This window comes from Vipera berus, assembly GCF_964194415.1.
Source record: "Vipera berus genome assembly, chromosome: 2".
Taxonomy (NCBI): Eukaryota; Metazoa; Chordata; class Lepidosauria; order Squamata; family Viperidae; genus Vipera; species Vipera berus.
In genome coordinates this window covers 171,773,204-171,917,382 of record NC_138203.1, presented here as the reverse complement: position 1 = coordinate 171,917,382, position 144,179 = coordinate 171,773,204, and the positions used below count along the sequence as shown (strand labels likewise).

The following is a 144,179-nucleotide window of genomic DNA, read 5'->3' as shown; positions in this document are numbered from 1 at the left end:
TGACTACTTTAAAATATTAAGGGCCTTTCAATTGGCCAAAGAGACCGATTGAAGTAATAGAGAAGAAATGGGAAAGCATAAAATTATACAAGATTCAAAAAAATATGCTACAACATGGAGTAGCAATGGACACACTGACTATACATTAGAAGGAATTAAAAACATAAATCAGGAAATGTTCTGTCCTCTCCCCCCACCCAATATAGCAAACAACTGAATTACATAAAAATACAGAAAGTCAGCATTATTACATAGAAAAAGAAAGGAAGAGGATTTGCCAAATGACCGGGATCTGACATGAGAGCACAAATGGGGGGCCACTTCAATTCCACAAGGATAATAATAATAATAATAATAATAATAATAATAATAATAATAATAATAATAATAATAATAATAATAATAATAATAATAATAATAATAATAATAATAATAATATAAAAAAGTTGGAAGGGACCTTGGAGGTCATCTAGTCCAACCCCCTGCTCAGGCACGAAACCCTATACCATTTCAGACAAATGGCAGTCCAGTCTCTTCTTAAAAACTTCCAGTGTTGTAGCATTCACAACTTCTGGAAGCAGGTTGCTCCACTGATTTAATTGTTCTATCAGTAAATTCTCCTTAGTTCTAGGTTGCTTCTCTCTTTGCTTAGTTTCCATCCATTGCTTCTTGTCCTGCCTTCAGGTGCTTTGGAGAATAACTTGACTTCCTCTTCTATGCGGCAGCCCCTGAGATATTGGAACACTGCTATCATGTCACCCCTCGTCCTTCTCTTCATTAAACTAAAAAGGTAAAGGTTCCCACCCCCCCACATGCGTGCTAGTCATTTCTAACTCTAGGGGCCGGTGCTCATCTCTGTTTCAAAGCCGAAGAGCCAGTGCTTGTCCGAGGACGTCTCCGTGGTCATGTGGCTGGCATGACTAGACGCCAAAGGCGCATGGAACGCTCTTACCTTCCCACCGTAGTGGTCCCTATTTTTCTACTTGCATTTTTACGTGCTTTCAAACTGCTCGGTTGGCAGAAGCTGGGACGAGTAACAGGTGCTCACTCTGTTACGCGGCACTCGGGATTCGACCCGCCAAACTGCCGACCATCTGATCGACAAGCTCAGCGTCCTAACCCACTGAGCCACCGCGTCCCTTCATTAAACTAGACATACCCAATTCCAGCAATTTTTCCTTGTATGTTTGAGCCTCCAGTCCCCTAATCATCTTTGTTGCTCTTCTCTGTACTCTTTCTAGAGTCTCAACATCTATTTTACTTTGTGGTGACCAAACCTGGATGCTGTATTCCAAGTGTGGCCTTACCAAGGCATTGTAAAGCAGTATTAATACTTCACCTGATCTTGATTCTATGTTAATACAGCCTAGCACTTTGTTGGCTTTTTTGGCAGCTGCAGCACACTGCTGGCTCATATTTAAGTGATTGTCCACTAGGACTCCAAGATCCCTCTCACAGTAACTACTATTGAGCAAGGTACCACCTATACTATACATGTGCATTTGGTTTTTCTTGCCTAAATGTAGAGCCTTACTTTTTTCACCATTGAATTTCATTTTGTTAGATAATGCCCAGTGTTGAAGTCTGTCCAGATCCTCCTGTATCTTAAGCCTATCTTCTGGAGTGTTGGCTATTCCGGCCAGCTTGGTGTCGTCTGCAAATTTGATGAGTTCCCCATCTATCTCCTTGTCCAAATCGTTATGAAGATGTTGAAAAGCACTTGGCCCAGAACAGAGCCCTGGGGCACCCCACTTCCCTCCATGTAGATGTAGTAGGATTTAGAGCAGGGGTGTCAAACTCAATTTCATTGAGGGCCGCATCAGCATTGCGGTTGCCCTCAGGGGGCCGGGTGGGTATGGCCAGGGTGGGCGTGGCCTACTGGGTGGGCGTGGCTAGAGTGTATATGGCCTACTGGGTGGGCATGGCCAGCTCTACATCGTTCGTATCAAGGGTGCCTTTGGGGGCCTGGGCAGGAGTGGGACAGATCTGAGGGTCTCTGGCAGAAGGAGGGCCACTGGGCCAGGGCCAAGGCAGTGGGGGCCGTTCCCTCACTGTTTCCAGGATGGCTTCGCGGGCCACATGAAACCACTTCGCGGGCCGCATCCGGCCCCCGGGGCCTTGTGTTTGACATGTCTGATTTAGAGGATTTCTAGCAGCCTAGTGCTATTGCAGTTTTGATAGACAGCTGGTAGCAGAGTGACAACAAGCAAGGCTGTCATGGCCCATTGGGGAGGGGTGTGAGTTTACCTTAGCCTGGAACAGATGGTATCAACACCCTATCCCACCCATTACTAGTCCCTCAGCTATCTCTGTGAAATGGGTAGCAAAACACAATAGATTTTATGCACCTGGCAGCTGTTGTTGTATTTTATCAGCTAACAGCAACCCCAGACTTAGTTTGGGTGAACAGGAAAAGGGAAGTGAAAGTCTACTTGTTTTGGATGTGTGTGTTTACATCATCTCTATTCCCTGCACACTCAAAAGAAGTAAATAAAAATCACATAATCTCAACATAATTCCAAACCATGTGTTTCCTTTTTAAACTCTAAAAAAAATCCCAATGTAGCTGTTACTACTAGGGGCTGCCCTAAGAGCCATTAATAAAAAAGGGGGAGAAAACAACCCACAACTTTTAATACTGGAAGTGTTAACAATGGTAAACCTATTTCACTTATGGGATAGGAATAAAAGGTAGATACGGTGTGCACATACAGATAAGAATAGAGTTTGTGTTATGTTAGTTTCATTCCTTGGGAAAAAAAAGTCAGATTCTACTGCTTCTTCTGGTAGGGAGAGATAGTATATTGACTTCACTTTAGACTTCAGGACAATTTTTACTCCATGTCATAAATGTTTTATAAGCTACTTTCAGTTTTAGAAAAATAAATGTTATGAGTTTTTAAAATGCCAGTGTGTTAGAATTCCATTTACCATTAGCAGTATTTGTAAAAAGGTATAAAACCAGCATAAAATTAAGGGCAATTAATGCCATTATCAAATACATGGTGAAACAGGTTATTACTACAACACAGTTACATTGCTATTTTTTAACAACCACACATTCTTAAAAAGTGCATAATCATCGCATGCAGTACAAATATATTAAAAGCCTCTGAAGGGGGTTTTTTTTGCAAAAATTATTTATTGATCTCATTCAGTTTTATTTCTGTAATCATAAAAAGAAATAAGCAGTATTAATTTTTAAAGTTATTTCAGTCCACATGTAACTCAGAATAGTTTCATAATTTAAAAAATGACAAACATCTAGAGATAACACAACTATATTAACAAAATCAAAATGGCTAGTTTATGAAATCATTTGGCTGGACATAACCATTTGGAACAGCTAAACAAATATGCCAGTATCTAATTGCTCAAACTAATCCCTTTTCTGTCAGTGGGGGTTTTTAAGTATCCCAGCCTCTCTTAATGAGCATCTCTATCACCTGAATAGATGCAATTAATATTGGCACTAATTCTCTACCTTTACAAAGGCTGAGCATCATTAGAGTCTTTGGTAGTTTTGCTTTCTGCCAATGTTCAGAATCAAAACTGTATTTCAAGGACACAAATAACCACTTCTAGGCCAATCTACAGGTAAACTGTTTTTGTTTTTTAATCAGAATAACTTATGCTGACAATCCTTAGCTCTCTCATCCACAAACATGACACTGGATTACAAACTTAAAGAGATGCTTACAAGGAAATAGTTTGGCTTAAAATTACTTTAGTTTTTTGGCAATTATGTGTTTGGATCTAAGGAATAAATAAATTAAACCTATCATCTGTTATCTTCACGTGGAGCAGAATTGGAAAGATTTTAATGTTCCTGGTTTTATGAAGTAAAATCAATTCTGTAATTCTTTTTGCTGTATATAAGCTACCACTTTGAAATCTGTTAATAAAAATTTCCTTGCTAAATGGTCAACTTTCCCCGAGCGCTTAGTATTGACAGATATGTCTCTTAAAAGTGATTAGTTGTTAGACTACCAAATAAATGACATTCAGTATCAATGCTGCCATGATCTGAGATGTACAAATAAGAAAGTATATACTGAACACAGAAACCATTTACTGTTTTTATGTAGTACTGTTTCTCCAAATAGTACTGTTTCAACAGAATGGTAAGCAAAAATATTATTTTATACACAAATTATTTTGTGTATATACTATATTATTATTTTATATACAAATTAGAAATAATGAGGTTTTGAAGCATGCTATTTTCAAAACTGAGATGCAGTTATGTGTCCACATTTTTCTAGAACTGATCACAATTATGTTCCTTTATAGCTGACTTCAGACATGTTCTGCATTGAGAATGCCAAACCCTGACTTATGAGTTCCATAATTATATAAGATTGTGATATTCCTCAATTAAAGCAATGGGGAGAGGGGCAGAGAGGATTCGATTGTATCATTGTCTATTCTTTATTTGTGAAAGTAGCCCAGAGATTAGATAACTCTTTGGAGGCAAAGTGCATTCCATACAAAAAGCTGAATTGAATTTATGTCTACTACTTAATCAAAGAACATCTAAATGTTTTAACTGATTACAGTCAGTCCTACATGAAATTAACTAAGAAGCTCCTCTGAATTCACTAAAGTTTGCTCCCAGTCCCAGGTGAATATTGATTGCAATTTGAATATACATATACATGTGAATTGAAAGAAAAATCATCTTGATTAATCAATCAAACATTTCAGGTGTGCTACACAGTTTAGCACCTGACAAAAATATTTGTAGATATTGTAGAATAGATATACATTCATAACATTTGACTGCTTGTCTCCCTAGTGAAAATATGGCACTAAAATGTAGTGTATAATGAATTGAAGCTATAAACTGATAATCTAATGAAATGTTTAAGAATCATACTTGTCCCTGTTCTGGATGGGCAATAAACAGCCTTCAAGTGACCCCCTTTAGTGATTCTTAGTCTTTTCTTCTCAAGACTTCTAAAAACTGATGGCAGTTTTCATTATTCTCAGTTCAGAAATATATTAAAAAGCTCTAAAATACGCATATAACAAAAATATTCCCCTGAACTCTACATATGATACGGTTCCACCTATTTTACAGACATCAACATTAAGCGTACACCAGCAACCAAAAGGCAAAGCATCCTTATTTTGCACTTTAGTGCTATACTTTGGCTCCTCTGATGATGTTCAGCAAATCAATACAAAGTAAGTAGATACAATACATTCCATTTATGGAGTGTTCTGTTTTGGGTGGCCCACATTCAGACCTGGAACACGCATGTTCCGGTAGAAATGTTTCAGAGACAGGTAACAGGAAAAAGCTAATGACATCAGCAAATGTGTCTGGCAGGGAGGTAGGGAAAGGAAGTAACTAAGAATATGGGTGGATGGTTGGGTGAGCAGACCAGTTAGATATATTGGTGACATCAATTTAGGAGAGGTAAGCAAGGGGAGATCCTATGAATAGATATATCACACTTGAAAAAGAAATCAGGGGCATCTAAGGGTAAGTAGGAAAAGGAATACCCTGAGAAAATCAGCAACCAGGCTAATTTACAGCCTATGCAAAGAAAGAGAATAATATACCTGGGCAAAATGCTTGAGATTGTAAGACCCTTCCAGAATTGTCTCAGCGCAAACCCAGAATAATCAGAGTGTTCCAGGTTTCAATTCCACCAATTCCAATCTATTCAGAACTGTCTGTCAGAACATGTAAAATACAATGTGTTTATTTCAGTTAGGAATTCACTTTCCATTTTCCATATGTTCCTACTAGAAATGCACAACAATGAATTTTACAGAAAAAATACATATGGCAAGGTTGCAATCCTATACCTTATTTCAAGTCTCAGTGAATTTGATTAGGGTTTGAGTAACCATGTGTGTATTAAAAGAACAGCAATAGTAGAATTTCCATAATGTCTATTCTTAAACTCCAGTAGACCTGATTAAAATAGAGGGCGTCTCTGTCCCCTCTACAGGGTTTTTTGGGGTTTTTTCCACACTGTAGTCTGTGATCTCCATCACTACTGATTGATAAGGGAATAAAACCATTTAGAACTGTGGTTTTAAATATATCTGTATTCCATAATCTTTCCAATCAACTTCTGGTTTGGAAAGGTGACTACTGCCTCAGGATGATCACACTGCACTTATCAAATGTTGCGATAACCTATACTTCTGGCGGCTGCTTCCCATTCCACTGTGAAAAACGTAATTGTCCCAAAAAATCCAACAACTGCCATTATTAGAAGTTGCCACTGAAGAAACAAATAGTTGCTGTAGAAGAAAGCCACAGCTGCACAGACAGACTGAAAAGGAGAGGAAAAAAACCACATTGTAAATGCAATCTTAATGACAAACCGAGTTATAGACATTGATTTTTAATGCCATCTCACCTCCACTTTTAATTAGTGGAACATAAACTTTCCTAATCATATTTCTTTATAGAAGCAAATACACTTATTCCAAACTGGACATGTCCAACATACATATTACTTTTGGGAAGAGTGATGTTTGTGTACACAAAATCCAGCACAGTATTTCAAATTGTAGATTGAACGGCCTAGTATTTTGACTCTATCATTTCAATTTTATCCATTTTGCTTTTTAAATTGAACTACTGATATCCATCAATTTTGCATTTCATTAAAATATCATTTAATGGATTAATGGATTATATCTAATTTGGAGTGTGTGAGATCAGTAGAAATTACTTCTGAATAAGACAGTGTTGTAAAAATACTAAAACATATTTTCTATATAAACATGCCACCTTGAACTCCAGGATAATTTTGATGGAGAAAAGTCAGGCTATATATCTAACAATAAACAAAAATATACTATTGTGGATGTACTCTTTACTACCATAACCCAACTGTTCCTTTATAGTTTATACTTGATAATATCACAGACACTTTTCTCAGAAATTAATTCTACTGTCCCTTTTTCCTAGCACAAAGGGCAAAGTTTAATTTAATTTAATTTAATTTAATAATATTTCTATACCGCCCTTCTCCCGAAGGACTCAGGGCGGTGAACAGGGCAAGAATAAAAATATAGGATTACAAAAGTTAAAAAATGATTAAATACATGCCCATATACTAAAAATACATCTTAAAACCCCAATAAAATAACAATAACAAACCCCCCCCAGTCCCCCATCAGGCCAGGCCAGCTTGTTCAAAAAAGTATGTTTTTAGCTCGTGGCGAAAGGAGCGAAGATCGGGCGCCGTCCGGAGCTCAACCGGTAGCTGATTTCATAGCTCCGGGGCGCCCACAAAGAAGGATCTCCCCCTGGGGGCCACCAATCTACATTCTCTGACCGGTGGCACCCTGAGGAGGCCCTCTCTGTGGGAACGCACAGGGCGGAGGGAAGTTTCCTTTAAGCCATGCTCAATTTCTGGTGACTAAATAGATAGATCCATAAAATTCTTTGGCAACTGTACAGCAATATAGTATGGTACTACTTCCAGAATGTGGTAATCGTGGGTGGGGGGTTAGCCCAGTCTATACTGATTTCTGGTAGTTCCTTGCCAAATATTATCATGCCTAATTGTGCTTAATAATCAAGTGAGACAAGGTCAGCTAAGTGCTATGACCTGCTCAGACATTTTACCCAAAGGAAATGGAAGACTTATTAGGTCCCTCCTCTTCTGGGTTTAATAGTATCAGGCTAGAAACTGGGAAGCCGTTAGTTCTAGTCCCACTTTAGGTACAAAGCCTGTTGGGTGACCTTGGACCAGTTATTCTTTCTCAGCTATAGGAAGAAAGAAAATCACTTCCAAAAAATCTCGCCAAGGGATTACCATTGTCCTCAACTTACAACCACAATTGGGACTAGAATTTCCGTTGCTAAGCAAGGAGGTTGATAAGGGAGTCATGCCCAATTTTATATAATAATACATGCCAGTTGCTAAGTGCCAGTGACCATGAGGGGTGGTGGTGCTATGATGGTTGTGTGGAGACTGTTTATAAGTCACTTTTTTCGGTGCTGTTGTAACTTTGAATATTTGTTAAACAATTCATTGTAAGTCAAGGGCTATCTGTAGTCGAGACAATTGCTAGGAGTCAAAAACTGACAAAGAGGCACTGAACATCATCACCATCTGGTTCTGCCACTTGGAAATAGATATTACCTGAATGAATTTAAATATTGCAAAGGCAGGTGCACTGTCTTCAGAATACAAGAATCCCAAAATACTAAGGAGTTGAGTGTTGAAACAGCTGTCTCCAAAGCCCAGTAAGAAACTGCAAAAAATGGCCACTTCTTTGCTAAAATAAAGAAGCAGTAAACAATAAACTCAAAATTATAACTGGAAAACAGTATAATGTTCAATTCTATCATTTCTGATTTTTTTTCAGGATTGAGAAATACAATAGAAAAGTGGCCAATCACAGATGATTAGTAAACATATATTTTATATGAACATGATATTTTTTAAAACAGCCTTTCCCAATCCAGCCTTTCACTGTGTGATGTATTCCCAAAACATTTTTATGCTGCAAAATTGGAGAAAATGTTTTACTCAATCATTGAATTAATTTATATAGCCACCTGTATTAAATGTGTGATTCTGGGTGGCTGATAAACAAATATTAAAACACCAAAACTATTTTAAAAACTGCAGTTTAAAAATAATTAAAATACTGTATATAAAAAAGCCATTAAAACCACACATTACAGTTTATTTAGCACAGATATCAGAATAAATGCTATAGGGCAACTTTTCTCTAATACCACCTTCTCTCAGGAATTGTATATCATTTGTTTGTACATAACCTTTGACATACATTTACAAAATAGTGGACAACAATGGAATTCCATTCTTATAATTCTTCCAACCTTCAATATGTTGAGATTGGGACTATTAATAGTGTTCTCTGTTAGAGTCATTGATTTCAGGTAAGGCCTGATAATCATCAAAATTAACATGCCTCTTCTTCATAACACTGTCATGGCATTTTATGTCAAACAGGAAAAGATTGATGTTGTTTTCCTATGGTGCCTTTTTTGATCAGTGTAACTTTATAGATTTCCAGTACTTGAACCAAATGGGTTCAGATCCATCCATTTTGCAGCAGAAAAGAGCAAATCTACCTTGAATTATCCTGTGCCACTTCAGGATCTGTGCACGTGATATAGACACCATACTTTGTTTCTGTTATCATTTGATTAAATTACGGTTTGTGACCATTAAACCATACACTGCATATTAATCAAGATTCATAATTCATTTCAGAATGGCCTGGAGAAATTAGCTTAAAGTACCTGAAGGGATCATTTAGCTATAGTTTCAACTGAGAAAAGCTTCACACAAACACACCGTCTATCTTCAAACAGAGCTTATATGATTGAAGAATTTCCAGTTATGAAAGTCTATAAAATGTCTAGTTCTATTCCATAATAGGGAAACACAAATGCAGAAAAATAGAGGGTACAGGAATTTCAACCTGAAAGTTAGATTTTTCATCCGGACAATAAAAACATACAAAAAGATCTTCAAATGCTGGTAATTCATTATAGCAAACATGACTGTGACCAAGAAGAAGAAAAAACTTCCACAAATGGGCAATAATTCCAGATTCTGTGAACTAGCTACATTTTCATTTACTACTTCTGCAGAAAAATATACTGTATACAGTATTCATCTTTTAAGAATAATCTGAACAGCAGAAGCAAAAATACATACCTTGGTTCCATGAATGCAATGCTGTCTGTTCCTTCCATAGAGGCAATAGGTGCATCATTTGGTATATTACAAAAAATCAAATAGAAAGCTATGAAATGGACCACGATGCCCAACATCACCACTGGGTTCCTGCCAAATCTGTTGTTCTTACTTAGGAGGCCAAAGATTCCTCCACCTGTAACAGTGAACATATAATTATTATCATACAGAAAATTGCTTTTTTTAATACAGACACTCACAGGATAAATTGAGGAAAAAATTTTTTTACTGAAAATGTTAAAAGGAAATTGTTTTCTTGAAGACTAGTTTCTTAGGATTCCTGCGACTAAGGAAGTATCTTAATTGGAACAGTTGGAACCTATCTTAGCAGTGCAGTATTACAAAATTCCAGTAGTTGCCGGTTTGTTACCAACCATCATCCACAAGGAAGGTGCTTTCAGCTATGGTAATCTGCTGGTGGCACTGTCTCTTTAAGGAGACTCAGTAAGTGCATACTAGTATGTGTCAAGCAAGATCTCTAAAGCTCTCTGAGCTTTGTAGTTTTCTTGCAGTCATTTCATTACCCAACTAGGTAAAACCATGATTGCTAAATGGGAGTGGGATTTGCTCTCTGTTGATAAAACAGTGCTTTGCCCTGACAGTGTTGCGTTATAAATAGACTGCTGTCACAACAAATTGAAATATTGGTAAACAAGTGGCCTGGTGTCATAGCAAACTGGAGCAATGCTATATTAATAATAGCGTTACACTGGAATAACTTGAGTCATGTCATTCTACCAAAACAATATATCTAATTTTTATACAAACAATATACTGAATTCACATATTCTGTAGAGATACAAAAAAAGAACGCAAAGAATAAGGATGTAAGACAACTTTGTTCATGAATTTAAAGCAAAAAAAAAACCTCAAAAAAACCATCATGTAAAAATGGTCTGAGGAGTCTTGTTTAGTCTTTGTTCATTTGTTTTGAAATAGTAAGGTTGTGAGGACAACTGAGAACCTGCCTATTTGGTCATTCCTCTACACTGAAAGTTTAACAATTAATTTTGAACTACCTATTATCTTAGTTCTTTGTTGAATTACTTTATCCACCTGCATATTATACAAACATATTTATTGATCACATTTATTTATTTAAATATCAGAAAATATTTTTTCATTATTTTAGGCTCAGTTTGAACTCACCTAATATCTCTCCAATGCCAATGAAAATTCCAGAGAGTCCGATAAGACTTTTTTCTTCAGCGCCAAATTTCTTTATAGCACCTATACAAGTTCCATATACTCCTGAGAAGAATGTTAATTCCAGCCCTTGAAAAACCAAAACATTATTTCAGGCATTATTATATGAAAGTATTTATCCTTAAGTAAAACCCTTTCAAAGGAACTTTCAATAAATATTTCAATTATAATTATTTAGCAAAATTCCAATATCCCAATGAGCTCTCACAAGACTGTAATTTGTAATTTGCAGATAGGTAACATATTAGTAGATTCAAGTGCATTCAATGTACGTAATGTCTTTATGCCACCTGATAGATCATTAACTGTCTTTGTATAGGTGGATCAAAATCTTATGGTCCCCAAATTACAATCTTCAGAATAGGATAGGCCTCTTTGAATAAAGAAAATGACTATCCCTGCTGTTTGTTAACTGTATAGTAACCTGACAGATCATGAGGACTAGAATTATTTGCATTTTTACCAATAATATTCCCCAAATTCAACAGCTGAATTCCAAAATGAATTAAAGACTTCCACAAGTTGAACTTTACATGTTGACTACTTGAACATGTCCATGAAGTTTACTTGGCAATAATACAGGATGTTTCTTTTTTCAATTTCCCAGTCAAAGGCAGCTCTGTCATTTCCTGGAGACTCTTATCCAAGTTCAAATCAGATTCAATCCAGCTTGACATTTTTGGAATCAACCATTAAGTAGATGCTGCTACTTAATGTGACCAATTATAACATTATTCTTAATTCAATATCTTTGTAAGTATAAAATATCCTGGATTACCAAGGAGCTAGATTATGCCTTTCTAAAATTAAGAGACTGCTTTAATTTCAAAGATTTATTTCAGCAATGTAAAAACATCCTAGATAAAAAGTATTATAATTCAGTTTAAAATAAAATTGTACAAAGGGAACAAAGAAAGAAAGTGATATTTGAGGAATATTTATGATAAAAATGCAATTTACAGTATAAAAGATGTTTTATTAGTTTATGCCACAGTGCAGACAAAATCAACCAGTGTGGTATTTTACAGAAAGAAGCAGTAGATAGTAAGGAAGCATTGGTGTTGGGATTGTCAAGTTGACTTAGTGTGTTTTAATGCAAAGGAATCATAAAATTACTTTGTTTTTTTTTGGATTTTGTCCCAAAAAAAGGACTTTTAACAATAGCACTTCATTTTAAAAATAGTTTTTAACTGCAGAGAATTCTTAGGAACATTCTCTATACAAGTGGGTACTCCTTGACTCATGACCATAATGGAATCTGCCCATTACAGTTGAAAGTCATGCTGGTTATTAAGAAATACATCCATGTAACTGCCTCACTTACAATCCTCCGGCCCTGCTTCCCCCCAACGAAGTCATAAACCAGAGCAGGAGATGCCTTAGGGATCCTGAGGGAAGCCCTGGAAGACTTAGCGCAGGCCCTGCCCTGGGCTCCCTTCCCCTCACCCAAGGCACCCCAAACTCTACTTCCTGCCCTTTGAGATTACTGCAGACCTTGGCCCGGCTTCCCACCGCTCCAGACCCCACAACATCCTCCTCACTCCGAGTCACCCACTTACCTTTTTAAGGTCTCCAGAGCTCAGATTAGAGAAGCAAAGCAAGCTGCTCTGTTGCTGGGCCACATGGTGCAATCCCAGAATTGACTACCATTTTCCAAGTGGCAGCAATTCAATGCAGCTACTTGGAAAATGGTGGCCACTTCCAGGATTGTATCACGTGACCCCGCAATACAGCCTTCCTTCCTTCCCTAACCTGAGCTACAGAGAACTTCCCACGGTAAGTGAGGAGGAGGATGTGAGGCCTAATGGGGTGGGAAACAACCCAGGACCTGGAGGAATCCGGTAGAAGAAATAGGCGGGACGCTGCTGCAACCCCGAGGTTGATTGTAGGGGTAAATAACTATGGGGGAGCTGCAGTGACCATAACTTCAGGGCCAGGCTGAAAGTAATTTTTTGAAAATCTGCCATAATTTCAAACAGTCACTAAGCGACTAGTCGTAAGTCAAGGACTAGCTATAGTTTCCTCACAAGCCCATGGAATGACAATGACATTACAAAGGCAATGATGTCAGAAAGGAATATCACTAATTGATTTTCATGAAGAAACCAAAGACAATGGGCAGGATTGAAAACATTTAGAAAAAATATAGAGACATAAGAAATATCTATACATTATAAACTTGCAAGATTGGTGTTTGCACTCTTGTTCCATTACCTGTATAGGCTGTTGTGACACTAAGTAGCAAAATCTGTTTTGTAGCACACAACTTGAACGATCTTTCTACGAAGAAGGCAAAATGAAAATATTTAATTAAACTTGATCTGATGGGAATCTTCACTGATTTGTAATTCAAAACTGGGAAACTGAACGGAATTCCAATAGCCCTTTCTCCCTCAAAAATGAGCTCTTCTCTATTAGTACCCACACAGTTTTGAACATGGAGCTTAACAAATCAGTGGACTATACCAACTTTGTGAGCCAAAGCAGGATAAGAAATTAGTCTATAGCTGCACCTAAAATAGGCAGTGTTACAAGATTCATAGCAATGTTGCTACTAATATTATGCCTCTACTTCCCTGAGGAGGGAAATATTAGAAAGAAGCTACAAGGAATTGTAACAAGGAATTTTGTATTTGACTCTTGCTGAGCATGCCAAAATGCCCTGGGTACTTTTACTTACTTATTGCATCCATGGCCCTTGATATTTTGCTTTGGCCAGACCTGATAAAACAAGTATTTATTTAAAGTGAAAAAATTAGTAAAACATTAAGAAAATAATTATCATATGTCAATATCAATGTTTTCCTTTACTCAGCACCACTTGTCATTACAAATTTTAAAATATCAAAATAGGAAATATTCAGAAATAAACCACTAACCTAAATTGTATGTGCATTAAACTTTTGCCATCACTTTTTTCATGAATTCCCCCTACACCAAGGGTGTCAGACTCGCAACCTCACGTGACGTGTTGCGACGTATCGCGACTATTTTGCCATTGACAGCAATGGGGTGGGCGCGGTTTCGCTATGATGCATCCGGCCCACGGGCTGACAGTTTGACACCCTGCCCTCCACATTAAATTAGGCCTGCCCAGGATCATGCAGCTTAAAAATATATAAATGCAAATTAATTTTCCTACATAAATTATATATATAGTTACATGTACATTATCTTGTAAAGCTGTACAGTTTAAATCTAAGCATCCTTCCTACCCTGAATAACTGGGGCAAATGGACTGTTTTCTAGTTACAATTCCTCTCTGCATTAAATGCAGGCATCTTTTCTTATTCAAAAAGGAGCAGAAATAGTTGACTAAGAATATACTGATATAACAAAAAATCAGCCCTTAGCACCTACATGCTAGGTACAGTATTTTCAGCAGTGGTTTCCTCTTCTTCTGAATTCGTTTCTTCTGGAGTTCTAATGAGAAAAAACAAAACGGTGCCCACTAGACTGATCACTGTCAGAGAGATGAAGACAGTCCTACGATCGCTTTCTGTGAAAACGAAAAATAGTGCGTTGTACCTTGTGCAACGAACAGTGCACTCATTCAAAGTTGCCAAAATGTTCAGGATATTTCTCAGATGAAACAAAATACAAAGTACAGAACAAAATTTACATTCATACTAATTTCAGTGAATTTTCACGAATCAAACCAAGATTCTGTCTTTGAAGATAGCTATGCATATTAACATGTTGCTTTAATATGGCCATGCAATTGGCCACTTAAGACAATTATTAGGAAATCAAGCAGAAAAGCATTCAAACCTATCTAATATATTCAGAGGAAGAGCTCTCCGCATAAATATGCTGGTAGATAGTTTTAAATAGGCATAATAATTGTATTTAAATTCCTGTTTGCAATAACATAGGGAAGAAAATATCTTACCAAATGCAGTGCTTTCACAAATGATTTGTCTAGTTCTCTCAACTGCAAAAATAAATGCTAACATACACATAGAGGGTATGGGTGTGTGTATATAGAGATATATACAAATAAGAGACAGAGACAGAGATAGAGGTATCAGTTTAAAAGTTCAGACTTCAAAGAAGTGTGACTGTATCTTTCTTCTCTGATTGTCTGTTCTTCTTCACTGGCATAGATTCTACTTGTCTTTTGGCTTCCTATAGCTCATTGGTCAGTAAGGAATGCAGGTTTTACAGTTATTCAGAATGTAAAGCTTTATTGTGTGTGTGTGTGTGTGTAGGCAGAATTAGATTCGGTTTGCTTGGCAACATTACAGACGTTTATGGCTACCGTCCTCCAAGGTTTTTCTCACTTCCCAGTCTAGACAACAGTCTTGGAATTCTCAGCTATTTCCACATGCAAGCATTGATCAGATGTGCCTGTTTAGCTTCTAAGATCAGCCAAGGTACTGTGGCTCTAGGATTAAGCCCTAGATGAATTGAATGGCACCTCCAAATAGATACACATTTTTATTACAATATAATAGTATGTGTCACTGCGATAATAATCTGAGGGAATGAAGTTGGGGTTGCTCTCTGCTCTTTTCAAAAGTAGCTGCAGTCATGCAGATAAGCCCACACAAACACACACACACATTCTACAGAGGGACTATTGAGAGCACCCAGAGTAGTTGCATTACTGCCTGGTTTGGAAACTGCACCGTTTCGTATCGCAAAACCCTACAGCGAATAGTGAGGATGGCAGAGAAGATCATTGGGGTTGCTCTTCCCTCTGTCATGGATATTTACATCACACATTGCATCCGTAAAGCTAGAAACATTGTGGCTGATTACACACACTCCTCATACACACTTTTCACTCTTTTGCCATCTGGAAAGAGGTACAGGAGCATTCGGGCTCGGACATCCAGATTGTGTAACAGTTTCTTCCTACAAGCCATTAGAATTCTCAACACGAAGAAACTAGAACTATAAATACTTGTATTTGTAGTTTTTTTAAGTTTTTAGTTTAGAGTTATGTGTAGTTTGTGTTCTGTTCTTCTTTTGATTCGTGTCGTCTGATGTAGCACCTTATTTATTTTTATTTATTTTTGGGACTTATATGCCGCCCTATCTCCCGAAGGACTCAGGGCGGCTAACAACAATAAAACACAACAATACAAAAATTAAAAAAGAATTAAATAACAGCCCCAAAATAAATTAACTACACAGTTAAAAATTAAAACATATTTAAAAACCCATCATCAATCCAGGTCAGCCTGATGGAAGAAAAAAGTTTTGAGGTCGCGGCGAAAGGACCGGAGGTCCGGGGCCATCCGAAGCTCAAGGGGGAGTTGGTTCCAAAGGGCTGGTGCTCCCACAGAGAAGGCCCTCCCCCTGGGGGTCGCCAGCCAACATTGTCTGGCCGACGGCACCCTGAGGAGGCCCTCTCTGTGTGAGCGCACTGGGCGATGGGAAGTCGTCCCCGGTAGCAGACAGTCCTGCAAATATCCCGGGCCTAAGCCATGTAGGGCTTGGTCCTGGGGAAACTTTGTTTCGTTTCACTGTGTACTGTACTGTATATTGTTGAAATGACAATAAAGTCTACTACTACTACTACTTTCCTCAAGCATCCATCCACTTCCTCAGAACAGTACTCACAGGCATTCGTCTATGTTCAAAATGCCTGGTTAATTGAACCACACCCTGGTGTTTTCAAGAACATGCTGACATCTAGAGGCAGCCTCATCCCACCCAGTCTTTTGAGCTTACGAAAGCAGATATTAAGACAGAGTGGGAAGAGTGGGACAGGAGAAAAGGTGATAAGCGATCCTGGTGGGAGTCATGCCTGGAACCCAGAGCTTTGTCTGGATTTCAATAGCAACTAGGAAAGAAGCATCTGCACTAAAACAGCACCCCAACCTAAGTAACGTGGGAACTTTTGGGAAGAGGCAAAAGTTGTATGCTATTTAAAAGATTCTGAGACTTCTGTATGAACTGAGTATTAAAAGACTGAGTATAAATAACTGAGCATTAAAGATGTATTTACATAGCAACATTATCTTGCAAGTCCTAGAAGGGTGGAGTTGATCCAGAGCAATCACCTGTTCATGAGAAGGCATGTGTTGCAATAAAGCACTGTGTACAGTTTTGCTTCACTGAATTGTGTTTGGTCCTTCAAACACAAAGAACCACCACAAGGCAGAAAATGAAGACTAGGGAATGAGGAAAAATAAGAAACAATAGGATGCCTTTTTAAATTAATGTTTTACTAGGAATTATAAGAATTGGCATTAGACTTCAAGGTTTCACGCATTAACCAGGGTCAATACAGAATAGTTTTTTAAATGGAAAATGGCAAAAACGTGATCAAATAAATGCTTAGCAACCTGTACATATGTTAAATATCTTAAATCATTGTGCAATACACAGGTGATAACATAGCATGAGACAATTATTTCTCTCTCCAACCCCAGCCAAAATGTGAACGTCACTGCTGTAGCTTAATTTTTTATTTTACTTATTTGTATCCCGCCTTCATTATTTTTACAAATAATTCAAGGTGGCAAATACATTCAACACTGCTTCCTCGTCCTGTTTTCCCCGAAACAACAGCCCTGTGAGATGGGTTGGGATGAGAAAGAGTGACTTGCCCAAAGTCATCCAGCTGTCTTGGCTAGATCGAGGTGAAATGGAAATGGAAATAGAAGAGAGGGAAAGCATTTGCTTGTCCACATCAGGCAAAAAAAAATACTTCTACACAAACTTTGCCTTCTGGTATCTAACTGCTGAGGCAGTGAATTATTCTGCTTCTCTGGGTGTAGGTGATTAAGGATCAAGGAACACAGCATATTTTAAAATGGGATTTGTATGCTATTCAGTGAAATATTGTAAAAACTCAAAGACTGAGGCAGTAGGCTGAATACACAGCTTCAAAAGATTTTATGAACAATACCAACCTGATATGTAAGTTTTCCCTTGCCAGGCAAAATATATGTACATATTTCCAAAAAACAAGCTGTAAACAGAAGATAACTAATGGTTAATGCATTATTTGTCATATAAGAAAGATGAATTGTAGCTCAAAACAAGTTTGAAATCTTAATAAACCTCAAATAATCTCAAGGATTTCTCTGTATGATGTGAAATTATATTGACATTGCAAGTAGATTCCAACATATCTAGCCAATAAGACCTCATCTTCCCAAGATATGCATGTTTTTCTTTCATTACATCAACCTTCTTCAAACTAATATCCACTGACGGCTTGGATTTTAATTCCCATAATCTCTGTCAATAGGACTATTGGTTATGACAGCTAGCAACGATGAAAACTGAAGTGCAACACAGATAGATCATACCAGACAAAGAAGGCTCCATATGGCAATCATGGAAAATTCACAGCATAAATGTTGAAGTAGACAAATATCTTGGCTCAATAAGAAGCAGCCTAGGATTCCAATGATGGAAACAACAACAATTCCAATATATGGAAGCAAGACATAACTGCAAAGTTTAAAATAACTGAAGAGGAAATTCTGCATTTGATTTGAAAATTAAAAGTAGAAATGAACACGACTTTCCATCTGCAACCTGGTTATTCTACTGCCCCTTTCACATTGTGGCATTTTTTCCCCTCTACAGATCTCGTTGCTTTAAGAAACCCATTTGTTTCTGGGATCAGTTAAACTACCAATTTATCCATGAACCAGGGAGGCAGAACCTAGCTGACTTTGGCTAACCTTGAAAAGGCTTAGATCTTTTAAGTATTGGGCAGAAAACTATCAGAGGGTTGCAAGCTAGACTGGGAAAATGAAAAAATATCTTTAAAGAAGTATTAGGAAATACATTGGTATTATTCCTCAGAAAACTACACAAACTGAAGTCACCAGTTGATCTCACCTTAAACATTGTTTAACTACAGTGTCTTTAGAATCCTATTCTGAGAATTCATAGAATTTTAAAATCAGAACTCTAGGCACTACGCTCGTGTGTTGCCTGTACAGTCTCCCCAAGGCCACAATGGCAGTCAGTGGTCACTGATAATAATACCTTTTGTTTCTTTCTATATAAACTGATAAATAATATTTTATTTTGGACAGGACATAATCTATGATTGTTTGATCATTTTTATCTGGTTAATTGCTGGGTGGTGATGTCTGCTGCTTCTATAACAGTGGTACTGCTGGATACTGCCTTTCTGTCAAGATGGTGCTGTGTTGAACACAGACCTCTGCTTTTTAGTTTATTTTAACTGACGTGTTGCTTTTGAATTATTTTGTCCTATCTTTTTATGTTTTCATCTTTATTAGAAGCTCCTCTAATTATATTTATTTATTTATGTAAATATGCTTATTGTCTTGCCTATTTTGCTTAATAAGAAAGCAAAGAATCAATTATAAGCTTCTTTTCAGGGAGCACCAGGTATCATACATGTTTCCCAACTCCAACCCAAGAACATCCTCATTAGAATCATGTAAAAGAGATAGAGAATAAGGGACTAGTCCCATGCTTGACCAATGTCCACTGGCTAAAGTAGAAGCTGAATTTCAATTTCTCTGAACTAGGTCAAAACAATCTAAGATTCTAAGCAATCCAGACACAAAATACATTCTAAATTGCACATGCTATTCATACTCCCTAACTTGCTTTACAATAAAATCATGGAAAATTCTGAATGCCCTCAGATATTTTCCTATGATACAGATGAGACAGTGACTCAGTACAGATTTAGAACAAACTCTTGTTCCCATTTAGGACTCTTTAAATGATAATTGACATGGAAAGCAGAACTTGAAGGGAAATGTGATTCCAAAAAGCACATTTTTTTGTGTAAGCACCAAAACTGACAGTTCAGTTGAGAGTTGTGCTTCCACAGTTTTGCTTTAAATATCTAGAGAACAACAGCCTAATCACACATTTGTTTCCCAAAAAGGGTTTTTTATATTAGCATCATTTGTCCAATTTCTGGTATTGGCAAAATCAAGTATTTCTTTTTCCCTTAGCTCCCAATTAACTCAAAAATGGTTTAGTTAGTGAATTCCCAATTCTCCAGAATAAATTAGGGATCCATTGGGAGATGCAAAAAGGAGAAGACTCCATTGCAGTTTTATTTCATTTCACAGCACAGGATCTAACCAAAAGCAATAGTTTAATTATTTACCTGAATTGCAATAGTGCCCAGAAAATTCCACTGTTTCTGCCAATTGTGTTTTCATTTGAATTTATTGTTAGACAATTTCCTTGAGCAGTCCACAGTACTGAAAATGTAGTAAGAATTATTGTAAACAAGAAATCTTCTGAAAATGTTTCAATAACATATTTGTATTTTTGGATGCATCTCACAAATGCTTACAGTTGATATTATTTAAATATTCAAATAAAACAGATTATATGGATATAACAAAAATATATTAAGTATTAAAAATTGTATTATGGAATTCTAGCCACTGTTTCAATAATTGAAATTCCAATAATTGACAAACTTTTAAGGAACAGGAATCTCCTTAATACTTATTACACATTTTAAACAACAAACCTATGTATTTTATAAACTACGGACAGCATTGTTCAAAGTGAATGCCACTTTAGCTGGAATGTCATTATTGTAATCTTGGGAACAAAGACAATTTAAAGAGGTGTTTAGTAAATCTGAAATACATGGAACCAACTTCTTAGCTAATACGCTAAGATGTGCCTTAAGAGGGGAAAAAAGTAATTCCAAGTTGCATTGAACTTTTCTTCACAAGGAATATCCATGTATGTTTACATTCTCTATGTAATGTTTCTGGGGTAGCACTGTGACTCAGCAATTAAGACTTGTTGGCTGGAAAGCTGGCAGCCCAGATTCCAGACCTGAGCACCCTGCAACGTTCTTGCCACAGTACCTGCCAGCCTGGCAGTGTGAAAGCATTCAAATGTGAGTATATAAATAGGTACCCCTTCAGTGGAAAGATAACAGCGCTCCGTGACATCTTGCCGGCCACATGACCACAGAAATGTCTTCAGACAGTGCTGGCTCAATAACCTTGAAATGGAGATGAGCACTATAGTTGGTAACAATTAGTGGAGTAAAATCCACAGGGGCTCCTTTACCTTAACCTTTTATGTAATGTTTCTAATGGTTAAGAACAGTTTTACTACCTTGTTAATACTGGGGAATGGGACACATTGCTTGCATTCCCCTCAATGGAAAATGAGAAAGTGTGGGAAAGCAAACTGGAAAAAGGTCCATATTACTCAGAATCAACCTAGACACTCAGTCCCTCACCCAAATCTCACTGATTTCACCAAAAGCCTAATTCCAAATGAAAAAGAGAAAAGGCAAGATAAATTCCTTCATAAAATGGAGAGCATCTCTTAGGTTGAGAGAAAGAGCTTACCAGCAGCTGCTATTCCAAGGAAAACTGAGGCTGTGTAGAAACTCCAAGTAATAGGCTGGATAAAAATGGCAATATATAAGCTGAAAAGAAAATTTTAATATTCATGATGCCATGCTCATAGTTCTTTGTAAAATAATTTCTATCACTACTTGGGAGTAATCTGTACTTGATAATTTTCAGATGTTCTTAGTTCTCCCAATTAATTCTAAATCCAATCTTTATCCACTTACCAGATATTTAACAGATTAATAGAGTTGGAAGAGACCTTGGAGGTCTAGTCCAACCCCGTGCTCAAGCGGGAGACCCCATATCATTTCAGACAGGTGGCTGTCCAGTCTCTTCTTAAAAGCCTCCAGTAATGGAGCACCCATAATTTCTGAAGGCTGAAGCCATTCCATTGGTTAATTGTTCTCACTGTTAGGAAGTTATTTCCTAGTTCTAGATTGCTTCTCTCCTTGATTAGTTTCCATCCGTTGTTTCTTATCTTATCTTCTGGTGCTTTGGAAAATAGACTGACCCTCTTCTTCTTTGTGGCAGCCCCTCAAATATTGGAACACTGCTATTATGTCACTTCTAGTCCTTCTTTTCACTAGACTAGCCATACCCAATTCCTGCAACTGTTCTTTTTATGTTTTAGCCTCCAGGCCCCTAATCAACCTTGTTGCTCTAATCAACTGGATGCAGTATTCTAAGTGTGGTCCTACTAAGGCTTTATAAAGCAGTACTAGTACTTCACATGATCTTGATTCTATCCTGTTAATGCACCCTAGGATAGCTTTGGCATTTTTGGCTGTTGCCACACATTGCTGGTTCATATTTAAGTGATTGTCCACTAGGAATCCAAGATGCCTCTCACACTTAATGCTATTGAGCCAGGTTTCACCTAAACTGTACCTGTACATTTGCTTTTTCCTACCTAAGTGTAAGATCTTACTTTTCTCTACATTGAATTTCATTTTGTTGGATAGGGGCCAGTGTCAAGTCTGTCAAGATCCATCTGGATCTTGAATCTATCAACTGAGGTGCTGTTTATTCTTCCAGCTTACTGTCATCTGCAAATTTGATGTGTTCCCTTCCTATTCCCTCATCTAAATCATTTATGAAGATATTGAAAAGTACTGGGCCTAAAACAGAACCTTGGGGTACCCCATTGCTTCCTTCCTCCTTGTAGATGTAGTTCCATTGGGGACTACATGTTGAGTGTGAATTGGCAGCATACATCTAGTGCTGATGCTGTTTATCCCACATTTTTCTAGCTTACTGAAATCCAAGTATACTATGTCCACAGGATTTCACTGATCCACTAATTTAGTCACTTTGTCAAAGAATGAAGTAAGATTTGTTTGGCATGATCTGTTTTTGATCAACACATGTTGGCATATGGTTATAATTTTGCTTGCTTCTAGGTATTCGTAGATCTGTTGCTTGATTATCTTTTCCAGGATCTTCCCAAATATTGATGTCAGGTTGATTGGTCTGCAGTTTCCTGCATCTGCATTTTTCCTCCTTTTTTGAAGATGGGAACCACATCAGCTCTTTTCCAATCCTCTGGTAGTTCCCCGGTTCTCCAGGATCTTTTAAAGACATGGTTCAATGATTCCAAGAACACATCTGCCAGCTCCTTCAGAACTGTGGGATGTAATCTATCAGGTCCCAGTGATTTGAACTCGTCTAGAGTGGACAGATGTTCTGTTACCATTTTCCTGCATCTTTTAATTTGTACTCCTAGTCTGTCTTTTACAGTTATGTTTTGGTAGGTTAGGCTAAAAACATTTATTTATCTTAGTTAAATTGCGAAAACCAAAAAACCCTGGGAGGACAGCATATCTGAAATAAAAATATTCATTACATTGAAAGGCATATTTCCTTAAGAAGAAGCTCAGGGTAGATCTGTATACCCAAAGGCCTTGGGAAGTTAATTTAAACTGGGTATAAGTTAGCGTCTAGCTTAATGGCTGAATAATGACCTGAATCTGGGTTTCTTCCTACCAAAGACAAAAATATTTTTAATTCTCCTTCTTCCTATCACTTCACTTCAGATTTAAGTAATTCTAATCAAATGCAGGTGTAGAGTATGCAGTACCTGGCTCAACAGTAGTAACTGTGAGAGGAATCTAGGTATCCTAGTGAACAATCACTTAAGTACAGGTAGTCCTCAACTTACAACTACAACTGAGCCCAAAATTTCTGTTACTAAGTGAAACATTTTTAAGTGAATTTTGCCACATTTTACGACTTTTCTTGCTAGTTTGTTAAGTGAATTACTGCAGTTGTTAAATTAGGAACACGGTTATTAAATGAATCTAGCTTCCCCATTGAGTTTACTTGTCAGGTCGCAAAAGGGGATCGCATGACCCCAGGACACTGCAACCGTCATAAATATGAGTCAGCTGCCAAGTATTTGAATTTTGATCACATGACCATGGGGGAATGCTGCAACAGTCATAAGTGTGAAAAATGGTCATAAGTCACTTTTTTCAGTGCCACTGTAACTTCGAACAATCACTAAATGAACTGTTGTAAGTCGAGGACTACCTGTATGAGCCAGCAGTGTGCTGCAGCTGCCAAAAAAAGCCAGTGCAGACCTAGACTGTATCATCAAAGGGATAACATCAAAATCAGGAGAAGGGATAGTACCACTATATAATGCACTAGTGAGGCCATGCTTTGCATACTATGCCCAATTCTAATCACCAAGATACAAAAAAAAATATGCTGAGGCCCTAGAAACAATGCCGAGAAGAGCAATCAAAATAATAAGGGATCCACAAGGATAAATCGTACAAGGAACAGTTAATGGAACTAGGTATGTCTAGCCCAGGGGTGTCAAAGTTGCAACGTCACATGATGTATCGTGACTTTTTTTCCATTGCCGGCAATGGGGTGGGCACGGTTTCACCATGACGCATCCAATTTGACACCCCTGGTCTAGCCTAACAAAGAGAAGAATTAGGGCTGATATAATTTATTTATTTGTTTATTTTATTTTATTGAATTTGTATACCGCCCTATTCCCGTAGGACTCAGGGCGGTTTACAGGGCAGTTAGAACCATGAAATACAAAAATCAAAATCAAAATCAATTAAAACAATTAAATTAAATTCAAGCCCCAAAAGTAAATCTAAAACCCAATTAAATTAACAACCCCACAGTCTGGACCAAACAGCTCAAAGAGCCAGGTCCCGGCGAAATGAGCGAAGGTCGGGGGCAGTCCTAAGTTCCGTGGGTAGTTGGTTCCATAGGGCAGGCGCACCCACAGAGAACGCCCTTCCCCTGGGAATAACCCGCCGGCATTCATTAACCAGTGGTACCCTGAGAAAGCCCTCCCTGTGGGGGTGCACAGGATGATGGGAAGACGATGCCGGCAGCAGGTGTTCCCTTAGATAGTCCGGACCCAAACCATTTAGGGCTTTATAGGTCATTACCAGCACCTTGAATCTCACCCGAAGGGCAACCGGAAGCCAATGCAGCTCGCGGAGAAGAGGTGTTACATGGGAGTATCAGGAAGCTCCCATCACAACTCGCGCGGCTGAATTCTGCACCAGTTGAAGCCTCCGAGTGGTCCTCAAGGGCAGCCCCAAGTAGAGGGCATTGCAGAAGTCTAACCAGGAGGTCACAAGTGCATGATAAGCTCTCTTCCGGTACATGAGGGGCTGCCACAGAGAGGAGGAATTTGACTTATTTTCCAAAGCTCCTAAGTAATGAGTGGAAGCTTGTTAAAGAGAGATCCAGCCTGCAACTAAGAAAATTTTCTCAGAGTGAGAACAATTAATCAATGGAACTGCTGTGAGTACTCCATCGCTAGAAGTTTTCAAGAAAAGATTGGGAAAACATTGGTCTGGGATGATATAAGGCAGGCATGTCAAACTCACGATGTCACGTGATGTTGCGTGACATTTCGTGACTTTTTCCCCATTGCCGGTAATGGGGTGGACGCGGTTTCAGTGTGACGCATCTGGCCCGTGGGCTGGCAGTTTGACATGCCTGATATAAGATCTCCTGGCATGGGAAGGGAGTTGGACTAGAACTGCTCCAAGGTCCCTTCCATCCCTATGATTCTATTGTATTCTAACACCAGCCACTAGAACAGTAGTAGTCATAGTTCTAAGATGGCGGTGCCTGGAATGGCTGCAGCTGCATTGGCTCTTGAAGGTGAATAGTTTTGGGAGGGATAGTAAGGGCTATAGGCCACATGATCAGGAAGATTTTAATGTGTTTGAGCATCATAGTGGAACTAAGGTAACATACGACATACGACCGACAATCTTTGCTGGCCTGGTGAGTTTCTAGTTGTTTTGGAACTGTTGGTGAGACCGTTAAGTCATTGGCGCTGTTTGAATTTGTTCTACCAGCATCAAGATCTGACTGCTGGCCCAGTGATGGATTCTACTGCAAATCAGGGCTGCTTCCAGAGAGGCAGAGGAGGAGAGGACCTGGAGCTTATGGAGCGAAGGAAATGGATGAGGCTGTTGGCAGGCCCAGAGGAAGAGAGAGAGGCTTTTGGAGGAGTTGGTGGCGGCGGCAGCAGCGTGCTCCAGGGGTGAAAAGAAGCAAGGCCTCTTAAAGGAAAAGGTGGAAGAGTCAGGATCAGAAAAAGGAAAGAAGGCAAGGTTGTCAGAATACAAGCAAATTTGAGGGCTAATCCACATGGAGCCCCATTTCCATCTGTCCTGTGTGCCATCGTTCACTCCCTAGAGACTAAAATGGACAATGTGAAATTTGAGCGGGCCCCGAACAAGGAGTATATATCGGAGGTGGTAACCCTTTGAGAGCTGTATGCAACGAAATTTCATTTTGATGTATGCCGATTGGTGTACATTCAAAGTGACAATAAAGTTATCATATCATATCATATCATATCATAGCATACATTTCCCATCAGTCAATTATATACAAAACAAGAGCAGGTCTTCTAGTTACAGCTAAGTAAAAGGAAATCAGCATAAATTATATACTAGGAATTGAAGCAATTTTACTTACCTATAGAATATACCACTAATGAACATGGAAAGTTGTGGTCCTATGACTGCAACCACTGAAGGTGAAATTATATTTGATGCTGAAAACACTCCATAAATAACAGCCATACTGTACAAAGGAGTAACAATGATTAGTAAATCATGTCCTTGAAAACAGAGAACAATAAGAAGCAGTTTTGTTTTTTGAAAAAATTGTGTAAAGTTGCACAAGGTAAATCTGTCAACCACAACAATTTTTCAAGCACCATGGTACTACCACATTGCTACACTAATTCACATAGGTGCTGTATCTAAAATTATTTTACATGGAGATGTAAGCTACCGTACCTTCTTTTACATCTCTCCCTACCCTCCACCCTCCCATACACAAATTTTATTTGTGGGAATTATTTGTATAGAATGTTTATTTTATATTATCTTCTTCTGAAGATGAGATTTCAGAGACAAATTAGAATTCTACCGATTTTTAGGTTTAATAAAAACAATAAAGGAAAAAATGGTTAAGTACAGCATGTAATAATAGGGTGAGGTCACAAATGATAGTAACTGTCTTCATCTATAGTAAAATTAACTGTAATTCCCCCAGGTCTCCAAATGGAAGTTCTTTTAAACTAGGTTTAATGAAAACAAGCCAAAAGCAGTATATTGTTCATTAGCTTGTCTTATTCAAACCATAGTTTCAACTTCACTGGGATATTTAATTTACAACTGAAAGCCAAAATTTCTGAAAACTGGCACACAAAAGAGGAAAATGAGGAAGAATTGATACGCCTATCATGCCTCATTCTCATAGGAAGTATTCATGCTGTTCCATTATGCCTGAACCTAGTCATAAAATGTAGCTCAAAAGCAACAAGTTAAGATTTTCAATAAATGATAAAGTATTGCTGCTGCCATGAGTGAGAGAGGTATGGGGGTTTTATGTTTTGGATTTTTAATGCAGTAAGCTGCCCAGAGTTACAGGTACTGAGTTAGGCTGGCAAATAAATCTATTTAATAAATGAATAATAAAAAGACAAGAGTAAAGTACCTTGTGTAGCCACTTCCATGAAAATCAGTATTGTTTAAATTTGTAATAATAGTTTGCTGTAATACATTAAAATACATTAAAATGATTACTGTTATCCAGATTGTTTTTAAAAATGTATTTAAGTTTTAAAATACAAAACAGACCCGCAAGTCACTATAAATACAAATATTAAATATGCCTACTTACGATTACTTAGACAAAGTATTTGAAAATAATATCCTAAGTAAATCAATTTTTTACAATTAAATTTGCATTACAGAATGTTACATTAGGAAGTAAAAAAAAGTCAAAATCTAACTATAGTTTTAATATTGACTCTCCTTCTGTTAAGGACAAAACATCATATTGCTTGATAAAGCAGCGTGCCCAAATCTGCATCTGCCTACAGAAGATAAAATGGGGAGCATCTGTAGCAACAATCATGATGTGGCAAGTAATAAATCCTTAGTTTTTGGTACAGCACTGTAATACCCTTAAACCATCATGTAAGTTGATCCCGTGCTTAGAGGCCTGACTGACAAAAATTGTTTCCATACTCCCCTCCCCAAAAAATGTTCTTACCTAAAATCTTTTTATACAATAGTAAAACTAGACTACGCCTTTTATCATTCCATCATTAGACTCAAAAAGAAGATAACTCCAACTTCTAGATAATGTTCTGATTTATTGGCGAGACCCAGGACATCAAAGACGGTAGATTTAGCTTGACTATGCAAAGCCAAGACTGGCCTTATCCTCCATATTGCTCAAGACAAAAAGGAAAAGAAGAAGGAAGAACAGAGGGTTGCCTAAATACATCTAAGCAGGAGGTATTCTCTTTCCAATTACATTTGCTCGTTGTTCCCCTTTTCCCAATGAAGTTTTATATCTAGAGATATAGGTTCCTTGTTTTAATAAGATACTTTCTCATTAAAAGTTTCCCTATATGGAAGACTGTACAATTAATTCCCATGTTTCAGGATTCCCATAAGATCTGAATCTCTGGGCTAAAAGCTAGGCACCTTTGTTTTTCTAGAGCTAGACTGAAGACCTTGGCAGAATGGGTGTGTCGGGGTGTTTAACATGGCTGGTGGCAGCTGATCATGACATGTTTTAGAAGTAACCCAAGAAAGAAGGACATTCCAGGCAGTCTGAATTACCACTTCTCCCAGCACAAGGGAAAGAGGACTCCGTTTTTAAAATTACGCTTTTCAAGCAATCAGGAAATTCCATACATTATAATAACAGGTAAAGCAAATGGCAAAAAAGGGCTGCAGACATTGAGAGAAACAATATTACATTCTTAAATATCTATTTTTTTGTTTCAACGCAATCAACGCACATAGAGAAAAAAGCATTTGCTCTTACCGCTATATTTCCACATGTTTGGAAAGCAGTGAACATAAACATGAATGCTATTCCTAAAACAATGATGTTCAACTGTTTTTTTAATTCAGAATTCATCTTGTGTTTTATCAGAATGTTGTTAGACTAAACGTAGGTTAACATCTGTCGTTCAAGCTTCTTCCTTTTTTTAAGTTTCTGAGAAAGGAACAAAAAACAATAACTCTGCATTACTGAATTACCAACTGTTTTCTGAAAAAAAACAAGGTATGAAGAAAATACCAGCCAACAGAAATGAGAAAAAAAAATCAAGACTCTCTACCTTTCAAATGCAGAACAGCAGCAGATGCAAAGAAGCAAAGAAGGCACATTCTGACCCAGATCTTCACTTATCTACCATGTCATAGAATCAGATTTTGACATGGTCATCAATTATCTGACAAAAGGAACAGCTACGGAGATTATTTCCATTCATGCCAGACAGGAAATAAAGAAGTTTACAAATCAAGTCAGCTGATCAAATGAGGAAGGAAAAAAAAGCCCTCATGAATTCTGGGAAATGGAGTTCAAAGAGCTATACATTAAGGAAAAGAAAACATTTCTAAACAATGAAACAGAATAAAAATTCAGTGATATCTGTAAGCATGAACAAAATACCTTTTAGATAATCATGACTGCACAATTTGTTTTTCTCATTTGCCAGGAAATTTTGAGAAAAGTTAATTCTGAATAATCTGGTATATGATAAAGGAAAAACCTTGAATTAATTTGAATCGTTATTAAACGTAAGCTTGTCAGAAAGGAGTACATCACAAATTAATACTTTTTAAAATCCCACTTAATTCAATGGACTCTATAAACCTCATTGTTATTTATGATGGCACTTGCAACCTGCAATCGATGAGAACAAATTTTTATTATAAATAATATAAAGTATATAATAATGTGACCTCCCAATCAAAATGTTACTATCATAATCATTAAAATAATGCAGTTCAAGAAAAAAGGTTACATCCTAGATAAATATATAATTGTAGTATATAAGACAAATCTTATAAGAACTAAATCCAATTATATTAATGTATTTCAAATGTTCACATCTAAATGCTAGATTCAATACTGAATGTGCATCTGGAGAAGTGGTATGTGTGTGTGATGCAACAAAGAGATGGAGAGGGGGAGAGGTTCAGGATATCCACATCCTAGAATATCTCATGATATATCTAATAGGTCAAAAGTTATAGCTTTAAATGGTAAGATTCTGTTCACTGGGTATAAGCAAATAAAGTATTGGACTCTATTGTATCTCACTGTATCGTCTTTGGGCTAGGGCAGGGGTAGGCAACCTTGACTCTTTTATGACTCATGGAGTTCAACTCCCAGAATTCCTGAGCCAGGTGGCTCAGGAATTCTGGCAGTTGAACTCCATGAGTCATAAAAGAGCCAAGGTTGCCTACCCCTGGGCTAGGGTCTGACACTTAGTAATTATTCTAAGTTACGGCAAACACTGACACACACACAAAACCTACTTACAATCTAGTTCAGACATGTCAAACACAAGGCCCGGGGGCCAGATCCGGCCTGCGAAGTGGTTTCATGCGGCCCGCGAAGCCATCCTGGAAACAGTGAGGGAACGGCCCCCGCTGCCTTGGCCCTGGCCCAGAGACCCTCCTTCTGCCAGAGACCCTCAGATCTGTCCCACTCCTGCCCAGGCCCCCATAGGCACCCTTGATGCGAACGATGTAGAGCTGGCCACGCCCACCCAGTAGGCCATACACACATTAGCCACGCTCACCCGCCCCCTTGAGGGCAATCGCAATGCTGATGCGGCCCTCAATGAAATTGAGTTTGACATCCCTGATCTAGTTCCAGAATTCTGATGGCTGCACATGCACATATTCACGGTCACAAGTGCATTTGGGTGCTTGGCAACCTCTGAGGGAGATGGGAGATTAAGAAATAGGAAATATAAATAAATAAACCAGCTCACATTTACACTCACAGGATTCTATAGTCTTGTGACCACAATTTATAACTTTTTTTGCAGTTTTCAGCTTTTTTACTCAGTTTCTGCCCAAAAAATTTCATAGGAATACATGGATTCACTTAACAACTGTTAAATTCTTTTAAGAACTGCAATGCTTGCTAATGGCTGCCATAAAGTCATAAAATCAGGGCTGATTTGACTTAAAACTGTCATGACTTACCATGGAAAATCTGAGTTCTGTTGTGATCATAGATCAAGGACTACTTGTAGTTAGTTAACACTAACCATATAAGTAAGATAAGTTCTACACACCTATAAGGTATTTTAAGTTTGACATTCAAAATTTATTAGTCATTGTAAATTAAAATCCAAATAAGGGCAGCTTTCCCAGTATTATGAGTTTAGAATTCTGAAATATGTATTAGTTATACTGAACATAAAAAGGTAAAGGTTCCCCCGCACATGCGTGCTAGTCGTTTCCGACTCTAGGGGCCAGTGCTCATCTCCGTTTCAAAGCTGAAGAGCCAGCGCTTGTCCGAGGACGTCTCCGTGGTCATGTGGCCGGCATGACTAGACGCCAAAGGCGCACAGAACGCTGTTACCTTCCCACCGTAGTGGTCCCTATTTTTCTACTTGCATTTTTACGTGCTTTCAAACTGCTAGGTTGGCAGAAGCTGGGATGAGTAACAGGCGCTCACTCTGTTACGCGGCACCCGCCAAACTGCCAACCTTCTGATCGACAAGCTCAGCGTCCTAACCCACTGAGCCACCGGGTCCCTCTCACACTGAACATATATTTTCAAGAAAATAAACACAGACTTTTGGCTCCTCATTTACTTTCTACATTATGGACTATAAATTTTTCATGTTTCGGTGCTTGGATAATGTGCACTATTGCTATATTCTCCCACTGAATAAAAAATTACATTATCAATTTTTGAACTAAACATTGGTTCAAATAAACCAAAAGTATATCTCCCACAAACAATATGGTGACAACAGAGCAAATCATGTTCAATAAGAATATACTTTGATTCAGATTTACAGACAGCATGTTATCTATGCATCAACCTGGAAACTATTCTTTTAAATCATCTCCCTCACTTTTTTTGTACATCTCCTATTCTATTTCATAATTATTCCGTAAATTTAACATTTGTTCTGTTTTATTAATTCATCAAATAAACATTTCCCAGTATTCACTCAAAAAAATCATTAAATACTACTTTCAAATATTTTATTTTGCTTTGACTTAAAAAATGATTTAATTCACTGAATATCTGCAAAAATATAGTATAGATGGTACCTTGCTCAATAGTAGTTACTGTGAGAGGGATCTTGGAGTCCTAGTGGACAATCACTTAAATATGAGCCAGCAGTGTGCTGCAGCTGCCAAAAAAGCCAACACAGTGCTAGGCTGCATTAACAGAGGGATAGAATCAAGATCACGTGAAGTACTAATACCACTTTACAATGCCTGTGTAAGGCCACACTTGGAATACAGCATCCAGTTTTGGTCACCACAATGTAAAAAAGATGCTGAGACTCTAGAAAAAGAGTACAGAGAAGAGGAACAAAGATGATCGGGGGACTGGAGGCTAAAACATATAAGGAACGGCTGCTGGAACTGGGTATGTGTAGTTGAATGAAGAGAAGGGCGAGGGGTGACATGATAGCAGTGTTCCAATATCTCAGGGGCTGCCACAAAGAAGAGGGAATCAAGCTATTCTCCAAAGCACATGAAAGCAGGACAAGAAGCAACAGATGGAAACTAGTCAAGGAGAAAAGCAACCTACAACTAAGGAGAAACTCCCTGACAGTTAGAACAATTAACTAGTGGAACAACCTGCCTCCAGAAGTGGTGAATGTTCCAACTCTGGAAGTTTTTAAGAAGAGACTGGACAGCAATTTGTCTAAAATGGTATAGGGCAGGGGTCAGCAACCTGAAATAATGAAAGAGCCACTCGGAAACGGTTCCCTCACAAAAGGAAAAACTGGGAGCTGCAAAAAATGTGTGCACATGCGCGTACATGCACGCATGCGCAGAACAGGGTTTGACTGAACAGTGGAGCCAAGGCGAGATATGCACCTACCCTGCATATTTGAATTGATTGATTTAACTTTTTTAGTCCCACTTTTTTTTTTTGGACTGCACATGGCAGAGGACTGGGAGCCACAGGAGATGGCTGAAGGAGCCGCATGCGGCTCCGGAGCTGCAGGTTGCAGACCTGTGGTATAGGGTTTCCTGCCTGAGCAGGGGGTTGGACTAGATGACCTCCAAGATGCCTTCCAACTTTATTATTATTATTAAATATTTTAACATTACTTTACTTCTAATCACCACATGAGTTTAGTGTAGTAGTAAACATATTTTGTGGCTAAAGGAATAATTGATTTATCGGTATATACCAATAGGAAAAAAAGAAGAGAATTGCTAAAAAAAAAAGCTCAAATGGCAAATATTTGCTCTTCTCACATACAGGAAAGCCAGTGATCAATATTTAACAATCCAGAGTTCAAAATTTGGAGTTGTTAGATGTGCAAGTTAAATTCAAAAGAGGCAGACAACAGAGATCATGTTAACATCCCATGGATAATGAAAATGACATTTATTTTTGCTTTAATTATACAAAAGCTTTTGACTGTTGGCATTTCTTTTTTTAAAAAGCCGAAAAAATAGGAAAGTAGAGTTAGAATAGATGCCATTTAATGGTTCAAAATAATGGTTCAAAATTGGGAGAGAAGTACACCAAGGCCCTAATATATATAAAATACTGGACTAAAAGAAAGAGAAACTGGAAATAAAATTGCTTAAACATCAACCAATCTCACACACATTTTGATGGCTACAAACAACATATAGGAAAACAAAGGTAAAAAAGTGTGTGCAAAAGTCAATCTCCCCATCAATTTTTTTAAGCAGTCCTTGTTGCTCTCTGAGCTTATTTTCTTGCAGATGTTTCATTATCCAAACTACTGTAGGTAACATTATCAGTGCTACTAAGGAGTGCAGTTTGCTGTCAATTTACATTCTAGTGGCTTGCCCGTCAGCATTGGTGAGGGTGGTCTTAAGAGATTCTTTGGCTGGGCTGTTTATTGTTGGCTTTTTGGACAGTTTCTTGATTGAAGTATTTACTTGATTGTTGGTCTGATGTTAATATTGGAGTTAATCTACGCTGATCTGGGTGCTGATGGAGAGATGCTTAGGTCTTTTTGTTCCCCTTTTGGCTAATTGCTTGTCTCTTTTGTGTAGTCTATAGATGTTGTTAATGTCTGTGTGTCTATTGATGCCTACTTTGTCAGAGTGCTGGGCTTCTAAAAATTCACTGGGATTTTTGGACTTAGCTTGGTCTAGAACGGTCACATTTTCCCAATATGGTTTAAGTCTGTCATTATGTTGTGAAATTAAGTTTCCATCAAGTCTTCTGGTCATGGATGCATTCTGCCAGTCTTCTGCCTGTTTGTCCTACATAGTGGTTGTTGCAGTCATCACATTGTATATTGTAGATGACTTCTGTTTTTTTTCTTCTGGGGTTGCTGGGTCTTTTGGTTTACTTAGGATGGTTTGAAGGGCTATAGTTGGCTTGGGTATAATGCTGATTCCATATGGTTGTAGTAGTCTGTTGGCGGTGACCTATGTCTCTCAAATGCAGATGGACATCAGGACAAGATTCAGCAGTCCATCTGCTAAGATAGCAAAGTTCACATTTTGGATAGAGACAGGACCACTGGTTTCAAAGAGGGGTTATAGAAGCAATTTATGTTGCTATGCCCCACAGCAAAGGATTAAGAAGAGAAACTGTCTGCAAACAAATCAAGGTGGCAAGAAATATTTCATACATCAAGCCTGTTGAATAAAAAGCTCACAAATTTCTTGTCAGAGAAAGTCAGCACACAGTAACCGACACCACCAAGTCTTTGGCTGCAGGGGAGGAGGGGAACCAATCTAAGCCAGGTATTAGATACGGACAATCGCTAGGAAATCCCAAAACTATAGGTTGGGGGGGGGGAACCCACCTAGAAGGGTAAACTGTTTTATATGACACCTAGAAAACAAGAGACAAGCTTACTACCTTTTTATACCTAAAAAACCCCATTGCACAGTACTAATCCTTGGGAGTAAAGGTGCAAAATACTGCACAGCACAATGTCCTCCCCCACCCCCACTTTAAATGGACAGCCATTTGCCTGAAATGGTATAAGGTTTCCTGCCTAAGCAGGGGGTTGGACTAGATGACCTCCAAGGTCCCTTCCAACATTATTATTATTATTATTATTATTATTATTATTATTATTATTATTATTATTATTATTATTATTATTATTATTATTATTATTATTAATTATTCTCTGACCCATAGTGTGTGGCTGATAGTTAGGCCTGATAATGGGCTTTGAAAACCTTAGCATGGTGCAGCCCCAAACTGCAAGAGAATCTATTAGCCACCCCAAGTAGACAGCGTCCCCCTCCCCCCCCCCGCCCGGGCTCCCCTTCAGCACGAAAGCACAGCAAAGAAAGCACCCTTAACCGTCCCTCTCAGCCACCCCTCCCCCCTGCGCCTCGCGCTTCAATCTTCGCTCCCTACGTTTCGCGCGCTCCTGTGGCACGTTACGTGCGCACTCCCGCGTATTATTAGTCAGCTTCCTCTCAGTCTTGGCCGCCATTTTAAAAACTGAGTTTCTTGTCTTTTAGCAAGCACATACGACGCCAAACGCTTAACGGTTTGTAAAAATTGACACGCTGACTAAATTATAACGAGCAAATGCGGTTATACCTTTTACAGAATTGTAATTTTGGAATGCAAAGTAACGCTCTGTAGCTTTCCGCGTGAGAAGCGTAAACAATCGCTTCCGGGTTTCCACATTAAAAGGCAGATGAGCTTTCGCAGCCGATAAGGAGCCTATCTCTCCCTTTGGTTTTTTTTTTTTTGGTTAGATGTTAGTTGCCTTTGTCAGTGCCTTTTAAGATCGTCTTTTTCCTTTGGAGCAACAAAAATAGAACTTAAATTTGAATGGCTTACGGTACATGGGGTGGGAGGTAGAATCGATAACTGTTTCCGGGGCATTGACGGCCATTTTGTGGCGCTTAAATACTTGAGGAAGGGCGGCACCTCGTTCACTTGCTCGTGGCAGCAGTCGGAGATGGTCGCTTGCGAGCGAGCTCTCGTCTGTACGCCTCGCTGTTAAGTCGACGGCCAGGCTGTAGTAACGCGAGCCCAACGCAGCAGCCGTTTCTATATCCGTAGGGCCAGTTCGTCCGCTCCGCTTTTTTCCGTCTTTTTCAGCCCGACACCATGAGTTACGGGCGGCCGCCGCCAGACGTAGAAGGCATGACCTCCCTGAAGGTGGACAACCTGACATACCGTACTTCTCCAGACACACTTCGCCGCGTCTTCGAGAAGTACGGCCGCGTGGGGGACGTCTACATTCCCCGCGATCGCTACACCAAGGAGAGTCGCGGGTTCGCGTTCGTGCGTTTCCACGACAAGCGCGACGCCGAGGACGCTATGGACGCCATGGACGGAGCCGTGCTTGATGGGCGCGAATTGCGGGTCCAGATGGCCCGCTATGGCCGACCTCCGGATTCGCACCATAGCCGACGAGGGCCCCCTCCGCGCCGGTACGGAAGCGGCGGTTATGGACGTCGCAGTAGAAGGTGAGATTAGGAGACAGGGCCTGTCGAGCAAAAGAAGGTCGGTTCCTCCTCCTAGGAAAGTTTTTAAACCGGGATGTGGTATAAGGGAGGCAGAAAAAGGGCCCGGGCTAATAGGTTAAGCCTACTGGTTGGGGAGGGAAGGTCGGCGGGAAAGTGAGAATCACGTGATACTGAATGGGCGGCGGGTGGCCTCTTCAGCCGTTGGCTCTGAGCGAATTCCCGAAAGAGAGAGAGCTCGACTTCCTGGACATTTTCCAACCGCCCGTCTCTTTCTCTCTTCCACCCAGCCCCAGAAGGCGGCGTCGCAGCCGATCCCGAAGCAGGAGCCGATCCAGATCTCGTAGTAGATCGCGATACAGCCGCTCCAAATCGAGGTCCCGCACGCGATCCCGCTCTCGTTCTACTTCGAAGTCCAGATCGGCCAGGAGGTCGAAGTCCAAGTCTTCGTCTGTGTCCAGATCTCGTTCCCGATCAAGATCCAGGTCCAAATCCAGAAGCCCTCCACCTGTCTCTAAGAGGGAATCGAAATCAAGATCTCGGTCTAAGAGCCCTCCTAAATCTCCTGAAGAGGAAGGTGCTGTGTCATCTTAAAAAAAGGTAAAGTATCAGGTATTCTCCTGAACTTGCATGCTTTGCTGTAGGAAATTAGTAGGCACTGGGATCTGAAGCATTCTGGAGTAAGAAAATGGGGCACGTTCATTTCTAAAAAGGGTGTTTTAATTTACAGCTAATAAACATCTTCATGTTTTGTTGCAATTAATAGCTTGCTTTTTAATATCTATTGTTTGAGACGCATCCTATTTCTGAATTGACTATTTTCTTACTGTTCTTATCCAACATCTGCATTTTCCCCTTTAAAGCTGCGGTCTCCTGTTTGCTTAAAGAATATTGGCCAGTATTGCAGATTTTAACTGATTTGGCTGATCCTCCAGGGACCAGTTTCTGTGGGCGTGTATTGGAGCAGGTTTGTCTTTAAATGTTAAAGATACACTATCCTGTTAATCTGTTCGATGGATACAGTTCTCAAGAGCAGCAAACACTTTTAGAAATGAAATGCAAAAGTTGGTGGAAACCCGTGTCCTTGGTGCAATTGTGGGCTTATAATATGCTGGGTGGGAAAATGGATAGTGTGTCTTTAACCTCCCTCAAATTGTTTGGTCCTGTTTTTTCAGATGAAGGGGGCCTAGAACTGTTAAGGATAATGACCAATAACAAGATTTTGAATAAGGATAAATGCATAATTAATAAGATTCAGGTTGGATTTGGATTAGGGGTGGTTGTTAAAGAACGTGATGTGGTTAGTGCACATAGATTGGACCAGTTTTCCAAAACACTGGCTACATTGGTATCAATGCAGTAGTGGGAGGGAGATATTTTACTTGCTTGGAAACATGTTAAAACACCAATACAAGTAGGTACTTAAAAGTATCCATAAACTATAGATTGCATACAAGGAATACCCTAAGCATTTATCATTTTCAAATTTAGGTGCTGCAAACGGATGAGAAATCTACATAAAGGATGCCTTTGGAGGAGAAATGATCATCTGAATTTCCAGTCCTCTGGAGACTCCTGCACAAGCAACAGGCTGTTGAAAAGGTTATTTTGTAACACTTTGTCTAACTTTTTACTTTGTTTTGAGCCTCAAATGGCAGACTTTTACTTTTATGTGCCATTTTGTTGCTATTATTCAAATTTCTTGTAATTTAGTGATGTGAACGACTACAGATTTCATTATTGGCTTGGATATTTGAGGTAAAAACTTCATTTTTGTTCATATAGTGCTGACTTGTTTGCAAATTAAACTGATAATTAACTTGCAGCCTCAAGTTTAATATTAAATATGCAGCTGTAGTATGCTGAAAAGCTTTATGCTGTCCAGATGTTCAATTCTTGCCTTTGTTCCCCCAATTCCGATTTTTTAAAATTCAAGCACATATGCAAATACTTCAAGTCAAACATTAAACTTTGCAGCTGACAAATTAATTTGAAAGATTTTGTTTTTATCAGACAAAATTCTAATCTCTTCTCTTATGTATTTTTGTGCACTAGGCGCAGTTGTGTAGCAGTTGAGTAATGCTGGTTAGCTGTTAAGGTGGCGTGTTGCAGTGCAGAGTGCTTGGCTGTTTCCTGTTTTCTCCTGATTGCTCCTGTAAAGATGCCTTGTCGTGCAGAAACAAATGGCTGTCCAGTTAATTGTAATTGCCTGACAACTGCACTTCCAGTCACCCGGGCCTTGCATTAAAATAATGGAGCATACAGTGAGCACATCTAGCTGGTGATATACACACCTTATTTTTCCAGAATGGTAAATTAGACCATCTACATATGTGAACTTGCATATGAAAATGTAATGTTAAAGCATTTGATTCATTCCTTTTAAGTACTGATTTGGAGTATCTCTTAAAACATTCTGTATTATAACCTCTGTGTCTGTAGTTTAATAAAAGCAACACTTTTTTGGTGTTCAGGTTTTTTTTTTTAAACTGATGGTTTGAGTCAGTTTTGTCTGTTAGACTAGGACAGATCATATTAATTTGCAATTTAAATAACACTCATCCAGCAAATTCATTCCTATAAGTCCTATTTAATGGGACTTACTCCTATATAACAAAAGATTGTTTTTAAAACATTGTAGCCTCAAATCACATTTTTGGTATTCCTGTGAAATGCGTATATATCCTTAATTCAAAGGAAACATGCAGCAGAGTTAGTGTTGGCATGAACAATGAATAAAATTACTTTTTAAAAAATGCTGAGAAGCTGATTTGTATCCAGTGGTGGTCAGGCGACATGGAGCTATCAAATAAGCAATTGATACATTTTCATTAAAAATCCATTAGGAATGTTTCTAAGGTTTCAGTCCTTTATTTTTATTTTTTATTTTTTTTACTGATAACCATCATTTGAATAGTGTGCATCCCTGGAAGAGAAGATCCTGCAAGTTGTTCCTTGTTGGCTTCAAATGACTGCAATGGCACACATGTGCTTTCCATCTCCCATTTATATAGTAATCCTTCAATAGACCAGTTGGCACTGGGGAAAAAGCAAATAATTTTAAAAGCTTTGGGACAAGGTTGGATTTTCAATAGCATTTAGAAACTGAAAATTCTTAATAGCGAGCAACTTAGAGAGTTGGAATGAGCTAATTCTAGTGCCAAAGAACATAAATATGTGAAATCAGTGAGTAACTATACCTTCTGACTTGGTAAGTAGTCCAAAATTGGGCATGAGGGTTCCTTTCCATTAAATAGTGCACTGTACTTATAACATCTTCAAAGTCTTAAAAAAAGTGAACATTTTGGTATGATTAGAAATAAATTATATATTGCTTTTACATTTCTTCAGTCCTGTGATTTTTGACCTTTAACTGTATTTTTAATGTCAAATTTCCAGTTAGTCTTCCCTATCCAACCCTACAACACTGTTTATTACACTGAACACGCAAAAGGGATTTTCAAATGCAGGTTTACAAATTTGGGGCAAGTTTTCTTAAATCACAAAGCATTTACAGTTTATCTGTAAAATAACAGGGACCTGAAAGTACCATCATAAAGAAGCACTTTTTAAAAAATCTACCTGGTAACTTGCTCATCAAAATAAGGGACCATCTTCACTCCAGCATAGAGATGATAAAATTCTATTTTCCACCATATTTCTATGGCTTTAAAAACTAGCTTGGTGTCATGGTAAAAGTGCTGAATTACAAGTATTTGAAATAATTCAGATCCATCTTTTGCTTGCTGTGGTATTGAAGCCAAATGTGGAATAAGTAGAGGAAAGAGTACTATGTGCACACTATAACTAAGCAAGCAAAGTTGGCTTCATAAAATTTAAACTGCAAGTTATCCCATTTTCAAATTTTACCAGTAGTAACAGGACATATAATTTATGCTGTAAATCCTTGAATAGTAATTGAAGTTATAAATGACAGCACAAAGATTTCTAAAAGCAACATCCTCTTAGAATTGCATACCCTTTTAAAATCGAGCAATTTGTTTCCCCGTTAGCTTAGTAGTTGGTATAAGTAGGAACTACAAAGTCTAGAGTTTACAAAAAATAGTTTTTTTCATTGCCATTATTCACACACCTAGAATAGTTCCGACAATGAATATTAAGAGAGACCACTTGCCTTCTGGTTCAAAAAATACATCGGATCCCAAAATAAGGTCAACTGGGGTTAAGGTCAATAGACTGGGTGATACATGACCCCAGGTAAGTCCTATGACACACAGCCCAGAGAGGTTATTCATCTGGCAGCTTCTTTTGCAGTTGTCCAAACACTCAGAGAACTCTGCATTATCTGATAATGTTACTTGTGCTCCACATTTTGCTGCCACTATTCCAGGTAGGCTTACGCCTGCTCCAATCTGAACAAAATAAAACCTAATTTGTGACAACTAATACAAAGCACATTCATAGAATGTATTCAAATTGATTCCCCACCCACCTACGTTTGTTAGAATTGTCAAATGACATTACTAAGTTTTTGAAAATGTTTGCATTCTAAATAAGAGGTCAAATTGCTTTTAATTATTCAAAAGAAAAACTTGGGCTAGAAAATACAACTTTATATCTGATACGCAGATTAATCTATCCAAGCCATTCAGGATCAGCATGAATGGTATATGGTTGAGATGGACAGTCCAAATTTCATGGTGATAACAGCCACTTAACATTTGGTCTGTTCTAGACTTCCAGTTTGTCACGCAGCTGCTATGGACGGCTGGGAGACTTGTTCTCCCCTGTCCAGTTTTGCATCACTGGGGGGCCCTGAAAAGGGCCAAAAGTCGCTCTGAAGAGACGACCAGCAAGGAGGGCTGCTTGCTGGATCGCAGGAGAGCCGCAACTCTCCCATTAGACCTGCCATTATGGCTTTTCCCTAGGCTGTGAACAGCCAAAGTCATATTTTCCACCAGGCAACTCTTAAAGCAGCGCAGAAGAGACTGGGTGATATCTACCTCTTTTACACCCTAATTACTTTCTGTACCTCCTTAAGCTGCTAAGCATTTTCTCCCCTGCGGTGAGGGAAGGGGGACTTCTGCCCTCCCTCCAGAAAGAGGGGTGACTAAATACCCAAATACCAGGTGCATATTAAACGTTGAAAAAGTAACTGGATCCCAATTGGAACTTTATTTCTCAAAGCATGTGGATTGAAAGTTTTTTTATATCCTATTTTTCATTGTCTACTTGTGTTGTAAATCTGGATTCTTATGAAAAAAATTAAGAAAAACTGAAAAGATTAAGACAACTTTGGGACTCAAAGGGAAACTTTAAGAGGGGCCTGGCTGACTGTCCAGGGAAATAAATAAGATACATAACATTGAGAGCTTTGAAACAACAGCTGTGAAAGGCTTTGTGTTCCCTATCTAGAAAAAAAACTGTAAAGTCTCTGTAAAGTCTTCAGTTTAAAATACTAACATGGAAGAAGACCAGGAACAAACAATATTTATAGATGATGATCAACAAACTCTTGCTATGTTGAAAACAATCCAAATTCTTACCACAATCAATGAAATACTAAGAGGCTATGTGAAGGAACAAGAAGACAGCCCAGATATTGAAAGCCCAAACTTTGACCACAATTAAAGAATCATCTATACAAAATACAATAGAAAAAATGAAACATTCAAGTACCAAGACAATTAAACAAATATTGATATTTGAAAATCCAGAAAAGACTGACAACTTGGAAAAAGGAAAAGGTTTCTTATACAACTCAGAAGGAACTAGAGGATCTAGAAAAAGAACAGTTGGATAAGAAGACAATTCAGAACAACTACGTCGATGAAGAATAAAGAGACGACCCATTAGACCTACAAGTCCTCTCAAAAAAATGGCGATCGGAAGGTTTTGCCAATATCAATTAATATACATGATATTACAAGGAGATTGGTTCGATGACCCAAAAACAAGGACATGGAAGATGATTTGGCAAAGGAAAAAAGGTAGAATAAGATTCAAGAAGAATGGAGTTTCGACCATCTTATTGAAATCTGAAACAGAATGTACTTAAATAGATAAGGTGTGTATGTTGAACACAAGACATTGTTATGAACTGAGATAAAGAAAAAAATGGCCATTAAAATTTAGCAGTATAAATACTAATAGCTAATTTCAATACTGATTTGTGCATAAAGGTCATGTAAAGGTGAATAATGTAGATAAGCTAAAAACTTATTGTTGAAAGTAAAAAATAGGTCTATATGGAATGTTAAAAACAAAAATTATCAGTTTAAGCAAGAGATAGTAGATATAAAGAGGAAGAGAGGAAGCATTAAACATTGAAATAAAAATAAATTTTGATTACTACTTAAAAACAAAACTGAAAATTAGCAAAAAGGAAGGATATATTGTATCCTTGTTGACATAGGGTGAGAAGTTAAGTAAACAGGATGTGTATTTTGAATATTAATTTTGTGAGAAATGGTGATAGATGAATTGGGAGTATACTAAAAATCTTATGAATGATAAATATCAAACGTTAAATCTAAATGTTAGTGGAAATTAAAATTGAAAAATCTATTAGGTCATTGATTGTCTAAAAGATTGTATGTTAAAACAATTAGAATAAGTGTAAACTAAAAACTATGAATATATTTAAGAAAGTTATTTTCTATGTGATGGATAGGATAAAACTTGTATTTTAATTTACAAATAAAGGGAAAAAGAGAGGAAATATTTATGGTAGCAATTTGAAATCTGTACTAATGATATCTGTATGTAATTGAATTACTACTACCCAGCCACCACGTTGCTTTTCAAATATGTGAATATAATATTAGAAAATCAATACAATTTGTAAAAAAAAACCATTTGCTCTGTTGTAAAATATCTGAGAAATTACAAATTTGAGGCAGGTTTTAATATTTTCAGATTCCTATATTCTTTTGATCTTTATACTTGCTATCATAGAAAGTGATAGCTGGACAACAGAAATAGATTCTTCATGCCTTTATTGCATTGGAAAGTAAGTTATTACTTAATATTGTAGATTGAAAAAGTTGCTTAGAAATAACTTAATTCCAATCATAGAAGACAAGATAGGCACAATGAAATGCAATCTTATTTTGAAACTTACATATAAACGTTTTTATATACTTACATATGTACGTATGTGTATATGAGATATTGTGTGTTCTGTTTCTCTTTCTGCACACACAAAAATAGCCATTTGTTTAACACTGATTCAGAGTTACTATGGTTGAGTTGAGTTTAATTGAACTGAATACTTCAGTTGGCCAAGTGTGATTAGACACACAAGGAATTTATCTCCGATACGGAAGCACTCAGTGTACATTGCAAAGCAACAGAACAATACCAATAAAAGGGAGAGAAAAGAGGATAATAAGGATGAATAATAATACTACAACCACACTACATAAACATTAGCACTGTGAAAATTAGGTGTTCAGCAGAGTGATGGCACGAGGGGGAAAAAACTCCCGAGTAGCTGTTTTGGCATACAGTGTCCTATAGCACAGTCCAAGAGAAGAAACTGAAACAAGTGACTTTACAACTACACCACCCTACAGTCAAGCAATTCGGGTGTTAGCAACTAGCTTGCATTTATGAAGGATGCAGCATCTTATTGGTCACAAGATCTCTTATTGGTCACAAGATCACTTAGTGACTGCTTTGCTTATTGACCAATTTGCCAGTCCCCAACTATGGTTGCTAAACAAGGATTACCAGTAGTAAAATTTTTGCATCATATATTTTGGTGTAAATACAAGAATGTTACTGTTGATGAATAATCCTTCCATATAATTTTCATCTAACCATTCACATTTCATTTATCTAATTTATAATCCTTGTTTCTCTGTTCCCTCCAAAAAAAAGATCTATGGGTGAATGTACAATATTCATCCCAAGTTAATCCAACTGAACTTTTTTTCCCTTCATGTTTAAGGCTCTAATTCCATGATAGCTGAATGAAAATAATGTGACATTTACCTCTAGTATTCTTTTGCCACAGACAAGTCTTCTATGAAACCAGATATACTGGGCCAAAACTACTGCGCAAGGCCAAACATACATACCATACTGAGGATCAAGAACCTAAAAAAAGATTGTGTTGAAAAATAAGATAGCATTAAAAGAATTTTTAAAATATTTAAATTATATATAGCTTTTTCCTGTTTTCTTAGGCTTCAAGTAGTTTCTAAAATAATTCTATTAATACTATTAATGTACTAGATGTCAAAAGGCTGTCTTATATTGTCTGTGCAAAAACATTTCAATGTTTGCAGCACTGACACTAGAACTGCATACAAATCGCAGGTCAAAGAAAGCTGGTATCTACTTGTATATTTGGAACAATGAACATGCTGTATATTTTCTACTAGGTATCTGTTGAAAGAATTATTACTCATTGGAACACTTATATTTTGTAATCAATCTTTTCAAGATCGATTGAGACTATTTATGCAGCTATATATCTAAGCAGGGCTTTTTTTGTCATAGAACACCCAGAACGGAGTTCCGACACCTTCTTTGGATGGAACCTTGTAGGGTAGGCAAGGCAGGTTGTGTGACATGTGTGAGTTCTGGCACTTTTTTTTTTACAAAAAAACCACTGTATCTAAGTACAATGAAATCAAATCAAATCCAGCACGTGAGCCTATTAAAAAAATGCAGACAGATATACTTCCTCCTTCAAATCTTAGTGTATGGTTATAGGTTCACCCAGAAAGGACACCAAAGTTACTGTTTTATATTTGTGTGTGTGTGTGTGTGTGTGTATTGCCTAACAATTGACAAAAGAAATTTACACTAAACTTCTTAACCACTTCTATTTAGAAGCAAATAAACCATGTTTTTCTATCTGCCTAATCTTATTCAAGGCTTACAAAGACAGATACCAGTTCAGAATATGACTTTATGATAGATTCGATTTAGCTTTGGAAGAATGTAACATACGTAGTTACAAGAATGCCTGTTTTAATACAAATCATGGAACTGACATATTGCAGCGGTCAACATAATGATTTTAAATGTATTTAAATGCCTTCTGCTCTCATTACATCAAAGTACAGCTAATTTCAAAAGAAAAAAAACATTACAGAAACGTCTGTTATATTCAGGGATTAATCTATAAAGTCAGGAAGCCAAATTATAAAGCATTAAGAGAGCAATATATATACATTGTTTCCTGCACACAAAGTGGCACACATTTCCCTATTAAAAAGTCAAATGTCAAAATATTATGAAGCTTTAACCCAACTAGGCATATCACTGAAATAAGACATGCTTGTGTACACAAAAATAAATTTGAGCATTAAGATTTTTTAAATTTTAACAAGAATTTTTAAATTCTTAAACCTAAGAAATTGTTGTACCCATTATTGAAAACATTCTTCACTCATTGATTTGTTGATCCTTACTTCAGTAATTCATAAATAAAGGCTATCAGGATAAGGCCTGAAGTCTCTTCAGGATTTATCAGACCACTAACAAGTGATAAAAATTGGGAAGTGATTCAATATAATTAACTATACCAAATGTAACTTTGAAATATTCTGGTAGCATGTTAATAAATAAATCTGCAATCCTATGATCACTTGAAAATATGCCTCATTGCAGTCTAAAAGCTTTACGTTGAAGAAGCATATAGGGTACCATACTGTTTCTATTGTCAGATTTGTATTTGAAACAGAAGAGTCCTTTACTGACATTTTAAATTTGCCATCTCACTTGCAGAAATAAACAATTTAAGTTTTAATTTAAACTCATCAAACTAGAACATGGACCCACTTTAGAAAAGTTGTAGGATGAAAACTTAAAAGAAACAGTGTCCATCAAACTATTTTAAACCAATTTTCAGTACAGCATCTGTACCTAGAAAAAATACTTCAAAATTATTCAAGAGCAATTTCTGTGAAATGCAAAGTTGTTAGATTATGTTTCAAGGTCCTGAGGTTGAAACCTTATTCAGCAAATAAGAAGATCTGGATAGGTGGATAATGCCAAATACAGTCTGAACATATGGCTGACTGGGTGACAAACCATAATCATAAAAATAGTACCTCAGGAATCATCACCACCAACTCCCGGGGGTGGTCATCCCAGTCTCCCTTTTCCTGATCCCTTCCAAACCGGTATTCCTTCACAGTCAAGTTGGACGCTATCTCGCACATGCCGGGTTTGGCAAAGGATCAATAGGACCCGATTGGCCATCCGCAGTCAGGCTCTTCCAGCACGTCTGCAGACGAGACAGCCAATTAACGTCTATTTCTAGTAAGGGTGGAATTATGAAAACAAGTATGGCGCCAACAGAGTTACCTTCCTTTTCCACTTTATCTGCAGTCAGCAGGATGTTTTTACGTCTCTCTCACGTAAAAATGGTTTATTCCTGCAGGGTAAATTGACCCTATTGAGAAATGTTAATAGAGCTTAATTTCACACTTTGGGACTCTTTACAGAGAGCTGAAGAAGCTTCTTGGATGAGAAGAGAAACGTCTTCAAAGAAAAACAAAGAAAGTCCAGTTGCCTTGTGAAAAAGCACCTTTGGAATAACTATGACCTGGATGACTGAGAATCTCCATAGAGACTCTTTACAGAGCAATCCATTGAGGCCACTTGAACTTAATTGCAAGCTAGTGTAATCTGAATTTCATATAATTATATTTAAAAATCAAGAGTCCCGTATTCCACTAAACCAGTTTTTTTTTTAAAAAAATCTACACTAGGGGGTTTTCAAACTTGGCCCTTTTATGACTTGTGGACTTCAGCGTGCCTGGCTGAGGAATTCTGGAAGTTGAAGTGCACAAGTCATAAAAGGGCCAGTTTTGAAGACCCCTGTTCTACACCGATTTCTAGACTCGAAACGGCGCCTCCCTGTTGCACGAACGAACTTCTCTCTGCAGTTCGAAACCACCGTCCTTCAGCGTGCGCTGCTAACCCGAAATAAACGTTCAATATGTCAGTCAAGCTGCTGTTTATGCACACGACCTTGGAATTAAACCCGTGGAACAGAATATAGCTTCTTCTGAAAGTGAACGAAAATATCATTACTTGAAAGAGCCCTCCCAACGGGCACCCCCTTCCACCCAGGCTGACCAACATTTATTTATTTATTTATTGATGGGATTTATATCCCGCCCTATCTCCCGAAGGACTCAGGGCGGCTAACAATAAAACATATAATAAGTACATAAATCAAGATAAAATGAAATTGAGAACATCAGTGCAATAAAAAATTAGAGAACTTAAAAATGAATTAAAAATACTAAATATAAATTAATTAAAATGCCTGTCAGTCTAGGTCAGCTTGGTGGAACAGGTGTGTTTTGAGGCCGCGGCGAAAGGATTGGAAGTTTTGGGCTATCCGAAGCTCAGGGGGGAGCTGATTCCATAGGGTTGGTGCTCCCATAGAGAAGGCGCTCCCCCTGGGGGTCGCCAGCCGACATTGCCTAGCTGACGGTACCCTGAGGAGGCCTTCTCTGTGTGAGCGTACTGGACGATGGGAATTTGTTCCCGGCAGCAGATGGTCCTGCAAGTATCCCGGACCTAAGCCATGTAGGGCTTTAAAGGTAAGTACCAGCACCTTAAATCTCACCCGGAGGGCAACTGGTAACCAATGCAGCTCACGCAGGAGGGGTCTAATTTGGGAGTATCGGGGAGCTCCCATCACAACCCGTGCAGCTGCATTCTGCACCAGCTGAAGCCTCTCAAATGCAGCTACCCTGCAAAAATCCGATCCTCGCTTCGGCCTTTATTCCCTCTCTTCACCTGCCTTCCTGGACTACAAAGCACCCGCCAACCCACCTCGCAGCCCAGCAGCCCTAATTCGGCGCTTTGCTGAGAGCCCGCCCCCGCCCTTCGCGTTGCGCAACAGCGACGCCTCTCGGTGGGGCCGTGACGTCCCAAGATGGCGCTGAAGCACTTCCTCCTCCACACCGGTGCCGCCCGCCTCTCTTTCCGCGGCTGGAAAGACCAATAAGAGCTGTCCGTCGGCGTGATCCCGTCGGCGCCAGCCAATGGGAGGAAGCGGAGGTTGAACCGAGGCGGGTCGCGTCGAGGCCGCGATGGGGCGGCTGAGTCGGCGCGGAGGTGACATTTCTGGAAGCGGCGGGGCGCTGTTGTTCGGGAGGGCGCCGTAGCGGAATCCGTAGCCGGAAGAGCCGGGCAGGGCAGGGCAGGGCGAGCCGCGTGGGGAGCATGAACCACAAAAGCAAGAAGCGCATCCGTGAGGCGAAGCGGAGCGCCCGTCCCGAACTCAAGGACTCCCTCGACTGGACTCGCCACAACTATTGCGAGAGCTTCCCGCTGAACCCGGCGGGCTGTAAGGTGAGCGGGACTCGGGAGAGAGTCTTAGGCAGGTGGGTGGCGGGGAAAGGGCGGCCGTCGAAAGCCGCAGCCGGACCGGAGGGAATCGAATCGCCTTGCCGGGGATGCTGAGAAGAGAGGCGGCTCGGCTTTCGCATCAAGATTTTATAACCCCCTTCCTCCAGCAGCTCATCAAGGCGGGTTGGCTAGAGAGACCGATCTCTCTTCGGTTGATCCTCCCGACATCAAGAGCCGGCTTGGTAGGTTGGTCTCTGAGAGGGGCGAAGGGCTTAACCACTCCCTCTCTGTGTCTGGGGGTTGTATCGGCTCCAGGGTTGCCCGGAGTGGTCAGTATCGATCCCGAGGGATCGATGGGGCTATCTTTTATTATTGCCATGGTTATTCGTAGTACTCTTAGTTAAAGTAGCAATTATTAAATTACTTTTTATATATAAAGTTTGGCGGTCAGGGTCTGCCCCAAAGAAGAGGGAGCCAAGCTATTCTCCAAAGCACCTGAAAGCAGGAGAAGAAGCAACGGATGGAAACTAGTCAAGGAGAGAAGCAACCTAGAACTAAGGAGAAACCTCCTGACAGTGAGAACAATTAACCAGTGGAACAACCTGCCTCCAGAAGTGGTGAATGCTCCAACACTGGAAGTTTTTAAGAAGAGACTGGACAGCCATTTATCTGAAATGGTATAGGGTTTGGACTAGATGACCTCCAAGGTCCCTTCCAACTTATTATTATTATTATTATTAATTATTATTAATTAATAAACAATCTGAAGCTTCACGGAAGGGGGTCGCGGAGCTGAAGAATTTGGGGGACCCCTTTGGCTAGGATAACGGTCTCGAGGTGAGGAGGGTCTGAAAGCCCCCTCGTGGCTTATATTTTGTACGGTTTGGGTTTCCATTAAAGTGGGGGGAAAGCAGCCGAGTATGATGATGCACGTGCATTAATTCAGCGGGACTTCATCGCTGTGGAAACTGTTTCTGGACAAGAAAAAGAATGTTTGTGAGAGAGAACCTACACTTGTGTATTTTTAACATGATGCTGTTTTTTTAATCGGTAGTGCAGTCTGTATGTATTTCCTCTGAATTAAGTCAGGTTAAATGGAATAGGATTTGCAATTAAGTAAATAAAGTTATGTCAGACCTGTTGTCGACACAGGCTAGTTGCCCTTTGGGGAAAGGAGAAAACACAAATTACCAGAATTATAGATACGAATGGGTTGATAAAGGGGGAAAGGAAAGGAAAATGTTAATAGCAGATAATTATTTTAGGATGTTTTTGATATGCTGAAAAGAGGTGTTATTTATGTAAAGCAGTTTTCATAGAATATATGTAGGTAGAGATTAGTTTAGACAAAATATAGAAAGTGAAGAAAAGGTGAATTATAAAAAGTAGATCTTGTAAGAATAGCAAGGATTTAATTGCATATGGTGTAATTCTCAGTAGCTGTAAATAAGATTAAGCAATAATTGGATTGTTCAGTGCTGAGTTAAATTATGTCCAATTTTTGGGACAGGAAATGAATTTATCATAAGTAACTATGTGGCACGCTACAAATAAAGTTGGTAAAATCTAATTCAAGTTGAGTTTAACTCATGGTCACTTAATGGACTTGTCCATTCAGCTTATTAAATACAGTATATGTGGGTTTAAGCAAATTTCATGTCAGTGAGATAGATATCTCAGTATAAAATAATGGAAGGTGAAGGTGTGGATGTGGATCCATTTTATTTTCAGATATAGATTACCTCATTCTCAACCAGAGAAATTAGTTTTTGGGACTGCGGTTAGAACTGCCGTTCTTTTCCATCAGACTTTTCTTGATTTTCCTTCAAGCTTTGTTTGCTTCACAAATCTGATTTTATTTTCTTTTGAAAAGGGGAGGCGGAGGGGTGTTGGGATTATTGGTATTATTAAACAATAAGAAGTCAGAGTCTTGTGTTGTGCATCACCCGGGGATCAACCAGTAGATTGTTTTATACTTTGCTGACATTTAGAAAACACTGTTCTTCCCTATTCCTTTTGACTGCCCCATCTCCCGTTTTGTTTAATTTTAAGATTTTATCTCGCAACCTTACTAGGATTAAAACTATAGTCCTTGATTTACAACCAATTGTTTACTAGCCCTTTGAAGTTGCAACAGACACCAGAAAAGCTACTTATCACTTGGATTCAAAGTTATAATACCCACTCCTCTCCTTCCGCAATCATGTGACTACATTTTGGGCACTTGGTGCATTTGAAGCATCATAATTGGATTGTTCACATGACTGGGATTTACAATGTTTTTGCCAGAAATGTGTATTTACTTCCAGTTTTTGGCAAAAAACATTCCACGGTGAATAATGGACTCACTTTATGACTGCTGTGGTAAAAAGGTCATAAAATCAGGTGCAGTCACATGGTGATCTGCTTAATGATCATCAAAACTTACAATCAAAATTGCAGACTCAATTATGGTCATAAGTTGAGGATTACCTCTAATAGCAAATTCATACCCTACTGTTCCTTATTTTTCTGTTCCTTTCCCATTTAAAACTCTTTATCTGCTACTTTGGTAGCTGACACATATTTCAAAATCTATTGCATCTGTGAAAACCTCCATTACCATTTGCTGTTTCTAAGGATAACAGCTGTGATAAGGCTCTTAAATGATTTTAGATTAGAGGGCAAAATATTCTTTATTGTTCTCCTTGTCCATTACTTGTTCCTGAAGTTTTTTTCAGGGTGGAGTTGTGTAATAGTTTGGATCATGTGCACAAATGTAATACCTCACTGCAGCTCTTTAAAGCAGATGAGTCTTTTCCAGGTTTGTGTGGCTGCTTTAAACAGCTGCAGGAAATTTCTGTGATCATCCCTCAGTGCACTCCCAAGGGCTCTTTTCAAACTGAGTGCGAAGCATTACCTCAAAGCACATGTCTAAGGTGTTCTTCCAATAATGGGATAGGTTTGTTCTTTGCGCCTTCTTCCTGATGAGCAAGAGTAAATAAAATTCCAATTTACCTTGCACGCAAGTTTGTTTAGAAGTATAGTATGATACTTGAAATGCATATCAAACAGCATTTTTTTTCCACACATTTGTCTGTCACGGCAAAAACTAATGATCAGTTTGATAGCTATCATTTAAAACATTTTACATTAAGATTTTGATTATATATTTGCTTATTCTCTTGACTTTAATAGTACTTTGTGGGATTCCATAGTTTAAAAGATTAAAATGGCAGATTTTTTTTATAAGAATGGAAGTACAGTAGAATGGCCTCATGTAAAAAATTATCTCCCAAGTTACATTACGGACACTTCTATTTCAAAATTAAAAAATAAAATCCACTTCATCTAGCAATACCTGGATAAGCCTGCATATCTTTTTGCAACTTATAAGGAAAACAAGAATTTAACATAATTTTGAAGCATTTTTGTTGACTTTGTGGGTCTCATTCTGTGGGGCTAATAGGCTCATTAATGTTCTACTGTATTACATTCTCTGTTACTTTGTTTTAAAGGTAGTTCTTCATTCTTGTAGGATAATGTGGAAAGAGCAGATGCCCTCCATTTGTCAGTGGAAGAATTCATTGAAAGATATGAGAAACCATATAAGCCTGTTGTCCTGTTAAATGCTGAGGCAGGGTGGTCAGCCCAAGAGAAGTGGACTCTGGAACGTCTGAAGCGCAAATACAGGAACCAGAAATTCAAGTGTGGGGAGGACAACGATGGTTATTCTGTGAAAATGAAGATGAAATATTACATTGAATACATGGAGACTACACGAGATGATAGTCCTCTCTATATATTTGACAGCAGTTATGGGGAGCATCCAAAGCGCAAAAAACTTTTGGAGGACTACAGGGTACCCAAATTCTTCACTGACGATCTGTTCAAATATGCAGGAGAGAAAAGAAGGCCACCTTACAGGTATAAACTAGCTAACCCAAGAACCAAAGGTCTGGCTTATAGACCAGTGGAATGTCCATTGTTCTCATTTGTCCTGCACATTCAGTCCAGGCACACTAAGACTAAAAGGGTTGTTTACACTTTTTGAGGTAAACAGTAAAACAGGATGGCTTTCCAAACAGCAGCTACATTTAAGCTATAACTCATAAACCAGTTAAAACTCAGATAAAGTTAAAAATGTTTTTAAAAACATCTAAGGGCTTTTAGAAGAGTGAACTTGTGCAGTCAGTGTCTTTGCTTTTCTTACCAATATTGGTCTTAGCCAATAAAGCACTCTCTGAGGGGGTCAAAAGGCAATACGGAGTACAGATTCTGGGAAATGCAGTCTGAATACATGAATAGCACCCAATTGATAATGGTCGCTCTACTATTTAAATGCATCTTTTGTGCAGTTCTGGACTATATTGTTGAGACAACAATGTCCATAGTTGGGTTCTTCTGTCAGTAGGGAAATAAAACTCTTTATTCATCTTTGAGATAACTGCTAGGGCATACTCTTGGATGATTGTGTTAGATTGCTAAAAAGGAACGTAGGATAACATTTTCTATCCATTCTTGACATTGTCATTTTTAGTAATGATGCTTTGCATTCTTTTCTTTTTTATTCTCCAACATTAAAAACTGCCAGATTTTGAAATTTTTTCTTCATAGAGTGGAATGTTCATGGGACATTCTGAAAACCATTCCTCACACAGTCAAGATTCACATTTGGTAAAATAAACTGCCCAGACTTATATAGCTGTCTTGAAATGCTATTTTATTTTTCATTAGGAAGGGGATTACAGAGTTAGACTTTTACTTTTTTATCCAGAAATATGGAAATAATCTTCCTGAAAACTTTTTCACTATATGGGTAATATTAAGGTAAATAAATCAACAGCCTAACTTACAAAGAACAATTTCTTGTGTGTGTGCGTTATACATATTTGTAAATGGAACAGAATGGATCTGCTTTAGAAAAAGAAAGGAAATCTTTTTTTTTATTGAAAAGTTTTAAAATACATTTTATCTTTAACAATCCCCCCCTCCCCCTCCCCTACCTATCCCTCCCTACCCCTCCCCCCCCTTTTCCCCCTCCCCCCCCCCCCCCCCGACTTCCCAGAGCTAAGTACAGGGTATAAAAAACAAAGAACAATCATAAGCATCCATATGCTACCAACAATAAATTCTTAAATCTATCACTCTCTAGCTCATATAAGATAACTACAAGCAATACTAATATTTCATATAGAAAAAAAAGAAAATAGAAAGGAAGACTTATTCAAATGCTAAATGAAGGAAATCTTTATTTTGGGGAAATGTTAACAAGAAAAATAATTAAGTTTTCTAATATTGCAGGTGGTTTGTGATGGGCCCACCTCGTTCAGGAACAGGTATTCACATTGACCCTCTGGGAACCAGTGCATGGAATGCCTTAGTCCATGGACATAAGCGCTGGTGTCTCTTTCCTACCAGCACTCCCAGAGAACTGATCAAAGTGACTCGCGAAGAAGGAGGCAATCAGCAAGATGAAGCCATCACTTGGTTCAGAGTAATATACCCCCGAACACAACTTCCCACTTGGCCTTCAGAGTTCAAACCTTTGGAAATAGTACAAAAACCTGGAGAGACTGTGTTTGTGCCAGGTATGCGTATTTGTTAAACTCTTATGTTGAAGTCTATTTTATTCTGTGGTCCTTTTTTTTTTGGCAGCCTCCACTGCCTTCTTCATTCTTGTCACTGCATTTTGATAATGTCCAAGTATTGCTTTGAGATGGTGAACCATCTAAGCTCCAAATTAAGTTTTAGAGGAAAAAAAGATAAAAAATTCTAATACTCACAAAACAAAGATTGAGAGGGGTGGGGAACGACAAGTATGAGTTTATAAGCATGTGACATGACCCTCCTCTTTTGTAGATCTAACCAGGATATTCTGGAGGACTCTGGGGGTATAATTATTATTTTTTACGTTTTTATGCATATTGTTACTATGTCTCTAATAAGGTCATATGATATTGTATCATAATACAGCAGAAATCAATCTGGTGACAAAGAATGTGTACGCTTAATCTCCAAAGCTCTTTTAGACCCAGAATTTCACAAACCTTTAAAAGACCATAAGCTCAGGAGCACCTTTGTCTTGGGAGGCAAGCTATGTATTAGTCACTGCTTACTTGCAGACCTTAGGACTTCTAATTAAATTCATAAGAAGTGATCAAAGATAGTCTACCTCTCCTGTTGAAGAACATACTCTGAGATGATCTTTTTATGAAGATCCCTAAGCCTTTGAACACAGGTGCCATTCCTTAAAATCAAGGGATCTAGAAAAGCTGCAAAGGCTTTTCTCTATATATATATATTCAATAGTATAATGAACATAAAGGAAACATGACACATGGATAGATGAATAAACCTAATATAAAGTGAGTTGTTCAGAAAGGAAACTGAAATAGGGACTCTAAAGAATTAGAATGTTATGGAAGTTGTGGTGAATAAATCCATGAATAATGTCTTCTGAGTGACAGACGCCTTAATTAGTGCAATCAGAGAACTGACAGGATGATTGTTCTTAAATAATTTCCTTAAAATCAGTTACTTCGATGCATTAATACAGCTACATGTGCAAAGTAGATGTTCATTTTATGATGTCTTACATAGTTGGGAGAAGTAATTTCCCTTGTCCTTTCAGAATTTCATGAAATGGAAATAAAGTCCTTACGGCCAATAATCTGATTAAATAATTTTACTTACTAAAAATGGTGTAATCATTGTGATGTTGTTATGATACCAGGGAGACCCAGGCTCAAGTCCACACTTACCAATAGAAATTCATTGCGTTATTTTGGGCAGTCACACATTTTCAGCTTAAAACTGAAAAATTTGTTGTGGTTTAATAATGTTTACTGTGATGCATGATATCTTCAGTTCACAAGAAACTGAATGTGGATTTCAGTCATGTTCTGTGTTAGTGCTTGCTTATTTTATTAACTATATTTTAATAGTGCTTTAACAAAATATTCCACCTTTATTTAAACTCAGAATATTCCAGCACCACATTTTCACTGGCATTATCTGTTAAAGATAATAAAAAGCTGGGAAATTTAGTGATATGTAATATTAACCAATTTCATCAGACGAAAGTGTGGTATATCCTATGAATATTTTAATCTACTGTCAAGAAAAGTCATCTGTATATAATTTTTATAAAAAAAAAATTGAAAAAAGAAAAATTATGCAAACTAATATAAATCGGGGAATAAAGAGACAAAAGAGAGGCAAGAAATGCAAGGGGGAAAAAATGAAAAATAGGAAAAAAAATACAAACAGTGGTTACAAGTGCAATTATATTTTAACCTCTCTCATAAGTTACATTATAATCTTCTTTCATTCCCCTGGATGGTTTTCCAATCCTTTCTGATATGTCAACCATTTGTTCTTGTCTTCTGCTCCTCTTCTGTGACCTGCTTCCTGAGCTAAAATCCTTAAGGGGGCTTGAGGGCTCAACCTGTGTTTATATATATTCCCTAGTCTCAATCCCCAAGTCCCATTGTCTAGAGAATTCAGTCATCTGATAAACACGGGTGGAAAAGGTTGTACAATGTTCTCCCCTTTCTATGTAGATAATTTCAGCCTGCATCTATTATTTTGCACTGGGATTTTACATAAAAAGGAGTACAAATTTGACAGCCTTTTCCCCTTATCTCTTCCTCTCTCTGCCCAATTCTACATTCTCTGTCTACAATATAAGGAAAACTAAAAGAAGAACTTGTGTTGGAAATTTAATTTAACACAGAATTAGTTGCTATTGATGATCACATCTTTGGGATGTATTACAAAGAAAATGTGTAAAACAAGCAAGCTATTGATTGTAAAGTTACAGTTAAAACAGTGATTTATGCATTTTCTTCTGTTGATGATCATAAGCTTCTACAGTGTTGCATTTGTAGGTGGCTGGTGGCATGTTGTTCTCAATCTTGACACGACTATTGCTGTCACTCAGAATTTTGCCAGCTGTACAAACTTCCCTGTGGTGTGGCACAAGACAGTGAGGGGAAGACCGAAGTTATCCAGAAAATGGTACAGGTGAGAGAAATCGATGTTACTTCAATGATTTCCCAGGTGCTGGTTGGATAAGCCAGTTGTTGCTTCCTAGAGCAATGCAGACACCTGGAATAATGCTTAATGTAATATGTGAAATGTAAATCTAATTAAGTTTTTTGCATTTTGGAAAGACTTTCTGGACAGTCTGGCTTGTAATAGCAACATGGTCCATGGAGTCCAGAAGAAGAATTAGGCTTCTGGATTTCAAGATTCATTAAGGTGACTCAACTATATATTTAAAAGTTATAGTTTTAAGGCTGAGAATGTTTGATCACTCAGTTATTAAGCACAAAAGTAATATTAAAGTAATTACTGATTAAAGTTATTTTAATGTTTTAATTAAATCAATAAAATTAAAGGTGAAACTTCCTAACTTTACTGCATATATAAAGGCATCCCAACTAGCTCCAGCATTTCTAAACTTTCACAGAGGAATAGTCTTTTGTCTCCTACTGAGCATTGCTGGATCAAACCAAAGGTCTAGGCATTACAGTCGCATAACAATTCATCACCTGGTCTTTGAGAAACCAATAGGCCCATGCAGGCAATAGCCCTCTCTTGTTATATTTTTGGTAAGCAGCTTCATACTTTTTAATAATAATATTAATATCCTGTTGGATTAATTTGGGTCATGTCTTAAGAACAGAATTTGTGTATCCCATTATTGATTTCACTTAGCTACCTGATATACCTAATCAATATTTTATAGCTGTAGTAGTTTGATATTCCATACATTGTGTGAAAATGCCAATTCCTATGGGGTGGGGGGTGGATTTAATGCCAATTAAACAGTTAGGGAAACCCTTAAAAAATGACCTGAAATGAGGACAATAGGGGGGGGGGAACCAGCTGATTTCACCAGTGGAATATTTTGCTTCCTAAATTAATAAAATGGGCAGTGAAAGCTGAATTTTGAGAGAGCAGAGTAAGCTGCCATCCATTATGGAGCCCCAACTGGGCAGATCTCTGGGAAGATGCCATGGCAAAGTCTCAAGCAAAACTACCCTGAAATGGATAGTGATCTGGCAAAGCAAACATTTTTGAGACAACTGCTTCTTCTTTTCTTTGGTAACAAAGATTTTTATGCCCCAGTTTATATATCTAGCATTTACCAAGTCATTTCTTTTTAATTTATTGTTTTGAGGAGGAGAGCAGGACATATTTTTATTATATTTTGTTATGCTGTAAAAATGTTCTGAGTGGCCTATGAAGTAAAGAGTAAAGGCATTTACCCTCCTTATCTCTTTAAAACGTAATGCATTTATCCTCTATTTATACATCCCAAGGGTCCTCAAGCAGGAACATCCTGAACTAGCTGCACTAGCGGATTCTGTTGACTTACAAGAATCAACGGGCATTGCTTCAGACAGTTCTAGTGATTCCTCTAGTTCTTCCAGCTCCAGTTCTTCAGATTCTGATTCAGAGGTAAGGACTGGGCTGCTGCTGGTACACCTACATAGGAACTAAACGACACCTGCTGTTTAACCCAAACTATAGCCGTAGGGGTTAGGACGCTGAGCTTGTCGATCAGAAGGTCGGCAGTTTGGCGGGTCGAATCCCGAGTGCCGCGTAACAGAGTGAGCGCCTGTTACTCGTCCCAGCTTCTGCCAACCTAGCAGTTCGAAAGCACATAAAAAATGCAAGTAGAAAAATAGGGACCACCACAGTGCGAAGGTAACAGTGTTCCGTGCGCCTTTGGTGTCTAGTCATGCCAGCCACATGACCACGGAGACGTCCTCGGACAAGCGCTGGCTCTTCGGCTTTGAAACGGAGATGAGCACCGGCCCCTAGAGTCGGAAACGACTAGCACGTATGTGCGGGGGAACCTTTACCTTTATAGCCGTACATAATGACAAAAATCAAAACTGTCCATAAAAGAGGAGAGAGAAGATTCTCAACCAAAATCCGTGACATTATGAATTGAATCTTAAGAAATCCTGAGAAGGATCTGCCTGTCCTGCGTGCTACTGGAGGACATTATCTTTGCATGCTGTTTATTTCAGTTGAGGTTGCAAATTCTGCTTCTGCCAATGGTACCACCAATTAGCCTATTTAGAAGAAATATTTTAGAGACAGACTGCACGTGACTAAGTCTAAATGGCTTTCATACTTCTGTTATGGCCTCCTCCAAGTAGGGTATTTCATTCCACCCCCTCCCCCATAGTAAATCATTGATAGACCACAAAAGAGTGATTGAGAATTAAGCTTAAAGTTGGGGAAAGAGAGGCCTACAGTATGCTAGTGATCCTTTCTTCCATTTTGGCTGCTTCTACTTGGGGACTTAGTTGAGGCAGCTGGTTTTAAGTCGATACTGGTTAAGGCCAGCTCCGCCTATAATAAGACACCTACAATTTGGTTATGGGCAGGCAGGATATCATTATGTCTTCTCTCTTACTGCATTGCCCTTTTCTGGATGTCCGACTCCCTTTTGGGTAAGGGCCATTCTGCTCTTTGTTATGCCTAGTTGGCTTGCACTTTGCAGCATAGTTGCCTCAAATTGCCTCTAATCTGGACTACCTTGGCAGTTTGGGTTACTTGGGTTTCTTTCCATTCTATTACTTCCCACAAAGTGAACAGAGTTCTCTCTATAATGTCCTGAGCTATTGTGATCTGGATCCTTGCCTCTCCTGGTTCTTTGTGTAGTTGGGGAGCATGGTAATTCTGTGGACCTGGGAAATTATGAACACCTCTTTGCAGGCGGGTTTCATGCCGGCAGCCTTTAAGGAGGTACCGGTATTAGTCATCCCCCCCTCCTCAGGAGGTCTTCTCTGGACCTGAAGGTCTTAAATAATTATCACCTGGTCTCCAGCCTTACTTTTGTGACAAAAGGTACCGAGACACTTGTCTGGAATCAACTACAGAGCACGGAGGAAGAAGTGGGTTATCTGGACTTGGTATCAAGGTTCGGACGCTGGCAATGGATAGAGATTGGTTGCTCTGTTGATGAATTATATCAGTACCTGGACATGGATAGTTTGCTTTTTTCTGGTCCTTTTGGACCTTTTAACAGCCTTCAGTATAATTCACCATGGTGTTCTTCTAGATAGGGTATGGGGATTGGAGGCAGTGTTTTGCAGTAGTTCTGCTGCTTCCTTTGCAATGCCAATTGTTGGTAGTTGCAAGGGAGAGAATAGCATTGTGGTTGCTCTTTTGTGGGATGTCACATAGGTAATTTTTCTCTCCCTTGTTTAACATCTGCATGAAGCTGCTAGGTGAAATCATCCAACAGTTTGGAGTCCAGAATTATCAGTATGATCATGATATTTAACTGAATATTGTAACTCCAGGTCAGAGACACTCTTGAAGTCCTGCCATAGCCTGGAGGTTGTGTGATTTTGCATGGAAGAGATCAGGCTCAAACTAAACTCTAGCAAGACAAAGCTACTAATTATAGATGAAGGATTTTCTACCATCCCTGTTTTGTTTCTGGATGGAGAAAAACATACAGGTACTCCTTGCTTAATGTCCATTTTTTCAGCAACCATTCAAAATTAACAGTGGTGCTGTTAACTGGTCCTTGAATTCTGGCCATTGCAATGCCACCCACATTTATGACTGCCTTTTGGCTGCCTGCCTACTTTACTACCATCTGGCCCTGTTCACCACTACAACACATGTCGCTGCTGTACCAGCCAGGGCCTTCTTTTGCTCTGGGGCCTTTGTTCATGCATTTGCCAGAACCTCTCTGTTCATGTAGAATTGCAGTGTGACAGGCAGGGCTGGTGACAGTAGGGGAGATGGGCAGCCAAATGGATAGAGATGAGGGGGGAAGATAGGTGGATGAGGGGAATTCAAGCAGAGGCAGTCCCTAACCTTTTTCCAAGAAATGGCTTGGAGCCTGTGAGTCCTCTCTTAATGACTGTGGGATTCATTGAATAACAGCAGCAAGGATTGCCAAAACATATATTGCTCAGTGGAACAGTTGCATGACACTTCATTTAATGACGGCTGCTTATCCCAATTATGACTGTTAAGTGAGGACTAGTACTGGATGCTTTTTCTGATGAAGCCTTTTAAAAATTGCAGTTTTGAAATTCAGGACATTATTTCTTCTTTAGTGCGATTCTAGCTCTGAAACCGAAGGAATGGTCCATCGAAGAAAAAAGCGGAGAATATGCAGCATGATGGGAAATGGTGATACTACCTCTCACGATGACTGTGTGAGCAAAGAGCGTAGCTCTTCCAGGTATTAAATCAAAATATTTTTACCAACCAGTGATAAAGTTAGTGAGATCTCTAGCTATGGACTAAATTGTATATTGCAGTAAATTAGAGAATGGAGAATATCCGTAAAGAACAAAGCTTTATATGTAACCAGATATCCCATTTCTAATGTTCTAAACCAGACATGTCAAACACAAGGCCCGTGGGCCGCATCCGGCCCGCGATTGGCCGATATTTGGCCCTCGGGGATGCCCCAGAGACGGCGAGGGACTGGTCCCCACCAGCCTGGCCCCAGCCCAGCAGCCCCCAAGGCACATGCACAGGAAGCGGTAAGTGCGCAGGGGCCGGGATTGTCCGGCAGCAAGGGCTGCGTAACCCGCTGTCAATACCGGCCGGTCCTCCAGCAGCAGCGCAGCGGCGGCAATGGCAGCACACAGAGTGGGGGGGCGCGATGCAAACCACCAGACACGCCTACTCCGTCCCATCTCTTTTTGGTTGGAGAGCAGGTCGCCACTGGTCATCTCAGCCCCCGCACAGGTCTTACCCTTGGCCTGTGGGTGGAGCGCATTCCCCTCCTGCACCTCAGTACCCACCGCAGCTGTGGCAGGTCCATTAGGCTGCCATCCAGAGCTGCAGGCCTGCCCGGCATGAAGGAGGCAAAGCGGTCAGCTAGGAAGCTCCGAGTAGAGGTGGTAGAGTATGCCCAGGGCCAGTAGACAAAAGTACACCCCGAGCGGGGAAAGCCGGATCCCCATCAGCGTCATGGCCACCCAGGCCCAGCAGAGATGGGGGGGAGGCGTGGAATCCTGGCTGGGACTGGGCTGCCATGGTGCCAATGAGGATCCGGCTTTCCCCGCTCGGGGTGGCCTTTTGCCACTCCACCTGCCAGAGACCCCCTGGATCTCCCCCAACCCTGCCTGGCCCCCACAGGCATCTCCCCCCCCCAAGCAATGTGGAGGTGGCCACATCCTTGGCCACGCCTACCCAGTCAACCATGACCACCACTGCCACGCACACCCAGTAGGCCACACCTACCCGGCCTCCCTGAGGGCACCACAATGGTGATGCGGTCCTCAATGAAGTTGAGTTTGACACCCTGCTCTAAACTGATTTTTTTTCCTATTTGTCAAAAGTCCTGAGGAAGACTTTTCTTCACTCATTAATTCTAAGTCTTGTCAAACTATTCTCTTCACATAAACAGAATGCACACAATTGAAAATGCTATTGTTGAGGTATTGGATCAAATGTAACACTTGTAAAAGACTTTAAAATGCTACAATTAGTGGAGGAATAAGAATTTAGTGGGCAGTTATATAATGGAATGTCTTATATAGTTAATTTCCTGTGTTGCTGTTGCCTGACATACCTTCAGGGTAACTATATTCCCTCAAAGATGATTTGTTGTTGTTGTTGTTAGTCGCGAAGTCGTGTCCGACCCATCGCGACCCTATGGACAATGTTCCTCCAGGCCTTCCTGTCCTCTACCATCTTCTGGAGTCCATTTAAGCTCACGCCTACTGCTTCAGTGACTCCATCCAGCCACCTCATTCTCTGTCGTCCCCTTCTTCTATTGCCCTCAATCTTTCCCAGCATTAGGCTCTTCTCCAGTGAGTCCTTCCTTCTCATTAGGTGGCCAAAGTATTTGAGTTTTAGCTTCAGGATCTGGCCTTCTAAAGAGCAGTCAGGGTTGATCTCCTCTAGGACTGACCGGTTTGATCGCCTTGCAGCCCAAGGAACTCGCAGGAGTCTTCTCCAGCACCATAGTTCAAAGGCTTCAATTCTTTGGCGCTCAGCCTTTCTTATGGTCCAGCTTTCACTGCCATACATTGCAACTGGGAAGACCATAGCCTTGACTATACGCACTTTTGTTGACAGGGTGATGTCTCTGCTTTTTAGTGTGCTGTCTAGATTTGCCATGGCTTTCCTCCCAAGGAGCAGGCGTCTTTTAATTTCTTGGCTACAGTCCCCATCTGCAGTGATCTTGGAGCCCAGGAAAATAAAATCTGTCACTACCTCCATTTCTTCCCCATCTATTTGCCAGGAATTGAGAGGGCCGGATGCCATGATCTTGGTTTTCTTAATGTTTAGTTTCAACCCAAGTTTTGCACTCTCCTTCTTCACTCGCAACAAGAGGCTCTTTAGTTCTTCTTCACTTTCTGCCATTAGAGTGGTATCATCTGCATATCTTAGGTTGTTGATGTTTCTTCCGGCAATCTTAATTCCAACTTTTGGAATTAAGTTAAATAGGCAGGGCAACAGTATACAGCCTTGCCGGACTCCTTTCCCAATTTTGAACCAATCAGTGGTTCCGTGTCCAGTTCTCACTGTTGCTTCTTGGCCCGCATATAGGTTTCTCAAGAGACAAATAAGATGGTCTGGTATGCCCATCTCTTTAAGGACTTGCCACAGTTTGTTATGATCCACACAATCAAAGGCTTTAGCATAGTCAATGAAGCAGAAGTAAATGTTTTTCTGGAACTCTCTAGCTTTCTCCATGATCCAGCGTATGTTAGCAATTTGATCTCTAGTTCCTCTGCCTCTTCGAAATCCTGCCTGTACTTCTGGTAGTTCTCGATCCACATACAGCTGGAGTCTAGCTTGTAGAATTTTAAGCATAACTTTACTAGCATGAGAAATGAGTGCAATGGTGCGATAGTTTGAACATTCTTTGGCACTGCCTTTCTTTGGAATTGGAATGTAAACTGATCTTTTCCAATCCTGTGGCCACTGTTGAGTTTTCCAAATTTGCTGGCAAATTGAGTGTAGCACTTTTACTGCATTGTCTTTTAAGATTTTGAATAGCTCAGCTGGAATACTGTCACCTCCACTAGCTTTGTTGTTGCTCAGCTTTTCAAAGATGATTATTTGTATTAAATCTTCCTTTTTAAAGTTACATATGTTAATATAGCTAGGGGATTCTGGTTGGGCTACTAAGTGTCTGAAAGCAGCTGACAGTCAGGTAGGAAAGGAGCACTATCTTTTTTTAGATCATTCTTTATAAATCAAACCAATAGAAGTAGAAAGCAAATAAATAAATAAAATATAGTTAATGAATTCTAGGCACTCTAGTTTTTGCTTAGGAGAAAATCTTGAAGTTACACAGACCTTACTCCTGCTGTATTTCTGTGAACAAAATCTCAGGGTAAACATCTTTTTTTGTACCTAAGTTCTCGCCAAATATTGAATGATCAAAGGCTCTTTCCCTAGTTCCTTCTGATTCCCTTTGTGGTCACAGTGAAAAAGATTCCTTTGATGTTGAAGAAAATGGGATTACTTCCAAGAAGTCTAAGATGCATAGTTTTCCAAGGAAAGTCTGTACTGTCACTAGCATAAGTTACAAGAAACTTGCCATGACAGTTACATTTTTTTATTTTTGACAGAATTAGGGAATCTTGTGGAAGTCGTGCTCATCCATGAAAGACAACAAGACCTTCTGCAGATAGTTGCGACCAGCCGGATGTCTTCTTCCTCCCACCAGCTGTATACTTGAAGCTTTTGAAGACTTCCCCGCTCCAATTTTAATTTTAAATCTTAACCTCTAAGTTTTAACTTCGGTTCCCTGTTAACAAAGTCTGACATCTTGCTAACTAAAGGAGAACACTCAAGATTTGTTTTTCCATATTCTACCAGACAATGGTAATAAACAGAAGGCGCTGCTGATGTCTACAACGTCGTAGTATGGTTTCCAACACTAGACAGTCAACAAAGGAAATGGCAAATTCCTACCAACAAAACTGTCCTGAAAACAAACCCTGCTCCAATATTGTCATATGTTTACAAGATGAATTCTAGTGCATTACAACCGGGGTTCAGACAAGCTACCGTTAGTCTGCAATTGGCCAGCAGATCCTTCATTATAGCACAAGCGAACCACGATGAGTCTCCTATTGTGTAAATTACTACATGTAAAAGCACCTTTTATAATTCTGAATTTATCAGCAACATCAAATCCAACCATGGAGTAATGAGACTCTCAAGTATTCTTTGAACCAGCAGTTCGTCCTCATTGCTTCATTTTTTTCCTATTTAATAATAATAAAAAAACCCTGCAGATACTTGCAGTCACTTTGGAAGTATAACCCAGAAACAAATGGAGATGGGAGAAACTAGCTGCCTCATTTATCTCTCCCTGTGGGAATTTCTGGAAACATGAAGGTAGATTTTTTCCCCTGAAAGGAGTGGGTAGAGTCTGAACAAATATAAATAAAATACCTATTTAAGGAGGAACTGCTTTTTGGGAGCCTACAAACTTTCTGCTGGTTATCTGATGTTCTAGTGTTCTAGATATTTGAGATGTGTGTATTCTGTCCTGAATGTGGTTGTATGTCTGTCATGACTGGATTATTTCAGGGTATGCTGCTGTTTCAATGGCACTTTTGTCAGTAGCAGACTGATATTCTGTTCTGAGGTGTGCTTATATCTCCATTTATGAAGGTAATTCCATTCCAAGTTGAAAAGTTTAGATATGGCACAATGAAAATATTCTGAATGCTGATCACCTTTGAGAATGCAATAAGTGATTACTGAGATTTTCTTACATTTCAGGGTAAGGAGGGGAGGTTATTTAATTCTATTCTACATGACAGTGAAAGATGCCTAAGAAAATCCACATTTAAGTGGATGGTGGAATGTGAAATCAGCTCATGCATGGCCATTTACTGACTGACTCCTGGCCAGATAAGAAATACAACACATACTTGTCTTCAGTAGTTCCAGTGTCTGCTAAAATGTTACCAATAATTTCAGGGATTCAAATGTCAGTTTTCCACTTTAATTCCATGCATGCAAAAAGAACTGGGGTGGGGGAGGGGAATGAATGCATTAAAGACTGACTACCTACTTTTCCAGTATCCTTCCTCATAAATGTTTTTGTAAAATTGGCATGGTTTTTGCAAACGTAGACATTTTGCATTCATTTCCACTGTGTACCTTTATTTGCTTAATGGAAGGTAACATTTTCCAAATCAGTGTGGTTTTAGAACCAAGAATTCAGAATTATAAAGACAGGTGAGTGTGATATTGGCAGAATGTAGAGATACAGATTATAAAGATAAGTTACAGCTATCAACAAGAAGAACAGCAAAAGATTCTTATCGATATTGATTCTATTGCAACTTGACTTAGAACATAAGAAACGTCAGTCTGAGTTTTAATCCATCTACTCCCAGATAGGGCAAATCCCAAATAACTAAGTAATGGCTTTTCTTAGGGCTGGGGTCCAACCTTAACTTGAGCCATAATTATGGCTCACTTCTTTTATGGGTGTTAGGGTGTGGGAGGAGTGGCAATTTTAGCTGAATGTTCCCTTATGAAGAGATGCTCCAAATGCTAGTAAGGAGTAGTGTACAGAATTTTCAAAAATTGCTTCCCTCTCTCTATCCTCCCCCAAGTAGGAACTTCATTTTAAAAACTCATTTCTCTCTGCAAATGGAGTTTACTTTTTAGAAAAGATGTTCTGGAACATCCCATTATGTTTCTGAATACAGTTAAATCTTGTTTGACTAGACCTTGATACAAGGAACTATGGCTTGGGTTTTAAGATTCATTAAATATTCTGTTTGCAGGTTCTTTGCACACAGGTAGGCAGAAACATTTCCGTTTTTAGAAAGCTGGTATATTTGTGACAAGGAATCAGATAAATCTATTCGGTCGTAGGTTCTTATTTTGGTTTTAATCAGGAAGTTAATATGAAAGAAAGAAATGAGCATTGACTGACACACACACACACACAAAAATTAACCCTCCATTTGTGGAGTTTCCTATATAATGGAATCTGATTTTTCAAAACAAAGAAATAAACCTGAAGCTTTTTTGTTCAGTTTGCATGAAAATTTATTAATAATGGCATTCTTAGCAATACTAGCCACAGACAGTAGTGGAATGGCATTATAAGTTTTTAAATCTTTTAATAATGAGGTTTATTTATAACAGCTGTTTGCTTCTGATGTTACATTTTATATTTCAGATTCCCATATTGATAAATAAACTTGGTTATTCCTTCTTTTAAAAAAGAATTAAATTTTATTTATAAAATTGGCCATACTTGTACGTGAGAGAAACTTACATTAGGATTTGACTCCAATACTCTAACAATTATAGCTTTATGTGGTGATTAATTTGGTTCAGCTGTGCTTTGTCTCCTATATTTTTATCCTATTAAGCTAAAGCCAGGCTACCAAGTTATAAGAAGGTCCTTTAAACAATGTATTTAGGCTAAACGCTAAGATGGGCTTTTGTAGTGTTTGGAATAGTAGCTCTTGTAAATTTTCTTTATGGATCACAGGAAGATACGTGTTTTGAAGGAACCACACGTATAATAACTCAGTCCTAGTATTTTTAAAAAATAATTCTTGCTGCAAAGTTAATTTCTAGTTGGTAATTATTTCCACTTTGTTTTCTCTTTTAAAGAAGTCACCAGTTACCTGAGAAAATACATGTTCTGAGCAACTAGTTCATTACCGTACATTGAGTCAACATATCCTAGACTTTTCCATAGAGCTTAATTCACATTTTACCAAATCTTTTTGGCACTTCTAAAGTTGAAGCCCAACTACCTGGTTTGTATTGAAATCCATCTTAAGAGTGGAACCAGCAATGCTCTGAATTTTGATTTTTTTAAAAAAAAGAATAAAAGTTTTATTTTCTATTATTTAACATATTTTGATTTAAATTTCATGTCTTTATATGATAGTCAAAAATTTTAAGAAACTGGAATGCTAGATAAAGTGCAATGTGAGGAGGTAGCCTCCCATTACTAATATAGAAGTAGTAGGATGTGCTGTATTTCACACATGAAGGTAAACAACTACTTCCGAATAGGCACAGACACTGCCAAATAGATGCTTAGCTATCATCTAGTAAATAGCACGATAATGCCTGTTAGTAATATCCTATGAGTATCAGCTACTATAGATGCAGTAGAGACTTTGAGGAGTTTGGTGGTACATTACAAGAGGTGAAATGCAATATCTAGAAAGAACAAAATGCAGAAATTGAGAAATCTGGATTACAGGAAGCTTTAGCTTGAATAAACACAAGAATGCAAGGAAAGAGGTTTTTCAAAGAGAAAAATCTACTTCAAGCAACATAAATGCAGTTTTTGACCTGAGACATTGCAGAATTAAAATCAACTGAAAATGAAATGTAGTTCATTAAGGCAGGACTCTTCCAGAACCAATATTTTAAAAGTGACCTTTGTGAAATCATTGCTGGGTGCGCTTGTGACCATTGAGAATTAAGTCTTATTTTATAAAGGTAAAAATAAGTAGTAAAAAAGTAGACGTTTCCCCTGTCCGTTCCTGTCTGACGGGGTGGTGCTCATCTCAGCTTCTTAGCAGAGGGAGCCAGCATTATCCAAAGATGCTTCTGTGATCATGTGACCAGCATGATTATGCTTAGGCATAGCTATTTATCTACTCACATTTGCATGCTTTTGAACTAGGCTGGCAGAAGCTGAGGCAAGTAAGGAGCTCATCCCATTGCATGGTGCTCAGGTCTCAAACTTCAGCTGTCAGTTTTCCAGCTGAAAAGCCCAGCATCTTTAACAGCTGAGGGTAGAAGGCACAATTTGTGCCTTCAAACTTTTGATTAAGAATGTAGTTCAGGTGTGTGTGTTTAACTCTTAATAAAAATATAGTAGCTGCAGTGCTACCTGATAGCTTGGTTACACATCACTCCATATTACTGATGGTGGCCTTTCCCCCTGGCTAGCAATCATACAAAATTATCTCACAAAATATATGTTTTGTGAGCCCTCAAGCCCTCAATGGCAAAGACCTCTAACATTCTAACCTGTCTAGAAATACTCTTTAAGATTCATGATTTTAATCCTTGTGATCAGTTACACTAGTGAATCAGCAAGTTTCACAAGCTGTCGCTGCAGCATAAAGCATCACATTGTTTTAAGTAGAAAATGCTAGGTACTAAGCAAAAGAAGCAAAATCCCAGTCACCTTGATACCTTCCTCTTGATCCTGGATGCAGTGATTAGCGCATCCTGGAGTGCCTGCCTTACAGGAAGCAAGTGACACACACCCTCTTAAACCATCAGTGGACTGAACAGTGGTGGATAATACTCATCCAGTCTTCATCCCTTTTTAGGTTGCAAGATTGAGCTTCAATGGGTCTTAGAGGAAGTGGATTATTTGAATACTTTTGGGCTGGATTTCAGGCCATAACTCATCACAGAAGCGGCATTGATCTTTATTATAGGTGAATTCTGGCAGATTTGTATTCAGTTTTCTGGTTCTTGACTTCTCAGCAGCCTTCGGTATCGTCAATCATGGTATCCATCTAAGCCATGTTGAATTCAGGAACTCTGGGAGCTGAAGTCCACAAGTCATAAAAGAGCCAAGGTTGCCTACCCCTGAACTAGGGCAAAGCAGGGATTAGGAGGCAGTGTGTTCTCCTTTCCTCATGGCTGGTTCCAATTGGTATTGCTGGGGAAAGAGGTCAAGCTTGATTGAGGTTCTTTATGTATGTGATTTTCAAAGGTTCAACGCTGTTGTTAGAACATCTACGTGAAGCCACTGAGTGAATTCATCCATTGGCCAGGGGTCAAATAACAACATGCTGATGATATTCAACTGAATTACAGGCTAACCAATTAATGCCTTCAAAATCTTCTCTTAGCGTCTGAAGATGGTGGAGCCTGCCTGGGGAGGGAACAGCTAAAGGTGAACTCTGACAAGACTTAGTGATTATGCGTTTTGGATTCTCAACAGCAAGGGTTTTCCACTCCCATCTCTGGATGAGTTTTTTCTTCCCCAGACAGATACAGTAAGCAATAGGGAAATTAGTAGGTTCACAGTTGCAGCTCCATAAACAGATGGCAAATATGAGCGGAAAGGATCCTAGTGTCCCAATTGAAGCTGTTCCTAGATTGGATAACCCTTCTCAGATCCTTCTCACAGTCACTCATGCTGCAATTACCTCACATATCAACTACTGAAATGTATTCCATATGGGGCTGCCCTTGACAATCACTCAGAAATCCCAAAGGTGTTTTTTCAAGAGGCAACTGGACTTCCTTTTTTCTCTTTGAAGTCATTTCGCTTCTCATCCAAGAAGCTTCTTCAGCTCTGATTGGATGGTGGGGAATGGAAAGATTTATATTCCTTGCAGCTAGCTGGTCATTTGCATTCTTTTAGAGCAGGGGTGTCAAACTGCTGGCCTGTGAATGCTGTCGCATGGAAGCCACGCCCACCCCATTGCCAGCAATGGCAAAACCGTCCCGATACGTTGCACGATGACGCGTGACGTTGCAAGTTTGACATGTCTGTTTTAGATAGTTCTTGAGGCCACCTGGAAGTTTATCTGTGTCCTCAAGGTCACCCAAGTGGTGCAAATGGGGGTGGAGCCTTCTAGGAACTGCTGAAAGGACTGTGTTGTAGACTGGAGATAGGACTAGATTCAGCAGCTCATCTGTATTTAAAAGACAAAGGCTTTTGAAGACAGAAAAGTCCACATTTTGAACAGAGAGGACCACTGGTTTGAAAAAGGGGTCAAAGAGGCCATCTATGTCAAAACTGAATAAACCTCTCTCAACAGAGGGGGAGAGATACAGCATCATCTATCTCCAGCCTACAACGCAGTCCTTTCAATAGTTCCAAAAAGGCTCCAAACCCATTTGCACCTCTCAGTGACCCTGACTGACACAGATAAGCCTTCAGGTGACTTCAATGACTCTAAAAGAATGCAAATGACCAGCTACCTGCAAGGAGTATAAATCCTTCCATGCCCCACCATCCAGTCAAAGCTGAAGAAGCTTCTTGGATGAGAAGCGAAACCGTCTTCAAAGAAAAACAAGAAAATCCAGTTGCCCCTTGAAAAAGCTTTTTGGGATAACCATGACCTGGATGACTGAGAATCAACAAAGACAATCCCTCAGAAGCTATAACTGGTCCAGATTATGGCAGCACAAACACGGATGTATCTCAATACACTGCAATTAATAACTTATGCTGCTCAAACTGCACTATTGAAAAGTCCTATTGTTAAAACAAGGTCATCTGATGGGGCTTGGATGTCATTCCTTCTCTGTCATGGAGCCTATCCTCTGGAAAAGGATCCCCACTGAGGTTTGGGTCACCCCATCCTGCCATCCTAAAGACCAAATATTTGCCCCACATGCTAACTTAAGACACGAGTCAATTATGGGAATGTTATTAATTAGTATATTGATTTCTAGATTATTACTTTTTTGTGTTGCATTGATTGCTGCTATGAACTGGATGGCTTACACATTTGAAATATAAAGGAAGAAAAATAATAGAGAAGTAAGTGTTTACTTTCTAAGAGAACGATCAGGGCGGGTGGGTTAGCCTGACCCAAAATGTTTGGCTTTACTGTGGAGTGATATACACACACACACACACACACACACATATATAAACAAACCACGGTTTGTAACCCAATTCTCACTTTTTTCCTGGGAAGTTTGCACGATCCAATATTATTGAAGATGGCTTTGTATCCTCCTCTCAAAACAAATCTTCCTTCCCTGCCTTTGGTCTTTCCTTTCCTTCTCTCCCCCGCCACTTCCCCGCTGTTAAGACTCGTACGTGGGAACGGCCATCCCGGCGGCCTCGGCCTGCCGGGAGTGGCACCAGAGGCAGAGGTGGGCGGGCCCCGGCGTAGTGACGCGGGTGTTGTGAAACCCTATCCCGCTTTCGGCTTCAGAAGAGAAGGGATTTAACCGACCGCCGCTTCCAGGCAGCTGAATTCAGTTTAGCTGCTCAGTTGCCCGGCGGCGGCGACGACGACGGCGGCGGCAAGAAAGCGGAGAGGAAGAAAAAGCACGAGAAGGCAACGAGTCGCCATCGCAGCTCCCCGGTTCAATTGCGGGCAGCGCTCTCGGGTCGCAGAGCCGCCGGAGGCATGGATGTAGCGGTGGACTTGTACGTTGCAGTCCCGCTGCTTTTCACGGTCCTGGCTGTTATTCTAGCGTCGGTCTTTGTCAAGCTGAGGTCCTCGGAAGAGGACAAAGCTACGGAGCCTCCAGCAGCAGCAGCAGCAGCAGCAGCAAAGGAAGAAGGGGAGGCCAAGGCGAGCGCTGCTGCGATAGACCGGACGGACGGCCAAGCCCTCCAGAAGGATGGTAGGGAACCGGAGGCGGCCGGAGCGGAGCCTCGGAAGGAGAAAGGAGAGGAGGAGGAGGAGGAGGAGGCGGCGGTAATAAGCAGAGGAGCTGGAAGGGACGCCGTGGAAGAAATAAGGGCCGAAGAGGGGACGAACGGAGAAAAGGAAGAACGGCTCGGGGAGGAGAAGGTCGAGGACGAAGCTGCCCCGGAGGCGGTGAAAGCAGAACAGCGGAGTCAGGTTCAAGAAGAGCGGAAGGTGCCCGGTCAGGCGGAAAGGGACGCGGTCGCCGCTGCTCCGGTGGCTTTAGAAGAGCAGGAGGAGGAGGAGGAAGAGGAAGAAGAGGACGACGAAGACGACGACGAGGAGGAGGAGAGCAAGGTAAGGATGCCGCGCAGCGGGCAAGGGCGCTGCTGCCTTAGGCCCCGCGGCTCTACGCGCGTCTGTGTCGAAGCACGCGAGGAGGGAGGGAGGGAGAGAGAGAGAGAGGACAAGCACGCTCGACCCGTCCAAGCAAATTCTGCAAGACAGTCGGTCCCCGTGGAAAAATCCCGGGAAGGGGGTAGTAGGTGGCGGAGATGCTCTCATTCTCTCTCCCCCCCCCCCGCTTAACAGCCCTGTAGACTAGAGAGCTCCTCTATCTTAATCGAGGACTTTGGGTCGCACGTGCCTCTTGCGTCAGAGTGGGAAGGGAGGCTTGAGAGCCAGGCTGGATTTGGTCGCTTTTAATTCCAGCCTCGCCTACTACTACCTTGCTCTGTCTCGGCAGGCGCCACGGCAGCCACCCAACGGCCCCCTCCAATCTATCCGTTGCTGTCCTCTATCCCAGGGGTCTTCAAACTTGGCCCTTTTATGACTTGTGGACTTCAACTCCTAGAATTCCTCAGCCAGCTTTGCTGGCTGAGGAATTCTGGGAATTGAAGTCCCCAAGTCATAAAAGGGCCAAGTTTGAAGACCCCTGCTCTATCCCTACGCCGCCACCGTTTGCTGTGAACCGGCTCAGGAAAGCCACCTGTTGTTCCAGAAGACGGGGACGGGGAAATGCTCTAAAAATGGCTGGATTGTGAAGTCCTCCTCGCAGCCCGTCTTTCCTCCCTTTGGAAGAAATAAAAGACGTGCAACTTAGCGGGGGAGGGAGGAGGGGGGGATGATTAGCACGGCTTTGCCTGTGTAACAGAAATACGCATACCCAGTAAGGTGTGGTTTTGTTTTTTGTTTTTTGGCTTGGGCTAATTTCAGTGAATCCTGTTTTTAGGAGGAGCCTAGAGTTTTCTCCAAGATAAATTGCAAAGAGGAGGAGGGGGGAGGGGAGGACTTGAAATCTCCCTTCTGCCTTTTGGCAATCGTTTTTAATAAAATCCCCTCTGGTGGCCCCTTCTGGCCTTGAGAACTTACATCTCCCTGCTGCAGTTAGTATTTTTTCTCATACTTGAGGAAGTGCGTGACAGTCCAGGGATGTGCCCTGGCTTAGCTTGGCAACAGCATTCTCAAAAAAAAAAAAAAAGGTTATCAATACCCTCTACAACGTGCAGCTCTGAATTGTAACCACTTAAAAAGAAACTAGCAATCCTGAAAGGGAGAAAGGGAATGCCTTGCTGAAATGCTAGATTTGCCATGTTTTTAAGAACGGAAGTTTTTTATTTTTATTTATTTTTAATTCCATTTATATCCCGCCCTTTTCCGAAGACTCAGGGCGGCTTACAAGCTTAGCAGTAGCCTTCATTCTATGTATATGCCTGCTTATTAGGGCTTTCACACACACCCCAAGCGGCATTATTACAAAGTCAGCTTAATTGCCCCCAACAATCTGGGTCCTCATTTTACCTACCTCCGAAGGATGGAAGGCTGAGTCAAACCTTGAGCCTGGTGAGATGCGAACCTGCACTAATTGCAGGCAGCTGGTGTTACTTAAGGAGGCATTAGCCCACTGCTCCACCAAGGCTCTGCTAACTGCTCCACCAAGTTAGCTATACTTGGCCAGCTCCACAAAGCAACAAACTTTAGACTTTTACCATTTCTACCCTAAATATGCTTGGGTGGCACAGGAGTTTGGTAGCACTTTTCTAGCTGACAACTTTTATTAAAAGACATCATTAGAAGCATAAAGCAGCTATAGACTAATGTTGCACTTTAAATTTAAACTTGTTAGTCAGAAAAGATACTGCCAGATTTTTTTTCCCATCACAGAATAACACAGATATCTTCCCACGATGTTTCCATCTTTGGTGGCTTGCACAGTTCTGTTCTCTTTGCATTTCTAAAAAAGGATGGAATTTCATTTTAAGAGGAGCTAACGTATTTAAAGGTTCAATATTAACAGTTCTAAGCACTCGAGACTTATATAGATGTTTGAGCTCAAACATTCTAGAAGTGTAATCCCTCAGAATGTGGTATTGGTCTCAGATGTGGCATTGACGATTAAATAGACTCCTTTCTACAAGTTCAGATGAATTCTCATTCTCTATACCTCTGTCCCCTTACTGTACATGTTTCTGGATTTGCATTGAAATACATGTCTGCTAGCTCAAATCCTGATAGATGTTACTGTATATTCTTCTGTTCAAAGTGCCAGCCTTGCCCTTTTCAGAATATGCCATTTCTTTTCTCAAATCTTTATTTTTCTGTTTTGAGAATAGCATGCTCAATCTATACTGGGGTGGGTTTTTTGTTTGTTGTGGATGGCAGAGAGTAGTATTATAGCCTCCTAATAGTTTTTCTCTTGTAAATGAACGATGCCATGTTAACTGGGGTGGGGAAGCCATGCTTAAGAGAGTGAAGTCAAGATTAAGGTCCAGGATAATTATAAATATACACAAAGAACACACTGGATGGAACCAGGCTGGCCATTTTGAAGATTTTGAGAAGTTTGAAGGTAAATGTTTGAATTCCCTCCCTTCTGTTGGTATAGTTGCCCTATATTGGTGGAGCAGTGGGCTAATGCCTCCTTAAGTAACACCAGCTGCCTGCAATTAGTGCAGGTTCGCATCCCACCAGGCTCAAGGTTGACTCAGCCTTCCATCCTTCCGAGGTAGGTAAAATGAGGACCCAGATTGTTGGGGGCAATTAAGATGACTTTGTAATAATGCCGCTTGGGGTGTGTGTGTGAAAGCCCTAATAAGCAGGCATATACATAGAATGAAGGCTACTGCTAAGCTTGGAAGCCGCCCTGAGTCTTCGGAGAAGGGCGGGATATAAATGGAATTAAAATAAAAAATAAAATAAATAAATATATGTCATTAAAGTGACAATATAGATATAGGCCTCCCTCAAATATCAGGCATGAGAAAATTCCCTCATTTAAAAACATCTCTGTGTAGGCTTAAAGCAGCCTTTCCTAACTATTGCTCTCAAGATGTGTTGGAAGAGCAATTTCCAGAAGCCCCACCCTATGTGGCCTTCAAAAATTGCAATACTACCACTGGTGAAAGCTTGGCATAGGATGTGTACACCATCTTAAGCATATTTTTTAACCATCTAAGCTCTTATGCCACAATTAAGTTTTAGTCTGCTACAACATAGATGGGGCTAACTTCTTGAGATAGGTAAACTTAATTAGATCTGTTAGACCTTAAGCTCCATGAAGGAGCTACATAGCCACAGATTATCAGAAGCCAGCGATAAAAAGATCCAGAAGGTGGCAAAGAGTTCACCTCCGTGAAACAGTTGTGACATGAGCCCCCTCCATTTGTAAGGGACCAATGATCCCTGTACTTTCTGAAGGATAATTATGCATTATTATATACCTGCAGTAGAAATGGTGTCAGATTCTGTCACCTGAATTCTGCCCTCACAAAATGTGAAATTGTATCTGTACTGTATAAAAGTAATTCATCCTGTGATTTTTCAACTATATGGAAATATTGGTGTAGCCAGAAGTGTTGTAGACAATGTCAGTTCCATATTATTACACTTATACCAATTTATCTTTATTAGCAGGGCTTGAAAATCTGAATGTGATTTTGTCAGATGTTTAAGGGATATAATTAATGAGAGACTTGACTGAGACACGTCCCAGAATACTTTGATTCAGCTTAGATCGTTGGCTTTATGACAACATAATCAGCAATAAGAGTGAGGGGGATCTTGCTTAATGCAAAAGATCTGCAGAGATCCAAAGTCCATTTGGACAGCAACGTCAAGAATAGTCTATTGGCAGTGTATCTTGCATCCATTTTGCTATTTTTATTTTGTTTCCGATTCATCTACTTCTCTTCCCTGCCTCTTCAGCATCTTTTAATCCAGCAGTCCCCAATGTTTTGGGCACCAGGGACCGGTTCTATGGAAAAAAAATCCTCACGGGTGTGTGTGTGTGTGCGCGTGTGTTTCATGCACTATCTCTAGACCCTGCACATGTGCAGATGAAACTTTGCTTGCTTGCATGGCTCGGTTTCTAACAGGCCACGCGGACTGGTACCACTCCACGGCCTGGAGTTTGGGGGTCCCCCATTTTAAAACAGCAGAAATGAGGCTAATGAAAAGGGAATCAGTGATTCGCAAGCCAGACAGAATTGTTATGTCAGAACTCAGCAGGTGCTCCCTAGTCTTGAGGCCATGAAAAGAAAGACCAAATATCCATTGATTCATAAAGTTGGAAGAAAAAAGGCTTAGAATTTAAATTCTGGAGCAGAGATATATTTAGACTTTGATTTCTGTTTTCTGCATTAGGCAGATCTTTTGTGTGTCTATGACTTCATTTTTGCTGCAGTAAAGAAACTATTTTAGCCAAATGTGTTTGTGAGACTTCTGCTGATTAGCCTGTTCCAGAATAAGAGGTGGATGGCTCTTGAGATCTGGAATCATAGCACAATAGTGTTTGAAAGAAACTGAAAAAGATGTTAAGGCTGTGCTTGAAAAAGCCTGACATAAAGTTAAAATTATTTCCAGTTGAATTCAGCATCTGCTTTGTTAATGGAGAAGCTTATGAATCTCTCTTGGCAAAACTTGGAAGCGATTTGTCATCACCTTACTCCAGGGCAATGCTTTTCATCCTTGGCAACTTTAAGCTGTGTGGACTTCAATTCCCAAAATTCCCCACCCAGGCAGGGAATGTTGCCTGGGGAATTCTAGGAGTTGAAGTCCACACTGCTGTAAGGTGTTATTAACTTTCCCATCTTGCCTGCAATCCTGGAAATCCCTACAAGTCTCCCATCTAACTAATAACCAGGCCGAAACCAGTTTAATATCAGAGCCCAGACATGGCTATCTATTTAAGCAATCTACTTAAGCCAGGGGTATCAAACTCTCAACGTCATGTGACGTGTCGTGACGTATCGCGACTTTTCCTCCATTGCCGGCAATGGGGTGGGCGCAATTTCAGCATGATGCATCCGGCCCGTGGGCCGGCAGTTTGACACCCCTGACTTAAGCAATGGCTTTTCAGCTCAGATTAAGACTTATTTTGCTTTTCTTAGAATGAGCGTCAAGCCAGTTGCATTAAAAACATGCTGCTTGGCTCCAGACCCCATTGTGCAAGAAAATGAAATTCCTCTCCCTTAATTGCTCCATCTCAAAAATAATTGGAATGATTTTTTTTCATACCCCAGCCTTGTGCTTCTGCCTCAGGGATCTGTTTATCTTTGCATAATTTCCCAGGAGAAGCATTGGTAACATGGAAAAGTTGCCTGAAGCAAGTCTGCTGGTCAAGCTGTCCATTAGCCAGCTGGTCTTCTTAGCACTGCTTGAAGCTACCAGCAAGGTGCAGAGCATGGACCAGCCTCCCTAGGTGGAAATTCACAGCAGAGCCTGTAACGCACATTAACCAGCAGCCCCCCCCCCAGGTAAAAAAATGCTTAGGTGGAGCCTCTCTCCTGCAATGACTGCAAAAATCTCAGAGAAGCAGAAGTAATAATAATAATAATAATAATAATAATAATAATAATAATAATAATAATAATAATAATAATAATAATAATAATAATAATAATAATAATAATAATTTTATTTATATACCGCCCTTCTCCCGAAGGACTCAGGGCGGTGAACAGGGCAAACATATAAAAATACAAAAATACAAAAGTTAAAAAAGAATTAAACAATGCCCAAGCTAAAACAATAAATAGATATATTAAAAAAAACAACAGTAAAATCCCAACCCATCCCCCATCAGGCCAGGCCGGCTTGTTCGAATAAGTGAGTCTTCAGATCGCGTCGGAAGGAGCGAAGGTCGGGCACCATCCGGAGCTCGACCGGCAACCGATTCCATAAATCCGGAGCGCCCACAGAGAAGGACCTCCCCCTGGGGGCCACCAGACGACATTCTCTGACCGGTGGCACCCTGAGGAGGCCCTCTCTGTGGGAACGCACAGGGCGGAGGGAAGTTGATGCCGGCAGCAGGTGATATGTTCCTTTTAGAAGAATGACTGTTCTTTTTCTTCTTTTCCTCCTCCCTCCCTCCTCCCTGTAGACTTTCTAGGGTATCAACATTGATCAATATTTACTACCTCTTAATGAAAATATTGGTAGGTTGCTGCTATAACTTGTTATATGATTATTGGTGCAGACTGAAAGAGTATTTACCTTGTCTCTTAACCTACTGAGTTTCTCTTCACAAGCAAAACTGGAGTGGAAATGACTGTTTTGTGATCTTTGTCTGAGTTTGAATTCTAAACACCCCTGCAGACTAACTCATGAAATTATAGCCTAGTACATTACGTATCCAGTCCCATGATTAATTTAAGTTCACGATGTCGGGTAGATTAAGGAACTTGGGTTCATTAAGTAAACCATATCTTTTCCTAAACCCTCCAAAAAGACGTTCCTCAGCATTATGACCGAGAGTTCTTTGAGAAAAGTTGTGTTTTATAAAGTAAAGCTATCTGTTAATTTCTATCTGTGCATGTCCGAAATAGCATTTTCCTCACATCACATCAGATCTCTGATTGCTCTTTTCACCTAAAACCCATTTTCACAAAGCCAGCTGGGTCAGTCACTCCCTTTCTGCCCAGGAAAAAAGGCAAAGGCAAACCACTTATCTAGCCAAGAAAACTGCAGGGATTTGTCCAGGCACCAAAAAGCTGCATCCTTAAAGCTGGCCAGTGGGAACAGGATTCTACCAGATGACCCACCCACCCCATAGAGGGCACAGGGACTAGTCATTCTAGGGCAGCTTTGCTTGCTTTGGTTGCCTCCAAATGTCTCAGATGGCTTCCACCTTCTCCAGCTGTAATGTCCATTAGCTATTGATGACGGGTTATACTTAAAACTGTTAGGAAGGGACCAGACTGGAGAAGGCTATTACCAAGCCTAAAAATAATGCCTGATCAATCCTAGGAGTGAAATGCCCCCACCAATAGTTATGTGAGACCCCAGGGTGCTACTCTACTGTCTTCTTCCACCAGTTCTTCCCCAAGAATAAGCATCAGTGCAGTTTTTTGCCATCAGCCAAAGCTTGTAACTAGCCTTCAAAAGGTTCCCATATAAGGAAAGTTGAGTCTGGGACTTGGAGCCAGTTGCAGGCTGGGAGCCTTGTTTGTTCGTTATCAACCCTATTTATTAAAACTGAGCAGTGGAACGGGCCAGGAGGAAAAGGAAATCCCCAAATCCTTCAGTTATTCCTTTTATTTTTAATACAAATTCACTTGTTTTAATGCAGTCAGTTGCACTTTATGCAGCAATGGAGACTGCACCAAAATAGGACTAGGTTTGGTGAGCAGTCCTATGAGATAAGCTGCCCATCCCCTTTGCTAGACCAAATGGACCTTGTGGGCTGGCTTAGGGACTTATCTTCTCCAAGTGAATTGATCCAGGTTATTCCAGAATAAGCTCTATTCCAGTTTAGTCTAATACCAGAGATCCCAAATGATCTTAGTGGGGATGAAAAAGACTGCTATTTAGAGTCTACAGTGTATTCCGATACATCTGGAAGGTGATGGGTATGGAATGGCATTCCACACGTAGCCTGCAGTCTTTATGCAGCCTCGTATCAGGAGTACATTTTCACAAAAAATCACTGTCCATACTGTTGCACACTGCTTTGGGGGGGAAAGGGGGAAAATAAATGTTATCCGTACCTACCACTATATCTGGATAAACTTAGCAATTCACAGGATGGCCTCAACAGTTATTGCTTGAGGGTGTGTGACTCAGAACAACTAAAAGAGAATCTGGATCTGGAAATGTAGTATCCTTATCACTTTGGAGGAAAAATCAGTGCAGACTTATAATATGAAGAATCAGAGGAACAATGTGCACCAGAGTAAAAGAACCAGGCCCTGTGGGGATGAATGAGCAAGGAGCTTGGCTGGAATTGGGATCAGAACATTTTGATTTAGGCTAATCCAGTCCTATTTAGGTCATTGGTTTAACTGGTTGGCGTTGTCCCTGTTTCGTCTAAACTGCTCAAAATCTATTTTAAAGAATAATCAAATGTATTAAAAGAACAAAGTTCTGAAAAAAGTCCTGGGCTATGAAGGATATGCTACAATTTTAGAAATCGTACTCCAAGGGAATGCAACATATAGCTAAACCAGACCTTCTTCTTTCTGAAGTTTTCAGCCTACATTCTTTGGGATTTTTCAAGGCTGTTGATCAAAGGGCTGGGGAAAAAAAGGAATGTGCTGGCTTAAAAACCTGCTGATTGGTAGGAGGCTGGGGTGTGTTTCCCTTTGCTATTGCCACTAAAATTTGATTGCTAAATATATTTTTTAACAACTTAGATTGAAATAGCAGGAGATAGTTTTAAACATTAGTCTCCCCTTCTGATTCTGTCCCACTCCATTGTATATTCAAAAGCAGGAGTGGAAGAAAAAAATGGATGTCTTCCTTCTCTGCCATCCCCCACAGTAGTAGGAATAATAGCCCTATTTAAATTCCTTCATCTGCCTGGCTTTTCTTGGCTGCCTTTAGAGGGAGGCTGTGCCTGACCAGCATCCGGAGGGAGAAACATTTTTCTGTATTGACTTAAGTGCTTGAAAGGTTTGGGCTGGTGGGGCTCGGTGTGAGCTGGCACGTGCCAAGCGTCTTCTTGAGCAAGCTATTTGTTTAGCTCTCTGTAAAGTGAGCTCAAAGTTGGTGGCTCTGGTCAAAATACTGTAGGAGTGGAGCTGCCCTTTAGCCTTTAGAAACTTGAAATCCCAAATGTTTTTAGCTGGAGCTAAAGTAAGCTTATTTTAAAGAAAATAGTTGAAATGTTAAAGCCTTGGAACAGATGATATAATAATAATAATAATAATAATAATAATAATAATAATAATAATAATAATAATAATAATAATAATAATAATAATAATAATAATAAGAAGAAGAAGAAGAAGAAGAAGAAGAAGAAGAAGAAGAAGAAGAAGAAGAAGAAGAAGAAGAAGAAGAAGAAGAAGAAGAAGAAGAAGAAGTAGTAGTTGGAAGGGACCTTGGAGGTCACCTAGTCCAACCCCCTGCTCAGGCAGGAAACCCTATACCATTTCAGGCAAATGGCTGTCCAGTCTCTTCTTAAAAACTTCCATTGTTGGAGCATTCACCACTTCTGGAGGCAGGCTGTTCCACTAGTTAATTGTTCTGTCAGGAAGTTTCTCCTTAGTTCTAGGTTGCTTCTCTCCTTGACTGGTTTCCATCCGTTGCTTCTTGTCCTGCTCTCAGGCGCTTTGGAGAATAGCTTGGCTCCCTCTTCTTTGTGATTTCCTGTCATAATCTTTGACCACAGGCTGAAGAAGAATTTTCTAAACTCGAAACATATTGCTTTGCACCAGTCTTTCCAATGCAGTCTATCTCAACCCAATTTCCTCAGAATCTATTTGCCTGATCTCAGGAATTTGTTGTCTTGGAGGAGGACACAAAGCTAGTCCATGCTGGTAGTTGCTTTCCAATCCCTGGCAGCTTTTTCTTATCTTAACATGCAAAGGATTAAATTTAGGATCTTATGCTTGCAGAACTACTGAAAGATGATCTTCATTCTTCCTTTCAGGCCTAGTATCATTGTGGAGTAGTTATGTCATGTTGTCTTGGCCAATGTTATTAATTTTGCATTTCTTCACTGGGTCATCAACTTCATGCGGTCATTTTGTGGAAGCCTTTTCAAAATGCAAATAGGTGCTAATGTTATTGTTATCATTGTAAGGTCGATAACCTCTGGGAAGATATTATACGGCAGTCCTATTCTAATTCATCTGAGGATAAATCGCAATTGAAACCAGTGGGGATGATTTTTGAGTAAATACATACAGTATTATAGGAATCCAGACAGAGGCACTCCAAGTTAATTGTATTTAAAAGGGTGGATTCATGTTTGCTCATGTGGACTTCTGTTTTTAGTTCCACAAAAGAGGTATGTATTCCTTGCCATGTCAAGTCAAACCATTATTAACAGAAATTTATGAAAAAAATTAAGTACACATTGATTCTTGAGAAAGGAGAGATGGAAGAAGAGATGTGTCAGGATTGAATCTCTCTGAACATAGACTTTCGGCACAATCTGAAAGTCTTATGTTCAGAGATGTGTTTCATAAAGGACTATACTTAGCATTATAAGCATACAAAAATAAGGGGTACATCACAGTTTGTTCACTTCATTCTAATGTTTAATAAACACATGCAAAACAGTGCAGGAACTTTATAGTTAAGAATTGAGAATCAGGTTCCTCTAAAATAAAATAATAGCTGAGCATTTACCACATTGTCCAAAGAGAGGATATGGAAAACAGACACAAAATCCTTGCCCAAGCTGTCTGCCTCATGGCAAAAATTACAGTATTATAAAATTGCTTCTACAGCTTTGAAAATACTTATTTATTCAGAATAAATAAGTAGCGACAAAGGTAACAAAAAACAAAAAATCATATTGGGAGGACAGGTTAGGGAGTATGGTACACAAGTGAGTCAGATACTGCAATGTTGGGGGGGGGGAGCCAGAACAGTTGCTCCCAAAGGAGGAATGTAAATTTCTGTCATCTAGGTCTTATTTGGGGAGAAATATGACCACATTAACTACTTCTGAAGGCTACGAAAGGATTGGAGAAAGATTTACAGTACATGTATAATGTACTGTATATTATGCAAGTATAATGACATTGCATGTCTCCTGGCCAATTTGTAATCTAGACAGGCATGATTTGCATTAAAAGAACCTTATCTATTCAGGAATATTCTACAATAATAATGTATTACTTTTTAGATACCTGAGTGCCATAAGGTCCTTTCTCCAGCAATATCAGTGCTTTTCTAAACAGGCAAATGGTCTCTCTTAATTGGATTGTTATTATATCAGAAGAGACAGACAAAACAATGAGTCTGTTTTCCTTTTAACAGGCTGGAGGTATCATTTATCAGGATATGTGTGAATCCAGTACAAATATTAACTAGTTAGCTAAAATATAGTTGATAAATCTCCAGAATTTATGGATAAAGAGTTTGCTCATATGTATACATTTAGCATCACCCTTCTTCATATATAAGGAGCTGAGGGTAGCTATCCGTGCATATTTTTACAATTTTACAGGTAGTCCTTAACTTATGACTACAATTGATCCCAAAATTTATGTTGCTAAGTGAAACATTTGTTATGTGAATTTTGCCCCATTTTATGACTTTTCTTGCCACAGGTTAGTGAATCACTCCAGTTGTTAAGTTAGCAAAATGGTTGTTAAGTGAATCTGACTTTCCCATTGACTTTGCCAAAGGTGATTACATGATCTCGAAAGACAGCACTTGTCATCAGTATGAATCAGTTGCCAAGCATCTGAATTTTGATCACATGACCACAGGGATGCTGCAACCATGAAATAAATCACTTTTTTTCAATGCCGTTGTAACTCTCAGTGGTTACTAAATGAACTGTTGTAAGCCAAGGACTACCTGTATTGTACTTGATAATGTTGTAAGTGCAGTACTTTGCAATGTAGATAACAGACATGCAAAAGAGGCCATGCCCAGATGCTGCCATGTTCAGCAACAGAAAATAATGGTCTGCCTGAATAAGCTACTACCAGCATTGGAACCTGTAACAAGGCATGGTGGCATCAAAACATGTCTATCAAGATATCACCATATAAAGTAAGTAAGCCTGACTTCATGACACGTGTGTGATCATGCAACCCAATTAAAGGCCCGTTGCTACCAATGAACTTTGGTTACCTGATTTTCAGTAAAGGTAATATTTTTCAAATGGGTCCGTTCATAATTTTAAGTCAGGGATCTGAGTAAATCAGAATGGATTTAGAATAAGTGAGAATGACATGTGAGAATAAAAATCAATGAATGCAGGATACTGAAGCCTGGCTTCAGTATTCAGGACAAATTCCAACATACTTGCAAGTTTATCATGTGTATGATTCATTCTGGCTGAGTTTATATGCCAGTGTGTAGCCTCACATTCTTTTGTTGCCTAAAACTCATCAAGTGACTCAGAGTAGATGACTCACTGGTAAACCAGTTGCCTCTATTGAAAAGTACTGCATTTGAGCTCTATTTATGGTGTTTGAACTGTGGTGGCCCATTCACATAATATGCATAGACACAATTCCTTGAATGAGCCATATATGCTCATGGAGAAGCCCATCTGTGGATAAGCTAATCCTTGAATTTTTATCCAAAATTCTGTGGAAAAAATACACCATGCACAGATAAGCTGACCTGTATTTTTCATGGCATTTTGTTTTTTTTGCATGCATATTGGCTTATCTGCTAGTGAATACTATATGAATGACCTACCCTCCCTCCCAATAGTTTATTTACCTTGAATCAGAAATAAAATACAGTTCACCTTTGCCAAGTGGCCAGTTGGCAGGGGAATTCATGTCCTCTTCTGACAAAGTGCCTTTGATAGAGAGTGTGTATGTCATAACTCGTGTAATCTTTCAGCTGTCAGAGGCATATTGTAGTTTTAACAAAACAGAGACCCTGTTTTAGCCATTGCCCCATTCCCCACAATCTCTCAATGTTTTACGTTGTTTTTTACTTCATTTATCAGCATGTTTGATGAAAAATTCTGGAAAGAGGTGGGATGCTAATCGCAGCCTTTCAACTGGTTCTAATAAAGGTATCCACATCATATGTGGACATGGGATTTGTTTTCTTATAAATAGAATAATTTAAAACAGTGTTTCCTACCTACTGTCTTCTGTAATGATGGCAGTGCTGACGGGATAATGGGAACCAAAGTGCAGCCTATCTGAAGTGAGCATCAGGTCAGGAAACGCCTATTTAAATTCTGAATTCCATCTTGAAACAGAAGATTATTTGTCATTTTATATACCAGATAAAAGTTACCTTGGTGGAAAGTGCCTGCAATGCTTTACCAATATTGCTTTTTTTCTACTCGGCATCATTGGCCATAGAGGTAGTACTCAACGTATAACCTTGAGCCCAAAATTTCTCTTGGTAAGTGAGACAGTTGTTAAGTGAGTTTTTCCCCATTTTATGACCTTTCCTGCCAGAGTTGTTAAATTAGTAACATGGTTGTTAAGTGAATCTGGCTTCCCCATTGATTTTGCTTGTCAGAAGGGTTCAAATGGTGATTACATGACTCCAAGCCACCGCAATATGAATCAGTTGCCAAGCATCCGAATTTTGATCACGTGGCCAGGGGTTTCTGCAACAGTTGAAAGTGTGAAAAATGGTCATAGATCACTTTTCCAATGCCGTTGTAACTTTGAACAGTTTTATTTTAAGTCGAGAACTACCTGTATATTACCAAACAAGAGGCAGGAATAATACATTCGAGATTCCTACAAGGCCTAGCTTAACTACTTAGCCATTCAGTTCCGCCTTGAATGTGAAAACTTTGCTTGCCATCTGGTGACATTTGATATTTCTAAGCATAATATGGCCACAGACTGTTATATGTTTGTAAATCAACATAAATTATGTAAATCCTAAAATATACTACTACACAAAGCCTTCCCTTTCATCACTTCCTTATGAAGGAATTGGACAGGTTGTCCTTTTTTCAGAGTGAGGAAACAGCTGGAACATTGGAGTAAAGGATATTTGCCAAGACATGCTCTAAGATCCAAACTCAGGTTTTATGATTTGATTCAATTTCCCACCTCAAATTAGTGATTCTGATTGTATAAACCCTATTTGGGAAGAGAGTGGCCCCTGGGAAGCATATCTCAGCTGCTCAGTTTGTCAGCTTGTAGCAGAGCGCAGAAAATTGGTAGGCATTTTCCTGCTGAATTTCAGTAACCTAGAGCAAGATCACTAGAACAGTTAGATTTGGATGAGGCTCCATATCTAACCTGCACAATCCTGCTCAATCTTGTTCTTTTCCCATTGCAAAGGGAGAAGTTTTTAGATGCGATGCAAAGACACCATCTTGTACCAGGATCATTAAAAAGAGGTCAACAAAGGAAACCTTACTCATCTCAATGAGATATCCAATGTAGCTTAAGATAGGATGTGAATATGGAGGCAGGTAGAAAGGGTACAAATATGAATTGAATGAACTTCCTCCTTTAAGCCCAAGGCCTCCAAGAATAGCAATAACGCTTAGACTTATATACCACTCCATAGAGCTTTACAGCCCTCTTTAAGCAGTTTACAGAGTCAGCCTATTGCCCCCAACAATCTGGGTCCTCATTTTACCAACCTCGGAAGGATGGAAGGATGAGTCAACCTTGAGCCGGTGAGAATCAAACTGCCAAACTGCTGGTAGCCGGCAATCAGCAGAAGTAGCCTGCAGTACTGTGTTCTAACCACTGTGCCACCACAGAATTGATATAAATTGATGATATTTGTGTCTAGAAGCATTCTGTACATGTACAGTATGGTAAGTTTAAGAAGTGTGGCAATGTCCCTCAATCATTTGGAACTGTTGGTTGATTTTATGCCACTATATATCCAGCAAAGCAGAGTGAGGAAGGTTCTGGCTCTACAATTAGGCAAGGTGAGACCGTTTCCTGCTGCTTAGGATGAGGGCAGTGCAACATTCAGAAGAATAAGGTGGCCTCAGAAGTGCTGAGGGAGAGGGCTCTGTATATGACATGGCTTGTCCTGCCCTCTCACACAGTCAGATGTTTCATCACCTGCACTGAAATACAAATGACTGTGGGAAGGAAGCACTGTGTTGTCCTTCAGCTCAGTCTTCAAATGTTATTCAGCTCAGAGGTCCCCAACCTTTTGGGCACCAGGGACCGGTACTGTGGAGAGAGGTTTTTCCACAGACCGGTGGGCGCATGATTTTGTGTGCTGCCTGAATCCCACAATTGGAGCTTTGCTTGTTTGTGTGGACCGGTTGCTGGCATGACTCAGCCCGGTACTGGTCCACGGAATGGGGGTTGGGGACCCCTGATTTAGCTGTCTTAGTATATCCAAGGAGAGACTTGTTCCTCACCTTATTTTTGTCTCTCCTTCCCTCAAAGCTTTCTCCAAAATGGAATGACACATGAGACCAGAGAAAGGAAGATATGCAACCAGAAAGATTTTGCTTGATACACTTTCCAATGAATGACACTTTTCATTAACCTAGATCTCTCCAAAGGTTGGATATTTCAATTTCCATCAACTGACGTTGTCAGAATCTGAGATGATGGGAGTTATAGACTAAGTATTTGGGGGTACTGTAGTCAGAGAGAAACATTTTATATACTTCATAGAATGTGTGAATGAAAATCAAATTTCACTGATTACTTCTGAGGCACTTCTCTTGTTGGACCCATTGTTTTTTCTTACCAATGAAACAATTTGTCTTCCCCTCATGTTGTTCAGTTTGACATTGCAACATTTTTTAATTTTATTTTACCATTTTCCACCTTTCACATTTCAGTAGTTATTTTGTAGACTGCAGAGTAACTCTTGTGTCTAAGCATTGTGGCTCATTCTGGGTTTGGCTAAGAACCTACAGCTTGATAAGTCATGGTTTGCTTTAATTATGGTTTACTGAATAAACCACAATTTGCAGAATTCAAGTGTAGCACCGTGGTTGGATTCACAAAATACACTAAGCTGCACGTGGCCTAGAGCAGAGGTATCAAACTGCCGACCCGCAGGCCGGATGTGTCACGACGAAACCATGCCCACCCCATTTCCGGCAATGGGGAAAAAGCTCTGATAGGTCGCACTTCACGTGACATTGCGCGTTTGACATGTCTGGCCTAGAGAGATTGTGAACCTGATCCGAAACAAACCAAAGGAGGTTTTTAAATGGATGAGATCAATGCGACTTTAGATTAATTCATACATAGGATTGTAATATCCAGTGACAGCTTCTGCAAGGGCAGTTCACTATTTCAAACATTACAGGCAGGTGCCACTTTGCCCCCAGAGGAAATTATGCATGGGTGCATGCTGTATGCACATGTGAGTGGAGGGAAGTATTCATTAGTTAGCCCTCTGCCTTGCCAAGGGTTCCTTTTAAAAAGTGATCTGGAAGATGGTGCCTGGCTGTCATTAGACAAGCAAAGATGTCCAAAGGCAGGGCAGCAGGCAGCCTTAGCCCCTCAGAGGCAGAGACCACCTCTGACAGGCACAGCCGTGTGGAAAATGAATTGTGCTAGACAACAGCAGTCTCATGTTCCAATAAACTGACATTTTCCCCCTGCAGAGTCAGCTGCCTTGCTTTTCAAGGAGACAAGGTTCTGATTAATGAGCAAAGGGGAGATGTTATTCCAGCTGCTCTGAAGGAGTTTCTCCTTGGGGTAGGAAGGAGTTTTAAGAATCAGAGATATTAGATAGTCCTTTCTTTAATATATCTAAACCTTTGTTATGCTGGGTGGTGGTAGTGATGGTTGCAGAATGTTTGTTTTCTAAACATCTTTTCATTTCAAATCACAATAGCCAGCCAGCCAGCCTGAAATTTGTATAAAAGGTGGGGGGGGAGAAATTCCACACAGCCCTTTTTTTCACTTGCATTCTAGTAGGGAGGAGCTTTGGGAATTATGACTGAGCATTAAACTAGACATGGATTATCAGAGGAAAAAATAAGAGAAATGATCAAATAATTCAGCTGAGAGAAGTCCAATTAAGAATTGGGGTATTGTTGGACATGCATATTCCATTTAACAAGAAAATACAGAGCCTGTGTGATTTTAGTGACAATGTATAGATGAATACTTACAAAAGACAGCAAATTCATCTTTCAGCATTGCAGAATTGTTTAGTTTATCTACAAAAGGTACAGTAAATACAAAAGGTATGGCAAAAGAGAACTGCATTTCAGCAATTTTGATAGTGGATAACCAGAATTGTGGTCTCCTTCTCAGTACCACTCCAATTCTAGTCAATTGTTTAATTTTCTTTTTCTTCTCGGCCTTCACGAACTGGATGGTTTTTGTAGGCATACTTGCATACTTCTCAAAAAGATTTTAAAATCTTTAATAGCAAATGGGGCTAGACTCAGTAGCTCACCCTCCCAAATATAAAATGATGAGATCAGGCCACACATCCAGGCTGTTGTAATGCCTTCCTTTGTTAGAGCAGCTAGGATGGATGCCAGATGCCAGCAGTGAGTCCAATTAGACGGGCCTTAATAAGCTATTGTCCATTCTCTTTTAGGGGCTGGGAAACTCTGCAAACCTAGTCCCTGTGTACATAGGAAATAATGCTTGATTTCCTCCTAACACAACATCTCTGGGAAACAAGCCACATGTTCCTGCAGGCATTTTCCAAAATTAACATGACTATATAAGACTATTAAGGTAGTCTTTTTCAACAAAGCAGCTTTTAATATAGATGACTACAATTTCCATCCTGATGCTAAAAGTGATAGGGTTTGTATCTAATGAAAGTAATAATAAATGAATCCAAGTATCTGACTATTGTGTTTAGCTCGCTTTCCTAAATTAAGTAACGTTCATTCCAAATTAGCATCCCAGGGTCTGCACTGCCAAATTATCTCTCCAAATCCTATCACCTGAAAGCAAGAAATGTAGTTCTTCCAAAGCAGAGTTTCTCAGACTTGGCAACCTGGAGATGCGTGGACTTCAATTCCCAGAATTCCCTAGCCAGCATGTCCCTGAACCACATATCTTCAAGTTGCCAAGGTCGAAATACACTGTTCTAAAATATTACACATTTGAATACATTGGGAAAATGTGGACCAGCTTTTATATTAGGAAACAAAGCCAATATTGAAAGGTTTCGGGGCTGTGGAAGTGCACTTGGGAGTTTCATATAAGCCAGCTGTTACACACTAACCCTTTGTTGCAAAGGGCACCTTCTGTAATATATTTCTGCCTTCCTTCCACAATGAAGCTCAAGAAGAAATAGAGGCAGGTCTCCACATGCCAACTAAATCCAACCCTCTTGACCATTAGCAAGGGGTGCATGATATGTCTTCAAACCAAATTCAGACCCAATTTAGGAATTTAGGCACGCTGGCTGAGGAATTCTGGGAGTTGAAGTCCACAAGTCATAAAAGGGCCAAGTTTGAAGACACCTGGTTTAAAGCAACCAAACACTGAATTCTGGCAAGATTATGACATGAATATCCTTTCTCAAAGAAAACAAGAATCCTAATCTAAATATTTGACTTTACAAAGTGAAATTGCAGCCCATCCTATAATATTTTATATGTGAACAAGCTGTATTTTTCTGGGTATAAAATGGAAATATTGCTTGTGATTCTGCAAAGGTCTTGAAGACAAAGAAAAATTATTCGATGAGCAGTAACTAATGTGTTAAAAAGGAATGTGTGATATTGAACTGCTAGCACTCAAACATTATAGGTAATCCTCAACTTATGATCCCAATTGAGCCCAAAACTTTTGTTGCTAAGTGAACCTCTAAGTGAATTTTCTCCCATTTTACGACCTTTCCTGCCACAGTTATTAAGTGAATCACTGCAGTTGTTAAAGTTAGTAACCTGGTTGTTAAGTGAATCTGATCTCCCCATTGACTTTGTTTGCCAGAAGATCACAAAAGGTGATTACATGATCCCGGGACACTGCAACCATCATAAATATGAGTCAGTTGCCAAGCACCCAAAATTTGATCACTTGACTGACTGGGGATACTGCAATGGTCGTAAGTGTGAAAAATGGTCGTAAGTCCCTTTTTCAGTGCCACTGTATCTTTGAACAGTCACTAAATGAACCATTGTAAGTCAAGGACTTCCTGGATAAAAGAAACAGATTCTTCAAGAAGAATTAGGCTTATCCATTGATATCTGCAGAAAGCCTTTCTCAGTTAAAAGTAATAAAGGCAAAGAATATTGGTGGGAAATCTTCAAGGCTACATAATCCGTCACCAAGCAGCCAATCTAGGAGTTGAAGGTAGATTTTTTTGGACTCACAATCCTGAGTGGTTGAATTCAGCAATTCCTGGTTTCTAAGCTGACGTGGAATATATTTATGCTATCAATGCCCAGGTGAAATGATGTTTATCATTAGGCAAATGCAGTTGGAGGTCTGCTGTTAATGAACTAGATTAGAAATGCGTTAAAAACAGCAGGCCCAAACAAGCTTGCAAAGCATCTCAAGAGGCTAGGCGAGGCCCAGAGGTCCATGTCAGCTCCTTTCCTTATTACTGCATAGAGAGTTGAGACTAATATAGAAGGGGAAGAAATAGTATACTTACTAGATAACAAATAATTTCTCCAGAATTGGTTCTAATTACCCAGCTGGGAAATGCTGGCACCTTGATGCAGTTGTAGATAATAGTTCCTGGGAGAAATAGTATTTCAGTTTTGTTTGTAAAATCTGTTATTTGAGCAAGCAACATTGAAAAGGCCGTCATTCCTTGATATAACATTACAGTAAAATAAGCCTTTATGCACTGTATAGAGAAGGGAAGGAGTGGGGGCTTTCTGACCCACCAAAAATTTTATAATAACAGAGACATGGGCTCAAGTAAATCCAGCCCTCTAGCTAATGAGTTACTGAAATGGTGGTGATCAAAGAGTATAAGTTGATGGTATTCCAGCCTATTTCCACACATGGAATGCCATCAGCCGGGAACAAGTTGGAAAAAAATCTGATTGTCAAAAAGTTATTGTATTGGGCACTGAGACTACAGGATGCCTGTGGAAAGAGAGAGCCTTTCCTCACCTGTCAGCCCTTCAAGGAATGCCAGGAAACAGATTCTACAACTTTGACTATAATTATACTGTATTAATAATGTATATAGGTTGTAGTTACATAATCCTGAAAGCCTAACAGTGTCTTCCCTTCCCTCCCTCTTCTCAATTTAGCTTTTGTAACCATTTCTTCATAATTTCTCCAAGGTCAGCACCTGCCTTGGATTCAAGAATAACATCTTGGGATGGGAGAAATGTTTCAAGCTCCATAGGTACAGGGGAAGCAGTACCAGGCTGGAGCTTGTCAGATAAGACAAAGAAAAAAGATTTAGAGATGAAAACATTATTAAAATATATTTGTTTGCTTGCCTCTTTGTGATGCAAGATCTTGGGCTAGTGTTTAGAAGTACTTTAGGGAATAAATGTCAGGGTGTCAACTAGTCTGGGTGGAGATTTAGAACTAACTGGATCTGCATACATCCTGCAGGACTTCGTGCACAATCTGGGAATTCTCTGGGATTCTGTCCTTATCGGGGAAGTCTGACAGTGGCCGTGACATTTGCAGGAGGAGGTGGCATTGCTGGGATGATGTTGCTGAATGATAGAAAAATGTGGAGCCATTGCAAAAAGATTTCTCAGTCCTGGGAAAGTAGAAAGCATGAGAAAAAGAAATGCAAAACCACTCCCATTAAAGTAGAACTTTTCACATGCTTTCAAGATTCTAATACCTTAACCACATTGCTCTACATTCCAGCAGCAGCCTACTATAAAAGGACAAATTCAAGGAGGTGTCCATAGTTTTACAGTTGCTGTCCTGCCCATTTTTATGTGTGTCACAGCGCACATTATAAAGCAATGTGGCTTTACTCATTAGGTTTCAGCCATCATCTCAACTTTTGCTGCTGTAAAAACTTTTGTGCATGCACAACTAAGACTATAAATATGAGGCCAGAGCTCTTAATAGTGGCCCCAGCTGGTGTGGACAGGCAACTACTTTTGGGGAGTACAAAGTCTGCTACAGAATTGTAGAAAATGTTTTTAAATTCATTTTGCCCTCTTAAGCTACACTTTAGTTATTTTGCCGAATGTCTCTATTTTTCTTGGCTGTATGTTGTTGTCACCATTGCTGGTTTCCTATAATGTTTTTGATTGACTTCATAATTAAGATTATTTTTCCAGGGGTGTCATGGTAATTATTCCACTTAGGCTGATGTGAAGTCCGGTAACTTGAAGCTTATTCTGGAATTCTTTATCAATGTTAGTTAACACAACAGATTTCCTTAAAACAGCCACTGTAATATTTTTTTTAAAATTCACAATGAAATTGACGTATTTGGATTCTTTAAAAAATGAACATGCTGTATTTTCTGAAGAATTATGTACAATACTGTTTTTATGTTAAAAACTTGACTATTCTTGTTTTCCTTAATATTCTAAGATAATATTTTTTATAAGATTAAGTAAAACAAGAGTGACCATTTTTAATGCCCTTATTTGTTTTTGAAAAACAAATCCTCAATATCCAATTGATTGATACTGGTTATTTCTTGTACCAGTGAATATAACTGATTAATTTATAGCAATGAGTTTATACCAAAAACTCTCTTCTCACTTCAGTGTGTCTACTCAGGCACGAGGCATGTAACATACCAACTTGCAGATGTCTCTCACTTGAATTCTCCATTTCGTTTTGCTGTCTGTGTACATAACAGCATAACAGTCTCGACTTCTTGGCAGGCAGAAGTCTTTATCCCTTTTCAGAGGCACACCCAGCCTCAAGCCACCCCTAGATTAGCACTGATTATTCCAATAGTCCCGAGGAGTTGTTTGCTTTAGCAGCTGTTTCCTTCATTACAATGATGAAGAGTTCAAGAAGCAGGATTTGGTTGAAAGGGAACAGCAAATGATGTCATTGACTATGTGGGGCAGGGCTTTATTTCAGGCTAATTTCCCCCCCCCCTTTTTTTCCTCTTGCAGTGTCTTGCATCAGGCAAGGATAAAAAAGCAGAGCCTTAAATGGCAACATGTGACACACTTTAGAAAGGATAACCAAGAGTTATTTTCCACCCTGTAGGTTGTTTTTTTTTTGTTAAAAAAAAAACTTACCAAGCTCAGGGTTTAAATTCCTTTCACACCCCTTCTCTGGGATAAAAAGCTTGCAAAATTCTTCCTCCAATCTATATCTATATTCAGCATTGCAACTTCATTGTATATACATATACACACACATATACACGTATATAGATATAGATTGGGGAAAGAATGTGTGTGTGTGTGTGTGTGTGTGTGTGTGTGTGTAAACAGCAATGTGGGAGGAAAATTTCATTTCCCTCGTGTCTCTTCCTTCTGCAGTGAATTTAGGGCAGCTTTACCACTTTGCTGCAAAATGGAGCCGCGGATCTGTCAGCAATAGGCTGAAACTTGTCATGGTCACCCTGCTATAAGAACGTGATAAAAGCCCTGCTAAATCAGCCCAAGTTCCATCGTAATCTACTATTTCTCACATTGGCCTGTTTGATGTCCTTGCAAGCAGGAGGTCCAGATGTAGGTAGCCCTCTCTTTCTGAAAATCTGTGAAGTCAGGATTTGAAGGCCAGCTGCCCCCAGTCCCAAAAACAATGAATCTCGAGAGAAATCACCCTCAATTAAGCTGGTCTTCTCTATGTACATCCAATCTGCTTTTAAACTCTTCCAACTTGGAGGCCATCATCATCTTTGGTAGCAAAGAATTCCAAGGATAATTACGGTAGGTTTTATATGCGGGATCCTCTTCCTCCCCCCTTTGGAATTTACGAACAAGACTCTTTGAATTTGTATATTCTGAGCTTCACTGAATTTATTTTATACTCACCAATATAACTGGTTTATTGCAGTTGAACCTGAAACATAATTAAAGCCTCTGCAAGGAAATCTGGTTTGACTTAGCACTTATTTTAGGTTGGATTGACTGAACTAAGAGTGAAGAGGAGATAGGTGGATTAAAACACTTTTAGAAAAGAGGTAACCCTTTACAAAAGTAGATAACTACTCAAATAGGCTCAGCTGGCAGTTCTGCAGCAATATCTATGACTCGTTGCAAAACAGGCACAGGAAGAAATTATAAGCAGATGACTCAGGCTTCCAATATGAATGTTGCTAAGATTAATCCACAAAGAGAAGCTTAACAATTTGGCTACTGCTGTGTTGGCATCCATTTGGGAACCGGCTGGAACAAATATGGTCAAAAAGGTTTTACAAGGGTTCAGTGTTTAGTTAGTGAACCCAAATTCTTATTATACCCATTAAGTGGGTTCCAAAACAGACCCACTAACCATAAAGCTTTGTTCATGGCCCTGCCAGGCGAGGTTAGCTAATGGTTAGTTCAGCTAGCCCAACCACTTCCTTTTTTAAAAGCTTCATAATTTATCAAAATTAATAAGACCATTAGTTTTACAAATTTGTAATAAGGCGAGGGATATTCAGTATACCATTAATAGGATTTCTAGATCTTTTTTCCCCATTACCTAGATACTCTTTTATTCTTTGTATGTTGAGTTTTTATTCTTTGTAAGCTGCTTAGAAGTCACTGAAGGTGAGTGGGTGGCCATATAAACCATATAAATTCAATACATAAATAAAAAATAGGTATGCATAATAACAAGAACCCATCTGAAACTTCTCCCCAGACAATTTTCATTCTAGGTCAGGAATAGCCTGGGTGACTTACATGCAGAAAAGCCCCCTGTCAATCACTGCCATCTCCAGGTAAGGATAGAAAGGCTGTAGCCTTGAACTAGAAAGATTGCAACAGAATTGAGCTCAACTCAGTACAAAGCAACCCCCATTTCCCAATGTGGAGCCACTACCCAATCATTGCTCCCAAGAAAGGCACTGACCGTAGTGAGGAGAAATCATAGGAGTTGTAATGCACATCCTCTGAACAAAGGCAGCTAGGGGAGGGTAACACTTTGTTTCCCCCAAATATGGGCTTCATAAGAAGTGAATGAAGAGGCAAAAAGAGCTTCTGGTTTTGAAAATGTTGATTAAAATTGATACGTGTACAGTATAAAGGTAGTAATAATGCTGGATTTGGTGAGTTGGGGAGCATTCAGTGCAATGCTTTCCTCGTGACCCCCTTCACCCTGATTTCCGAGCTGCAGATAAACAGGGATCCCTGGTTTTTATACAACTACTTTCTAAATTCCCAAGACATTTGATGCAAAGAATATGTCTGTTTTATCGCATCTTGATAACAGCAGGGTCCTTCTCTTCTGCTTTTAGCTTCTTTTTCATCTTGATTTTTTCCTCTTAACTGGAAGTGACAGTCTCCTCTGGTGGCCCTCTCTGTGCACACCCTCCTGTACAAATAAATATAGGAACTGGTGGAAGCTGTCAGGCCCCACTGAACCCAACCAGGGCAATTCAAGGTGTTGGGAAAGAAGCAGGCCCACCCATCGTCTGGAATCTGAGTGACTGCTCCTCTCTTTTCCTCTCATTTCCAGAAAAAAATGAGTACAGCTTGCTGCCTTGTTATTTTGTAATGTGGCACTTAGGTACCAATGAAAAAGTGAATGTGTATACATGCATACATACCCTTACCTATGTGTTTTGTGTTAAGTATAAAAAAAATGAATTGATTGGCCTGCTGAGATGCTCTGATTGTAAACTTGGAGCCAGACTATATGCAAATCCACTTTGAATTAAAATGGTTGAAGCATTTCCTAAAGAATCCTGTGATATCTAGTTTCCATCTCATGCTTATATAGTTCTCATTATGTAGCTCTCATTTTTTTAGGGATCACTATGGATGAAGAGACAGCTTCAAAATGTACTTCTCAAAAATGTACTTCTTATTCCGAGAGTTGGTGTTGTGTCAGGGCCCCATCTCCCTATAGTTCTGGGGCATATCTAGAATCTATCAAATGAGGAAAGGGAAACAGATCATTTCTGCTTTTTCTTTCAGTTCAACATTTGGAGGGCTCAGATTATTTTCCTATCTCCCTTATTTTTTTCTTCAAACCACCCAATCATTGAGGGACTTTTGTGCCTTTATTTGCTTGCTCTAATAGCCAAAGATTTCAAACGGGAAAGAAGAAACCTCTTCAGGTTTGGAAATACCTAAGACAGTGATGGGTGAAGCTTTTGACTGGATGTGCCAACAATTCAGAAAATGCCTAACTTGACACTGCTGGTGTGTCTCACATACACATACTGCCAAACAAAAGAGGAACGATTATTTACATATTTATTTTAAAAAGTACAGTCCAATCAATGTGTGTGATCCCACAGGACCTACCACGTGCCACTTATCTTCAGGCGGTGTCCTCTTTCAGTTGACAGGCCACTGAGGCCTACCCAAGGTTCCTCTGGATTTCACAAGGATTTTGGAGAATGCTCTTCTGAGGCCTCTGTAGCCTCCAAGCACCCCGTGAAAGCAAATTTGCTTTTAACTGACATTACATCAATTAAAACCAGGATCCATGAACACTGGCTAGCAGTCAAACACTAAGATCCCAAATCCTTAATCTCTAACCACACCGACACCAAACAACAGTTTGATTGAAGCAACACTAAAATCATCGGCCACGCTACTATCCACCACACTCGTGAGTTCATCGAAGCCTGTCACTCAACAAACAATTCCCTCAACACATTGACCTACAACCAGCCTTCGAACCCCTCAGAATCCAAATCAACTGCACAGCCAGCCAGAGACAGCCCCGACCCATGCAAGCCCCCTCGCCCCCCTCAGCAGTTCACCTTCCAATGGCCCTAACCTGAAGTAACCTCCCCATCACAAGACCCATCACAAGCCTCTCTCTGATGACTCACACCTGACCCATCACAAGACCCTCACTTGACACACCCACACCTGAAGCCCTTATAAACAGAAGAGCACTGACACTTGCATCCCCTAAATGCCGCTGAAGTTGTTACCTAGCCTGGTAATGAAACATTTGGAGACCAACCCACAAGCTGGGAGAATGAACCTTCACCCTCAAACTCTGTCCTTGCATGATTTTTGAGTGCTCCAGTACTCTTTGTGCAGCCCTCTTGTACGAGTTCCAGCGGGTTTGGATGCCATGCGAGAACATACCCCATTCTCACACAGCCCCCCCAGCCTCCAAAAATCCCTCAAAAAAGGGCAGGCTTTCAAGAAGAATTGTCTTCGTGCTAGTAAATTTGGTGTGACACCCAAAACATTGCGGCATGTCATCTTTGATGTGTGTGCCATAGGTTCACCATCACTGAGAGGGAAGAGATGCTTCATAATAGAGTCCCAGCTATTCACAGGATGATGGAAGATGATTTGATACCACGAGGGAGCCATTGCTCCATTCCAAAATGTCAAGAGAAGAATCTTTCCCTTCAGTTATTAAACCAATTTCCATCTTCAGCATGTACTCTTCATTTGGCCTAACCCTAATTATGGCCCTTCATAACTATCTTGCGTAATGTGAAATAACTATCTGTGTAATGTGAAATAACCAGAATAACCAAAAACAAGAAAGGGAATTTTTTTAAAAAAATCAATATAATTGTGAATTGCTGCATAAATACAAAATTGCAAAGTGCCTCAGTTCCAGGCTGTTCAAAAGCTGATTTTTTTCCTGCTTTCATTCTTTTTGAAGTTATTAATCATGCCCATAGAATTTTAAAGCATATTTTTTTAGGTTGCATAAATAAACAACTAGTGAAGATTGTTTAGAGCCAACCAATGGAGTAGTTTTAGTGGGCATTAAGTATTATTGATTGCCCAGTTTGCTGGCTGGCTCCAGCTCTGGGAGGTTTGGACACAAACAGCTGGAAGGGGACAGATTGGAGAAGCTTAATCAGATTATTATCGTTTGTTTACCATTCTTCCATGGAATTCCAAAAATAACCCAGGGTCTGTCTGGGCTCTTTTGTTGCCCAAACTGACCAAATTGTGACCAGCTTTCTTTAACAAAGTGTCCATATCATGAATTTTGGACCCCAACCTGGTTCTAATGCACTGCCTTATGCACTAGTAGTATGTCAGTATAGACAGACAGGGAAGTGCTTTGTCAGTATATAGACAGGAAAGTTCTTCTAGTTTATGCTCACGAGCACCTGAATGTTCACAATGCTACCTTGGTCTCCCCCCACCCCTGCAAATGATTGTTATTGTTGAGGAGAAAAAATAGAAGTAATCCTAAATTACTAAAGAGCCTTGGTGGAGCAGTGGGCTAATGCCTCCTTAAGTAACACCAGCTGCCTGCAATTAGTGCAGGTTCGCATCCCACCAGGCTCAAGGTTGACTCAGCCTTCCATCCTTCCGAGGTAGGTAAAATGAGGACCCAGATTGTTGGGGGCAATTAAGCTGACTTTGTAATAATGCTGCTTGGGGGTGTGTGTGAAAGCCCTAATAAGCAGGCATATACATAGAATGAAGGCTACTGCTAAGCTTGTAAGCCGCCCTGTGTCTTTGGAGAAGGGCGGGATATAAATGGAATTTTTAAAAAAAATCCTGAAGTACGTGAGTACAGTATATGTATATGTGGGGAGGGGGAATGTATATACATTTAAGTGGAAAAGCCTGGTCCAAACAACCCAGAGTAGAAAAGGTGGGACTAAGAATCGAAGAGCAAAGGTGGATGCATATATTATATAATAACAGCAGATGGGAAGCAGGACAATTTGAGAAAGAAAAAGAACGTACATGTCAGCCAAAAAAGGTGTGAAAATATGGCAGAACTAAATGTTTACCCTTAAGAGTCCTCTTCTTTTGAAAAAATATGTTCAAAAGAAGCATAAATTCGAAAGAAGCATAAATAGACATTGCAGCTGCCCACTCCTCTTGTCCCTAAGAACATCTGGGGGGGAAATGTAGGCAAATTCAGAGTTTCCTTAAGCAAGAGTTATTGTGGGATCCTTTCTTGAGTTCCAACTTAAAAATTTCCATAATTTTGGGTGATGTTCTACATGGATTGGGTTGGTTTGCAGGGAGGTTTTCTTGCTAATAGCTAAGCAATAGTTTAATGTTTCTGTTTCAGGAGGAAGATCAAGAATCAGAAAATGAGAAACTAGTGGTAAAGGAACCTGAAGATGGTAAGTTTGGGTTTTTGTAATATCTAGAATGTTGTCAGACATGGGAGGTGACGGTTAACACAAATAAGCACAGTCCACAATTAGAAGGACCTTAACAAGATCATGGTCCAGGATCATTATCCACTTCCTCTAATATTGAATCTACTAGAAGATACATTGCAGAAGACTCGCATGTTTACAATTCATATAACAATATAACGCATGTTTACAATGAATTCATATAACAATTCTGTGCATTCCTTAATTGTTATGAATGCCCTTTCTAAGCATGTATGGGAGACACCCAAGATAAGCCCTGATATTTAATGTTATTAATGAAGAAAAAAAGCCATTTTTTGTCATTCCTTAATCCACCCATTCATTTAGAGAATACATGATGGAAAAAAACCTAGAAAAACAGCCTTCATATTTGGACTTGAATTATGTAGCATGAACAGATACATTCTCAATTTTAAGAAGAATGCAATACTAGTATAGACTTTTTCTCAAAGGAAGTGTTAAAGTGCTTCCTCCAGTCCTTAATCTGGTAGAAGATTAAGTCATCCTTGCATGAACTACAAAGTCTTGATGCTGATTCCAACCCTGCCTCAATGATAAGACCAGTTAGTGTTGTTCTCCTTACACCAGGGGTCTTCAAACTTGGCCCTTTTATGACTTGTGGACTTCAACTCCCAGAATTCCTCAGCCAGGCACACTGGCTGACGAATTCTGTGAGTTGAAGTCCACAAGTCATAAAAGGGCCAAGTTTGAAGACCCCTCCCTTATACTTTTAATGTGGAACAAATGAAGGAAAGCAATAGCTTCACTTTTCCTTCAATTGATGGTTACAGGTGGTAGAAAAACATCCATCAATTTCTCTCAAATTCCTAGAATGTGGCTGAGATGGGAGAGAAGGCAAGTTTTGGCTGGGGACTAAAATAGTAAATTTGGCCAACTGATAATTTGTTCTGTTTGCCCCCCATGCTTGGAGGGGATTGTATTAAGAGGGAGCCAGGATAGTAGCTGATATCATTTGATGGTTTGGCTCCTTTCAAACATGGTTTTAACGCTATTCTGTAGTGGAATGGAGTCACAGGAAGGAGGGGCTGTTCCCAGCAGGCAAAGAGACAGTGAAGCTTAGAATGCCTGGTAGACAGCAAGAGGGCAAAGGCAGGCCTTCCCTAACAATTCACACAGAGACCCATGAGTGGGAGAGTCAGTGCAGTTAGAGGCAGTTTTCTCCAAGAAGAGGCAGAGGTAACGAGATCAAGGTCCTTATTTTAATGTGGAGATCCAGGTCAGAGGTTGCTCAGCCAGAGATCTATAGGGAGGAAATAGGGCCTCTGGTCAAGATGCCAAGAAATGCTTGCTTGTTCCAGCAGTCTCCCTCACAGGAGCTTGCAGAAGGGGTCATCCAACAACTAAAAAGGGCTCAAATATAAGGTAATCAACATGCATTTTCATTACCCCCTCATTACATTATCCTTAGCATCACAGCTTGAGGAACTGCTGGAGGCTCTTAACTGATTAAGGAGCAACCACAAACTTTATATATCTAGAACCTTTAAGGAGATTGTAGCTGCCTATAGTAGACTTGCCAAGATTCATGGAAGTTGAGACTATAGTTGGACAATCATCATAGGAGGGTCCCATCAAGCAGTCCACAGTTCGCTTGTTGGTAACTGTTGGGGAGCACAAAGAGCTTTTACCTCTTCACATCACACAAACCCATAATTTCAGTTATATTGGGATCAATGTGGCTAAGGCTTCATAACCCTTCAGTGGATTGAGAGAAGGGAACCCTCTCCTTTCCCTCTCCAGTTAGCCAGCATCATAGAGCGCAAACAATAAGGATTCCCACCTTATTAGACTCCAAGCAGGGAGTGTACAGTTGCCAGCCAACTATGCTGATTTTGCAGGTGTATTTGGAGAAGAGGAAGCCTCAGCTCTTCCATTGCATAGACTGTAATTGTATTATTGATTTGAATCCAAAGGCAAAGATCCCAGCCAAGAGGCAGCGTCCAATGTCAACCAAGGAGTTAGCGATGTTGTAACAGTATATGGATATTAATCTGAAGAAGGGGTTTATTAGGCCAATGAAATCATGATCTTCTACACCTACGTTTTTCATTCCTAAGAAGCAGCCAGATTCACAAGCAGCTGGGGCTCAAAACCCAGAAGGGGAAGATCCCATGTGCACAGTCCATGATTACAAGGACCTCAACAAGATCACAGTCCAGGATCATTATCCACTTCCTCTAATAGTGGATCTACCAGATAAGTTGCAGAAGGCTCGCATATTTACAAAGCTGGACCTCAGGAATACATATAGCAGTTCTGTGCATTCCTTAATTGTTATGACTTCTTTCCAAGCATTTTATGGGAAACACCCAAGATTTTTACCTACAACCTCCTGACAAGGGTCAGTTCCTAGCCCAATGAATTTCTTTCAAGAACAACCGGCAGCGCAAGCACTGTTGAAGCAGCAAGCTGACTGAAACAAAATCAGCTTAGAAGAGGTCAGTGGATTCATGTAAGAAGGATGGACTGCCAATTTCAGAGGGAGACAGTGTGTAGCTTTCAACTAGTTCCGCTTTCTGATTGATGAACAGAATCGGTTGACCGAAAAGGATATGAGAAGGATCCTCTAGTTTTACCTAGGCTGCCACTATTTTATGAGAAAGAGGAAACATAAAAGTGTGCATATAATTCTAAAATTACTATAGAAATTAGTAGAAAGAATGAATGAAGAATGACAAGAAATCAGGCACAGTATAAATATTTCATTTAGCTGATGAAGAGTGAAGCAAAATCTCCATGGTTAGAGCAGATGTCTCGGCGTCACCCCAGATATGTGAGAAAGATTCGGGGATGTCTTACCGCTAGTTATAAAAATAATAGTCTCAGTTTAGCCCATTGGAGAGGGGAAGAAATGTTATCTTTCAAATAGTCCCCAATCACAATGATATTGTATGCATAGCATAGGAGCCTTCATTTTGACTCCATATCGACATTATGAAGCCTCTGTACCTTAAGCATTAGACTTCTGGTTGCCAACTATAGATGGAAAGGAAAACAAAATGTTCACAGATCCCTAATTTTAAATTCCCCCCGAAAGAAAGAGGAAAGGATACATAAGTACACCCATAGAATGCCAAAAGTCACAACTTTCGAATAAGACAGCAAAAGGCAAGGAATAAGGAACCATAAATGAAAAGAGGAAGAGAAAGATAGAGGCACACAACAAAAACGGCTGGACACTGTCCTGGAAACGAGTCAATTTATAAAACGTAGTCACAAAGGTGCCCCAGTTTGTCCTACGATCTCTCAGTTAGAAGATTGGGCAGATACAGTTTCATAAGGAGACCCAGAGGTGATGCATACAGCCATGTTCATCAGTAAAGGAATCATATATCATGCACTTATGACCAGGGATATTTAACAAAAGGACGAGAGAGTTCCTCATCAGTATGCTGTACCCAGAAGCCTGCCAGATGGGAAGTCAAACCCACTTCTATGTTGTATACACATCATATTTGAAGCAATAACCTAATTTAAGGATTCAGGGCCAGTTGTGTGTGATACCCAGTGCACTACATTCTACCGTGGTAGCCATCACCAGATGAGTGGGGCAATTCTCTTATTCTGTTGGACCTGACCTGTAAGCTTTATGCTATGAACCAAAAGTCCTCAGTGCAAGCCAATCATTTGAAACAGATTTCTAAGTCCTAGCTGAAAAGATTGATAAATTATTGTATTGTAAATGTGGGGGGATTCCCACAGAAAGAGGTGGAAGAATAACAGATAGGAACTATGCTCCCTTGTCCCACTTTCCTGCAGTATTTTAAGGCTGTAAACATATTGGCTCAGGCAGATTACAGTTCTAACGCTTCTAAACGGTCCTTCATCCACATCCCGTCATATCTATTCTCTGTTTTACAGAGGAGGAACACAGTCTACGCTTCAGTTCCTATAGCAAGACCATCCTACAGGGAAGATGCTCACTGACCATCTTCATATATCTTAATTCTCATTCTGATACCCAGGAGCAAAGTAATATTTCTCATTTCCAAGCCAGGAAAGTATTCATATGTAGCAAGAAAAAGTGCAAGACCATTTTTCTAAATAAGATATAAGAATCCATATGGCATTTGGAAGAAATCAATTGCTTATCTTGTGGCCCAGAATTGTTTCCATGGGCTAATTCCTGGGTTTTCAGCAAAGGCATTTCTATTGTCTGCTATGAGATCCAGCCTTTCTAATAACTTGGCAGATATAACAGGATATTCAGCCATGCATGCAAAATATTCGCTCTACTACTGAGCCACATTCCTTTCCCAAGAAAGACCACACTTACTGAAACACACTTACTTTCTCAACCTTTAATTTAGAAAAAAAGGAGCCAGAACTCAGTAGTTCAGCAGATTCCTGGAAGATTTCAGAACTGAAGAGGCTTGATTGGTCTAGAGATCCCTGGCCTACAGATGTGAGAAATGCAATTTCCCAAAATTTCCACTTCTGTGGAGTCCTTGGTATTCTTTGAGCCTGATTATTTGCTTGCAGATATGTCATTACCTGACTAGGTAACAACATCAATGCAAGTGAGTACAGGCTTTGATCCCTATTTATATACAGTAGCTTGCCTTGCCAGTGTTGCTAGGGTATGGTTTTCTCTTTGCCAGTTCCTTTATCAGCGTATTGTTTTCTACTTGATTGTTTGTCTGATGTTAATCCCTTTCAAGAAACACCAGAAAAAGGTAACAGGCCACCTATACAAAATCCTCCAACAAAATTGATATTCCTGCAACTTTCAAAAATGCCTGACTACTCAACCCACCACAGTACAATCAATGCAAGCTATGAAAAAGTTAACACTGACATGAATCAAAAACATCTCAGAAATAACCAGCAGACTGTTACAAACCCATGACATTACCATAGCACTCAAATCAACTAAAGCCCTCTAAAACATCTTTAGTCAGGGGTGTCAAACTGCCAGCCCATGGGCCGGATGTGTCATGCAGAAGCCATGCCCACCCCATTGCCAGCAATTGCAAAATGTCCCGATACGTTGCACAACGTCACGTGACATCGCGAGTTTGACATGTCTGTCTTAAATAAACCAGAAGATCCATTAGTTTCAAGAAGAAAGAAAACAAGAGTGATCTATAACATACAGTGTAAAGACTGTAATAGCCTCTAAGTAGAACAGATAAGCAGGAGACTAGCAGAAGGCATCCATGAAATCAACTAAAATTCAGAAGACATGATAAAAACACTTTGATCTCACAACACTGGACAAATTCAACCATGCTTTCAATTGGGAAACTGACATCTTACTGACAAGCTAAGTCCAGTACTGTTAGGGAATTTTTGGAAGCTTGGCATTCAAACAAATCAGCCATCAGTAGAAATATAAGAGATAAACCACATTCACACAGCATTCAAAAGAATCAATTAAAAAAGCTAAGAAGAAAACAAAAAAGACCAGAACACGTCCTCTTTAGCAGCCAACACCCAGATACTGTAAGCAAGGACAAACAATTAAACAATAAACTAATCAAGGAACTATCAAGGTGAAAACCACACCCCCACTTACACAGGCTAGGCAAGCTACTGTACGTAAATGGGGAACAAACGCCACATTCACCACTGCCGATGAAGTTACCTAGCTGCGTAAGGAAATGTCTGCAAGCAAACAATCAAGCTCAAAGAACACCAAGGATTCCCAAGTTCAACCCTAGGCTGCAAATATTCTCTTCTGTTACCACTTCTACATAGTGTTTAGCAAGATGTGATTCCAAAGACTACATTTGGAACTGATTACTTGAGATGCAATGAAACAAAGAACATCTAATTTTGATTATCAGAGCTCAGCATCAGATAATTTATCCAAAGGATAAATGAAGTGATACTGATGGTGTGAAGTAGTGGAGGGAACAGGTGTTCAGGGGCTTTGTTTTCTGGACATCCTATCAAATCTTTGGACTCTACCCTTATAGTTGTATCAGCTGATGTATTCCTCAAGTGAGAAGTTACATAATTCAGACACATTCAAAGGTAAGACAAGGAAAGTGAGGTCTTTAGCTGTCACATGGATTCTAAAAGGTGAGATAGCAAATGTTGTGTTTCCTTAATCCATTTTATGTCTATTTCTGCAGGAGCCACAATAGTAAGCATCTGTTTTAAATGAATCTGTCTATTATTTTTGTCTTTAAAGTATGTGGCCTGATTGTTCTTGTTTTAATTTGTTAGTTTTAATTTTTAAAATGGGAATATTTTTATCTTGGTTGATTCTGAACATGAGCTGGAGTCCAGCTTCAACAGAAGAAATCCACAAAAGGTTTTTTTTTTTTAGAAAATCACAGCTATAGCTACACGCTTAATTGTATTTAAGCTATAGAACAGTCTGTATCACTGCTGCTGATTTAATTGGGCTTACCTCTGAGTAACTAGGCGTTAATAGCATAATGTGCAATGAGTGAAAAGTCAACTGAAGCTCTTTGTTGAAAAAATGGCTGCAAGGAAATGATCTTTGAAAGAATGATGCATCTTCTTGCAGGCTTTTAATGAATGGAGGGTAGGTATGTCTTTAAAAATGTCTCTTTCCAGATTGCTTTGTTTAAAGTAGGTCATTTCACTCCCATTACACATACACCAAGTCCAGACTTTGTAATGAGGTTCTGAAATTTAGATGCAGGCAAGACCTGAATGCATATTTCCCTTTCCTTTTCTTCACCAGCTCTGAAGAGCACATCAACTAAACTTAGCAAACTGCATGCCCTTGAAGGATAATTTCAACTTTGCACAAAATGGTAGAAGTGGGATTGTGATGTTCATAGATGGGAGCTTTTTCATATTATATTAAAAGAGAAAGAGAATCATGGAGTTAAATTAGAAACAGGCTTTGCAAGAGGCCTATAACCTATTCAATACATTTAAAAGGGTCTGGAGTAATTTAAATTGTTTCCATGTTGACTGATTGCTCTACAAGTGGACTGTATTTTAATTTTGTGTTAAAATTAGTTGCTGGGGTGATAGATGGAAAACGATCAGCACTTCGATACAGCTATTGCCATCATTCATCCGAGTCCTAGAGACATGATTCTTCCCCTGCCAAAATCAGATACAGTTGAATTCCATCTGACATTTTAGTATCTATTTCATTTGCATCAGCCTTCCTCAACTGGTGCTTTCAAGATGTATTAGACTGCAGCTCCTATAATTCAAAGTCAAAATGCCTCCATTCCTAGTAATTGTACTATGTATGCGCTGCAGAGGTTTAGATAACCATACTATGACACCAAAGCAATAGTATCTGCATCCATTTAGTGGTCATCTAGATTTTTGCAACCTAGTTATGATATGCCTACTTCACAACTCATAACAAACCATAATCTCCTTTGTTCTGTTTTGCCTTTACCACATTGTATAAAATCTAGCCATCATATTTTATATATTCTGGCTTAGCACATTGTAAGAACTCAATAGTGGCTTATTCAAATAGTGGATAAGGATGCCATATTCAGAGTTCATTCTGCCAGGAGATACAATTTAGATCTTAGAATATGTAATATATATATATATATATATTATAATTAATTATATAATTATATTATATAATTAATATAATTAATTCCATCCAACTTGATTTTCTCAAACCTCTTCAAACCTTTTTTTTTTTCATTTCTTTGTTTTACAGTTCAGTACTTGTTCATTTTGTAAGATCCAATCTGGATCGATTAGGTTGAACATTATCCTGGGACATGTATATTTGCCGTCGTTCATTTTTTCTATGACTAAATCACCTCAACCATCTTCGTTCAGTGATCCTTCAGTTCTAAAGGCCATAAAAAAGAGGCTAAGAAATTATTGGTTGTCCTGTGCTATGTCCTAAACTCAAATTAACAAACAATTGTTTTGTTCACACAATAAGATATTTGTATGTACTTGCCCATTTGTATGGGCTATAATACTCTAATAAATCTGCAGTAAAGTTTGTTTTTAAGGAGAGGTGTACATTATGTTTCAGTTCTATTCTAAGCTTGAATCAAATTGTTATCGTTTCACTAGATGTGTTCTGACTAACCATTATTTTAAAAGTTATTTTAAGATTGGAACCCTTCCCATCTGAGTGGAACAGCCTGTTTTGTACAATGAAGCAGCTCAAAGTCTGAATGTTTTACACACTCCTGTTTTTTAAGACACCACAAAGTTATTGTTGCTATTTCTGCAGCATCCTTAAACAAAGCTACCATTTAGAAATTCAAACGATGTAGAACAGTGATATTAAAATAATTGTGGAAGCCATTTACAGATGATAAAAATCCAAGTCAATTCAGTACTGAGGCCTATATGAATCAATGGGAATTACACTGTATTATTTACAGCCTAAAACTCTACTATAAAAAGGCATATTAAAGGACTTTCACGTGGTGCCTAAAATAAATCAAACTGTACAAAATCATGCTAGCAGAATCAGAAACTTTGTAAATGGTCAGTAATAAACCCTAAGCTTATTCTGAGAATCTGGGCTGAAATGGTACAGAGCCTTGCAGATGACTGAACTTGATTAATTAGAACATAGAATAATAGAGTTGGAAGGGACCTTGGAGATATTCTAGTCCAGAGGTAGGCAACCTCGGCTCTTTTATGACTCATGGACTTCAAGTCCCAGAATTCCTGAGTCAGCATAGCATAGCTGACTCAGGAATTCTGGAAGTTGAAGTCCATGAGTCATAAAAGAGCCGAGGTTGCCTACCCCTGTTCTAGTCCAACTTCCTGCTTGAACAGGAGACCCTATGCCATTTCAGATCAATGATTTTCCAGTCTCTCTTTAAAAGCCTCCAGTGATGGAGCACCCACAACCTCTAAAGGCAAGTTGTTCCATTGGTTGATTGCTCTCACCTTTAGAAAATTTCTCCTTAGTTCTAGATTGCTTCTCTTCTTGAGTAATTTCCATCCATTGTTTCTCATCTTGCCTTTGGGTGCTTTATACAACAAAACGTAGGAGTGGAGTTCTTGTTCACACTTGATCAGCCCTTCCATGTCTTCTCACCCCTTTCCTTTCCAACAATTAATTTTTCATGGCCAATGTTAGCTTTTTAAATTTTTAAAGGTCTATTTCATTGGACTTTACCACAGCAAATAGCCTTTCTCTTCTTTCTTTCATTCTCTTGTAGCAGATGAAAAGTTCTCCTTTAAATATAGCCCTGGCAAACTGAGAGGAAACCAGTATAAAACAATGATGACCAAAGACGAACTTGAAGAGGAACAAAGGTAAGTTGGATTTTCTTTAAATTCAACAGAATCACTCAAGATTCTGACCCCTCTTGTTTCCTCTAAGTTGCAGTGTCATATCAAGTATAATTGGTCTTAGGTTTTTTTTAGCTTTCCCAGTTGAACCAGTACAGTCTTCTTAATAATCAAAGATTAATTCTTGGGTGACGTCTCAGTCATGAAGAATCTTGCCCACTCCCTTGGAAATGGATCTGTTGGCTGCTTCTCATTTCACAGAGCATTTGTCAAAGTAGCAAGATTTACAGTGGATGATCTGGTGCCAAAACCACTAAGTAAGCTCAGTTTAAACAAAACTCACCATAAATCTTGTAGTTCTATGCCTTGGTCCTTATTATGATTACCAAGCACATTAAAGTGATGACAGTACAAGTCTTCATGTCCCTCATAAAAAAATGACAATTTCTTCCAATTCTAACATTTACAAAAATTGTTTTTACTCACCATAAATGCCAAAAAGTACCCGGGTCAAATATTTCAGTTTACCATTAAGAAAACTGTAATGGTTTCCTGACTTGCAGACATTTGGTTATTCAGCAATAAGTTCCATAAATTACTTGCTATCTCAGAAATTGTTTAGGAATCGTATGGTAGAAGAATTGCAGCACAGATGCAGTTAGGAATAAGTATATACTGATAGAGTGTGCTTAGAACATTGCTTTTCTGGTTTAAAAAATAGATTAACACTGTATTCCTTTTTGTAAAGGTCTTGCAATTCTGGCTTATATTGTTACTTAGTTTTTTGCTAAAATTTGCTTACAGATTTTGCTCCATTATGTTTACTATGAGCTAAAAAAATGTGTTTCTAAATAGAGACCCAAAGTCTGATCCATTAATGATCTGACCAGATGAGGTTCATGTTCTTGCAAATTTAATCAACCCCATAAAGCCCAACCCTTACTTTAAAAATGCATTCTTTACAACAATTCCATTGTTGCATTATTTAGCTCTTCAGTAATAAAACTTCTAAACTATTAGGATATACAAAAGTAAAACTATTGTTCTTTCATCTATCCGAGTTCAGCTGAAAATTCTACTAAATCTATAAAAATTGTATGTTTTGGAATAGAATGTTCTGATAAGGGGAAAAAGGTTGAAATAACATATAAACTCATAATTATAATAGCCAAGAGCCTTGGTGGAGCAGTGGGCTAATGCCTCCTTAAGTAACACCAGCTGCCTGCAATTAGTGCAGGTTCGCATCCCACCAGGCTCAAGGTTGACTCAGCCTTCCATCCTTCCGAGGTAGGTAAAATGAGGACCCAGATTGTTGGGGGCAATTAAGCTGACTTTGTAATAATGCCGCTTGGGGGGGGTGAAAGCCCTAATAAGCAGGCATATACATAGAATGAAGGCTACTGCTAAGCTTGTAAGCCGCCCTGAGTCTTTGGAGAAGGGCGGGATATAAATGGAATTAAAATAATAAAAAAATAGGTAATCAAATCTAATGTGACCATCACAAAATAAAAGTTCTGTGGAACATTTAAGGAAATAAGTTTTTATCAAACCATTTGATTTAGATTTAGATGAGCCGCTAAATTCAGTATTATTTGGTTGCTTTCAGTACAAATAATTTGGCTCCTTTGTGGATCCTTTCTTTTGCTCAGAAAGCTGCACGTTTCTTGAGTAACGTGATTTGGATGGGGAAAGGGCCATGGTAAAAAATTGGGTGCATGAAATACAAAACTGAATTTGGTTTAATTGAAAGTTAATTGAAATTAAATACAATTAATTAAACAAAGCCATAGTATGATTATTACTGTGTATTTGGTTTTATATACTAAATTAAAAATTACCGTATTTGTCAAAACTAGGGAGGAATTGGAGTCTTACTATCATTTGGGGGTGGATTACTTGTAAATCTGGGGCATGAGTTGTGCATACTTCTACTAGGAAGGATCAAATCCAACGGATGAGTTTTTCTTTCTGCTGAACAGCTGTGTAGAATTTCAGGCAAGGCAGCTTTTGTCAACACTTCAGTGCTGCAGCATGAGAAGTCGCCTATACCAATGTTCCTCCTGTTTAACTAGGAACGTCAAGTTGTCAGTGCATATGTGCCTCCTATTACCCAGTTCTTGATCTAAGATGTACATGAACAAACAAAATTAATTCTTCACCCCAAAAATATAAACTGGTGGTTAGTCATTTATACTGTGGATTTTTTTTGGCAGGGCTAAGCAATTATGTAACCATGTAGAGAAGACAAGGGAATCTGTGAGTGACTTTAGCAGGTTTTAAATGTGTGTATTGTATAGGAGGCATAGTGCCCTAGCAGTTAAGGTGTTGGGCTTGGTGACCGGAAAGTTGGCAGTTTGAGATCCAAGTACCACATGATGGAGTGAGCTCCCATTTTTGCCCCAGCTCCTACCAACCTATCAGTTCAAAAGCATGAAAATGCAAGTAGATATATAGGTATCACTTTGATGGAAAAGTAGCAGCATTCCATGCACCTTGGCATATAGCCATGATGGCCACACAGAAGCGCCTTCCGACAACACTATCTCCTTTGGCTAGGAAACAGAGATGGGCACTGCTCCCCTAGAGTTGAACATGACTGGGCAGGGGAAAACTTTTTCTCTAAAAGTGTATATATTCAGTTTAAGTATACAGATAATCCTTTTATTAGTCCTAATTTTGAGAAGGGTGTACTACTAAGACAAATGGAAGAAAAACAGTCTTCCCTAAAGTATGGGTGTAGTGCATTTATCAGTTGAATTGTAGGTCAGGAAGAGACCGGGAGTCATCTTGTCAGCTCCACTGAATGTCTTACAAATGGTCTCTTTGATCAAAGAGAAACTCATTCCCTGTTCTGTTGAAATGCCTTCAGACATTTGTTAGTGCAATGTTTCCTTAGGAGAGAGTTTTACAGTAATTTTAACAGTACAGCAAAGATACAAATGCACAAACTTTAATTATTTGCTGAGGTTCATCTCTGAACAATCAATGTTCATTTTGGTATACATTTTAAATAAGGCTATTGTATATCACCATCAAAACTGTGAGCCATCTGCAGTATTATTTACCTCCCATTCTTCCATTGCACTCACAACATTCAGGGCACAGGGCATATTTGCATTCATGTATGAATCCCAAATGAGTTGCATTCCTTTAATTGTACTTTTTGTAAAAACTGGAATTATAGGCTGCACCGTCAAACAAATCAAGGCTCCTGGAACATTCCTCCGTTATCAAATATTCAACGGTTCTCAGAGTCCAGTATGCTGGACTCCTATCATTATTACTGATACCAATACAGTATCATTTCCAGAATTATTAGCTAGTTTTTAACTGAGGCATCGCTGGCAGGCAAAAGAGAGTCTAGAAATAATTATCCCATTGCTGTGTTCATTTTTGCTTTGTGAATGGTGTGATTCATATTTATTTTCTCAATTTCCTCTGCCTATTGATGACTCTAGTTTGACTAGTCATGACTAGAAACTGTCTTCCTGGGCATTAGATTATTTATTTGGTTCTATTGGGCACTATGAGAAAAGTGGCATCAATGGGCCTTTAGAGGCTATAGCTATAAACTAATGCTGTGGCTCTATAGCAGTCAGTCATGCCCAGCATGCTCCGTTGTGCCAATACTTAACCAGTTGTGTACCACAGGCAGCTGATCAAATATGACTATTATTTGAATTACATATTTCATCTCATTATACAACAAACCAGTAAACGCACTTTGAGCCCTCTGGAACTAAATGCACAGCTACAAATGCTGCATCAGTTCCAGACACTGTGCTACACAGGCCTGCTTTGACAATTGTGCAAATCGGCCTTCTCTGATGGTGGTGCCCTCCAAATGTATTCCATCTGCCACCTTGGTTGGAAATGTTAAGGGTTTGTATCCCGCACATCTGAAGAATTACACACTGGAGAAATCAAGTGTAAATGTTAATTTATCGGGCACATTCTCAGGAATCCTGAGTCACTCAGAATAGGTTGCACTTGGAGCGGCTTTGTAAAATAAAATTAATACAGAGGAACACATGCAACGATAACTAAGCAGGGTTCCCTGACCTTTGTTACACAAGTGTTTAAAGATAACCCAAACTCATCTTTTACTTGACACAAACCTGAGTAACTTCCTAGGACAGCACTTTCCTAAGGAAAGAAAGGTTTTGTAACAACTTTTTCCACCTACACCTTGATTGCAGCTACACCATCGACCAGGGTTTCCTGTGTCCTTTATCCACTTTCCAAATTCACCTTCCCTACTTAATGCTTGCTGCCTTGGCCTGTGCAGAGCTGTTTGCAAATTCCTTTCTCCCTCTCTCCCCCCCCCACCACCTCTTGTGCTAATGGGCATCTGGCAGACTGTTGCATTTCTTCTAACGGTTTCTCTGTTTCTTGTCATTGTGACCTTGTCTGTCTGTCTGTGTTTGTTTCTCCCAGCTTTTTTGTTTTGTTTTGTTTTGTTTTGTTTCCCCCCTCCCTCGGAGAGCTGGTGGTGGCACCAGCAGTTTTCCATTTCAGGCTTTTCCAAACCCTCCTCCTTTGTTGTGGTTTCTTTGGGCAGGGCTGCCCTCAGGTAAGGAGCTACACTGAATCAGCTGAGGAAAGCCATGCCATCCGCCCTTCGAGCCTTTGGTTCTTCATGCCATGTGCCTACGTGTGCACCCTTCCTTTCTTTCTTTCTTTCTTTCTTTCTTTCTTTCTTTCTTTCTTTCTTTCTTTCTTTCTTTCTTTCTTTCTTTCTTTCTTTCTTTCTTTCTTCTTTTTTTCCTGTTGGGCATTGCCTGGCATTGCTGCCATTTTGATGTGACCCAGGTTTGCTGCGTTTATTATATTGCAGGATTGAGCTGACCTCTGACCTCACCTCCCTGTAGCAAGTACCTTAGGTCCTCGGCCACAAACATTTCTTGCAAATCTTTTTGGTAAGGAGATGATACTTCTTAGAAGTAGTGGTTCCACCTATAACCTCTGCTAATGTGACTGGAAACTAAAGCTGACCGTGTTTCCCCCTCCCCCTGCACCTCCTCCCCTTCTCCCTATTCATAACTAATAAATTAAGTCTCCCTCTCCTCTGTGCCCCACTTCATTTATCAGGAGCACCACAGTTCAACGGAAAAACAAAGAGGTGCACTTTTGCCTAGTGGAACATATGCTGCTGGCCTTTCCCATCTATTACCTCACCCACAGTCTTTAGCTAAGGGGACCAACCTGTCCCTCCAATTTGAAACCTGAACTTTGGGCAACTTGGCTAATTCAGTGAGTACTGGGTGGCAGTTCCCCACTTTTGGGCCTGGAGGAACTGTCTGTCCAAATCGGTCGTAGGTCACAGTTTCTATGGAGGAGATTAAGGCTGAGAGAGTGGCTTGCTTGAGAGTCAGTACATTGCTATCAGTAGAAAAGTTTTGTTTTTCAATGTAAAGGTCCTGCTCTTAGCTACTGTGAGATATCGGTGGCATAATCAATCAAAGCACATGCTTCAATCTCTTTTGTTTAAATTAGCATCTGTTGAGCACCATGGATGGTACTGTAGGTTTTTGATATTTTGCCTGACAAAATACAGTGTCTGCCATGTTCCCTCCGGTATTTATAAGCCTATTTATAAGGGCTTTGCAGACACCAGAGAATAATAGTCCTTAGTGTGTTGTATAGGCATCAGAATAAATTGTCCTGCTTCGTCAACATGCTGCCCCTACCCACTTACAGAGAAAGCTCTTTGCTTGAGTTGCAGGTCTTCCAGAAAAAGTGAGGATATTGCTCTTTCTTTTTGCTCCTCTCCAAGCTTGCTTGTACTCCTTCAGGAATTGGGCAACATGAAGAGGGAGAAAAACAACAGGGAGGGAGAGCAGTCAGTCAAAGAGGCTCCAAGGATTATTCATAGCTCCCTACTGAGGCACCAATGATCTCAGTTCGAATCCAAGAGAAACCATTCAATATCACAGTAGTACAAGTCTATGCCCCAACCACCGGTGCTGAAGAGGATGAAATTGACCGGTTCTATGAAGCCCTACAGCACCTTATAGAACTAACACCAAAAAATGATGTCCTTATCATCATGGGGGATTGGAATGCTAAAGTAGGAAGCCAAAAGATAACTGGAATAACAGGCAAGTTTGGCCTTGGAGTACAAAAAGAAGCAGGGCACAGGCTGATAGAATTTTGTCAAGAGAATACGATGGTCATAGCAAACTCTCTTTTCCAACAACCCAAGAGACGGCTCTACACATGGACATCACCAGACGGTCAACACAGAAATCAGATTGACTATATGCTCTGCAGCCAAAGATGGAGAAGCTCTATACAGTCGGTAAAAACAAGACCAGGAGCTGACTGTGGCTCAGACCATGAGCTTCTCCTTGCAAAGTTTAGGCTTAAACTGAAGAAAGTAGGGAAAAGCACTAGGCCACTCAGGTATGAATTAAATCATATCCCTGTTGAATATACAGTAGAGGTGACAAATAGATTTAAGGAATTAGATCTGGTAGACAGAGTGCCTGAAGAACTATGGACAGAGGTTCGCAACATTGTACAACAGGTAGCAACCAAAACCATCCCAAAGAAAAAGAAATGCAAGAAAGCAAAATGGCTGTCTGAGGAAGCTTTGCAAATAGCTGAGGAAAGGAGGAAAGCGAAAGGCAAGGGAGAAAAACATAGATATGCCCAATTGAATGCAGAATTCCAGAGAATAGCTAGAAGAGATAAAAATGCCTTCTTAAATGAACAGTGCAAAGAAATAGAAGAAAACAATAGAATAGGGAGGACCAGAGATCTTTTCAAGAAAATTGGAGAGATGAATGGGAACATTCCATGCAAAAATGGGCATGATAAAGGACCAAAATGGCAGGGACCTAACAGAGGCAGAAGAGATTAAGAAGAGGTGGCAAAATTACACAGAAGAACTATACAAGAACGAGCTTAACGTCCCAGATAATCACAATGAGGTGGTCACTGACCTCGAGCCAGACATCCTAGAATGTGAAGTGAAGTGGGCCTTAGAAAAGTTGAGCAACAACAAAGCTAGTGGAGGTGACAGTATTCCAGCTGAGCTATTCAAAATCTTAAAAGACAGTGCAGTAAAAGTGCTACACTCAATTTGCCAGCAAATTTGGAAAACTCAACAGTGGCCACAGGATTGGAAAAGATCAGTTTACATTCCAATTCCAAAGAAAGGCAGTGCCAAAGAATGTTCAAACTATCGCACCATTGCACTCATTTCTCATGCTAGTAAAGTCATGCTTAAAATTCTACAAGCTAGACTCCAGCAGTATGTGGATCGAGAACTACCAGAAGTACAGGCAGGATTTCGAAGAGGCAGAGGAACTAGAGATCAAATTGCCAACATACGCTGGATCATGGAGAAAGCTAGGGAGTTCCAGAAAAACATCTACTTCTGCTTCATTGACTATGCTAAAGCCTTTGATTGTGTGGATCATAACAAACTGTGGCAAGTTCTTAAAGAGATGGGAGTACCAGACCATCTTATTTGTCTCTTGAGAAACCTATATGCGGGTCAAGAAGCAACAGTGAGAACTGGACACGGAACCACTGATTGGTTCAAAATTGGGAAAGGAGTCCGGCAAGGCTGTATACTGTCGCCCTGCCTATTTAACTTATATGCAGAGCACATCATGAGAAAGGCAGGGCTAGATGAATCAAAAGTTGGAATTAAGATTGCCGGAAGAAATATCAACAACCTAAGATACGCAGATGATACCACTCTAATGGCAGAAAGTGAAGAAGAACTAAAGAGCCTCTTGTTGCGGGTGAAGAAGGAGAGTGCAAAACTTGGGTTGAAACTTAACATTAAGAAAACCAAGATCATGGCATCTGGCCCTCTCAATTCCTGGCAAATGGATGGGGAAGAAATGGAGGTAGTGACAGATTTTGTTTTCCTGGGCTCCAAGATCACTGCAGATGGGGACTGTAGCCAAGAAATTAAAAGACGCTTGCTCCTGGGAAGGAAAGCCATGGCAAATCTAGACAGCACACTAAAAAGCAGAGACATCACCCTGTCAACAAAAGTGCGTATAGTCAAGGCTATGGTCTTCCCAGTTGCAATGTATGGCAGTGAAAGTTGGACCATAAGAAAGGCTGAGCGCCAAAGAATTGAGGCCTTTGAACTATGGTGCTGGAGAAGACTCCTGCGAGTCCCTTGGACTGCAAGGCGATCAAACCGGTCAGTCCTAGAGGAGATCAATCCTGACTGCTCTTTAGAAGGCCAGATCCTGAAGCTAAAACTCAAATACTTTGGCCACCTAATGAGAAGGAAGGACTCACTGGAGAAGAGCCTAATGCTGGGAAAGATCGAGGGCAATAGAAGAAGGGGAGGACAGAGAATGAGGTGGCTGGATGGAGTCACTGAAGCAGTAGGCGTGAGCTTAAATGGACTCCAGAAGATGGTAGAGGACAGGAAGGCCTGGAGGAATGTTGTCCATAGGGTCGCGATGAGTCGGACACGACTTCGCAGCTAACAACAACAACTGAGGCACCAGCTTCAGCCTATTCAGTCAATGTTTAGATTATAGGTAGGAGCTGCAGTTTTTCATTAAATGGCAGACATTTAATGCACTCCAAATGGGTTAAATTCAAGTTGAGTCAGTTCCAGGCCTTCAAATGTACATCCAATTAATTCCAATAGGACCTGTATTATGTATTTATTTATAAAACAATTTTAATGCACGCTTTGAAGCTTGAACAATGGTTTCCTGCATATTTGCAATTCTAATCTTTCAGTTACTATATGTTGTATTTTTCATTTTTCCTTGAAAGACAACACTATGAAGGCCTCTCATAAGATGAAGATGTTTTCTTACTTGAAATTGCCAACAAAATCCCTTTTGATAAATTGCATTATTTGGGCACATCTCCTTCAGTTTTTAGTAACTAGCCTTTTCCGGAGGAATCTTGATAGGTAATTTTGGAGTGGTTTGCTGTATCTTTCATAATATTTCTCAAATGTATATTTCCTAGCATATTTGGCAAATTGTTGAAGATTAAATTGGTATTATGAGCTGTGGTGGTGCAGTGGCTAGAATGCAGTATTGCAGCTCAGCACCAGGAGTTGGATCCTGACTGGCTCAGGGTTGACTCAGCCTTCCATCTTTCCGAGGTCAGTAAAATGAGAACCCAGATTGTTGGGGGCAATAGGCTGACTCTGTAAACTGCTTAGAGAGGGATGCAAAGCTCTGTGAAGTAGTACAGAAGTCTAACTGCTATTGCTATTAATACAAGGTGTTTAGCATTATTTAAGCAACAGGGGAGACAAATCTCCCCAACTGCTGTTCCTTACTGAAGTTGAGAACATAACAGATTTGTACATATTTATTCGATGGGATGGGGAACCTGTGGTCCTTTAAGCGCTTTTGTTTTTTAACCATTTTCACTAGACCTACCCAGGGCAAATGGGAGAAGGGAACATATTGGGAGTTGTAGTTCAGCAACATTTATAGAACTGAAGTTTCCCAGCTTTGTAAATGCTCTACCTGTTGCTAAAGTAACAATAATACAACAGATTTAGAATGGGAAACCTGTTTTTACAAACCGAATGTGTACTTCTAGTCATTTGCTGCAAAACTTCTTTTATCACTTTTCTTTCAGTAGTGGGTAGGTGAGAGAAATTGAGAATGGGACAGAAAATTGCTTCTCCCAATTACGGAACATCCAGCACAAATACACCCTCCAAGTTTGTGGAAAATTAGAAATCAATAGAAAAGAAAGTGAACAATGATTGCTAATTATTATGTTTGCGTATTACCTCCAGGTTAGAGATTTATACATCTGAAGACTGGATGCTGGGAATTAACAGTGGGAGAGCTTATATCCTCAAATCCTGCTTAGGTGCTTCTTAGAAATATAATTACATATGTAGATCTCTTCCCCTTCTATATTGCATGGAGGAACTTTCCTTGTCATCATGCTTTCCTACTTCCATTCCCCCAGAGATGGGGAATATGGAATGAAGATCGTTATAGCAGTATCACATGTTCTGTTAGCTACTTGGGGGAGAGAAGATGTACAAATACTTGCTTACCAATAGGCATTCATTTATCAGACGAGGAAAGGAGTGAGATATAAAGTAAGACAGAGATGCTCTTCCAATTGTCCTTGCCTTTCATCTAAACTTCAGCGATGAGAAAAGCTTGCAGCAAATTGGATACCACAATCTGAAACTCAAATCACCTAAATGAAAGAACAACATCTGTCATTAAAAGCTATTGGGCCATAATCCCTTGGTGAAATCCAAGAAGGTACAGTAAGAGAGGGCAGAGTTTTCCATTTGAGGTCTGCTTCTTCTTTTCTTTAAAAAAGAAAAAGATTGTCTTCTTATAACAACAAATCGGTATGTAAGCTATACTTAAATTTGGACTGGAAATTCATAACAGCTCCTGTATATAAGCCAAAGGAGCAGAAGATTAATCAAGGCATCCAAAAAAATTTCCAGTTTCCCTTTTCCCAAACACCAGCCTTCATAAGGGTGGGGATCTCTTGGAACAGTTACCCCTTGGCATCTGCTAATCCTGCTCTTCAGTGCATGCTCTTCTGCTAACTTCCCCATAATTTTTGCTTGCTGAAACGGTGTGTGTTTATGTGTTGCCTTGGGATGGTGAATACTTTCACCTCTTCATGTCCTTCATGCCTCCTCTACACTTGCCTCCTCCTCTTCCTCCTCCTCCTCTCACTCCTTTGCTTTCCTATCCAGCATGGTGCTTCTTTGGGATAAGAGAGGCTGGTAAGTTTCTGCTCCTTTTTTTCATTTCATCTTCTGCAGCACGATAGAAGGTTGGGCAAGAAGGATGGACAAACACTTTGGGGGAGTTGGTGGACTCAATAAAACTGCCAAGTGTACCTTTCCCCAGCCTGGGTGTTTCTGGATGTCTTGGAATACAGTTACTATTTATTCCCAGTCAAACCACATTGGGGGCAACAGGTATTGTTGTCAAATTTCAGTTATTGCCCTTGTCCTCTGTGGGGTATGAGGGTAGGAAATGTTACTCTTCAAATTAAGTTTAAATGCTGTTCAGTCTGTTAACCCAGCGGTCCCCAAACCCCGATCTGTGGACCAGTACCGGGCCACGGCATGCCAGCCACCGGTCTGCACAAAGAAGCAAAGCCCCATCTGCAAGATGCAGGCAGCACACAAAACTATGCAACTTCCAGTCCGTGGAAAAACCTCTCTCCACGTAACTGGTTCCTGATGCCCAAAAGGTTGGGGACCTCCGTGTTAACTCATGAAAGATTTCCAGACCAGACCACTTTTCATAAATCAGCTTTTTCACCTGGGTGCCTTCCAGTCATAGTGAAATCCCATGCATTGTCCAGTAGGTTCACTAAGGCTTCAGTAAGCTATTTCATCTGGATTGTGATTTTGAGTAACTTTAGCAATGACCTGATCCAACCAGTAGAAAGACCCAGATATTGCTGCAGGTATAATTTGTGAAAATAGCCTAATATACATTTAGTAAATTTTATTTACTAAAGAAGTAGGATAGAAAAAGCAGATCAGCTATAATCTCCCAAATATCAGCAATCTGGCTCACCCAATATTTTCTGGCAGCAAGACGTAGTTCTTCTAGCAGTTATCTGGGGCACCAGAACACCTTGTGAAAAATTCAGCAACATTGTATGGAAAGAACTGGCAAATCAAAAAGATGCTTTGGACTACAAAGTAGCTGATTGCTCTGTGCTTTTACAATTGCTATTATTTTTCAAAAGCAGTAGTAAGTTTTCTTAACTGTACAGTCCGATGTTGTATTTTGGCATATAAAAATTTGATGGGTTTTTTTTATGCCTGTACCTGATTCTCTTTTGTGACACATTTCCTAAATGTGCCTGGCATAGAATTGATCTTGGATTTTTTTAAAAAAAAATTATATTAAGAAATAAATCACACTGGAGAAAATTCTAGCCTTTTCGGGTTGTCTAGATCAGGAAACAGATTCCACAAGAAAATTAGAAGTCAGCTTTATAGAAATAAGCTATATTAACAGAACCTTGCAAATCTGGTTGTGTTTTTCCTCTCCTCCCACTTAGTGAGTCCAGGAGGAGCCAGCCTGAATCTCTTCCAAATATTACCTTTTCCCCCATACTTTAAGGATTGCTTCTGTCTTTTTTTTCTGGGTCTGAGAGATGGCTGCTGAATATTCCCCTCAAGACCATCTCCATAAGTCTCTACAGGAATTGTATGGATATTCTTTTTTTCTCTACAACTGCAGTATTCTGCTCAAGAGAAGGGGTTGTGTTGGAGGATGACAAGGAAAGCTACTTTGAGCCCTTGATTGCTTTCCATTTTTGCTCAGCTTCTAGTTCTCATTAGCCTACCTGCAGTTTTCGCAGTATATTCTTCTATACTTCATAGAATAGAATTCTTTATTGCCCAAGTGTGATTGGACACACAAGGAATTTGTCTCCTTATTCGTATTTCTGACCCTGTCATAGTCAGCCATTTTCTGCCTGCAGCTAGATGTTGTGGATGCAGTTCTTTGATAGCAAGGGTAAAAGGCGAGTCAAAATCAGGAAACTATCAGGACATTTGAAAATTAGCATCTGCCATGGGACTGTATGAATGAAAGTTTTACCATCCTGTTTCATTCATGGAATGTTGAAGGCAGTTGGATGAATTTGTTTTCCAGATGTAAACTTCGAAGCTCTCAGTTTGAAAGTCAGCTCTCAGCTTTGACCTGTATTTTCTAAGTATGTCCTCATAAAAGAGATGATAAGAATTAGATAATATTCCATCATATTAAACAGTTCTATAACGAAGAATTACTCCAGACAATTTTAGGGTTTCTCAGGTAAAACATAAAGCCATCGGTTTAAATAATAATTGTTAGCAAAAATAAACATTTTGGAGTGATGGTAGATGGGGTGTAAACTACAAGCTATGCATGATCCCCTAACTATAGTTTTTGCAGCCCTGAAGGTTTTCAGATCACTGAGGTAATTCAGCAGCAAATTAACAGCAAACCTAGGGGGGAAATTGGTAAATTAAATCTGAAAATAAACTTTACATGTCCAAGGAAAATATTCCCCCTCTCTCAGCCCAAAATCAGTCAGAGAATTCTGCTGCTTTTACTATGGTATTGTGTTTGCAATAATAGTAAACAATAATGACCTGAAGGTTCCAAAAATTTCTGTAGCTTCGGGCTAAAGTATTAGGATGTCAACCTGGCATACCAATGACTTGTTGTAGTGTTGTTGAATTAACATATGAAAGCAAGTGAGTTCCTTCTGCCTGCATTCTCAACTGATGTTATAATATGTGCTGGGAAGAAATATTTCAGCTGAAATAGATGGAGTTAAAAAAGCTTTAACACAGCTATTAATGTAATGACAATGTTAATGACAGCTTAAAAATAATGACTTCCAAATGTTACTCAATCTGCTTGCCCAAAAGTTACTTTACAAAATGGGCCATTCAGAATATAACAGTAAACGAGCACACTATATATCACTTAAAAATAAAGCATAAGCACAGGGATATCAGAACAGTACAGTATAGAATAGCTTGTTGGCCACTTTTTTTTACAGAGCTAATCTCTGATTACTTATAGCTGGAACTCTTGGATGGCCCATTTTTTAATATCCATCATCTATTAAAATAAAATTTAGCAACTAGCTATAGTCTATTGAAATATCGCAAAGGTGCTTTTTCCAAAAGGCAACTAGATTTTGTTCATTTTTTCTTTGAAAACGTTTTGCTTCTTACCCAAGAAGCTTCTTCAGTTCTAACTGTTGAAATAGCTCTTCTTGGGAAGAAAAAGAAAAAGACCAAAGAGATTAGTAGCAGCTTGTCATCCATGTGGACCAATCTTTTCCCTGGGTCTGTGGCCTCCCCCCCCCCCCCGTATTTTAGATCTTATACTTTCATGTCCACATGTTTCCTACCTCAAAATGTTAAGGAACTAACAGCAACTGTATAGACAAAGAAAATTTGTTGGGAGGTGGTGTGTGTGTGTGTGTGCAGAAGAGAGTTTTGAAGGCTTCATCTGTTCCTGGAGCTTCAGATTGTCCATTTTAGGTTTTAATCTCATTAACTGCCAAGGAGCTGCATAACTATAGATGGTCATTAATTCATAAATATTGCTTTAGCTGTCCTCAACTGAAAGAGAAAAAAAGGTTGTGCAGCAGTAAGACTTTTTGCAACTTAAAAAGTACAGCATTTACATTTTATGCATTGCCTGATATTTAAGAACTGGATGTTATTTACAATCAGCAGCCATTTCAGTAGCAGTCTATGATAAATGGTTTACAAGTCTTCACACCATCACCAAATGATCCTCACCAAGCATATGCTTTCTTAATATTTATGAACCTAGTATTTGACTTACAAAAACACACAATTGAAAATGAAAGTAGCATTCCTAGACTGGATACATTTTTGGAAAGTGTTAGCTACCAGTACAAAAAGGAGTTTGTTGATAGCTGTGCAGTATGACAGTCCCATTCATTGCAAGTTCCAATTCTGGGCTTAGCAAGACTGGCTTCTGACAAATAGAACAGCTCATATTTTAATCCCCACGTCTGAACCCATAGGGCTGGTTCATGAATCTGAGCAACAAATCATGGGATTGCTAAAGAAGGTAGTACTTAGTACAGACACAGTTCTGTATTTATCCTTTCCCCAAATGTCCAAGAGATCCTTGTCAGTTTTCACTTGATAGGGTTAGAAAGAAATGTGAAATGTTCCTGATGGAAAATGAGAGGTGATGTAGATAACATACTCATGTTCTTTGGCATAGGCTATCCTGCTGCAAATGATGAAGTAACCTCTTAAAACTTGAGGCATCCTTATGTTATTTGTGTATGCCCCAAAGGTCTAGAAACTTTCCTTAAAACTCCTTCCCTGCACTGAGTTATTCTCCTCTTATTAAAAAAAATAAAAGCATTAGTAATATATAACTAACCCAAAGTGGCACAATTAAAATGTATTCTCTTTATTTTCTTCTTGTTTTTCTTTGCAGAACTGAAGACTATATGAAGTTATCCCTAGACTCTTCCTAAGACTTATCTTTTGGCATTTTTAAAGGCTTGAGGAAAAATAAAAGGGCCAAACCCCAAACACAACCGAAAAGTATCCCTCAAAATATAAGACTTTCTGTTTGGCTGAAGCTGAGTTCCTCAGAATCCTTCCTTGTAATATCAAGATCGGAACAAGTTGGGGTGTCTGGTCTGGAGAATTGTATGACTAGAGAAAATAACAGACTACATTGTGAGGGTTCTGTTTTTGGATGTAAAGTAAGACCTCTGGGGGAATAAAACAAGCAGACTTTGTTGTGTTCGGTACTCCATATCTGCTGCCTCCCCCAAACAAAACAAAAAGAAAAAAGATTAACTAGATAACCTAGACCAGAGGTAGGCAAACTCGGCTCTTTTTATTACTCGTGGACTTCAACTCCCAGAATTCCTAAGTCAGCATAGCTGACTCAGGAATTCTGGGAGTTGAAGTCCACGAGTCATAAAAGAGCCGAGGTTGCCTACCCCTGACCTAGACAAAAGTGATCAGTTATTGTACAATGGACCTGTTTTCTGTCTGGATGGTAGAACATGCTAGAGTTGACCCCTTTTCACCACCCTGTCCTGGACCAAAACACCACCTAGATAAATTTGAAGACAGAGCTGTAATATATAAAACCTTCTGAAGGTTCCTTCCACCCACAGATGGAAGCCTGGTTGCATGATACAGACTCTGGCCTCTTGAAAATGAAACAGTATTTCATCTTGGATAGAAGGAAGTCCTAAGAAACAAAGATTTACCCTATAATCCTATATCATATACACATACATTTAGAAGTTTGTCCCACTGAATTTAGTGGGGTGTACTCCTAAATAAGAGTATAGGATTGCAGTCTTAGTATAACAATTTGTGACTAATTTTAATTACAATGATTGAAAGCACTTCATTAGCTAATTCTTTTGTTTACTTGACATTTCAAGCCTGTTCCCAAGAATGGAATCTGAAAATGTGAGCTATAGAATGTAAAATGGCCCTTTGGTTACCAATTTTACATTTCCTAAATAAGATTAAAGATATATCCATTTTTTATGTTGTGTCACTATTCTGTCATCGCATCAATTTTGATGTTTTACTGATAATCACTTCCTGTTTGATAGATTGGATATTTTTTTTTAATGTTGCTCTCCTATATTTTGAGGGAAAGCTTCATAATCCACCCCCAGTTACTTTTTGAAACAAAATCTTAATTATTTGAAAATACTTGAAATTATTTAGTCAGTCATTCTTTGGGACACATAGGTTTAAGAACTGTTTTCTCTAGACTAATTCCCCCCCCCAAGGCCAGGCTTATTTAAGAAACAGCAGGAAGCTTTGACATAATTATTTTTTAAATGGCAAGCTTCCATTCCTATATCTTTTTTCACTAATATAGTACAGTTTGCAACCCCATTCATATAAGGACACTCTGCTTTGAGATATTTGTTAGCAACCACTTTGCCTCCAATTCACATTGATAGACTCAGTGTTCAAAACACCATTAACTATGCAAATAATGCCTTATATACAATATAATCTTTCAGTATGCAGCAATACATATATAAGGAAAATGCCTAGTGGAAATGAGCAAAGCTATCTCTTCAATAATGACAAATAATGCTGTCTGAGTGGGGTTTTTTGTTTTTCTAAATATGAAGGTAGATCTTGTACAAAGGATTATATAATTTCTAGCAGTTTCAAAATGTATATTGCCATTTTTCAGTCCAATAAACATTTAAATAGTTTTCATGACTGGTCATTGTGTTTGTAAATATGCATAGTATACACATAGCTCTTGCTTCCAATAAATTCAGATTTAAATTTGAACTAGAAAATTTATGATTGCTTGGCCTTAAACCAGGGGTGTCAAACTCAATTTCATTGAGGGCCGCATCAGCATTGCGGTTGCCCTCAGGGGGCCGGGTGGGTATGGCTAGGGTGGGCGTGGCCTACTGGGTGGGCGTGGCTAGAGTGCGTACAGCCTGCTGGGTGGGTGTGGCCAGCTCTACATCGTTCGCATCAAGGGTGCCTATGGGGGCCTGGGCAGGAGTGGGACAGATCTGAGGGTCTCTGGCAGGAGGATGGTCTCTGGGCCAGGGCCAAGGCAGTGGGGGCCGTTCCCTCACTGTTTCCAGGATGGCTTCGCGGGCCGCATGAAACCACTTCACGGGCCGGATCTGGGCCCCGGGCCTTGTGTTTGACATGTCTGCCTTAAACCATACTTTAAATTCTTACAAGAAAGGAAGTCATTCACAGTCCCCAGAATTGAATATTACTGAAAATTTATAAAGAGATCCCAATCAAGCATAGCATGCAAAGAAACTTATGACTATTTCTGAGCTTGAAATATTCTTCAAAGAAGAGTGAGAAAACATTTAAAAAGTAAGAATAGAAAGATCCTTAGGTAGCTACAAGAAACAGTTGGAAGTGTTTATTTCTTCCAAAGGAGGTTTTAAAAATACTGATTGGAAAGGTGTCCAAATGTTTCACACCTGTAATATTCACCATTGTTTTGTTTTGAATCTATTAACAACTACACATAAATAGTAAGCTTGCATTCAAATTTGCAGAGAAAATTTAATTTTGTACTATGTAAGGGTTCTGTTAGCTTCTGTTCACTTAGGGATTCATTGAAACAGTTTGATCAAGAGTGCTAAACTTTTGCATACAACTGTATAGATGTAATTACAACAGTAATACCATCCTAACTAAGGATGTTTGCATACAGGTAAACTTTGCTGGCCATTTTTCACAGCTGGTAGTAATTCTGAGCCAAGCTCGTTGACAATCCAAGTCTTTTTAGAAGTGCAATAAAAAAGGAAGAGGGTTTCCAGTGATTTTTTTTCCTCCCAATGTCAGTTCCTAAATCCTAAATCTTCAGCCTAATATTACATATCACTGGTGGGTAAACCACTGAGAATACTTTTTCTACCACAGTTTGCTTCTATGCATCTGCATAATTTGTACCACTGTAATTGCTAAAGATAGGGACGCGGTGGCTCAGTGGGTTAGGACGCTGAGCTTGTCAATCAGAAGGTCAGCAGTTTGGCGGGTCAAATCCTGAGTGCCACGTAACGAGTAACAGGCGCTCAGCCTGTTACTCGTCCCAGCTTCTGCCAACCTAGCAGTTCGAAAGCACGTAAAAAATGCAAGTAGAAAAATAGGGACCACTACGGTGGGAAGGTAACAGCGTTCCGTGCGCCTTTGGCGTCTAGTCATGCCGGCCACATGACCAGGGAGACGTCCTCGGACAAGCGCTGGCTCTTCGGCTGTGAAATGGAGATGAGCACTGGCCCCTAGAGTCGGAAACAACTAGCACGCATGTGCAAGGGAGGGAACCTTTACTTTTTATCTTTAACTGCTAAAGAAGACATCAAGGGGAAACATTGCCTACCTTATGTGGGCAACTGGACTGACATTTTTACACTGTGTTAAAAAAACCAAATATGCCCCATTATGACTTGGCATGATTTTGTCGGGTTTTTTTTCCCTCCCCCCCCCTTCTTGGTGGACTGACAGGTGTGATGCTATAGGCACATAAGCATTTAGAAAAAAAAATCCTAGGAGCATCTGCAACGTGACGCCTGCGCTTTTTGAGAGCAAGCATGTAAGGATCTGCATTGGTCAGCATGGAAGTAGGAAGAAGGGCATCAAAGGGAGCAGTGGCCATCCAGAGAAAAACCCAAAGATCAGAGAGAAACTTCAGAAACTTTAAAAATACCCTCTTACTTATAAGAGGTCTAACAAGCATTAGTGAATGCAAAAAAAGGGCTCAGGAGGCCACACCTTGTTCAAGAATTAAGGCAGCATTAGCAGCAAACCTGAATACTGTGCCACACATATATAGTACTCAGCAGATAGTGCAGAAACAAGCAAACATTGGAAAAATAAAGAAAGCCAAGAATCCCCCCTGTGAAACTAAGATTTAATTTTATTTTTTTAAAAATCTTAATCCCATTTATATCCCGCCCTTCTCCGAAGACTCAGTGCGGCTTACAATTTAAAGCACAAACCAACGTGCTTAGCAATAGCCTTCATTCTATGTATATGCCTGCTTATTAGGGCTTTCGGCCCCATATCAGGTGGCATTATTACAAAGTCAGCTTATTGCCCCCAACAATTTGGGTCCTCATTTTACCTACCTTGGAAGGATGGAAGGCTGAGTCAACCTTGAGCCTGGTGGGATGCGAACCTGCACTAATTGCAGGCAGCTGGTGTTACTTAAGGAGGCATTAGCCCACTGCTCCACCAAGGCTCTTGATAAGATAAGGGAAATACTTTCTAAGCCCTGGGTAAAAAATGTTTCTTTTAATGTTAAAACAGTACAGGCGATCCTCAACTTACAACTATTCATTCAGCACCCATTTGAAGTAACAAGCACTGAAAAAGTGACTGACAATCAGTCCCCAAAGTTACTGTAAGGACCTACCTCAGCTAAGACACCTAAGAAAGCAGAAGTCTTGAAACAGGGATTGTCTTAAAAGGAACTTTTTATTAGGGGCTAGTGATAGCAAGGAAAACAAGGTTAGATCTGAGGTAAAACTCGTGCAAGCAGTTTATTAAAACCACTATTCATTACTCTCCCCTTCATGGATTACTGCCTTGTCGTGGCGAAGGGGCTTGCGTAATTCAATGAAGCTATGAGCTATGCCGTGCAGGGCCACCCAAGACGGACAGGTCATAGCCGAGAGTTCTGACAAAACGTGATCCACTGGAGAAGGAAATGGCAACCCACTCCAGTATCTTTGCCATGAAAACCCTATGGACAGTACCAAAAGGCAAAACGATATGACGCTGGAAGATGAGCCCCTCAGGTCGGAAGGCGTCCAATATGCTACTGGGGAAGAGCAGAGGGCTAGTACTAGTAGCGCCAGAAAGAATGAAGCGACTGGGCCAAAGCCGAAAGGACGCTCAGCTGTGGATGTGTCTGGTGGTGAAAGGAAAGTCCGATGCTGTAAAGATTTTTTCTCCATAGGAACCTGGAATGTAAGATCCATGAATCAAGGAAAGCTGGACGTGGTCAAACAAGAGATGACAAGACTGAACATCGACATCTTAGGTATCAGCGAACTAAAATGGACAGGAATGGGTGAATTTAATTCAGATGACCATCAGGTATACTACTGCGGGCAAGAATCCCTCAGAAGAAATGGAGTAGCCTTCATAGTCAATAAAAGAGTAGGAAAAGCAATACTGGGATACAATCCTCAAAATGACAGAATGATCTCAGTTCGAATCCAAGGCAAACCATTCAATATCACAGTAGTCCAAGTCTATGCCCCAACCACCAGTGCTGAAGAGGATGAAATTGACCGGTTCTATGAAGCCCTACAGCACCTTATAGAACTAACACCAAAAAATGATGTCCTTATCATCATGGGGGATTGGAATGCTAAAGTAGGAAGCCAAAAGATAACTGGAATAACAGGCAAGTTTGGCCTTGGAGTACAAAATGAAGCAGGGCACAGGCTGATAGAATTTTGTCAAGAGAATACGATGGTCATAGCAAACACTCTTTTCCAACAACCCAAGAGACGGCTCTACACATGGACATCACCAGACGGTCAACACAGAAATCAGATTGACTATATGCTCTGCAGCCAAAGATGGAGAAGCTCTATACAGTCAGTAAAAACAAGACCAGGAGCTGACTGTGGCTCAGACCATGAGCTTCTCCTTGCAAAGTTTAGGCTTAAACTGAAGAAAGTAGGGAAAAGCACTAGGCCACTCAGGTATGAATTAAATCATATCCCTGTCGAATATACAGTAGAGGTGACAAATAGATTTAAGGAATTAGATCTGATAGACAGAGTGCCTGAGGAACTATGGACAGAGGTTCGCGACATTGTACAACAGGTAGCAACCAAAACCATCCCAAAGAAAAAGAAATGCAAGAAAGCAAAATGGCTGTCTGAGGAAGCTTTGCAAATAGCTGAGAAAAGGAGGGAAGCGAAAGGCAAGGGAGAAAAAGAAAGATACGCCCAATTGAATGCAGAATTCCAGAGAATAGCTAGAAGAGATAAGAATGCCTTCTTAAATGAACAGTGCAAAGAAATAGAAGAAAACAATAGAATAGGGAGGACCAGAGATCTTTTCAAGAAAATTGGAGAGATGAAGGGAACGTTTAATGCAAAAATGGGCATGATAAAGGACCAAAATGGCAGGGACCTAACAGAGGCAGAAGAGATTAAGAAGAGGTGGCAAAATTACACAGAAGAACTATACAAGAATGAGCTTAACGTCCCTGATAATCACAATGAGGTGGTCACTGACCTCGAGCCAGACATCCTAGAATGTGAAGTGAAGTGGGCCTTAGAAAAGCTGAGCAACAACAAAGCTAGTGGAGGTGACAGTATTCCAGCTGAGCTATTCAAAATCTTAAAAGACAATGCAGTAAAAGTGCTACACTCAATTTGCCAGCAAATTTGGAAAACTCAACAGTGGCCACAGGATTGGAAAAGATCAGTTTACATTCCAATTCCCAAAAAAGGCAATGCCAAAGAATGTTCAAACTATCGCACCATTGCACTCATTTCTCATGCTAGCAAAGTCATGCTTAAAATCCTACAAGCTAGACTTCAGCAGTATGTGGATCGAGAACTACCAGAAGTACAGGCAGGATTTCGAAGAGGCAGAGGAACTAGAGATCAAATTGCCAACATACGCTGGATCATGGAGAAAGCTAGAGAGTTCCAGAAAAACATCTACTTCTGCTTCATTGACTATGCTAAAGCCTTTGATTGTGTGGATCATAACAAACTGTGGCAAGTTCTTAAAGAGATGGGAGTACCAGACCATCTTATTTGTCTCTTGAGAAACCTATATGCGGGTCAAGAAGCAACAGTGAGAACTGGACACGGAACCACTGATTGGTTCAAAATTGGGAAAGGAGTCCGGCAAGGCTGTATACTGTCGCCCTGCCTATTTAACTTATATGCAGAGCACATCATGAGAAAGGCAGGGCTAGATGAATCAAAAGTTGGAATTAAGATTGCCGGAAGAAATATCAACAACCTAAGATACGCAGATGATACCACTCTAATGGCAGAAAGTGAAGAAGAACTAAAGAGCCTCTTGTTGCAGGTGAAGAAGGAGAGTGCAAAACTTGGGTTGAAACTTAACATTAAGAAAACCAAGATCATGGCATCTGGCCCTCTCAATTCCTGGCAAATAGATGGGGAAGAAATGGAGGTAGTGACAGATTTTATTTTCCTGGGCTCCAAGATCACTGCAGATGGGGACTGTAGCCAAGAAATTAAAAGACGCTTGCTCCTTGGGAGGAAAGCCATGGCAAATCTAGACAGCACACTAAAAAGCAGAGACATCACCCTGTCAACAAAAGTGCGTATAGTCAAGGCTATGGTCTTCCCAGTTGCAATGTATGGCTGTGAAAGCTGGACCATAAGAAAGGCTGAGCGCCAAAGAATTGAGGCCTTTGAACTATGGTGCTGGAGAAGACTCCTGCGAGTCCCTTGGACTGCAAGGCGATCAAACCGGTCAGTCCTAGAGGAGATCAATCCTGACTGCTCTTTAGAAGGCCAGATCCTGAAGCTAAAACTCAAATACTTTGGCCACCTAATGAGAAGGAAGGACTCACTGGAGAAGAGCCTAATGCTGGGAAAGATCGAGGGCAATAGAAGAAGGGGACGACAGAGAATGAGGTGGCTGGATGGAGTCACTGAAGCAGTAGGCGTGAGCTTAAATGGACTCCAGAAGATGGTAGAGGACAGGAAGGCCTGGAGGAATGTTGTCCATAGGGTCGCGATGGGTCGGACACAACTTCGCAGCTAACAACAACAACAATTCATTACTCTTCTCCCCAGAGTCCCAGTGTTGGTTTGAATTCCAGCCAATCCACAGGTGGCATAATGTTTTGGTAACTGTCTCTGATGGCTCGCTCTTCAAGGTCTCTCTTGCTTTCATTTCCTTCTGGCTCCAAGTGCCAACCGTCTCTTAGATAAGGATGGTGCATTCCTTCTCCTGGGGGAAGGGCATAGTGGCCAGACAGTGCAAAGCATCCCCAAGACATCTCCCCTTCTAGTGGTGGGATTCAAATATGTGAACAACCTGTTCTCTGTGTCGATGCTGCTTCCGGAAGTCCATTCTGGGCCTGGGCAACAAAAAATTAGCTACCGGTTCTGCCGAAGTAGTGCGAACCAGCTGAATCCCACCACTGCCCCCTCCCAACAGAATGGCAGGACCCCAAAAATGGTTACAAAAGCAAGTATATTATAAGAAAGGAAGCAATACATTTCTTTGGGGACCTAACAGTTATGGTTGTTGTAGTACTTCACAGTCAAATTACGGGACTTGGCAGCCTGCCTGCACTTACAGCCTCAGGGGTTGCTTCACCTCGCCCTACCCATCTAGCTCTTTTCGTGGGTGGGGTTCAGGGGCAGCTGTGCAGCAGGGGTGATATCTGGGACGCTGTGGCTTTGTACCATGCTGTTGGCGCTTTCTGTGGTGCAGCAGACTGAAGGGTGGGGGGTGGGCTTGGAATGGAGAGTAGCAAAGACAACTGTGGCTGCGTCTTGGGCACTTTCTGGGGCACAGTGGCTTTGCCCCATGCTGTTGACCAGGGGTCTTCAAACTTGGCCCTTTTATGACTTGTGGACTTCAACTCCCAGAATTCCTCAGCCAGCATGCCTGGCTGAAAAATTCTGAGAGTTGAAGTCCACAAGTCATAAAAGGTCAAGGTTTGAAGACCCCTGCTGTTGACGCTTCCTGGAATTCTGTGGCTTTGCGCCATGCTCTTGGCACTTCCCTTAGCATAATGGTTTTGCGTAGCACTATTGGACTGGGTCAGCAGAGGCTTCCAGGGCTGGCTGTGGCTTTGCGCTATGGCTCAGGAGCTTTTTGCAGACCGAGTGTCTCCTGAACCACACCCTATTCCTTCCCCAGCCTCCCTGTGCTTGCCCACTTGTTCACATACCCCATACACTCTCTCCCTGGCCTCCCTGAGTTCATGCATGGCTTGCCTGTGCTAGGCCTCAACCACCCCCTTGCAGCAGCTCCATCCTCTTTATGGACTCCCTCTGCTTCCCACTTAACAACCCATACATCTGGAGCAACCAGGACTGCTGGTATTGCTGTTGTAAAGTGATGCAGTCATGTGACATTATGCTTTACGACTCCATAGCTTAATGATGGAAAATCTGATCCCAGTTATAGTGATAAATTGAGAGCTACCTGTTAGAAGATGGACTGAGGCTGTCTCTTAAGAGGGTAGGTAAGATAATCCCAGACTGAGATCCATCTAATGTCATATTCAAGCCCACATCCACTGAATGACAGTACTGCACAAGTATCCTCATTTGCCTCTAATTGTGTCCACATTTCAACTGATTAGTTGGTGGATCTCCTTATTAATAGTATCAGAAAATAGTGATAATGTGGTAGTAGAATACTAGTACATTTGTAAAGCCTACTGGATACTGTATCTTAGATCAGGGTGTCAAATTTGCCATGTCACGTGATGTGTCTTGACATATCGCAACTTTTTTCCCTCTTTGCCGGAGCTGGGGTGGGCGTGGCTTCTATGTGACGCATCCGGCCCATGGGCCGGCAGTTTGACATCCCTGTCTTAGATGTTGCTTGTTCTTGAAAATGATCCTTACGATGTGCAATTTTTCACTAGAAGAGATTATTCACCCATTTAAATTATTTAATTTGTAGATGAATAGTCTTAGTGTCTTGTGTAATTTTTCACAACCCAAAATATTTGGAATTCATGATATCAAGGAATCCACACAAGGGGTAGCTTGCTAGAAGTGAAAACGTGTGTATAAAAGTATGTGGGGCCATTCCACATAAATAAGCATTCTTGATGGGAGATTCAGAACCAAGATTGCCAGCATTTCTGATCAAATGTGTGCAGTCTTTTATTCATAGGGTGAAAAAAAACTTTTATTCACATACCATCATACGTTTTTTAAAATTTCAGACAGGAAATATCCCATTCTGTAAGCTATCTTGTCAAAGTCCACTATCTTTCTCAGAACAAAAGTATCTCCATTTTTTTTTCCTTTCTCTTCTTGGCAGGGTTCAGAGAGAGCAGCTGGCTGCCATCTTCACCCTTCTAAAGGAAAAGTCAGACACTTTTGGAGAGATGTCTGAATCTGATATCAAAGAACAACTTAAGCTTTATGACATATAGACTGTAAGTTTTTTTCCCCTTTCAGTATACTAAAGGTGTAAACGCTGTAGTTTTCAACATGATTAGAATATATTGTATATGAAAATGCAATATTTTTTATTGTATTTTATCTTATAAAAATGGTTTTTTAGAAAGAATAAAAGTCTTTTATTTGTGTGAAATCAATATTTAAGGAACTAAAATATACCAAATGCTGTTGTAATTTCTTACAATGACCTTACACTGTTATTGAATGCAAATATCCTATTGCTGGCAGATATGTTACAGGCATCGAATGATATTTGACAAGCTGTCTTTGAACTTATCAGTAACATGATGGAGACATTTTCAAAAAGAATTGTCTTGATAAAATATAAGTAACCACGGAGTCTGATAAATGGAGCTAATATATCAGAAACACTACTATAAATCTAAAAACAAGTAAGCAGTCTGTCATTTTACTCAACTTTGTTTTCAAAGAGATTTGTGTTCTAGATTAACTATGTAAATACTTAAGATAAAAAGTGTCAAACTTGTAGAAGTTACATAGTTTTGTATACATTTTTGATGAAATATTTGGATAGGGATTATGGACGACAAATGTGTGAATTGTTAAGATTTCTGATTACTGCATCCACAGTGTTTAAAGCAACATTACAGAAGTGGCATTGCCTTAGTGTGGGGTGTGTTTTTTTCAGCTTCTCAGCCTAACAAAAAGCCCTTTTACTGATTCTATTAGTGACTTGAGTTAAAGTAGGCCGTTGCTCACAAAAGCTCAGGTCCTTTAATGAAATCTGTTACTCTGAAAAGGTGCTACCAGGCTCCTTAAAGTAAAGCAATTAAAGTAAAACCCAGGGCCAAACCTACTTGAGAGCCAGGTTGGTGTAGTAGTGCCTCCTAAGTTCTAGTCCCACCTTAGGCGGAAAAAACAGCCAAGGAGTGGGGGGGGGGTGGATCTTGTGCGTCCCTGTTTCTCAGTCCTAAGAAGCAGCAAGGCAAATCACTTCTGAAAAACTTGCCAGGAAAACTGCAGATGCAGTCCAGGAAGTCAGCAGGAGTCAACCCTGTTGGAAGGCACTCCCCAGCCCAGGAATTTACTTAACATCCAAGGTCAGCGAAGTTGATTTGGTGCTGCCATCTGCTGAAGTAGAACAGCAAATACTTCTATTTTCTTTTTAAAGAGATAATTTAGACACTGGTTTTTGTAGTAGATGGATAGACCCAGAGGAATTGTGGGGAGGAATTAATGAGGAATTTAGTCTTAATAAAGAGGCCAAAAGGACTTTGTTATTAGGATGCGAAGTTAGCTGAAACAGCCCTGAATAGAAAAGCAAACGGGTACTCTGGCTATGCAGTTTCAAGGTTGCAGTGGAGATGCAAGTTGTATCACAAATGGCTGTTATTATAATCGAATAATCTCTCTAGAAGATTGCTTTGGAAATGCCCTAATTATGATAGATTGTCAAATGTAAATTTTTTTTTAACTTCCTTAGAAATGTGTAAATGATCAAATGTAAATTAGCCAATGCTATGGCACCATTTGAAATGCTTTGTATGAAATTTACTATGTAAGTTTGGTTGTATGTAGATTCAGGGACTTTCACATGGGAAACTTACCAAACAAGTCCTTGTTTGTCTAAGACTGTGCAGATTCTTAATAAAGTTTGGGAGATTTTGAGCTGTACCCTGGCAGTAGAAGAACAGATTCAAACCTCATCACCCAGGTGGCCGAGAAGACAGAGGAGCCCTGTGGGTTTCTCTAGATCTAGGAGTATTTCTCCAACAATTTATACTACAATGGGGAATCGGTATGCTGCTGAAAGAATGTTTGGTTGTTTTAATTATTTCTGGAACTTTTCCTTTTCTTAAATAAAAGAATTCTTGTTACACATACTTCAAGACTGGTGGCAAAATGATATGTATATGTTATAGGGAACGGTTGCTGGAATTGGGTATGTGTAGTTTAATGAAGAGAAGGGTGAGGGGGTGACATGATAGCAGTGTAACAATATCTCAGGGGCTGCCACAAAGAAGAGGGAGTCAAGCTATTCTCCAAAGCACCCAAAGGCAGGACAAGAAGCAACGGATGGAAACTATTCAAGGAGAGAAGCAACCTAGAACTAAGGAGAAACCTCCTGACAGTTAGAACAATTAACCAGTGGAACAACCTGCCTCCAGAGGTGGTGAATGCTCCAACACTGGAGGTTTTTAAGAAGAGACTGGACAGCCATTTGCCTGAAATGGTATAAGGTTTCCTGCCTGAGCAGGGGGTTGGACTAGATGACCTTCAAGGTCCCTTCCAACATTATTATTATTATTATTATTATTATTATTATTATTATTATTATTATTATTATTATTATTATTATTATTATTATTATCATCATCATCATCATCATCATCATCATCATTATTATTATTATTATTATTATTATTATTATTATTATTATCCAACTGACTATCTACTTCAGGGCTGTCAAACTCCAGGGCCACGGACCGTTTCATCATACCGAAGCCGCGCCCCCCCCCCCCCATTGCTGGCAAGCTTGGTATTTCTCTTTGTGCTCTTTAAGGTAAGGAAAGAGAAACTGAAAACTGCACAGACACAGAAATTGCCCTAAATTTACCGCTTTGAGTAAATCAGCATTTTGGCTTTTTTTTTCTTCTTTTTTTTTACTTCAGGCTTACTTTCCTGATAGCACCAAGGATGCACTATAAGAGCTCAATATTTCACGACACATATAAGGACTTTGTAGTTAGGTACTAGTGTTTTATATGCCAGGCAGCTAGAAAAAAATGTTTTAAAGGAGGTTCCTCAACTCTCAAGGAGGATAATTTAGGACTACTGGTGACAGTAGCCTTGCAAATGAGTCATATCAGAAAAGGGCATTGAACCACAGGATTGTGAACTGTTTTGTTCCATGTACAAATCCCTAAAGCTTTAAACTACACCAGTCCTAAAGTTGACATTGTAAGTTCCATCTAAACTGACTTGAGTTCACAAATCACATGAAGTCATAACCGACTGAATTCATATACCAGACTAAGACATAAACCATGGGTTATAAAATTGCAATGGTTGGACTAAAATAATGTAAATTATATTATGAAATCAAAGAACTACAGAGTCAGAAGAGGCTCTGTGACCTCAAATCCAATTGTCTACTCTATGAAAGAATCTAAATTAAAATACCACGACAAATAGGTATTTGACCTCTGCTTGGACAGATCTAATGGAGTACACTATTTCTTGTTAAACTGCTCAAACTTTCCTAACATTTTTCTATTCCCTTAACCATGCTCATTACATGTTCAATGTTTTATGAAACATTTGGCGTTTGTCTGAATTTTTCTTAAAAGTGTGATGCTCATTACTGGACATTAAATTGAGGTGGGTACAATAAATACAGAATAAAGTGAAACTATGCTTTTGCTGATGTCCAGAATTGGATTTTACCATCACTGAAGCCCTTTCACAGTATTGATTGCTATACCAGGTGGCAAACTTTTCACTGCTTTCATTGATCTAAAGGCAGCGTTTGACTCAGTCCCTAGGGAACTGCTGTGGTCAAAATTTCGCAAAAGTTCCATCGATAGACGTCTTTTGTTCCTAATTAGATCCTTGTATAATCAGACCTCCAGCCAGGTCAGGTGCGGCTTGCAGGGAGAACTCTCAAATCCTATCCCAATTAAGAGCAGAGTAAGGCAGGGTTGTGTCCTGGCCCCTCTTTTGTTTAATTTATTCTTATCTGATTTGGCCTCTTACATTGGACGTATTGAGTCCCATGCCTCAAAGCTGTCAATTATGAAGATCCCGCTTCTCCTATATGCTGATGATGCGGTCCTTCTATCACTATCAAGACTAGGACTGAAAAGATTACTTTCTGCATTTGGGTCCTACTGTGCCGAGAACCACTTGTCCATTAATTACGACAAATCTAAAGTATTGGTGTTCTCTAGAACCCGGAAGTTATACAACTGGGCTATTAATGGTAATGCTGTTAGGCAGGTCTTCCACTTCAAGTATTTAGGTATTCAATTTCAGAATACCGGCGCCTGGACCAGACATCGAACCCAGGTGCTGAATTTGGCTTCCTGTAGCCATCAGCAGATTCTAAGATTTTTCTTTACTCAAGGAGGCATTCATCCCTTCTGCTCTGCGTATATATAAAGCCAAAACCTTGGCCCAAACTCTTTACAGAATTCCCATATGGATACGGGGCTTCAAGGATCGTATTGAAAGAACCCAGGCTGTTTTTCTTAGGAAACTTCTGGGTCTCCCTCCCTGTGTTGGCTTTGCTCTGATGTACCTGGAACTGGGCATTCGTTCAATCGAATGCATGGCGTGGATCAACACCTTTAAATGGTGGTTTCGGGTGCTCTTCTCGGCAGTCCCTGGTAGCTACCTCTCCCTGGTGTTTGCTGACCCTCATACTTCTCGTTGGGAAAGGGAGCTGACGAAGAAACTCCACCTGCTAGGTTTTTCGGGTGATGCCTTGGGAGATTATGGCCTTAAGGATGCCCAATCTAGGGTAGTCCAACGGCTTGTAGACATAGATTTGCAATATTTAAGAGTCAGAGCTAACAAACCCTGCTCCCCTCTGATCTTCAGCCAATCTAATAATTATGGACTGAGGATGGCTTCATACCCAGGGGTGTCAAACTTAATTTCATTGCGGGCCACATCAGCATTGCAGTTGCCCTCGGGGGCGGGTGGGTATGGCCTGGGTGGGCGTGGCCTACTCGGTGGGCGTGGCTAGAGTGCGTATGGCCTACTGGGTGGGTGTGGCCAGCTCTACATCGTTCGCATCAAGGGTGCCTATGGGGGCCCAGGCAGGAGTGGGACAGATCTGAGGGTCTCTGGCAGAAGGAGGGTCTGTGGGCCAGGACCAAGGCAGTGGGGGCCATTCCCTCACTGTTTCCAGGATGGCTTCAGGGGCCACATGAAACCACTTCGCGGGCCGGATCCAGCCCCCGGGCCTTGTGTTTGACAGGTCTGCTCTAGCCTGTTTCAATGTCTTGCCCTCAGCACTACTGGACGGGAGATTTAAGAGGCTCCCGATTAGCAAGCGATTATGCCCCTGTGATAGGGCTGAGGTTGAAACTGTGGAGCATGTCTTTTTATACTGCCCTATGTATAACGCAGGCAGAACTAAATTACTGTCTCTCCTTAAAATAGACCCTTCTGGTCCGAATGCTAGTAATTTGGTCTTAATATTGTTTAGGGGATGGCTCCTCATATATTACTTCTCAGGTCTCTAAATTTTTTCTAAGAGCTGTAACTATTAGAGGAGAATGTTGTAATTCCCCTCAGCCAAGGCTTCTGGTGTCCAATTGTGTATGATTTTACTTTTTCTATGTTTTTCTTTTGTTGTATTTGTACTTTGGTCTGTGACCGCAAACAAATAAATTGAATTGGATTGGATTGCTATTTTGTGTGCAATCAAATATTATTTCGGGATCTTTTTCACAAGTAATATTACTTATGAAGCCATATATTTCTCATTCTGACCCTGTGCATTTGCTTTTTGCATATGAAGTACACCACTTTGTATTTGCTAGATTTCTTAATGATATTTTAGCCCATTTGCCAAATATATTAAAATAGTTTTGAATTTTATTTTTGTCTTCTGGGTTATAAACTACCCCACTTAATTATCATGTATAAGACATTCACTCTACTTACCAATACACTGACATGTTTATGAAGAAATAACTCATTGCTAAGCCTAATCACTCATCTAGGCACTGACTGCATTAGAAAAGAAAGAAGGGGAAACACTGCAGGAGAAAAGATGAGAAAGGGGAAAAAAATTCCAGTACCACCATTTGCTCTGACCAATTATTTTATCTATAACATTTATTCTAAAATGACTAAGATATTTTAATGCCTCTGAATTAATTACCGGTATATATATTTCTGCCTTTTTAGTCTAAATATTAGTCCCTTAGGTTGGTAGTGTAGTGAACAAAGACAAAATTATGATTCATCTATGCATGAGTTTGTACATTATAAGAAAATGGTGTCCATTGGAAGTGAGGGAAAGGATCAAAAAAGGCAAGTTTTACAATGTTGTGATGAAAACTCTACTCTTTTTTTACAAGTCAGTTTCAGTGTCTTCCATCACTTCTTTGATTTTGCTTTTTTTCCACCAGATAAGTTTATGTAAAGTTGTTTTTCAAAAAGCATCACATTTTAGTTGTGTTCATACAACATATAGAATAATCAACCATATAAAAGAATGGGCTGCCCCACAAAATAGGCCAAATGTAGGCTGCTTAGTTTGCAGTTCATTGTTATATGCTACAGCCAGAGTGGAATTTACTATCAATTTTTAATTGCAGTAGTGTATATTTGCTAAATATTTGTTTAAAGATTTCTTTTTTCACCTTGACAAATCCCTTTTGAAGGCAACAGTCAAATTAAGTTTTGCCCTTTTACCAAGGCAATTAGCCTTTGAGATGGCATAAGTGTTAACGTCAACCATATGGTCCCAATTAATTCCAAGGAAGGCTATAGTCACAACTACTTGAAGCCTGCACCTATTCAGAGCTGAGGTTGCCGAATACAGAGCCATAAAGTAGCCAGTTACATTTTATTCTGTTATGTAATGGGAACAATTTTTCCGTTCAATTAAAATCAGATTGAGATTAATTAATCGAGGATAAGATGCCCATGCAAACACAATCTTTGTAGTTTAGTGCGTTTGTGAATCAGGCAGATATGCTGGCACAGTATCACCTAAAAAAAAAAGAATCCAGCTAGCCTAAACTCCAGTAAGACACTTTATATATTGCAAAGGATGCAATATATAAAAAACCGTTCTCTCTTTGAAACGATCTTTCCTTTTGCGCATGCACCTTCTTGTAGCGCTCAGGCCGATTCCTGATCTGCACATGGGAAACGGCGCGCAGCGGATGTTTCCGGAGTTCAAAGAAAGCGGAATGTAGATCTAAGAAAATGAAGAACAACCCACCGACTACAACTTCCTGCTTTAAGATGGTCGTTTACTCAGTTTTCCTCTTCTCTAGAAGAAGTGGGATTTGCTCTTAAGAAACGGGGAAAACAAACCATAAACTAGCTAAAAAGGATGGAAGAGTCACGTCATTTCTTACTAGGGTTTTATGTTTTGGTGTTTGGATTTCTTAAAAATGTTAGAAATATTTAAACATATTTAAACCCAGCAAGTAATAATGCTCTTTGCGGAAGTTAGGTTTTGCTGCTTGCTGGCTTTGGGCAACGTTCAACTTATCGGGGTTTTTTTTTCCTGCTTATATATCTCCTCTAAGACTAAAAAATTCGAAGCACCATAGCTAATGTTGCTGTGGTAAATAACTTCTTCACATAATTTAAGCGGGACTATTTGCTTTGCAATAATAAGAACAAAATAAAATTCTGAATTAGTCCGCTGTTTTTTTCTATTACAGGGCCCGATTCTTCCCAGGAGACAATGGGATTTAAAGAAACTTAGAGGCGAGCGTGCTGGGAGCTTCTATTTTACTCATCTCTAGAACCCAGTGAAGCTAATACGCATGTGTAATTCTGAGCCTCTAGGCCAGGGGTAGGCAACCTCGGCTCTTTTATGACTCGTGGACTTCAACTCCCAGAATTCCTGAGCCAGCATGGCTGGCTCAGGAATTCTGGGAGTTGAAGTCCACGAGTCATAAAAGAGCCGAGGTTGCCTACCCCTGCTCTAGAAATTTATTTATTTTTTTAAAGCTACGGCGGCCGGGCGGAGCCGTTCTCCTCTCGATCCCGCTGTTTCTCTTTTGTTGCTCTTGATTAAAGCTCGGTCGGGATTAGAAGAGGGAACGTGACCGGGGAGTGGTTTCCAGGGTAACGGACCCGCTGTGCTTGGCCACACCGCTCTCCCCCCTCCCCTACTCCACCCGCGGCGTGGACGACTCGATGGAGAGACACGGCTTTTGAGTGACCTTTGCAACAGCCGCTGGAAAGGACGTTGTTAAGAAGTCCCTGTCGCGCCAAAGTTGCCGGGCAGAGACTCGGCCATCACGAAGCTCTTCGGAGTCGGGCTCCCCCGGCCCCCGCCATCTTAGCAGGAACGGCTGATGCTAGCAGGGCCTTGTCTCCCAGAGAAGCAAGCCCCGGAGTCGCAGGGTGGACGAGGGCGAGGCCGGGACTTTGGCTGGAGCCTTTGGTCCGCTCACGCCGCCTCTCCAGCCTAAATCGGTCTTTATCTAACTACTAAGCACGGTCCTTGGACTGGGGAAGGCAACTTCGGGGGGGGAGGGGGAAAAGCGTCCCTTTTTTTCCGCCGGTAAAGTTGCAATCGTCCCGAGCGGCCTGACTTTTTTCTGCCATGGTACCCATCAGGCCCAACGACGCTAGCCTCGGTGTCCCTAACGCCGTGGGAAACCAGCCCCCTGATCCCAAGGGCCCCCCGCCCAACCCCTCCCTTGTGAAAGCCCTGGAGGCAGTTATAGCAGCTGGTCGTCAGGGCTTGCTAGGTCCAGGGGGCAGGGTAGCCGCTGAAAGTGTCCCGGCGTCGAACGTGGATGGTTGCAATGGAGCAGCTACTCTGGAGAACTCGTTTCCGGCAAGACGAGTCAAAAGGAAGAAGGTAGTCAATGAGAACCGCACTGCGGTAATAACTGTCGTGTGCTCAGCGGAGGAGGGTAAGTTAAAAATGAGGCGACCCACTAGAACAGGGGTAGGCAACCTCGGCTCTTTTATGACTCGTGGACTTCAACTCCCAGAATTCCTGAGCCAGCCAAGCTGGCTCAGGAATTCTGGGAGTTGAAGTCCACGAGTCATAAAAGAGCCGAGGTTGCCTACCCCTGCGCTAGAATGTTGAGACCGCCTTTCCAGTGAGTCTGGCAATCTTTTGTGTTTTCTCTTGTACAGAAATCTCTGTACCTTACCTGGAAACTGCATGTTTCACTGTAAGTTGTGTACCTCTCCCCCACCAATCATATTTTCAGCTTCAGTTTAAATTACCAAGATTAGGAAATACAGAGAGTTAGAATCATTGAGTTAGAAAGGGGTATTTTGGTCCTCCAATCCGTTTCCGACAAATGACTGCTTGGGCTTTAATGTAGCCAAGGAATGGGAGCATACCACTTCTCTGAATACTATGATTTTTTCCCCCCCAATATCTAATTTTTCTAATCAGAACCTGCCTTGTCGTTTAAATCTATTATTCCTGTACTCTGAAGCAAGAAGGTCTTGATCTTTTTCTGTGTAGCATCTTTTCAGATCTTTTAGTTGAAGAGTACTACCATACTGACCTCGGTCGTCTTTTTTTCAGCTCTTTCAATCTCTCTTCATAACCTTATATTATAGTCCCTTGATAATCTTTGTCCCCCATCTCTGAACTTTTCCTGATATTTCCTAATCCTTCAAGTGTGGTGCTCAGAATGAGACAGAAAGCAGTAGAGTTTGGTGAAGCATGGTTACTCTAGGAAATTCGTTCTTGATAAATTCTTGCTGACTTACCATAATTCTTGTAGTTTTCAAAGTCCGTGTAAATCAGATATTTTGTGATCTGCTATAGAATCTTCCTAGATACTAATGCTAGACTGGATCTTTGCTATTTTGTCCCCCCCCACCACCATTTTTCAAACTTTAATCCTGCCCCTTCATCTTACTTTTCAGAATTGAGAGACAGTGTGATTCTTACATGTTTGTGGAGATTCTGTGATTCTTACAATAGTGAAACAATCACAGTTTAAGCTCAGATTAAAATAGCTGGGAATTTCTGATTCTTGAGCCCCAGAGAGATGCCACAAATACAGATGTGATGTTCTCTCTAGTTCAGATTAAACTGTTTTTCCTACATTTACACACATGATGGTCCCAAAATGGCTGACTACCCATCTTAAATACACAATTCTCGGCGGCAAGCAGTCAGTGCAAAAAATAATTAGACTTTATTGTCATTTACCTGTATAAACAATGGAACATATTAAAATGAAATTCTAATGTACTATGTACATTCATTCTCAAAAGAGTGAAAAGCCATCCACCGAATAATGTCACCATCCCAAGGATAATAATATAATAGCAGCAGCACCAAAATGCCAAGTTACAAAAATGACACCAAAACCTATATTAATTACAGTCCATTTTGAATACATAGAGGGAAAAAGAATCTTGACAGTTAACAAGCTTGGTTCTATATGGAACAAAGCTGTT

General features: G+C 39.9%; 6 protein-coding genes across 22 annotated transcripts in view; 4 read left to right on the top strand and 2 right to left on the bottom strand.

Annotated features, from left to right (window-relative positions):
* Positions 1-3,136: 3,136 nt before the first annotated feature.
* Positions 3,137-29,035, bottom strand: MFSD11 (major facilitator superfamily domain containing 11). 2 transcript variants are annotated; one of them, XR_014024993.1, is made up of 15 exons: positions 28,869-29,035; positions 28,571-28,744; positions 27,224-27,279; positions 26,195-26,302; positions 21,215-21,294; positions 19,996-20,092; positions 17,792-17,850; positions 14,283-14,421; positions 13,603-13,643; positions 13,137-13,202; positions 10,866-10,991; positions 9,678-9,852; positions 8,124-8,259; positions 5,821-6,296; positions 3,137-5,685 (listed from the first exon to the last, which is right to left on the bottom strand). XR_014024993.1 is itself a non-coding variant. In XM_081316693.1 (14 exons), exons 2-14 carry the CDS (start codon positions 28,664-28,666, stop codon positions 6,141-6,143), a joined length of 1,335 nt encoding a protein of 444 aa, XP_081172819.1. In that variant the 5' UTR covers positions 28,667-28,744; positions 28,869-29,035; the 3' UTR covers positions 3,137-6,140. The 2 variants fall into 2 exon arrangements, 1 of the variants encoding a protein (XP_081172819.1); XM_081316693.1 differs by having other exon boundaries at positions 3,137-6,296.
* A 6,224-nt stretch (positions 29,036-35,259) lies between these two features.
* On the top strand, positions 35,260-38,679 carry SRSF2 (serine and arginine rich splicing factor 2). Of its 10 annotated transcripts, none has more exons than XR_014025480.1 (5): positions 35,260-36,189; positions 36,477-36,786; positions 37,050-37,153; positions 37,678-37,788; positions 38,242-38,679. XR_014025480.1 is itself a non-coding variant. In XM_081320415.1 (3 exons), the coding sequence occupies exons 1-2, from the start codon at positions 35,828-35,830 to the stop codon at positions 36,778-36,780; spliced, it is 666 nt and encodes a 221-aa protein (XP_081176541.1). In that variant the 5' UTR covers positions 35,260-35,827; the 3' UTR covers positions 36,781-36,786; positions 37,678-38,679. The 10 variants fall into 10 exon arrangements, 2 of the variants coding, with proteins under 2 accessions (XP_081176541.1, XP_081176540.1); XR_014025481.1 differs by having other exon boundaries at positions 37,900-38,679; XR_014025484.1 differs by adding an exon at positions 37,900-37,944 and having other exon boundaries at positions 37,050-37,788.
* Positions 38,680-39,033: 354 nt separating this feature from the next.
* Positions 39,034-47,999, bottom strand: METTL23 (methyltransferase 23, arginine). Of its 2 annotated transcripts, none has more exons than XM_081320413.1 (7): positions 47,959-47,999; positions 46,474-46,561; positions 46,218-46,393; positions 44,146-44,250; positions 40,322-40,559; positions 39,387-39,471; positions 39,034-39,225 (listed from the first exon to the last, which is right to left on the bottom strand). In XM_081320413.1, exons 3-7 carry the CDS (start codon positions 46,326-46,328, stop codon positions 39,063-39,065), a joined length of 702 nt encoding a protein of 233 aa, XP_081176539.1. In that variant the 5' UTR covers positions 46,329-46,393; positions 46,474-46,561; positions 47,959-47,999; the 3' UTR covers positions 39,034-39,062. The 2 variants fall into 2 exon arrangements, with proteins under 2 accessions (XP_081176539.1, XP_081176538.1); XM_081320412.1 differs by lacking the exon at positions 47,959-47,999 and adding an exon at positions 47,046-47,149.
* A 255-nt stretch (positions 48,000-48,254) lies between these two features.
* On the top strand, positions 48,255-67,315 carry JMJD6 (jumonji domain containing 6, arginine demethylase and lysine hydroxylase). Of its 4 annotated transcripts, XM_081317321.1 has the most exons (9): positions 48,255-48,480; positions 51,995-52,383; positions 53,761-54,047; positions 56,349-56,484; positions 57,789-57,927; positions 60,561-60,688; positions 60,849-60,995; positions 64,047-64,821; positions 67,075-67,315. In XM_081317321.1, the coding sequence occupies exons 1-8, from the start codon at positions 48,352-48,354 to the stop codon at positions 64,081-64,083; spliced, it is 1,392 nt and encodes a 463-aa protein (XP_081173447.1). In that variant the 5' UTR covers positions 48,255-48,351; the 3' UTR covers positions 64,084-64,821; positions 67,075-67,315. The 4 variants fall into 4 exon arrangements, with proteins under 4 accessions (XP_081173447.1, XP_081173449.1, XP_081173446.1 ...); XM_081317323.1 differs by lacking the exon at positions 60,849-60,995; XM_081317320.1 differs by lacking the exon at positions 64,047-64,821.
* A 4,007-nt stretch (positions 67,316-71,322) lies between these two features.
* MXRA7 (matrix remodeling associated 7) lies at positions 71,323-124,168 on the top strand. Of its 2 annotated transcripts, none has more exons than XM_081319954.1 (4): positions 71,323-72,125; positions 99,617-99,671; positions 108,836-108,929; positions 123,860-124,168. In XM_081319954.1, the coding sequence occupies exons 1-4, from the start codon at positions 71,544-71,546 to the stop codon at positions 123,897-123,899; spliced, it is 771 nt and encodes a 256-aa protein (XP_081176080.1). In that variant the 5' UTR covers positions 71,323-71,543; the 3' UTR covers positions 123,900-124,168. The 2 variants fall into 2 exon arrangements, with proteins under 2 accessions (XP_081176080.1, XP_081176079.1); XM_081319953.1 differs by having other exon boundaries at positions 108,833-108,929.
* Positions 124,169-141,778: 17,610 nt separating this feature from the next.
* LOC308664599 (uncharacterized protein) overlaps positions 141,779-144,179 on the top strand; it is a 6,268-nt gene continuing 3,867 nt past the window's right edge. For both annotated transcript variants that reach the window (XR_014025697.1, XM_081321977.1), the window contains exon 1: positions 141,779-142,660. Coding sequence is in view for 1 of the 2 variants with exons in the window: in XM_081321977.1 (XP_081178103.1) it covers positions 142,345-142,660 (316 nt within the window). In the remaining variant the exon portion in view is untranslated. The remainder of the gene's footprint in view (positions 142,661-144,179) is intronic.

Excerpts from the sequence above, each read along its gene's own strand:
- MFSD11 (XM_081316693.1), bottom strand. The coding sequence starts at position 28,666 with ATGAATTCTGAATTAAAAAAACAGTTGAACATCATTGTTTTAGGAATA. Across the intron at positions 26,303-27,223 it reads CATGGAAGTGGCTACACAAG|TATGGCTGTTATTTATGGAG; the intron begins GTACTTTACTCT and ends TCCTTTGTACAG. Across the intron at positions 8,260-9,677 it reads ATTGCATTCATGGAACCAAG|CAAAGAAGTGGCCATTTTTT; the intron begins GTATGTATTTTT and ends TCTTTATTTTAG.
- SRSF2 (XM_081320415.1), top strand. The coding sequence starts at position 35,828 with ATGAGTTACGGGCGGCCGCCGCCAGACGTAGAAGGCATGACCTCCCTG. Across the intron at positions 36,190-36,476 it reads TATGGACGTCGCAGTAGAAG|CCCCAGAAGGCGGCGTCGCA; the intron begins GTGAGATTAGGA and ends TCTTCCACCCAG.
- METTL23 (XM_081320413.1), bottom strand. The coding sequence starts at position 46,328 with ATGTGCGAGATAGCGTCCAACTTGACTGTGAAGGAATACCGGTTTGGA. Across the intron at positions 40,560-44,145 it reads GTGGCAAAAGAATACTAGAG|ATTGGAGCAGGCGTAAGCCT; the intron begins GTAAATGTCACA and ends TATTTTGTTCAG. Across the intron at positions 39,226-39,386 it reads ACTACTTACCAAGTCAGAAG|TGCCAACTGGTCTATTGAAG; the intron begins GTATAGTTACTC and ends CTTTTTCCCCAG.
- JMJD6 (XM_081317320.1), top strand. The coding sequence starts at position 48,352 with ATGAACCACAAAAGCAAGAAGCGCATCCGTGAGGCGAAGCGGAGCGCC. Across the intron at positions 54,048-56,348 it reads AGAGACTGTGTTTGTGCCAG|GTGGCTGGTGGCATGTTGTT; the intron begins GTATGCGTATTT and ends TTGCATTTGTAG. Across the intron at positions 60,996-67,074 it reads AGGCACATGCACAGGAAGCG|AAGTCACCAGTTACCTGAGA; the intron begins GTAAGTGCGCAG and ends TCTCTTTTAAAG.
- MXRA7 (XM_081319953.1), top strand. The coding sequence starts at position 71,544 with ATGGATGTAGCGGTGGACTTGTACGTTGCAGTCCCGCTGCTTTTCACG. Across the intron at positions 72,126-99,616 it reads ACGAGGAGGAGGAGAGCAAG|GAGGAAGATCAAGAATCAGA; the intron begins GTAAGGATGCCG and ends TTTCTGTTTCAG. Across the intron at positions 99,672-108,832 it reads GGTAAAGGAACCTGAAGATG|CAGATGAAAAGTTCTCCTTT; the intron begins GTAAGTTTGGGT and ends ATTCTCTTGTAG.